The sequence below is a fragment of the Castor canadensis genome, chromosome 12 (genome assembly GCF_047511655.1).
Source record: "Castor canadensis chromosome 12, mCasCan1.hap1v2, whole genome shotgun sequence".
Lineage (NCBI taxonomy): Eukaryota > Metazoa > Chordata > Mammalia > Rodentia > Castoridae > Castor > Castor canadensis.
In genome coordinates, this window is record NC_133397.1 from 97,366,178 (window position 1) to 97,510,356 (window position 144,179).

The 144,179-nt window shown below is 38.7% G+C and overlaps 3 protein-coding genes across 10 annotated transcripts; 1 reads left to right on the top strand and 2 right to left on the bottom strand.

The window, feature by feature from the left end:
• Nucleotides 1-914: 914 nt before the first annotated feature.
• On the bottom strand, nucleotides 915-65,180 carry Septin10 (septin 10). 8 transcript variants are annotated; one of them, XM_074050568.1, is made up of 12 exons: nucleotides 64,751-64,879; nucleotides 44,264-44,326; nucleotides 38,743-38,860; nucleotides 38,156-38,351; nucleotides 29,299-29,485; nucleotides 24,875-25,036; nucleotides 19,608-19,704; nucleotides 17,284-17,452; nucleotides 9,015-9,156; nucleotides 4,129-4,316; nucleotides 3,554-3,636; nucleotides 2,362-2,700 (listed from the first exon to the last, which is right to left on the bottom strand). In XM_074050568.1, the coding sequence occupies exons 1-12, from the start codon at nucleotides 64,778-64,780 to the stop codon at nucleotides 2,627-2,629; spliced, it is 1,509 nt and encodes a 502-aa protein (XP_073906669.1). In that variant the 5' UTR covers nucleotides 64,781-64,879; the 3' UTR covers nucleotides 2,362-2,626. The 8 variants fall into 8 exon arrangements, with proteins under 8 accessions (XP_073906668.1, XP_073906666.1, XP_073906671.1 ...); XM_074050567.1 differs by lacking the exons at nucleotides 3,554-3,636; nucleotides 64,751-64,879 and adding an exon at nucleotides 65,072-65,180 and having other exon boundaries at nucleotides 915-2,462; XM_074050565.1 differs by lacking the exon at nucleotides 3,554-3,636 and having other exon boundaries at nucleotides 915-2,462; nucleotides 64,751-64,880.
• LOC141414900 (helicase POLQ-like) lies at nucleotides 44,264-64,742 on the bottom strand. The gene is made up of 3 exons (XM_074050573.1): nucleotides 54,951-64,742; nucleotides 44,961-54,714; nucleotides 44,264-44,326 (listed from the first exon to the last, which is right to left on the bottom strand). The coding sequence occupies exons 1-2, from the start codon at nucleotides 55,137-55,139 to the stop codon at nucleotides 53,794-53,796; spliced, it is 1,110 nt and encodes a 369-aa protein (XP_073906674.1). The 5' UTR covers nucleotides 55,140-64,742; the 3' UTR covers nucleotides 44,264-44,326; nucleotides 44,961-53,793.
• Nucleotides 65,181-65,299: 119 nt separating the features above from the next.
• Sowahc (sosondowah ankyrin repeat domain family member C) lies at nucleotides 65,300-69,762 on the top strand. Its single transcript, XM_020151520.2, has one exon. It carries the CDS (start codon nucleotides 65,452-65,454, stop codon nucleotides 67,036-67,038), a length of 1,587 nt encoding a protein of 528 aa, XP_020007109.2. The 5' UTR covers nucleotides 65,300-65,451; the 3' UTR covers nucleotides 67,039-69,762.
• The last annotated feature ends 74,417 nt before the right edge of the window (nucleotides 69,763-144,179 follow it).

Consider the following 144,179-nt stretch of genomic DNA (forward strand, 5'->3'; position numbering starts at 1 on the left):
TACTACAGAGCCATAGCAATAAAAACAGCATGATACTGGCAAAAAACAGATAACTAAGCCGAATGGAACAGAAGACCCAGAAATGAATCCTTGCAGCTACGCTCACCTGATTTTTGACAAAGACAACCAAAACATAAAATGGAGAAAGATGGCTTCTTCAACAAATGTTACTGAGAAAACTGGGTATTTGCATGTAGAAAACTGAAACTAGATCCATGGCTTTCAACCTGTACAAATATCAACTCAAAGTTCATTAAGGACTTCGATATACAATCTGAAACTATGAAGCAACTACAGGAATTAGTAAGAAATACACTAGATTATATAGGCATAGACACCAGCTTCCTAAACAGAACTCCAATGGCTCAGCAAATAAGAGAAGGGATGAACAAATAGATCAAACTAAAAAGCTTCTGCACAGCAAAAGAAACAGTCACTAGACTTAAGAGACTGCCCCCACAGAATGGGAGAAATTCTCTGCCAGCTATTCATCTGATAAAGGACTAACATCCAGAACCTAAAGGGAACTCAAAAATCTCAATCCCTGAAGAATCAACAACCCAATGAAAAAATGAGCACATGAATTGAATAGGGAATTTTCAAAGGAAGAGGTACAAATGGCTAATAAATACATGAAGAATTGTTCAACTTCCCTGGCCATAAAAGAAATGCAAATCAAAACTACACTAAGATTTAATATCACCCCAGTTAGAATGGCTATCATCAAGAATACAACAACAAATGTTGGTGAGGATGCAGTGAAACAGGAACCCTTCTAAACTGTTGGTGGGAATGCAAATTAGTACTTCCATTACTGGCATATAATCCAGTACTACCACTCCTGGACATATACATGAAGGAATGTAAATCAGGAGACAATACAGTCACTTGCACAGATAGATATAGATAGAGAGAGAGAGAGAGAGAGTTTTATTCAGCTATAAGGAAGAATGAAACTATGGATTGAATTTGAGGACATCATGTTAAGTGAAATAAGCCAGGTTCACAAAGAAAAAGGCTGCATATTTTCTCTCCTATGTGGAAGATAGATCCAAAAGAATAATGTATACACAAAAACAAACATGATCATATACACATTTATATGTAGAACATGTCTGTAATAACAGAACTACTCTATGGCACTCAGGAGAAGGGATAATGGAAAAGAGAATAATAGTCAATATTGAAATGCATTATAATTGTGCAGGTAGAAGACATAATGATATGTTCTGAAAGTTGTTGAATAATGGCGGGTGGGAGGAATGGGGTAAGGAAGAGTAACAGAGGGGGCTGAATTGACCAACGTAAAGTATATTCATAGCTGGGTTACATTAAGAAACCCCTCTGAACATAGACTTTGTAATTAAAAATTAAAAACAGGGCACCCTCTCTTGGAAACTCCTTAATTGTGGGGACTCTACTCTTACACTTTACATTTTTCTGTTGAGGGGGTTACTTGTGGGAGGGGGGAGGTGAATGGAGGAGATGAAGGTGAGGGAATATGGTTAATGGGCTTCACAGATGTACATATAGACATAGACATAGACACAGATATAAATATGAAATAGAATGATGAAACTTCTTGCAATTGCCGTAAGTGGGGTAGGGAGGGAGGTGCAGGGGGCAGATGGTAGGAGCAATCTAACCAATATACAATGTAAGGCTATTCAAAATTGGCACAATGAGCTCTCCTCGTACAATGAATATATGCTAATAAAAATGAAAAAAAGAAAAAAATGACATTAATTAAAAAAGAAGTTAATTCAAATATCTGAGTAAATATGTAGATATATTTTGTCACTATCAATTTTATTTAGAATATTCATATACAAAAAATGAGAACTTATATACTTCTAATCATTAAGAAAAAGTTAGAAATTATTAAAACATTACTAAGGCACTGAATGCGAATATCCTTTGAAATATGACTTCAGATTTTTATATATTTAATGTTCAAATATTCGTAAGAAATATTTTTAATAATAATTATTCAACTTTACTATTTTTTCCCTCAAAGAATTTTGAACAAGTATGTAAAATATAGTAATGAAAATAATGAGATACACTCAGGTTTAAAGGTTCTTTATCACTAGACAAAGGATTTATGTACTAGGATGCTTTAACTCTTAAACATATATTGTTTCATGACAGTAGTACATCAACCAAAATAAGGCATACTGAAGCACAGATGGACATCATGATACATAATTTGACAGAAAAGCTCAGGATATAACCAATTGGGTAACTATATCACAAATTAAAAAGTTAGAGTTTTAGCTTTATGATACAGTCCAAAACATACTCCCATTTTTTGCTTAGTATATATATGGTTCATCCTGGAATATAAATGCAATGACATACCCATAATATGAAGGGGTTCTGGATTTTCAACAGCACTGAGCCTTTGCTCTTTGGTACAATGCATGGCAAAGTGACAATAACTTGGTAACAGCAAAAGAGACCTAGATTCATCACAAAACAGCAACAATAAATATGTAAGAAATATGCACTCTGGCTTATGTATTGACCTTATACTTGAAAACATTTTTCCATATGTGTCAGTAGCTGTGACTGTTTGCCAAATAGTGATAAAGCAAATAAAAACAGGAAGAAAACAAAAGCATATTTATAACTTTTTAATAACTTTTGCTTGTGATGACCTCTTATGCTCTGGAACTCCTGTGTTATATAAAATTGGAGCTGGAAAAGAAAAAAACCTTTTTATTGGTACAATAAAAAACAATATAAGAGGTAAAAATTACCAGAATCATTAGTTTTATAAAGCTTTTACAAAAAAGCAAATACACACCTAACACATTGTAATAGGATATTGTGCTATTGGGCTTTGAAAAAGAAAAAACAAAGCAACACCAAACTATATTTTCTTGATGAATGTGAAGCTCTCAAAAATCTAAGGGCTTGGCTTTTATTTTGGAAGCAAAAGCATGGTTCTTGAGGGAAACATGGCAACCATCTTTATAAGGTAAATGTAAATTGTCTTAAACATATGGTGAAAACTGGGGAATATAATTTTAGTAACAGTGAATTAAGATGAAAGAAGTAAAAGATCCCTTAGATTTATAATTCAAAGCATGCTGAAAAGCATGTGTTTAAAATTTATCCTTTAAAAGCCAATTCTTGAATCCAATATAGCTATATACTAACACATGCATTCAACAAATAATTACATGAAATACAGGCACTGAGATAATTAAAGCAGAAGTCTTGTTCTGTGCAGAACATAGAAAGACATGACCCTGCTAAGACAGAAACAATAGAGTAAATGAAAGCAAGGACCCATAGTGGAGCATTCTGAAGAGAACAGTCATGATGAATTTCACAAGACTCAAACAGGTAAATGTACAAAGGACATTTTAAGTGGACAAATAAAATGAGGGACACAAAGTACAGAAGGAAATTATCAAAAAGAAAAAAAAACTTATTTTCTAAAACTTTGATTACTTTGATTTTAACACATACGCAAAACCTACAAGCTTGAGATTATCATCCAATTACTACTCATGCCACCCCCTTGTACTGTGGCCCTCTCTACCTTCCTCTGCATCTTTACGTCCATCATTGGTTTCAGAAGCTCTGACATCAAAGCACAGGAGTTCCAATCGATAGCCTGGTTCCCTTATTAAAATAAAAATTCTCACAAAATCAAGCATCAGAAGAATGGTTTAAAAAAGTGAGCCTAAGAATTAGGGTTTTACTTATAAAATATTATATCTGTGATTTCCCAACAAAGTGCATAGTTTCCATTGAGACTTAAAATAACTCATGGTAGATCAGCAGTCATTAGGTGTGTACTGAAGCTATGGCTAGGCTGTGAAGTAAGATCAGCTGATTTTTTTTTCCTTGTTAACTGAGCCTTTTACACTGTGATAAATTTTTATTTTATTATTTTTGTAAATAATGAGCACCAAGTATGTGTACTAGGTGGTGTTCTAACTGCTGAGAAGACTGCAGTGAATGAGAGGGACAAGGTCTGTGCTCTCAAGGAGCTGCTATGTTATCTGCAGGGGGCAGACAGGGAGTAAAGAAATAAAAGACAGGAAGATCAAACAGGGTAAGGAGACACAATGTGAGTAGTGGGGCCAAAGAGAAGGTGGTGGGGACTCTTACTTCTTACGGTCCTTTTCCTTCTTCATGGTGCTACCTGATGCCACAAAGGACTGGTTTTGGAATATCTCAGAGGTAGCTTTCCTCTTAGAGAAAGTGATTATTTCTTCTTCCAAAACTCTTCTCTTTTCTTCAAGTTTCACTCTCTCATCTTGGTGAAGTCTTTTAAGGTGCTCAAATTTGGCCTGCAGCTATGAAACAAAAGTGCAATTCTCATGATTGGCACAGTGTGTCAGCACACACACAGGAATGCTTTCTGGCTCAACAACATAATAACCCCCATTTTCCATACTCAAGTAAAACCTTACATATGGAATTGCCTTGATTTCTTTAATTTTAAATGCGTGAAATGAAAACAGAATGTTTGAAACAAATGCAATAAAAACTATAGTCTTGAACAAAACTCAACCTTTTGCTAGGGTTTTTCTTCTTTACATTTTATCTACAAAGTCTTTTTAATAGCTTCTCAAATCCATGCTCAACAGAAATAAAGAATATGAAAGTACAGAAGGAAATTATCAATAAGAAAAAACCTACTTATTTTTCAAATAAAGATAACATGTATAATGAAAAAGATTTTGAAAATTATATTGGCAAACTCTACTTCCAGCAAATATTAACAGTTAATGTGAAGAAACTTAAAACTGTATTGTACTTTTGCACTGTCCCTTGACAACTTTTTGAAATTGAAACTAAACAAATTCTAAATTCATACAAAAGCATTATCTATAAAGATACTCATTATTGATGAATTTACAGGTAAAAGTAGCCTACAAATCCAACAGAGATAAAGTAAAAAATAAAAATAAAATAGAAACATGAGACTAAATACACTCAATACAGCTGTGGGAGGTCAGAATATGCTACTCTAAAATATGAAGGACTGCTGAGCTAAAGCAGATTAAGAAAAAAGCACATGCAAGAGAGCTCTCTGCTCTTCCTCTATGTGCCTAAAAGCAGGACAAAGATTTACAAAGACACAGGTACCTTACCTTTCCCTACCATGGGGAACAGAGATTTATTGCCTGCATAGCTAGCCTCAGAAGGACCTCATCAACAAGTTTTACTAACTAGGCTTAATCTGACTTTTACCAAATTGCCCCTTAGAGACTTAAAGTCCTTTTCCTTTGTCTTGTCATTTCTTTAAAAATTCACTGTTCTTTGTGGAAGGTGCTAAAGAAGCTGAAATTCAGTCACCTCTCTGAGAACTACTCAGTGCCTGGAATATGTGAAATATACATGTTAAAAAATTTCTTTTTGTTTTTCTCTTGTTAATCTGAGAACAAAGAGGTCCTTTTCAACTAGGAACCTATGCAGCTATGCTTCTCCTACACAGCCATTAAACTGAGTTCTGCAAAAGATTTTAACTTCACAACATGAGGTTTCTCTTGTTAAGTGAAAAAAGCAAGAATGTAGAAGGAAAAATAAAAAATACAGTTCAATAAACTTTCTTTGGGGCTGGAAATCACCTTTATAAAATCATAGAAAGGGAATAATTCCAATTTAGAGGCACGCATTGATTTGACTTTTGCTCCACAAATTAAGGAATGCCCTATGTGGATCCAGGAAGACATTTCTCAAAACTATGAAGGAAATAAAACTCTTAGAAGTAAGTAACAGATAAAAAGGAAGCTTAAAAAATTGAGGGGGGGGGGAGATAATCTACTTAATCATACATAAATAATCAATATTAGTCATTAACAAAAAAAAAAAAGAAAAGGAAGTCCAGCTCTGTCCACTCATGATCCTTCCATCATGGCCCCATGTTGCAGTGTACTGTATGAGGATTGGCTCCTGGAGAACTGCTTAGGAGCTGTATATTTGCTATCTTTATACCACCCCTCTCTTTCTTCCCAAGTCTTTCTCTCTCTCCATTTCCCTTCCTCCCTCCCTATTCCATTTACCTTGAATATCAGAAAGGCAGGACTGATCAATAAACATCTGTGACAAGAGTCAAATCTATCCCCAGGCAGCAATAACTTTCTTATCAGCCTCACCATTAATGAGGTAATAATCAACTAGACCAGGCTTGACCAAGACTGATTAACTATGCCCCCTCCCTACATAATTTAGAAGCTCATGTTACTGAACCCCTCTATCTGTTCTTTCCCAAATCGCCATGTTTACAGAAAGTTTTCTCTGCCCCTCATCACTATTTTTATTTTTTTCAATCTCAGATTTGTATTTATTTTGCCTATTTTTAAAAGTTTTTGTTAGTATATGATAGTTTTGTTGTGACATTTCCATATATATATATGCATATATTATAGACAGTATCTCAACCATATTCACCTTCCTCTTCCGTCTTCATTTACCCTTCCCTCTCCCACTATTACTCTCCCCTTACATGACCTGTGTTACATTCCTGTCCTGCATTGTTTCAGTGTCTGTTCACTGTTCAGTGAGGTTTTGCCTTGGTATTTTACCTATAAATATACTATACTTTATCAGTCAAACTCCTTCTATTACTCTTCTTTATCCTCTTCCCCCTTTGGATATGTGCCTAGGAGTGGTATTGCTAGATTATACGGTAGTTCTATTTTTAGTTTTCTGAGGAGCCTCCAGACTGTTTTCCACAGTGGTTGTGTTAATGTACATTTTCAATGTACAATTATAAGAGTTCCTTTTGTCTCCCATATCTTTGTCAATATTTGTTGTTTGTGTTCTAGATAATAGCCATTCTAACAGGAGTGAAGTGGAATCTTAATCTGGTTCTGATTTGCATTTCCTTTATGGCCAGGGATGTTGAGCTTTTCTTCATGTGCTTTTTGGCCATTTGTACTTTTTCCTTTAAAAAAATTTCTGTTCAGTTCATTTGCCTATCTCTTCACTAGGTCATTGATTCTTTGGAAGTTTACTTTTTTGAGCTCCCTAAAAATTCTGGCTATTACTTTCTTGTCAGATGTATAGCTGGCAAAGATTTTCTTCCATTCTGTGGGCTATCTCTTCAGTCATACTACTCTTCTCTTTAATTGGTATATTGGGACAGGTGGCTAAATCTAGTCTGTTGGGACTCTCCAAGCTGGGGCTTTTGTCCTAAAACTCTTGGTAACAAATTTTTGTGAACCACACCACAAAATTCCTTTTGGAAATTATCCACTTACTGAAAGCTGATGCCAGATGAAGAGGAGAGAAGGAGGGTCCCATACAGCTGCCAAAATCACATTTATTTTGGGGTTCTTCTCATTCCATTTCAGGCCAGCATGAGATGCCTTTTGGGGGGGTACTGGAATTTGAACTCAGGGCCTTGCATTTATTAGGCAAGCATTCTACCATTTGAGTCATATCCCCAGGCTTTTGTTTTAGTTGTTTTTCAGATAAGGTCTCATTCTTTTGCCTGGGGCTGGGGTTGGCCTTGAATCATGATCCTCCTGGCTAGCAGGTATTACAAGCTTGAGCCACCAAGCCTAGCTTGTTTTTTGACATAAGGTCTCATTAACTTTTTGCTAAGGCTATCCTCGAATGTGAACCTTCTATCTCTGCTTCCAAACTAGCTGGGATTACAGATGTGCGCCACTGAAGCTGGTCCTCAGCTGCTTTTCACATCACTTGGTGAGGCAGAAAAATGAATATTTAGCCTCACCAGGCCCTGAAGTCTGACCCTTGGTAAGTTCTAGACAGGTCTTGAAGTCTGACCCTTTGTAAATTTCTTCACCTTTTGCCTTGTCTTTCCCTTCCTTTTCCTTGTCCTTTGGAGAATCTTTTGAGCCATTTGGGTTCTTTTGAACTAATTTGGGCTTCTGTCCTTTGTCTGACAGGGAAGTTTGGAATCCATAACTTTGTGTTGGTAATCAACAGAGAAAGGATGTAATGTGCACAAAGAAAACAGGGTGTATTTGGAGATCTCTGCTTAGCTTTGCATAAGAATGAAAAGCTAACTAACTCTATTTCTCTGTGTCCCCTAGACTAGCTGACCTGTCTATTTATAATTATAAACCTACAGCTTAAAAATGACAAAGGATGGTTTATGTAAGAGTGCACTGAGTTAATATAAGTTTTTATGTGTCATTTTTGTGTATTAGTCTATTTATCTGTGTCTAAGGCTAAAAGTATGATGGTTACAGCCACAATCCTGTTAAGAAATTTATATGCGTAGGAGTCCCTGGACTCTAAAGCAAAGAGACATGCTTCCTCTGGCCTACTTTGGGTAACTCTAGATTTTAACAGAGGTGTCAGGGGTGTGTAACTCCATAACATGCAGCAATCTGGGAATTTTATCAGAACATTTGCTTAAAAAGCCAAGATTTTAATTGGACTTCACGCTATGAATTTCTTTAAATTCTGTATTCAAAGACTATGTGTTGAAATAACTACTTTTTAAAGCTGTGCATGGTGGCTCAAGCTTGTAATACTAGCTTCCTGGGAGGCTAAGATAGAGAGAATCACTGTTTGAAGCCAGTCCGGGCAAAAAGTTTGTGAGATCCCATTCTCAACCAATAGCTAGGCATGGAGGTGTGTGCCTGTTGTCCTAGTCATGTTAGGAAGTCTAAAAGAGCAAGATTGTGGTTCAGGCTAGTCTGGGTATAAAGCCGAACTCTATCTCAAAAACAATCAGGGCTGGAGACATGGCTAAAGTGATGGGAATGTCTGCCTAGCAAGCACAAAGGCCAGATTCAAACCTCAATACCACCAGAAAAAAATAAAAACAAAAAAGCTACTTTTAAAAGGACACTAGGAGAGTTAACCGGGGAATGAGGGAGGAGGTGAATCTAGTTAAGAAACATTGTATGTAAGCACATATGTAAATGTCACAATGAACCACCTCTACAACTAATACATGCTAATAAGTACATTAAAACTTCAAAAGTGTCTCAACTACATTTTAAGATAAATCTTCCAAATTAACAGGACATCTAAAAAGTAAATGCAAATCACATCAAACCACATACCTCTCTTTCTGCTTCTTTCAGTATGGCTTCTTTCTCCTTTACTCGTTGCACAAACATCTGCTTCATCTCTTCTTCCTTCTTCAGACGTTCACCATGGAATTCATGTCTTTTAGCTTCATAAGTCTCCTGAAGACTAAAAAGTCTAATGTTAAAAAGATGATGTAAAAAAATTGTAAAACTTTATTCATTCCTTTTGACCTCAGATATACAATACCACGTGCCAATATCTTCTGACTACAAGCAATCTGAAACATGCCATCTCCTGCAACATGAGATAAAAGGCCTCCAGTGCTACAGCTAATGAAGCATAACATAAAAAGTCCTTCCAAAGAAGTATTCTCATTTCATCCCAAGTATATCCATTTTTCTTTATTAACTAGCATCACTGTATCTACAAACTCTGAAGAACTGAAGTCACTTGTGATGCACCCTTTTGCAATTATCTTTGTCTCTTGAGTACTGAGGTCTGTTATCTCAGCCTTGAAACTGACATCACTAAAATACTCTTCTATTTCTGCAGATATCCTATCACAGCCCAACATGATCTCTGCCACTTTCTGCCTTCACTTTTATAATAAGCTCCTAAATCATCTCTGAGCTTCTAGCTCCTCCTTCTCTCATTTTCTTTGTTTTTTTTTCCTTTTTTTTATTCTCCCCCTGCCCTCACCCCCTCCCTTACCACCCACTCCGCCCCGTCCCTCTCCCCCCTACACCCTCAATACTCAGCATAAACTATTTTGCCCTTATCTCTAATTTTGTTGAAGAGAGAGTATAAGCAATAATAGGAAGGAACACGGGTTCCTGGTTGAGATAAGGATAGCTATACAGGGAGTTGACTCACATTAATTTCCTGTGCATCTGTGTTACCTTCTAGGTTAATTCTTTTTGATCTCACCTTTTCTCTAGTTCCTGGTCCCCTTCTCCTATTGGCCTCGGTTGCTTTTTAAGGTATCTGCTTTAGTTTCTCTGCGTTAAGGGCAACAAATGTTAGCTAATTTTTTAGGTGTCTTACCTATCCTCACCTCTCCCTTGTGTGCTCTCGCTTTTATCATGTGCTCAAAGTCCAATCCCCTTGTTGTGTTTGCCCTTGATCTAATGTCTGCATGTAAGGGAGAAAATATGATGTTTGGTCTTTTGGGCCAGGCTAACCTCACTCAGAATGATGTTCTCCAATTCCATCCATTTACCAGCAAATGATAACATTTCATTCTTCTTCATGGCTGCATAAAATTCCATTGTGTATAGATACCACATTTTCTTAATCCATTTGTCAGTGGTGGCACATCTTGGCTGTTTCCATAACTTGGCTATTGTAAATAGTGCCACAATAAACATGGGTGTGCAGGTGCCTCTGGAGTAACCTGTGTCACAGTCTTTTGGGTATATCCCCAAGAGTGGTATTGCTGGATCAAATGGTAGATCAATGTTTAGCTTTTTAAGTAGCCTCCAAATTTTTTTCCAGTGTGGTTGTATTAGTTTACATTCTCACCAACAGTGTATGAGGGTTCCTTTCTTCCCCACATCCTTGCCAACACCTGTTGTTGGTGATGTTGCTAATGATGGCTATTCTAACAGGGGTGAGGTGGAATCTTAGTGTGGTTTCAATTTGCATTTCCTTTATTGTTAGAGATGGTGAGCATTTTTTCATGTGTTTTTTGGCCATTTGAATTTCTTCTTTTGAGAAAGTTCTGTTTAGTTCATGTGCCCATTTCTTTATTGGTTCATTAGTTTTGGGAGAATTTAGTTTTTTAAGTTCCCTATATATTCTGGTTATCAGTCCTTTCTCTGATGTGTAGCTGGCAAGTATTTTCTCCCACTCTGTGGGTATTCTCTTCAGTTTAGAGACCATTTCTTTTGATGGACAGAAGCTTTTTAGTTTTATGAGGTCCCATTTATCTATGCTATCTCTTAGTTGCTGTGCTGCTGGGGTTTCGCTGAGAAAGTTCTTACCTATACCTACTAATTCCAGAGTATTTCCTACTCTTTCCTGTATCAGCTTTAGAGTTTGTGGTCTGATATTAAGATCCTTGATCCATTTTGAGTTAATATTGGTATAGGGTGATATACAAGGATCTAGTTTCAGTTTTTTGCAGACTGCTAACCAGTTTCCCAGCAGTTTTTGTTGAAGAGGCTGCTATTTCTCCATCGTATATTTTTAGCTCCTTTGTCAAAGACAAGTTGGTTATAGTTGTGTGGCTTCGTATCTGGGTCCTCTATTCTGTTCCATTGGTCTTCATGTCTGTTTTTGTGCCAGTACCATGCTGTTTTTATCATTATTGCTTTGTAATATAGTTTGAAGTCAGGTATTGTGATACCTCCAGCATTGTTCTTTTGATTGAGTATTGCCTTGGCTATTCGTGGCCTCTTGTGTTTCCATATAAATTTCACAGTAGATTTTTCAATCTCTTTAATGAATGTCATTGGAATTTTGATGGGAATTGCATTAAACATGTAGATTACTTTTGGGAGTATAGACATTTTTACTATGTTGATTCTACCAATCCGTTCTCATTTTGTTCTTGCCATTCTCTATATTTTCCACCCAAACTACAGATCTCCTTTATCTTTTCACCCCCTGTAAATAGCATGTAGGAAACCTTGCGATCTGGCCTAATTTTACTTTTCCAGATAAATTTCTCATCAAACCAATCCAATCCTCTTAGGTTCTATCAACACCAATGTTTCTAAAACATAACCTTACACTTTAGACTTTTGCTTATTCCATCTCCATTTCTGATGCTTTTGCCCTCTCCTTGTCCCCATTCTGCCCAACTATTCCTCTGTCCCTCAAGGCTGAACACAGATCCAACTTCCTCTATTCTTGCTTCCCCCATCTTCCCAGTTGGAATTAACTGTTCCTTTATGTTTCCTCTCTTAAGCGGAGCAGGTCTGGGAAGGGTGAAAGTCACCCTTATACTGGGATCCAGTTTCATTTTTGACCTTTGCAAGAAACTTTCAGCCACTGCTCTCACCCCATCTGGAGCCAGCCTAAATTGAAGACCTTTCCTTTAACTCTCCAGGGTTCATCTCATCAATGAGCAGAGGCTTCCCAAACTGAATAAACACTCAATAAATGCAGGTAATGGGCAACCTATAGTTCTATACTGTCCTCCTCCTAGCCATCTCCTAATTACCTCTCCATGAGATACCGTCTGATATCACACAGGTTCATGCCCACTACTAAAAAAGAGATGGAAACATGATCTAAGTTGGACCTACTGGATACTACTTCCTGGTGTATGAATTACAAGAAGAGAACAAAATGGTCTGGCAATCATTTCAGTTCATTCGCTATACTCTGGAGCTAGACTGAAACTAGTTTCTATTGTTTAAGCCTTCCCTTTGATTCTGTAAGTTCCGGCCTATGTAGCCTTCCAACCACTGCTCATTTTGTTCAACAATTCATGGTTTTAATCATTACAGAGATTGAAAAATCTACCCTAAAGTTCATTTGGAAACACAAGAGACTTCAAATAGCCAAGGCAATACTCAGCAAAAAGAATAATGCTGGAGGCATCACAATATACAACTTCAAACTATATTACAAAGCAATAGCAATAAAAACAGCATGGTACTGGCACAAAAACAGACATGAAGACCAGTGGAACAGAATAGAGGACCCAGATATGAATCCACACAGCTATGCCCACCTTATTTTTGAGAAAGGTGCCAAAAATATACAATGGAGAAAAGACAGCCTCTTCAACAAATGTTGCTGGGAAAAGTGGTTATCCATCTGCAAAAAAATGAAACTAGATCCATGTTTATCACCCTATTCTAGTATCAACTCAAAATGGATCAAAGACCTTAATATCAGACCCAAAACTCTGAAGTTAGTACAGGAAACAGCAGGGAATACTCTAGAAGTAATAGGTATAGGCAAGGACTTCCTCAATAGAACCCCAGCAACTCAGCAACTAAGAGAATGGATGGACAAATGGGACTTCATAAAATTAAAAAGCTTCACAACAAAAGAAATGGTCTCTAAACTGAAGAGACCACCCACAGAGTGGGAGAAAATATTTGCCAGCTATACATCAAAAGACTGATAACCAGACTATATAGGGAACTTAAAAAACTAAACTCTCCTAAAATCAATGAACCATTAAGAAATGGGCAACTGAACTAAACAGAACTTTCTCAAAAGAAGAAACTCAAATGGCCAAAAAAACATATAAAAAATGCTCACCATCTGTAGCCATAAAGGAAATGCAAATCAAAACCACACTAAGATTCCACTTCACCCCTGTTAGAATAGCCATCATCAAAAACACCACTAACAACAGGTATTGGCGAGGATGTGGGGGAAAAGGAACCCTCGTACACTGCTGGTGGGAACACAAGCTAGTGTAACCACTCTGGAAAATAATATGGAGGCTTCTTAAAAATCTGCCATATAATCCAGCAATCCCAGTCCTAGGGATATACCCAAAGGAATGAGACACAGGTTACTCCAGAAGCACCTGCACACCCATGTTTATTGCAGCGCTATTCACAATAACCAAGTTATGGAAACAGCCAAGATGCCCCACTACTGACGAATGGATCAAGAAAATATGGTACTTATACACAATGGAGTATTACTCAGTCATGAAGAAGAATGAAATCTTATTATTCTCAAGTAAATGGATGGAACTGGAGAACACCATTCTGAGCCCGGTTAGCCAGGCTCAGAAGACCAATACTCATATGTTCTCTCTCATATGCAGACTTTAGATCTAGGGCAAATACAGCAATGTGGTTAGACTTGGGTCACATGCTAAGGGAGAGCACATATGGGATGTATGGGGATAGGTAGGAAACCTAAAACATGAAAGTGTCTGTATTAGTAGGAGCTAATACAGAAACCTTAAAGCGACAGAGGTCAATATGGGAAGGGAATCAGGAACTAGTGAAAAGGTCAGGTAGAGATGAATCAACTTGGGTTGTAACACACCTGTGCATGCAAGCAATGCTAGGAATCTCTCTATATAGCTATCCTTATCTTGACTAGCAAAACACTTTGTTTTTCTTATTATTGCTTATGTCTTCTCTTCAACAAAATTGGAGAAAAGGGCAGAACAGGTTCTGCCTGGAAGTAAGGGGGGGAGCAGGGGGAAGAAATGGCCCAAACAATGTATGCACATGTGAATAAATGAGTAAAAAATTAAAAAAAAAACAATTCATGGTCTTCATTTTTGTACTTGTGCAGCAAAAAGTTGATTCTCAACTTCAATTCAATTGGTCTGCTCCTTCTTTCTTGATAGCCTCTCTTCACTTGGCTTCCCAGACATGCCATTGCTAGTTTTCCTCTTCCTCTATTATCCTTCCTACTCATTCTCTCCTACCTGCCTGCTTGGCAAAGAAATTTCACTTTCAAGGCTGTTTCTGAGGCACCTTTCTTTGCAAACAGGCTTCTCCTTCCAGGCAGTCATTTTCTGGCTCATATTTTCAATTAACCTTCTAAATGCTTATGACTCATAGGTCCAGCCCTTCTCCACTGAACACCAGGATAAGCACCCAAAGACTCCTATTCAACACTGTCACTTGGGAAACTCAAAGTCAACAGGTCCCAAATTGACCTTATGATCTCCATCAAGCCTACCACCCTTGCCCCATAAAACAGCTAGTCCTTTTTGAGCAACACCTGTCTCAATGAATCTACTTAGCCAATGAAACCATAAATCAAGAAAATACAAGTATCTTCCAAATATCTTTTGGGATTTCCTGCTTTTCTAGCTTCTTATATATGAACAATCACTAAGTTCTTCAATGTCAGATTTTATTTATCTCTTGAATATGCCAGGTTCTCCCCATTTTATTGTTATGATTTTAGTCCAAGAAATACTCTCCTTACTGGTCTCTCCTAAACATCTTATACATACTTTCTTCACATTATAGCCAAGAGTAATTTAAAAAATGTAAATATGGTATCACTCCTAAAACAACTTTGCCTTCCTTTAGGACAAAGACTCACCAGGACTTCTGCTATAATTCCCACCTATATGTTCAATCAAGTTTATACTATCCTAGCCCCTACTCACCCCTTACTCCAGTGCACTGATCTTCTTCCAGAATCTTGAACATGTCATTCATTCTTTCTCTGCCTTTAGGGCTTTTGCATATGTTTTGTTGTTTTTCCCAATGTATTATAACTCAAAATAGTCACTGCCTTAAGGAAGCCTTCCCTAATTTCTCAGCTTAAACTAGGATCACTTCCTCTGCCTTAAACTTTGTGTACCTTCTCTTTAGTGCACACACCACAAGTGTAATTTACTGCTCAGGTTTGGGTTTCATTTTGGATTCCCCTGTGTAAGCTTGTAAACTCCATGACAGCCAGGAGTATATGAAGATCCCTAGCACTTAGTCCTAAGCCTTGCAAATAGGGGACTCTTTGAGGGCCAGAGGAGGGTAGATCAGTGTACATACATGCTTATAAAGTGTGGCAAGCTTGGGTTCAATCCTGAGTATCACCACAAAAAAAAGTAGATACTTTTAAAACTACTTACAATTTTATCTAATATTATTCACTGTTGATTATCTAATTAGCATCTTAGCTCTGACTTTCCCCCAAACTCATGTAATAATCTACTCAGACTCTTCACCTGAATATTTAATAGGCAGATCAAATTTAACATTTCCAAAACCTCTCCATTACCAACCCCACCCCTAACTCTTCCCTTCCCATATTGGTCTTGTTAACAAACATGACAACCATTCACCCAGATTCTCAGGTCAAAATGGTGACTTAAGTCATTCATCCTTGATTCTGTTCCTTTGCTTCCCACATCCAAAACCAGTCCTTCAAATTGTATGTCCTAAATATACACTACTACCCTTGTCCGAGTCTCTATCTTCCTGCATCTGGCCTCCTAACTTGGTCTCCTCACTTCTAATTCTGACTGCCCTCATCCACACAGGGCAGAATGTGCTCTTATACACATGCCCCAGGGCTCTGCAAGGGTAGGGTTGGGTCCATCTGATCCATGTGTGTATATGCCCAGTGGCTAGCAAACTGAGGAGACAAACAATAATAAGTGACTGATTTTTAAAACGTAGATTCCTAGGCTTTGTTCCTGGAAATTCTGACCCTGCATTTCTTAATCATCTACAGGTAACTGATGATGAATCCACCAGGCAACCCAGATCTCTCTTCTTGGAGATACTTCACAGCTGGCCTGTGAGCTCTCAGTGGGATCCCTGCCTCCTCAATGTACACAGAGACCTCTGAATTGTCTCTAAGACTTGGAAGAAATGAGGAGCAAAGCCCCACCTGGAAACACTAGGAAAGCCAACTTGAGATGGTAAACTTTTAGTGAAGATACAATACATCCGCTTACCAGCTTTACTGGCCCACAATCATAATGCAGTAGCCTGAATTGGTAAGGAGGGATTAAATACATACAATTCTTAATTTACTAAGCTACCAGAAGCTAAAATAGTGATGACATTTAAAATTTAAGTTCATCTATGTCTAAATCTTCCACAAGGTCAAATGTGATTGGATTGTTTTCTCCTTCCTGTTGTTTTTACTCTGGGGGAAATGACTGAAATACAACCAGTGGAATGAAACAGGAATCCTCAGTCTCAAAGTTCAAAATAGTGTTCACCCTAAGGGTCCCACGCTTTCCTCCATGGAAACTGTTCTGGAATGCTATATTGAATCAGATTTGATTTAGTACATAAAGGATAAGGATTTCATGTGAACATGTCTTAATTAAAAAAAAAGAGAGAGAGAGAAAGAAAAGTTAGGGCTACCGCACTATATGAAGTTACCAAGAAGTTTATGGCAAATTGAATGTTCTAGCCATTAAGCAAGAAGGTCTTCCGGTCCTAAAATTCTCATAACTATGTTTGGTATTGTAAGAAGCAATGAAATCTCATACCCACTACAAATACTTTCATTCTTCCTTTATAACATGCTTGACTAAATTTTACTCATTCCAAATCTTTCTTCAAAATAAAAACCAATGGACAAGGTTTTAGTCATTTAATGTGATTTGTGGTCAAATTTTACATGTGGTTATACTTAAATGTACATTTCATCTGTAATAATGAAGTTTTTGTTTTGTTTTTCATGTCAGTATGTATTTAAATCATGGCTTCCTCCCTCTCCTTAATTCCTTTTCTGTCAGAAAACCCTTCAGAAGCAAGGAAGTATAGACAGATTAGAGAAGCGCCAATGATTAGATCTTGCCCATTTCACACTCTGGAGACATTTCCAAAAACACATTCCCATCATTCTGGAGACATACAAAGGTATCCTCTCTAACTTCCTCTTTTCCCTTACCTGAGGGGCTTGCTCTCTGGGCCCACATCTGTAAAGCCCATTTCCTCCAATTTGCAACGCCTGTAAAGCTCATAGTGCCTAGAGTGGGTCTGCTCCCGAAGGTCCTCCATATTTGTACAAATGAGCATTTCCCGCAGCTTTACAAAGTCACAGTGGTTTTCATTTTCCACTAGCCAGAAAAAAAATAAGAGAAAAGCAAGGCCAGTTTTTAATTCCTGCCACATCATTAGTGCATGTCAAATGAACAGATAAATAAAAACACATAAAATAACAAATAGCAAAATGATTAATAGGATTAATAGCTACAGTTAGCTTATACAAGCTACCAAGGAAGAAACTCTTGCATTACATACTGCACTGTAGGCAATACATTGCATTATAGGCACTGTTAATTAACAAAGTGTGAAAGTTGCTCTAATCTAGTAGCCAAACAAAAAGAGGAAATAGCAAAAAAAATCTTTTATTATATTACTACATGCTAGAGTTATTTCATTAATGTTTTGTTAGTAGTTTACACACCATAGCCAGGACACTTATTAGTGCTTTATAAAGAATACATAACATTATTCTACTTCAAAGTAGTAAATTCTACAAACTTAAAAACACCATCTGTGCATGCTATAATTATGACATTCTTGTTCTATAATATAGCATTTATAAACCTGTGTTAGACATTATTCAGAATTAGGGAATACACTTACATGGTCCCTTTTGAGGCAGGCTAGCAACAGGAAAAAAACCCACCATGAGACTCCCTTCTCGTAAGCAAACAGATATCCCCATGAAAGACTTTTTGCACCACCCTGAGCTATCTCTAGAGCAATAAACCCCCTCTAAGTTGTAAATACTCTGACAGTCATAAATATCTTTGCAAGATAGTGTCCAAAGGGGTGCCTCTAAGACAGGATTGCCTAGTAAGAGGGAGACCTGCACCCAGTTTGACCTCTCAGACAAAGTCCTCTACTTAAGACCTTATGAATATTGGTCACATCTCATACATACAACTAAAGGCCTAAAATTAGCATAAGCACATGTGCAGATATCCCATGTTATGTGATAAGGCTATGTTAATTAAACCTGCCAGCCATCCTAGCCCCTTCCTAAGGACTGTTCAGATTTTCCCCACCTTACAAATGATAAATTGATCTTTAAACAAAGAAATCAATGTTTCTGTGCCACCTGACAGGAGTCCACTGGTTTTTCTCTTGTGGTGCTTCATCTTACTCGTTCTTCCCTTTCTTTCAATAAAGTTTTGCTACTTTTTTGCAACTTGTGTCTCTGTCCAGTTCTCTGTTCAGATGAAGTAAGAACTTGGGATCTTCTGGACTAGTGTCTTCTTAGAGTACTCAGTCTGATAACACTTTTATGTTTATGGTTACCAGAGAACTACAGATAAATACATTTTGTTTGTTTATTTATTTATTTGAAACAGGATCTTGCTATGTTGCCCAGACTGCCCTCCTGCATCAGCCTCTTGAGTAGCTGGGATGAGAGGCATGCCAACCTCAGCTCTAACTGTGTATTTTTAATAAGCTTAAAATGCTAAATTTTCTCCTTATTTTACATTTTGTAAAGAAATTTGTCAGCTGGGCATTGCTATAATTCTAGCATCAGGAAGCTGAGGTGGAAGGATCAAAAGTTCTAGGTCAACATGGGGTACATAGACCCTCAATAAAAACAACAAAAAAAGTCAATTTAATAAAAACAACACTTGGAAACTAGTGATGGTAGGTATAATCTATTCCCCATTAATTACCATAAAAAATAAGGCCAGGCGTGGTGGCTTGTGCCTGTAATTCCCCCAAAACCAAACCAAACCAAATGAACAAACAAAAAGAAGCAGATAGTACTAATTATTTACTTACTATAATGCCAAATAAATAATCTAATATCACATAGATTTAACTTTTTTAAGTGACTGAGTCATTTTGGAAATAGTTTGTCAATACTTTGATTAGAAAAAAATGTATCATGCCTAAACAATACTTTATGCATTCAAATTTTGATTGAGGACAGGTGGTAGAGAGGTACAGGACTTGATGGACATGCCTAAGGCCATTGGTTGGATCCCCAGCACCAAACAAATAAACAAACAGACAAAAAACAAGAAAAAAATTTAAATTTTGATCAAAGCATGCATAGCCAGTGCTTCTCACCAGAATGGGGTGACTGTCTAGACTCTATAACTTTGGCTGACACAGTACACAGCAAACTCCTTTGATAAACACTCATAATATAAAATAAGCACCACCTCAAAGAATGTATTAAGTGCAACTCTGAAATTACTAGGTAATATACATATTTCCACCAGTTATTTCACTTACCCTGTACAATACCCCAAGGGTACTGGCGAACTTTGACCATCTTATTTCCAACTTTTACCTCATCCATACTTCCTACAACAGCAAATGGCAAATGTCCCTGAAAGGGAATAATATAAATTTCATCTTCTCATACCAATGTGATAACTGAGTAGCTAAAAAATTATGAAAATAATAGGAAGTGATTTATTATATATCTATTAAAATCAAATGGCTGTTATGACTCAGACTTTAAAACTTGGCTTTGGAACCTGACTAAAATGAGGAGAGAAAAAACCAAAATTAGTAGAATTAGGAATGCAAAAGGGGAGATAACAACAAACACCATGGAAGTCCAGGAAATCATCAGACACTACTTTGAGAACCTATATTCAAATAAATTTGAAAATCTAAAAGAAATTGACAGATTTCTAGATACATATGATCATCCAAAACTGAACCAAGAGGAAATTAATCACCTGAATAGACCTATAACACAAAATGAAATTGAAGCAGCAATCAAGAGTCTCCCCAAAAAGAAAAGTCCAGGACCTGATGGATTCTCTGCTGAATTCTATCAGACCTTTAAAGAAGAACTGATACCAACCCTCCTTAAACTGTTCCACGAAATAAAAAAGGGGAGGAAAACTGCCAAACACATTTTATGAAGCCAGTATTACACTTATCCCAAAACTTGCCAAAGACACCTCCAAAAAGGAGAACTATAGGCCAATCTCCTTAATGAACATTGATGCAAAAATCCTCAACAAAATAATGGCAAACCGAATTCAGCAACACATCAAAAAGATTATTCACCATGACCAAGTAGGCTTCATCCCAGGGATGCAGGGGTGGTTCAACATATGAAAATCAATAAATGTAATAAACCACATTAACAGAAGCAAAGACAAAAACCACTTGATCATCTCAATAGATGCAGAAAAAGCCTTTGATAAGATCCAACACCATTTCATGATAAAAGCTCTAAGAAAACTAGGAATAGAAGGAAAGTTCCTCAACATTATAAAAGCTATATATGACAAACCTACAGCCAGCATTATACTTAACGGAGAAAAATTAAAACCATTCCCTCTAAAATCAGGAACCAGACAAGGATGCCCACTATCTCCACTCCTATTCAACACAGTACTGGAATTCCTAGCCAGAGCAATTAGGCAAGAAGAAGGAATAAAAGGAATACAAATAGGTAAAGAAACTGTCAAAATATCCCTATTTGCAGACGACATGATCCTATACCTTAAAGACCCAAAAAACTCTACTCAGAAGCTTCTAGACATCATCAATAGCTATAGCAAGGTAGCAGGATATAAAATCAACATAGAAAAATCATTAGCATTTCTATCCACTAACAATGAGCAAACGGAAAAAGAATGTATGAAAACAATTCCATTTACAATAGCCTCAAAAAAAATCAAATACCTAGGTGTAAACCTAACAAAAGATGTGAAAGACCTCTACAAGGAAAACTATACACTTCTGAAGAAAGAGATTGAGGAAGACTATAGAAAGTGGAGAGATCTCCCATGCTCATGGATTGGTAGAATCAACATAGTAAAAATGTCTATACTCCCAAAAGTAATCTACATGTTTAATGCAATTCCCATCAAAATTCCAATGACATTCATCAAAGAGATTGAAAAATCTACTGTTAAATTTATATGGAAACACAAGAGGCCACGAATAGCCAAGGCAATACTCAGTCAAAAGAACAATGCAGGAGGTATCACAATACCTGACTTCAAACTATATTACAAAGCAATAATAATAAAAACAGCATGGTACTGGCACAAAAACAGACATGAAGAACAGCGGAACAGAATAGAGGATCCAGATATGAAGCCACACAACTATAAGCAACTTATCTTTGACAAAGGAGCTAAAAATATACGATGGAGAAATAGCAGCCTCTTCAACAAAAACTGCTGGGAAAACTGGTTAGCAGTCTGCAAAAAACTGAAACTAGATCCATGTATATCACCCTATACCAAGATTAACTCAAAATGGATCAAGGATCTGAATATCAGACCCCAAACTCTTAAGTTGATACAAGAAAGAGTAGGAAATACTCTGGAGTTAGTAGGTATAGGTAAGAACTTTCTCAATGAAACCCCAGCAGCACAGCAACTAAGAGATAGCATAGATAAATGGGACCTCATAAAACTAAAAAGCTTCTGTTCATCAAAAGAAATGGTCTCTAAACTGAAGAGAACACCCACAGAGTGGGAGAAAATATTTGCCAACTATACATCAGACAAAGGACTGATAACCAGAATATACAGGGAACTTAAAAAACTAAATTCTCCCAAAACTAATGAACCAATAAAGAAATGGGCAAGTGAACTAAACAGAACTTTCTCAAAAGAAGAAATTCAAATGGCCAGAAAACACATGAAAAAATGCTCACCATCTCTAGCAATAAAGGAAATGCAAATTAAAACCACACTAAGATTCCACCTCACCCCTGTTAGAATAGCCATCATCAGCAACACCACCAACAACAGGTGTTGGCGAGGATGCGGGGAAAAAGGAACCCTCTTACACTGTTGGTGGGAATGTAGACTAGTACAACCACTCTGGAAAAAAATTTGGAGGCTACTTAAAAAGCTGGACATCGATCTACCATTTGATCCAGCAATACCACTCTTGGGGATATACCCAAAAGACTGTGACTTCAGAGGCACATGCACATCCATGTTTATTGCAGCACTATTCACAATAGCCAAGTTATGGAAACAGCCAAGATGCCCCAGCACTGATGAATGGATTAAGAAAATGTGGTATCTATACACAATGGAATTTTATGCAGCCATGAAGAAGAACGAAATGTTATCATTTGCTGGTAAATGGATGGAATTGGAGAACATCATTCTGAGTGAGGTTAGCCTGGCTCAAAAGACCAAAAATCGTATGTTCTCCCTCATATGTGGATATTAGATCAAGGGGATTGGACTATGAGCACATGATAAAAGCGAGAGCACACAAGGGAGGGGTGAGGATAGGTAAGACACCTAAAAAACTAGCTAGCATTTGTTGCCCTTAACGCAGAGAAATTAAGCAGATACCTTAAAGCAACTGAGGCCAATAGGAAAAGGGGAACAGGTACTAGAGAAAAGGTTAGATCAAAAAGAATTAACCTAGAAGGTAACACCCACGCACAGGAAATCAATGTGAGTCAATGCCCTGTATAGCTATCCTTGTCTCAACCAGCAAAAACCCTTCTTCCTTCCTATTATTGCTTATACTCTCTCTACAACAAAATTAGAAATAAGGGCAAAATAGTTTCTGCTGGGTATTGAGGCAGGGGAAGAGGGAGGGGGCGGAGTGGGTGGTAAGGGAGGGGGTGGGGGCAGGGGGGAGAAATGAACCAAGCCTTGTATGCACATATGAATAATAAAAGAAAAATGAAAAAAAAAACTTGGCTTTGGATATGTACCACTGTTCTACAAGAGAGCCATTTTTGGAATCCTATGAAGGAAATTATTTACTGAGGATCTCCCCCAAGCAAGGCATTATGATATTGGGAGTATTTTTTTAAAAAGAAAGAAAGAAAGAAAGAAAAAAGGAATTTTAGGTATATGGGTCATTTTCATCAATATTATCTTTGCCCTGAATATAATGTTGAAGAAATCACAGAGATTACAAAGTAGGTACAATGAAACTATATATCTGCATTTAATGTTGTGTATCAATATACGGTATTAATAAAAAATAATACATAAAGTTCCAAATTGATGCTAGTATGGTAAATGCTATAGAAACTGAGAGGAGCAAGAGATTACTGGGAGCAGGGACATACAATCCAAGCTAGATTAGGAAGGATGGGCATAGGGAAGGATATTCTGAGCCAAATGCAGGGCCTTGAAGTAAATAAATCTGTGTAAAGCTGAGGATTGATATAGGGGAAAAGTCTAACTAAAATAGTATTATGCTTACTATTTAGTAATAGACACTACATTCTAAATTGTGCCTGTTTGAAAAATTATTCCTGGAAAGTATAAAAAATAAAACTAAACAAAGACAATTTAACACTTAAGAATCAAGCTCATTTTATATTATTAGCGTTTCATAGATTTAGTTTAGGTTTTCTAATATAAATGGGGTATGAAAAAATCAGAAATAGTAAAGGGAAAATAGGGGATGAACAGTTACTGAATGGCACTTAACCATGAGTATATCATTTAATTCTCACAATAATCCTTAAGATAGGTACTATTAATTTAATTCTATAGATGTTAACCATTTTGGGGAGAATAATAACCCCCACAGAACATATGGTTAAGTCTTTGAGTCTCAAACCCATGATCATTCAAAATACAACCAGATATTTAAGAAAGTTTTGAAGAAAGTAAAATAAGGAACTCAATCATTTTAGTTACAATAAATGAAAAGTGAGAAAAATGTTTCAAATGCACGTGATATATTGTAAGGAGGAAGAGTGTGGAAACCAGCTTTGAGAGATCTTGAAGACACATGATTCTAAAGCATTCCAAGAGAGGTTGTACAATCTTCTTGCATGTTTAAAATAGGAAAGAAAGGCATCTTCCTAAGGCAATTAAATATGACTTCACAAAAGGTATATCCCAGTCTCACAAATGTATGACTTTATTCAGGTGAAGGCAGAGAAGATAGAAAATATACATAAAAATACATTCTTATTATCCTATTTCCAACTTAAAAATTTTTATTTTCCTACTGCACTTTTTGACATTTTACCAAATTTGAAGTCTTTTTGGGAAATACAAGTGAAAATACATCACAGTGGTCCTCTTTACCCAGAGGTGATGGGTAGGGTATGTTCCAAGATTCCCAGTGGATGTCTAAAACTGTGTGTAGTGTGCAACCCTAAAGATACTATGCTTTATGCTGTATACATATGCCTATGACAGTTTACTTTATAAAGCAGGCACAGGAAGCGATGAGCAACAATAATAATAAAGTGGAACAATTATAACAATAGACTGTAATGAAAGTTACATGAATGTGGTCTTTCTCTCAATATCTAATACTGTATTATACTTACCATCCTTTTTGTTTTGCCAGTACAATGCCTATATGATGCTATTTCATCGTGTTATCAGAATGGCATAAATTTAAAATATAAATTATTTCTATAATTTCCCATTTAATATTTTCAGTCTATGACTGACTATGGGTAACTAAACCTTCAGGAAGCAAAGCCTCAGATAAGGGACCTAAGTGGCAACAATTCTAATCAGACTTCAGCTTTATTTTCACCAGTAGAACAGACTTATGTTCAATGAGGAGCTTACATTCATTGCAGCATTGATCTTAGCAGTAGCGTCATCATCTGTTGGGAACTGGTATATCTGGACACCACTGCACACCAATTCACTCATGAGCTTGATCTTAAACTTCTGTAACTCAATTTTAGAAATTGTATCTGCTTTGGCAATCAGTGGTATAATGTTCACCTATTAAGAAGAAAGAAAACCATATTCTTATCACTGAGGATTTATTTTTTAATTCTGTGATTTTTTTTTCACCCAAAACCATTCAGACTCTGAAAACAAATTTCTTTATCCTAGATCAGGGATTAGCAAATTATGGTCCAGCTTGCTACATGCTTTTATAAATAAAGATTTATTGGAACACTACCATGCCCATTCATTTAGTTTGCTTTCCCATTAAAACATCCAAAGTGAGTAGTCTGTCATAGAGAACATAAGGTCTTAAAGCCTAAATGACTACCTGGTCCTTTACAGAAAAAGTATGCAGAGCTCTGACCAAGATAATCATTGGTCATACCCCTTATACAATTATTCCTATGACAGCAGTCTTATAATAATTGTTTTTAAAAAGCAGGTATCTTGTAAGATTAATATTCATTTAGATTTAGATTTAGAAATCTCACATTTTCTTCTCTCTCCATCAAAGTCTCTTTTAATTCCACTGTACACAAAATAAGTAAAATGTTATAAACAGCAAGTCAAAATCACTTGCTTACTCTTATTTCTTAATACTGTAAACAATAAGTAATTAGATGATTGGCGTCTCAGAAAAACAAACAGGTGACATCTCTCTTTAGGTCTCTCATGTTATCCCTGCCTAGTCATGGCCCTGTTATCAGAGACTCCCACCTAGATGGCAAAGGCAGGAAGTTGCCAATACTAATTCGAGTGTTCACAGTGCAAACAAACAAGTTCCTCAGTATTACTCAAGTCATAACACTGCCAGAAAGGAGAGTATTTAGGGTTATACAGACTAACTTATAAGTCTAGTTCCATAAGAGATTTATGTAGCCACAAAACATTGATGTCTCCATAAAATGTATTTAGTTTGTTTGCTTTTAATCAAAAATCCCAGACTAACCAGATACATGTGTTAAGAATTATATTATACTAGAGAAAGGTCAGTTAGAGATGAATCAACTTAGAATGTAACACATTTATACATGGAAGAAAAGCTAGGAATCTCCCTGTATAGCTATCCTTATCTCAACTAGCAAAAATGCTTTGTCTTTCTTATTATTGTTTATACTCTCTCTTCAACAATATTAAAGATGAGGGCAGAACAGATTCTGCCTGAAAGCAAGGGGGGATGGGGATAGAGAGGGAAGGGGTAGGGGGTAGGGGGGAGAAATGGCCCAAACTATGTATGCACATGTGAATAAATGTGAAAAAAAAAGAATATTATAATGTAATTCTCAGAATAAAAGTAAAAATAAAAATCACAATTCCCACTGTATTCTTAATTTTTTTGAATTCTCCAATTTCATACAGAGTGTATATTTGGATTCATTAGTCTTCCATATGCTCAAAAGTAAATAAAGATTTTCCTATCTATGACTTTAATGGCAGAAAATTTTCCAACAATTGTGAGTAAACCGGTTTCATGTTAGATTAGTCAAAAGACATAAAAATTTTGGTGCCAAAATTTCAATATTCTGTACTTGAATATTCAATAAATTATGCCAAGTTTATAATTTACAGTTATTTCTTCAATAAATCACAGTGTTAACATGTCTTTCAGAGGGAGGGAAAAGTAACAGAAGCTGTCAAAGATGGTCACTTGTCACCACTTGCATAAGACAAAATAACTTTCCATACCAAACGTTTGGCTTTTTGAAACAACAACAAAAAAAACAATCTTGAGGAATCCTGGGGAGCTGAAAGAAGCCAGCATAACTACTTCCCATTTTTAGTGCTCCTTATGTAAATTAGAATTTCTATTGGTCTGCCAAGGTCACTTGTGGATAACTCCTGTCCCTATAAAAATAGTTTTATTCATATATACTAAGTATCCAGTCAAGTAATTGAGGCATGTCTCAGTCTTCTCTTTAAACTTGTAAGAAAGTTTAGTTATAACATACCTTGTCTTGTTTATACAACAGAAAGCTAAAGGCAGCATTTTGATTAAAAAAAAAAGTCTCAATTTTTGAATTTGTCTATCATCAGCTGAAGAGAGTCACAGTCTTCAAGTGGGTGCATAATGCAAATGACCTTTTAGTGTTGGCAGAAAACATTTCATTTTGATTGAATGAAACATGGTACTATTTAAACAATACACTGTCATGCTTTTCAAAGTCTTTGGAAGTGTGCAATATGCATCTAGAGCTAATAATTGTTAAGTTAGCAAGATGTACCATTCAACAAGTGCTCGTTCTCTTCTGTATTCCTGAAAACCTACTAAGAGAACATATCAGCATGAACTGCTCCAGGCTAACTCCGTAAAGACTTTTGAGAGATAAAGGTGGTCAGGTTGGCCAGTACCTCCAATAATAAAATGTAACTATTCTGAGTGAGACTGTACCTATTAACAGAAAAATAATTTTAAGTAATGGAATAATAAGTAACAAGTGTTTCCTATATATGCAGGCATTGTGCTGTGCTAAATGTTTTGTAATTCATTTCAGGTACTCTTCATAGAAGTCTTAGAGTGACCTCATAATTTCCACTTTAGAGATAAAAATACTGAACCAAGTTAGTTTGCCCAGAAATGTAGGAAGCTGGTAAGAGGTATGGCTGAAGATGAACCAGGCAGTTATCTAACTCCTCTCTGCTGTGCATTTATTCATTTATTTAATTTATTTATTGGCGATACTGGAGCTTAAAGTCAGGGCCTTGCACTTGACAGGCAGGGGTACTACCACTTGAGCCATATCCCCAGTGCCTTTTGCGTTAGGTGTTCTTAGATTTGTGCCAAGGCTGGCCTGAACCGCAATCCTCCTATTTATGCCTCCCATGCAGCTGGGATGACAGGTATATACCATCATGCCCAGCTGAGATGGTGTCTCTTGAACCTTTTGTCCAGGCTAGCCTTGAACCACAATCTTCCTGATCTCAATTCTCCAAGTAGCTAGGAATACAGGTGTAAGCCTCCACTCCCAGCTATATTGTATTTTAAATTTTATTTTATTTTTAGCCATACTTGGGATTGAATGCAGAGCCTTGAGAATGCTATGCAAATTCTCTATTACTGAGATATACCCCTGTCAGACATTATTTTTACTTTTCTTAGGTGAAATATTAGTTTTGTTGGGACTTTTTTTGAAACAGAATCTTGCTCTGTTGTCCAGACTGTCCTCAAACTCCTAGTCTCAAGCAATCCTCCTATGGCAGCCTCCCAAGTAGCTGGGATTATAGGCATAAGCCACTAGGCCTCTACTGCCTGTTTTACACTAAGGTAAGATCTTAGGCAGGTAGGCCCCAGCTAACTCTGACACAATCTTCTTATGTAAAATAACAGAGGCAAGTATAGTTTTTACCAGGTAGTTTATACTTTATCATAAAAAATAAAGAATTTTTTTAAACCACCAAAATTAGACATTTTATATTTATACACTATACTAAAACAAACATCTGTTCTGACTTAAGTTATTCTTGTTATTGAGGAGGGGAAGGATGAAACAACATGTTTGCATGCCTATATATATTGCATACATGCATAACGTTAACAGGGGATTTATATGTATTATCTCATTTAATCCTCATAAGGTAAAGACAATAGCTATCTCTTACTGGGGATATCTATTTGCCAAACCTTCTATTCACATGGATTAATATAATTAATTTTCATATGTACCTTGAGGTAGGTCTTCTCCCTAGTTTGTACCTTACAGGTAGAGAAACTAAGGCTCACAGGGTTAAAGACACTTGCCCAAGATCAAATAGTCAGTCACAGGGCCAGTATTTAAAAGAAGCCTTTTTTACTGACACCAAATTCTAGTCTTTATACACACTGCATCATGCTGCTTCCCTCCAGCTAACACAAAGCTGTACTCTAAGGTCTATGTTCTTTTAATAGATATGAATTTTTATATGAGCAGACTCAGCTACATTCAGCTTTTTTTAAACTCCCTAAATTTACACATAGGTCCTTATCTTGAAATTCAAAATTAGATTTTGTTGATATTGCCCAAATTAAAATATATTTCACTATGTGATGAAACATTACAAATTAATCTTTGTCAATGAAGTTCATCCTCTCATTGAATGGTATCAGAAAGTGAAATTAGTGTCAATAAATTCTATAGTAAAAAAGGAACTAAAATGTTATCTTAATGTTTTGTCTCTATGTCTCATCTTCCAAACTGAATTTACCTAGAAAATAAGGTAAGACAGAAACTTATCAAATGCAGAATAAAAGCTATATTATATACATATATCTATCATAGAGATACTTTAATATTCAAAAACATGTTAAAGATCACAAATTGGTTCCTTTTTTAATCTACCTTACTGTCCAAGCTCTTCATAGTCAAGAGGTCAAGTGTCCTCAGAGAGTGGCCAGTGGGAGCAATGAAATAGAGACACACATGGATGCGAGTGTCGTGGTAGCTGAAGAGAGAACGCTTGATCTTCAGTTCTTCTTGGAGATAGGCCTCAAACTGAGCATCTATGTAGTCAACTATTGATTGACAGCTGAAAAATAAAATTATGTAAGTATTCAAAAAAACATACCCATGCTACCATAATAAGGTATTTGTACAACTCTGAAGTTTGAGTTCTGTATTTTTACCAATTAAACAGTTGGTATGTATGCTAAATGATAACTCTAGTGATAATCCAGAATGTACCATATATGTGCCAATGAAGATAATACCCCCAAATGATAGAGATACCTTGTGCTTGAAATGGTACTGAATTATCTTTGTAAGCTCCACAGCAATGCAGTACCTTATGCAGTTTAGGTAACCAATAAAAGTGGATAGAACTGAATTCTTCTATAGTTTCCTTTTAATTCTAGTCCTTGAGTCTTTTAAACCCATAAAATACATTGTTCTCCTTGTCCAGATGGTAAATATAAAGATAAGGATAAAGAAAGTATTTTAGTGCTGGTGGAGTGGTTCAAGTGGTAGAGAGCCTGCCTGGCAAACACTAAGGCCCTCAGTTCAAAGGCCAGTGCTACAAAAACAAAAACAAGAAAACCACTTTGAATACTATAAAAATTCACTTTTTATCGCAGTGATTATTATGAACATTAGTAACTGTCCCAACAGAATTTCTTTCCCAAAATAATAAAATGTTAAAATGTAATCTTTTAAATACCTATTCAACACAAAAACTTCAAAGAATCTTTTATTGACTTAACATGACCCACTAAATAATCATGATTGTTTCTGTTTCTGAATGTCATGCTATATGATTTTTAAAAATGAAAGACCATAACATTTTTGCTAACTGTTCTTTCATAGCAATTTGCAGGTTTCCACTTCCAGTAAATAGCAAATTCCCCCTTCCAATATAAAGAAAAATATTGACTTAAAATGTAAGAATCCTGAAAAACATCAAAGAGCTCAGAAGGTAATAAGGAATTAACAAGGCCAAAACTGAAGACAGCAGAAACTAGAGAAGCAGGCAGAGGAGTAGACAAGGTGCAGCAAACTATAGCCCATAGGCAAAATCTAGCATGTTTGCTTGCAAATAAAGTTTCACTGAGAAAGACATGTCCATGTTCATTTGTTTATGTATTGTCTGTGGCTGCTTTCTTACTACAGTTGTAGAGTTAAGCAGTTCAGTCTCAGATTGTTAGGTCCTGTAAGCTTGAAGTATTTATTTTCTGCCCTTCTATGAAAAAGTTTGCCAAATTCTGTAGTATTAGCATCAATTCTAGTTTTGTCCTGAGATGATTTATCAACCCCATACCTAGGCTTTACTTTTGAAGGACTCACAAGGCAGGAAGAAAGAAATCAAAGCCTAGGACCCACACAGGTAGGATTCAAATAAGAGACCTCCTCCTCATGCTGAGCTTAAATCCTAAAAGCCTATATCTTCAGGGTAAGGATGAATTTTAGAAATAAACCTACAACTTTCACCCTCTTCCCAAAGACCAATAAGAAAGGATGCTCAGGCAGTAAATGAATTCGGAAAAATTAAAGGCAAGTAGAAAAAAACAAATAAATACTCTTGAGTACTTTAAAGCATAGTGTCAGTCTTGCACATAGGTGCAAGAGGCCTCTGATTCTGGGAACCTCACGCCATGAAATAGGTTTAGGGATTTCTTCAGTACTAATGCCCAGAGGGGCTTTGCATGAGCAAAACCAAATCTGTTTAAAGGAAGACATTTTTACCTCAGACTTCAAAGTGTCCCTGTAAATAATTTGCAAAGACCATGAGAACTACGATAAAAAATAACCAATCACATAAAAAGAACACAATGAATAATATCCGAAAGCAAAAACAAACCTAGGAAAATGTCTCCAAAAATTACAAAACGTAATTATAAGATAAAGTGCAAATATGAATATACATGCTTGGAACAGGAAACTAACAAAAAGTAATTCCGCAAATTTGAATATGGACCACACAAATGTAAAGATTAAAACTAAAATAATCAAAATGTGCCAGGCACAGGTGGCTCATGCCTATAATCCTAACTACTCAAGAAGCAGAGATCAGGAGGATTGTGGTTTGGAGCCTGCCCTGTGGAATTAGCTTCTGAGAACCTATCTTGAAAAAAACCCATCACAAAAAAAGAGGCTAGCAGAGTGGTTCAAGTGGTAAAAGCACCTTCCTAGCAAGCGTGAGACCCTTAGTTCAAACACCAGTACAGCCAAAAAAAAAAAAAAAAAGCAATGGATAGTTAAAGCGGATTAGATCAAACTAAAGAGAGGTTGGTATACTGGAAGACAGATTTGAAAAAAAACTGTTAAGTCCATCTTATTTGTAGATTTATTACATGCACTTTTGAACAAGTATGGTCAAAACAAATAAAAGAAAATAAATTTCAAAAGCAAAAATTTTTAATTCTCATGAGTACTACATATCTCACTTGATGCCCAAAAGCTCTTAGTCATTTCCATGTTATTTTCAGTTGTGTTTAAACGTTATGTGATCTGTTGAGTGTCTCCCTGCCCTTAGTTTTGTGAAAATATGCATCCTCCAAATCAAATGGAGTCCCCAAAAGCAAGGTGAAAGTGAATGTGCTTAATGTAAGCAATAAAATTATAAAGCGAAATTTGTAGATCTGTTGAAAGAGGGTATGTCTTTAGCATGAAACCATATATCCGCAGCTATCAAAGATGCACTGTAATTATTCAGAATACAATAGACAGGTGTAAAAGAAAGGGATGAAAAGCACAAGAGAGATTAAGAAACATGAAGACATAATAAAAAGATCTAACAAACATTTCATTGACATTTCAGAAGGAAAAAAGACAGAAAAGGAGACAGAGGCAATATTTAAAAACCAACATCTGAGTTTCTTTCTTTCTTTTTTTTTTTTAAAGAACTGATGTTTACAATTCAGGCACTCACATGCTCACACACATCAAAGGTAGGATAATTTAGAAATTAACAAAAAACAGATACAGCCTGGTAAAACAGAACAACAAAAACAAAAGCAAAAATGGAATGCATCCTTAGGGGGCAGACAGACAACTAACTTCTTAGTAGCAAAAATTGAAGCCAGAAAAGAACAGAATGGTCTAATGAAAAGAATAGCTCAGGACTGTATGCCAAACTAAAATGATAAATATGAGAGCAAAACAGTTTTTAGTTAAGAGAGTCTGATAAGTACATAATGGCCACATAAAATAACAATGATGATGTCTTATATGGTCAAAGTAAGAGAAAACACACATGACAATTAAGTCAAAAGAGAATTAATGGAATCGAACTAAATTCCATTTTACTGTCTATGTATATTCATGGAGAAGTACAATTATTAATTAAGCTTACCCTTTGATTAAGCTAAAAAACTGCATGGTATGTTTTGTGGTATAACAACTATAATAATAGAAATCAGGAAAAGAAAAAAAGAAATACAGAACTAGCAGGACAAATAGAAAACACACACACAAAAGATGGTAGATTTAAACCTAAATATATCAGTAACTACACTACTTGTGATTGGGCTAAATGTTCAGTTAAAAGATAAGCACTGTCTGACAGGATTTTTAAAGAGAAAATATGCTCAATAATAAAAATGTCTAATGCACAAGTGCACAGAAAGGTTGAAAGTAAAAGAATAGAGAAAACACACTACATATACATAAGAAAGCTGATGTACCTAAACTAAGATCAGACAAGACAGACTTCATGAGACAAGCATTAAAGAGAAAAAAAAGGTCGCTACATATTAACAGAAGTGTCAACTGAAATAAAGTGGGTATTAGAAATTAACTGAGAATCAGGCTGGTGATGTAGCTCAGTGCTACAGTGCTTATGTAGCCTGTGCAAAGTTCTGGGTTCAATCCCCAGCATCACTAGAAATTAAGAATCAAAATGAAGTAGGCCAGAACATAGAAATGATAGATGCTTGTATAGAAATGTAAACATATGTGACTTAACACTGTATTTCAGATTGTATATTCTCTCTCTCTCTCTCTGAGCTTGCTTTTCAATTGCAAATAGTATGGTTTATTCACACTCTAGCCCAGGGACAGACCAAATCCTAGCCTGGGGACCACCCAAATCCCTCCTCACTTACTGATTATTGGTGATCAAGAACTGCTCAGGTTTTACCCCTCCCACAAGCTAGGGTGAACTTTAAAAAAACACTTTGTAACAATGCTCTCTTTCTCTCTCTCTGCTTTTACCTGGCCCATCATGGCTGTTTGTAACTTTTTCTTCTAACCTTTAATAATCTTTTACAATCACCCTTGCTATGTCTTCATATCCTGCCTTGATGCATCCATGTAGGATTAAGAATCTGGAATTTCTGTTTATCAGTGACTACAACAAATGTATTGTGTATCAAAACTTGTAGGACAGAACTAAAACCATGTTTACAAAGTAATTTATAATCTTATATACATAAGGCTGAAGGTCAGTAAGAAATTAGAGTAAAACCCCCAAAAAAGAGATTTTATATATCAATACATCTATCTATCTATATGTATATGTATCAGAAAGTATGTACTTCCTGTACAAGAATGAATACAGAATTTTTAAACTCGTTGAAATCACCTTAAGAAGTGGACTTAGGTAGAAAGGATAAGATAGAAAGGAGAAAAATAGAGGAGATGAACCAATCCGGGATGGAAATGTCAAAAGGAAACTCCCTGTATAGCTATCTTAAACAAACAAAAATGTCTTTTTTTTTTTAATGTAAAAACGGAGAACAGGAGGACAGAACAGGTCCTGCCTGGGGGAAATGATACCAGTGGGAGGGGATAGTATTTAGGGAGAGAGTGCAGGAGGGTGAATATGGTGCCAATATTGTGTACACGTGTATTTAAATGGAAAAATAAAACCTGTTGAAACTATTCCAGGAAGGGAGGATGGGGGATAAAGGAGAATTATGCAGAGAGTGAATTCAACTATGATATAATGTAAGAAGCTTTTTTAAACTTCTTACCCCCAGTACAATAATAATATAAAAAAGAAAGCAATGAAATAGGAAAAACAAAACATAAAACATTGAGAAGATCAAGAAAGCCAAATTTAGCCAGGTATGGTGGCACATGCCTGTAATTCCAGTACTCAGGAGGCTAAAGTAGGGATCAAGAAAGGCCAGCCAGGGATACATAGTGAGACTCTCCCTTGATGGAAAAAAAAATTGTTATCTGAAAGAACAAATAAACTGACAGTGCCATGTTGAGACTCATCAAGCAGAAAAAGAAAACAAGCACAAATAACCAGTATCAGGAGGGAAACAGTAGATATAATTACAGAGAATACAGACAATAAAAAACATATTAGGAATATATCACCAATATTTTTAGGCTAATAATTTGGAAACTTACATGAAATATGTAGCATCAAAACTATCTCAAAAAAAAAAAAAAAACCCCCCTCTGGATTGTCCTATAAACATTAAAGAGCATTAAGTAACTCAAATCCTCTCAAGACAGAAAACTCCAGGCCCTGAAAAAATAACTATTCTTACACATTTTCCAGAAAATAGAAAAGGAATAAAAAGAAACAACCCCCCCAAAAAAAGCTCATTTTAGAAGGCTAAAACAAACTTTAAAAATTGTATTAGAGGAAAATACAGGCTGGAAATCTCACTTATAAACACAGATACAGACTGGGGATGGAGCTTAGTGACAGAGTGCTTACCTAGCAGATGTGATGCTTTGGGTTCAGTCCCAAGGCAAACAAAATCAAACAATAAACACATATGCAAAAATTCTATAAGAAAAAAAATCAAATAATGCACAGTATGAAAGACTAAAACACTATGATCACACAATGGTATCACCATAAGGTTAATTTACAGAAAATCAGCCACTGTAATTTACCTAAAAGAAGATTAAAATGGAAAGAAACTAAAGAAATCACAGTGAGCTGGGGGAACAACTCAGAGGTAGACTGTGTGGTTATTGGTATGTTTCAAGACCTTATGTTTGATCCCTAACACTGAGGGGGAAAAAAAGAAGAAAAAGTAATACAATTTCTCCATAAAATGCAGTTTATGTAAGTATATATCTATTCGGATTTTTTTTTTTCTGAGACAGTGTCTCACTATGGCAGCCCAGGCTGGACTTGAGCTCTTGATTCTCCTGCCTCAACCTCCTGAGTGCTGAGATTGTGTGCCACCATGCCCGGCCTATTCATAATTTTTTAAAAAGCTATTAGTAAAAATAAACCTTTGTCTCTGGGACAAGACAAGGATGTCCCCTATCACTTTAAGTCATTCAACAAAAAACACAATTCCTCCTTAGTACAGTGAGCATAAAAAACTAAAAGCAGAAAAATAAAGCCTATTTCCAGCCGTGCTGGAGTAACTTACCCTGTCATCTGAAACCTAGAAACTTGAACAAAATATGAAAAGAAAGGGTTTTGAACATTGGACATCAGTAGTATAAAACTATGATCAATGAGAAAAGAAACACATGAAGGAGCCCTAAGATTTCTTCAGCTTCCAGCATGTAGACACTTGCCTGACCAACTTTGGGTCCAAAGAGAGAAACAGAGCACAGAGCCCTGAGTGGATTTATTGACTTGAGGGAGACCAAGACGACTGGAATCTGTGGGACAAAACAATGGAGAGAAGGGAGCTGCACAGACAGAAAAGCTCCACAGATCCTGAAAGGGTCCTCTCAAGTTTGTGGCTAACCAAGTACATGAGATTTGCACATGCATGAGAGCAAGTACCCAAGGTCAAAGCCATTTCCTCTATTTTAGGGATGTGATGGTGGTCACAAAACTGTCAAAATTCATTTTGAACTGTACACTTAAAATCAGCAAGATTTATTCTACATAAATTTTATGCATCAATAAAGCTTAGTTAAAAGAGAGAAAGGAAAGAACTGGAAAAACACCTAATTCATAGTAATGGCTCCTTTAGAAAGAGACATGGGTCTGAGGGGACAGTTAAAGTGGGCTCCAAGTGATCTATGCTAGGTGGCATTTTCACAGAAGCATGTCTAAGTGAACATGCTTCAGAAGCATGTTCAGAAATGCTAATAGCATTTTTAGCATTCAGAAATGCTAACAGAAGCACTTCATAACTGAACTGATAAAAAAATTCAATAATGAGAAAAAGCAAGTTAAAATCTGAGTCAACTCCCTATATAGCTATCCTTATCTCAACCAGCAAAAACACTTGTTCCTTCCTATTATTGCTTATACTCTCTCTTCAACAAAATTAGAGATAAGGGCAAAATAGTTTCTGCTGGGTATTGAGGGTGTGGGGGGGAGAGGGAGGGGGCGGAGTGGGTGGTAAAGGAGGGGGTGGGTGCAGGGGGGAGAAATGACCCAAGCCTTGTATGCACCTATGCGTAATAAAACAATAAAAAAAATCTATTTTAAGGATAAACTTACACAGAAAGTTATAACTATGGGGGTCTTAGTTCAAAATACAATGAAATTTATTTAGCAGTTCAAGTATATTGGTCCTATTTTTTAAGTTCATTTTTAAATACTTTCATTAGTTAAGAAAGTGAATATGGTTGATGTACTTTCTATATAAGAATGAATACAGAAATTTTAAACCTATCAAAAAATGTCTTTTTTAAAAAAAAACACAGGACAAGAAGGTAAAACAGGTCCTCTCTGGGGGCTGGCACCAGTGGGAGGGGGGAGGATATAGAGAAAGGGTGTAGGAGGGTGAACATGGTAGAAATATTATGTACTCAGGTATGACAATGGAAAAATGAGACCTGTTCAAACTGTTTCAGGAATAGGGATAGGTGGGATAAAGGAGAAGGATGGAGGAGGTGAATTCAACATTGTAAGGGTTTTGGTAAATGTCAGTGTCCCAATGTACCCTCAGTACAACAATAATTTTTTTAAAAAAGATAAATGAAAAAAATTTTTTAAATAAAATACTTTAAATTATACATGAATTAGTTCTAAGTTGATACCATCTTATAATTATTAATAACATTTGAAACAAGGTATATCAGGCCTTGGCACTGCCATAAAAGGAGTACTTCCAGAAGGTCCAAATGCATCATTTCTGCATATTTAAGGAAGACATAATGCTGAAAGGCTGTTATCTGACTTTTGTCACTCACAGTGACCTATTTTTGTACAAAATGTTTCCCTCCAGAAAATTACTTGTGAAAATGAAAATATGTACATTTCAAAAGGGAGAAAAAGTTATTGATTTACCCCTAATCCCTTTCTGTCATAGCTTAAATTTAATAATCTATAAAAAAATCTTTATAAAACTATAGGAAAAAATTAGACAAGAAATGATGACATAAAATAACATAAACTGAAATTTCACTATCAAAAAATTTTCCTATAATGCTTGATAATATAACTGGCTATTTTAGTTTAGAATTTTTCAAAAAGCAGCAACAACAGAAAACCTTTTGTGCACCATATATTTGGTCATTGTATATATTCTCGCTCATATGCCTTATATTTTTTTTTCACGGCAAAATGTCCTGTCTGAAAATTAATATCAATCACTGAGTATCAGGAAGTAATTAAAATTAGCCTTGCTAAAATACACATTTTAATGATGTGACTCAAATTGTTCTAAAGAAATAAGGCAACTGGATAGAAAAATATCAATTTAGTAATAGAATAAAATAGTACTTAATTGCTAAAACCTGTGTGTGGGGGGGGTGTGTCTACAGGGAAAGGTATGAATTACCATATATGAAAATCAAAGTATAGCTCAAGCGTCTAGGTAAATGTCTTGATCCTAGACTAAGAAAACTTGTTTTACTGCAAGAAGAAAACACATACCTCTCTTCTTTATTTATTTGGTCACCAAATCCCACTGTATTCACAATGGTCAATTTCAACTGAACATTACTTTCCTGGAGTTCATATGTCTGGGCTTTAAGTCTAACAGTTGGGCAAAAATGTGAGGATTCATTTTCTTCAAAAGTAGTATTAAACAATGTGTTAATAAGTGTTGATTTTCCAATTCCAGTCTCCCCTGAAAGAAACAGAGGCACAGCTTCACAGGTGCATATGATGCCTGAGAAGAAATATAACCATAAATTCTTAAAGTGGTTTCAAAAATCAAAGTATTTCAAAGGCTAGGTTTTCCATGAAAGAAATACATGCTAGGTCTTGTCCTAAGTCATTAGCAGAGAAATCAATATACATTCTAAGTTACTTAGAACTCTAAAAAGAGCACTGAAATATTTACAAAATAAATCAAAGGTTTAAAGCTAAGAAGAACAGAACTAACAGAATTTAAACAACTGAGAAAATCCCTGAGATCATAATCTCTAACTGATAACATGAGCATCACATTGCTTATACAAAGGATGAAGTGAGCACAAGGAACATGAGGAAATTGGAGGAAGAGTTAGCAAACTCACCCACACAGAGAATATTAAAACAGAAGCCTTGCTGAATGGATCTATCAACCAGCTGATCAGGCAAACTCTCAAAACCAACATGCCCACACATAGTTAAGGAACGGATATTTTCTTTTTTCTGAAGGAAAACAAAAACAACAGCAACAATTAAAATAACTTTGACTGAAATAGAATATAGGCACACTTGAAAGGATAAATGTAATTTATCAAAGGGACTAAAGATTTTACCATATTTATTCCTCACCTAAGATACAAGTGATTACACACATTTATGAAAAAATTTGAAGAGTCCAGACCTCCAAAACACACATTTTTATTCCCTTTGTATAGCAAGAGTACAGCACAGATTATAACATTAAAATATATAATTTCCAAAACCAGGAAGATATCCAAGTTCATTTGCCAATGGATAATTTATAGGTCATTAAATATGTTTATGGATAAATTTTTAATAACTAGGAAAGTCCTACATTAAAATGTCAAATGGAAGGTGGAACAATGTATACACACATAAGTAAATGTAAAAATGATAAAAGGAGAAAATGAAAAAATTAAAATAATAATAGCCTTAAATTTTGAAAGAAAAATAAAATGTCAAATGAAAAGAGGTACAACACAAAATTACAGATACCATTCGAGCTCCCAGTCTAGCAGAGTAACTTATGTCAAACTTACCTCCCTGCTGATGACAATTATAAGCAACTCTTTCAAGTCACTGGAGTACAAAGGCATGTAGACAAGGGAGGGCAAGAAATTCTCAAGAGAATGTACTTATTACATAAGATTTACATTCAGCTAGCTCTTCATCTGAGAGTACTCCTGAGTCACTATGGCACAAAGAATATGGAGTTTAGGAAGGAAGTAACAGTCTTACTGGGTTAAGAAGTTATTTGGAGACTGGGGCAGGGAGATTGACTGGAAACTGAGGAAAAGAATTCCAGGAAGGAAGGAATTCAAATTCTATAAAACTCACTCCCTCAAACCCAGAGAGAGAGTACACAGATCCCAGCAGGGGGAGGATTTGAGCACTTTTTCAAGAGTGCCACCTTGGGGAGATGGGCAAAGCTTCAATTTTAAGTCTCTAAGTTAAAGGAGCTTGAGAAATGCCTCAGACTTTCTTTTGAAACCCTCCATTGGCCACATTGTCCTAATACTGAAGACACAAATGAACTAGACCTGCCCTAACAAAGCCTGTAACAAAGACTCAACATGATCAATATGATCAGACAGTGATTTACCTGCCTGTTAAACATTCTTCAGAAAGAGAAAATAAAACCCAACATCTTCAGAAAGAGAAAATAAAACCCAACATCTCCACAATATTTACTATACAATCATTAAGAAGGAAAAAAACAGTCAATGGAAAGATCCAAAAGGAACCAAATGTTGAATTACCAGACAAGAACTTTAAATAACTATGATAAATGTGCCAAAGATTCTATAGGAAAAAGACAGATATAATGGGAGATGTGTCACAGAGTCATAGAGAGACATGAAGCTCTAATAACAACAAAAACAAAAAAAATGGAATCCCTAAATATAAAAATATGAAATCTGGAAAAAAATTTATTGAACAGTATTATCAGCAGATCAATGAAAGAAAGATTTGCAAGTATCCAAGCTAAATAGCTTTATTTATTTAAGCTAAAAATTTCTGGAAGAGAGAAAGGAGCTTCAAAAACCTACAGGACAATATACAGAGGTCTAAGAAACCTATAATTGGAACAGATGGAAATCAGAAGTAAAAAGAATGACATCTATTAAGTGGCCAAAAGGAAAAAAAAATGACAACTTAAAATTGAATACAGATTCAATGGGGAAATGTCCTTCAAAAATGAAGTAAAAATGAGAACATATCAGACAAACAAAATCTGATAAAAATTCATTGTCAGCTGACAAATGAGAAATGTTAAAAGAAATTCTTTGAGAGAAAGAATAATGACAATACATGGAGATTCAGAGCACTAGAAATATAAACATGTGGGTAAATAAAAGTTTATTTTCTTGTTTTAATTTCTTGAAAATAGAATTGTTTAAAGTAATAATAAAAACAGTATTGTAAGATACATGAACACGTAAAGCATAAAAGATGGGAGGTGTAATGGACTTAAACTACTACAAGGTTTTTAACATACATAAAGTACTATAATATGTGAAGAAGGAGTATGGTAAGATCAACTACTGTATAGGTAATAAACCAACAAAATAAAAAAAGAAACCATAAAAATACTTTATTAATCCAAAAGAAGGCAGGAAAAAATGTGAAAGAACAATCAGGACAACAGAAAATTATTTATCAGATAAATGTGAATTGAGACTGTAAAGATATCAGTGACCATCCAATAAAATGGTTAAAATTAAAAAGGCTGACAATGTTAAATGTTGAAGACAATGAAGAACAACTGGACTGCTGATGAATGTGCTAATGCAAACACAAAATGGTACAGAAACTTTGGAAAACTGTTAGGCAATTTCTTATAAAATTAAACATGGATTACTACACAGAAACAAACAAACAAAAAATCCCAGTTAGAGGTTCCCAAGATAAATTAAAATATACATCTACACAAGGATTTATGCACAAATGTTCATAACAGTTTTATTCTCAATAGTCAAAAACTAGAAACAACCCAAATGTCCAATAATAAATAGTGAATAAGAAAACTGCAGTACATCTGTACAACAGAATTTTAAACTACTGATACATGCCATGACATAGATGAATCTCGAAGTGTTCAAACTGTAATTTATTTATTGTGATTTGAGCAAAAATAAAGATGTATTTTTGTATATGCATACATTTTTACATGTATGGAATACAAAAGAAAATGTCTCAAAGAGTAGTATTATACTAGGAAAGTGATTAGCACTGGGGAGTAGACTTGGAAGCTGCATGAGAAGGAACTGCTTTTTACTATATACAGTGAGCAAAATTACGAGATAGCCCCTAAAACTGAAGGCCCCTGTTGCGCATACATCTTTTTTTATTACGATATAGTCATTATAAGGAGGGGATTCAAAATGACAATTCCCATTAGGATTTATATTGTACATTAGTTTCATTGCCCCCAACATCTGTCCCTCTACCCGCTTCTCTGTCCCACTAAAAACAACAGCAAGAGGTTGCTTTGTTCTATTTCATATAGGTAAATGATACCCATCAATCATATATCCTCACTTTAATCTCCTTCACTCACTCTCCCCACTCCCATTTGTACTTCCCCCCACCACACACACACATGCATACATCTTCTGCCACTTATTTAATACCAAACTGATCTAGGCACAGTTGAGATACTGCAGATGAGATTAAGGGGCCACCTCAGGTAATCTTAGAAAGGGAGATCATTCTTTGTGGGCCTGACCTAATGTGGTGAGCCCTTAATAATAGTTCCTGGGCATTTCCTCACCAAAAAGATCTGAAACAGAAGGGGTCTCAACCTGCCAGAAGTTCCCCTGGCTGGCTTTTTGGATGGAGAGAAGCACGTGGCCAGGAGCCCAAAATGGTCTCTAGTGCTGATGGCTGCCCCAGTTAGCAATGTCTGGACTCTTGCCAATAACCTGAAGAGCTTGTGAGGGAAGCCTCTGCCTGAAAGCCCAGGTAGCTGACACCTAAGTGTGAGAGCTGGAGCAGAGAAGTCAAGTGAATGGTCCTGGGCTTTCTCATTTGTAGAACTGGGACAGTTCTTCCTTTAGCTGCTTTCTTAAGCAGCTAAATTCATGATAATTTGCCATGTACCATTAGGAAGCTAACACATTCTTTTTTGGGCCCTTTGACTCTCTCTCAGTGATGTAAGCATGTTGTCATAAGCTTTTTAAAAAAGAAGGGCTGGAGGAGTGTAGTTCAGTGGTAGAGTAGTTAACCTACCATACACAAGGCCCTGCTAGCCCCCCACCAAATAATAATTTTAAAGAACAGTAAAAAAGCACTACACTTCCCATGAACATGTTCAAGATCAGAACAGTTGCTAGAATGTTCTAAGCAAATGCTTATTACACAAAGGTTGAACTAAATAGCCTCTAGGATCTCTTCTTATTTAAAACTACATGCTTTTAATGTCATGGGAACAAAAGAAGCATTTTAAAAATGAGAGTGTAGTCTCCATGATTTAATGCAGAGGAGCCACTAACCAACAGCCACTCCATGCATAGTCACTAAAGACTACTAGGGACTGACAGTAGTCTTAGTGAAGCAATGGATTCAGAGGCAGATGAAAAAAGTCTATGAGGTAATAAAAGGTGGAAAAGACTACTACCACCCATGACAGGGGCAAAGGATGGCAGCTGGGTGGTCAAATTCAGATTTATGAAAACTGTGGGGACCTTGGCATGTTTGAAGAAGGGAGAAAACAAGAAGGACTACAATTACTGGAATACAGACTAAAGGAAATGATTTAATCTTACTGAACTACAATGCTTGTAATTTTCTGTTTTAATTAAAGTTAACAACATAACTCTTTCACAAAGTTAAAAGTTATCTCCTTTTAAAACATGAATTACATAAACCATCCCTGATATAGCATACTCAGAAGAACCTTGGAAATCTCAGTCTAATCTTGTAGTAAAAAGGCATCTGGCAAGGCTGACCAAGGCTCTGTCATTCCCAGGAGTTCTCTACCTCCACCATACTCTGGAATGTGCCCAGAAAAATACAATGCTAGTGCCAGGTGCAGTGCTTCATGCCTGTAATTCCCACACTTGGAAGCTGAGGCAGGAGGATATTGAGGTTCAAAGCCAGCTTGGGCTATATAGCAAGACCTTGTTTCAAAAACAAAAAAAGAAAATTGAACTAATCTTTCTTTTTGTCTTCTGTCTTTTGTGTGTGTGTGTGTGTGTGTGTGTGTGTGTGTGTGTGTGCACGCACGCGCGCGTGTTATTGGCCTCATGCTTACTCAGCAGGCACCCTACCACTTAAGCCACTCTGCCAGCCGTTTTTGCATTGGCTATTTTTGAGATAGGGTCTCACTTTAAGCCCCAACCAGCCTGATGTGTGATCCTCTTATTCGTGCTTGTTCACATAGCTGGATGACAAGCATGTGTCACTTAACCACTGATTGAGATGGTGGTCTCTTGAACTCTTGCTCAGACTGGCCTTGAACTGCAAACCTCCAGATCTTACCTCCCGAGTAGTTAGGATTATAGGCTTGAGCCACTGCACCAGGCTACACTAGCTTTTCTAAGAAATGCTGTTGAAGCACTTGGGAGTTTTAATTTGCTTCATGCCAAAAACAAAGAACCCCAAAAACAAACAATATAAATAAATAAGTAAATAAATGTATTAAAAAATAGAAGAAAAATTGCTCAATGTCAAACAAGGTAAGGACATTATGGATATTCAACAATTATTCAATCTATCATTGATCCTTCACTTCAATCAACAAAAAAAGTTAAGTTAATTCACGTTCAAGGTAAGTACAAACAAGCCTCTACCACAAAAGTCTGAAAGTTCTCCAAATAGTTATTTCAAAATCATAGCAGCATTTAGAGGATAACAGGTTATCTTTACAAAAGACAAACTCACTGTCTGTGCATCACTGTTAGATACTTGTGAGGGCATGCAAGTTGTTTTTGATGTCATGTGAAACTGAAAGAATTGGAAAAGAAAAAAAGACTTTTAAAATAAACAGATGTGCTTTCATAAACCCTTGTCTAAATAATATAATTATATTAAAAACAGGTTCTACTATTGTTATCACTTTAAAATTGTGGCTTTCTCTAAGTAAATATATTACTATTCAATATATACAGTAATAACACTTATACACATGTGTAAATTTTTTGTTTGTTTTTGGTAGCATTGGGGCTTGAACTCAGGGTCTCATGCTTGCTAGGTAGACATTTCACCACTTAAGACACTCTCCCAGCCCCATACATACAAATTTTAAGAACTCATTAAACTCCCATTTATAAGCAGAAGGGCAAAGAAAGATAATTTCACTTAAATAACTTCATAGGAATAAAAAAAGAAAAATAAGCTATTTCACTTTAAAAAAAAAAAACACTCTATAAGTCAAGGTGCACTCAAAATTAGGTATGTTCCACTGTAGCATACCAGGAGAAATAGAAATGTTAAGAATGCTCAAATTGCCAAATGGCTGGGAAAGTAGGGACTAACATTTGAACAAGTTTCTTATTCATCCAACTAAAATAAAAATAATTCTAATTTACAAAAGTCCTATTATATGCCCATTGTTAATATGCTAAATACATTTTCTTACTTAATCCTTATAACACATCTGCACTCTACATATTTTCATTCCCATAGCCTAGAGAAGATTAGGAATCAAAAAAGTTGAGTAATCACACAAACCAGTAGGCTGTAGGCACAGGTCTAATCTGACTGCAAAGTAGGTGTCCCTTCTACTGCCCCAACTTGTAAACCAAATCCACAGTCACTGTTTGCAACAGTAGGGAGAGAGGGAAGAGAGGTACTAATTTCAAGGCACTGCTGTCTTACTTGGAGTGCAGCACAAGGTGATGCAACATTTTTTTTTAAAGTATAATTAAGGGGCTTGGGAGCATAGCTCAGTGGTAGAGCACTTACCTACTATGAGCAAAGCCCTAGGTTTGGTCCATAGCACCACAAAAAAAGAAAGTGGTCCAGACACAGTGGCTCACACCTGCAATCTCAGCTATTCAGGAGGCAAAAATAAGGAGGATCATGGTTCCAGGCCAACCCCATCAAAAGTTAGTGAGATTCTATCTCAATCAATAAGCTGGCATGGTGATGTCTTCCTGAGATAGGAGATTCATGGTCTGAGACTAGCCCCAAGCAAAAACATAAGACCCTATCTGAAAAATAACTAAAAGCAAAAGGAGGTAGAGTTGTAGAGTACCTGCAAAGCACTGAGTTCAAACTCTAGTACTGTCAAAAAAAAGTGGTATCAATATAGATGTAGTTAAAAAATGCAAACAGTGCCAATGAGAACACAGTGCAAAATCAGTTCCCTTCCATCCTTGATTCCCTAGCACCCCAGGTCTCTTCCTGAGAGACTAACAGCCTTTTATACATCCCTCCACAGAGATTGTCCAAATCTAATCACACCTATGTGCAGGGCTCTTTCATGTATAGATTTTTTGGCACTGTGTTTTTCTCAAAGTAGACTTTCACATAACTGTACAGCTATCTCATTCTTTCCATGACATAGTTTTCTACCCATTTGGTACAGGAAACCCCCAGGACGCCAAACACAGTTGGCCAAAATATAACTTCCCCACAACATATTATCATTAAAATAAGAAGCACAGAGAACAGAGAGAATATTGAAGGCTGTAAGAGAGAAAAAACAAAAACCATACAAAAGTAAACCCATCAAAAGCACAGCAGATTTCTCAATGGAAACCTTAAAAGCAAGAAGGGCATAGAGTGAGGTATTCTGGACACTGAATGAAAATAACTTCAATCCTAGGATACACAGGAAAACTATCATTCAAAATAGATGGAGCAATAAAAGCCTTCCACAATAAGCAGAGACTAAAACAATATATGACCACCAAACCACAACTACAAAAGATTCTCCAAGGAATTCTGCACATAGAAAATGAAAGCAAATGAAACCATGAGAGGACAGGCAATATTAAACCACAGGAGAGGAAAAGATAAGGAATCAGACAGTAATACCGATTCAGCTGCACACAATTAAACCCTTAAACAACAAAAACAACCAATTGACAGGAATCACCACATACCTATCAATATTAACACTGAATATCAATGGACTCAACTCCCCCATCAACAGACACTGTTTGGCAAACTGGATTAAAAAGGAAGATCAAACAACTGTTGTTTACAGGAGACCCACCTCATTGACAGAAACAAACACTGGCTTAGGGTGAAAGTCTGGAAGAAGATTTACCAAGGCAATGGTCCCCGAAAACAGGCAGGAGTAGCAATACTTATCTCCGACAAAGTAGACTTTAAACTTACATTGATCAAACGAGATAAAGAAGGACACTCCATACTAATAAAAGGTGAAATACACCAAAAGGAAATAACAATTATCAACCTATATGCACCCAATCTCAGTACACCTAATTTCATTAAACATACTCTGAAGGACTTAAAAACATATATATGCTCCAACATAGTGGCAGTGGGAGACTTTAGTACCTCCCTATCACCAATAGATAGGTCATCCAAACAAAAAATCAATAAAGAAATTCTAGAACTAAATCACACCATAGATCAAATGGACCTAGCTGAGTCTACACAATATTTCATCCAACATCTGTACAATATACATTCTTCTCAGCAGCCCATGGAACCTTCTCCAAACTGATCATATCTTGGGGCACAAAGCAAGCCTCAGCAAATACAAGAAAACAGAAATAATACCATGCATTCTATCTGATCGCAATGCATTAAAACTAGAACTCAACAACAAAAACAACAGTAGAAAACATGCAAACAATTGGAAGCTGAACATCATATTGCTCAATGATCAATGGGTCATTTATGAAATAAAAGAGGCTCCTGGAAGTTAATGAAAATGAAAATACAACCTACCAGAACCTATGGGAAACAGTAAAGGCAGTCCTAAGAGGAAAGTTTATAGCCATGAGTGCATATATTAAAAGGACAGAAAGATCTCAAATCAATGACCTAATACTGCATCTTAAACTCCTAGAAAAGCAAGAACAAGTAAATCCCAAAACAAGCAGGAGAGAAATAATAAAAATAAGGGCCGAAATTAATGAAATAGAAACAAAAAAAAGCATACAAATTATCAATGAAACAAAAAGTGGGTCTTTGAAAAAATAAACAAGATTGACAGACCCCTGGCAAACCTGACTAAAATGAGGAGAGAAAAAACCCAAATCAGTAAAATCAGAAATGCAAAAGGGGAGATAACAGATACCATGGAAATCCAGGAAATCATCATAGACTACTGTGAGAACTATATTCTAATAAATATGAAAATCTTGAAGGAAATGGACAAATGGACAAATTTCTAGATACTTATAAACATCCAAAATTGAACCAAGAGGATAGTAATCACCTGAATAGATCCATAACACAAAATGAAATTGAAGCAGTAAATAGTCTCCCATAAAAGAAGAGTCTAGGACCTGAGAGATTCTCTGCTAAATTCTATCAGACCTTTAAAGAAGAACTAATACCAACTCTCCTTAAACTTTTCCATGAAATAAGAAAGGGAAGGAATACTGCCTAACTCATTCTATGAAGTCAGTATTACACTCATCCCAAAACCAGACAAAAACACCTCCAAAAAGGAGAACTATAGGCCAATTTCCTTAATGAACATCTATGCAAAAATACTCAATAAAATAATGGCAAACCAAATCCAACAACACATCAGAAAGATCATTCACCATGACCAAGTCGGCCTCATCCCAGGGATGCAGGGGTGGTTCAACATACGCAAATCTATAAATGTAATACAGCACATCAATAGAAGCAAAGACAAAAACCACTTGATCATCTCAATAGATGCAGAAAAAGCCTTCGATAAGATCCAACACCATTTCATGATAAAAGCTGTAAGAAAACTAGGAATAGAGGGAAAGTACCTCAACATTGTAAAGGTTATATATGACAAACCTACAGCCAACATCATACTTAATGTTGAAAAACTGAAACCATTTCTCCTAAAATCAGGACCGAGGCAAGGATGCCCTCTCCCCACTCCTATTTAACACAGTCCTGGAATTCCTAGCCAGAGCAATTAGGCAAGAAGAAGAAATAAAAGGAATACAAATAGGTAAAGAAACTATCAAAATATCCCTGTTTGCAGACGATATGATCCTATACCTCAAAGACCCAAAAAACTCTACCCAAAAACTCCTAGACACCATAAACTGCTTCAGCAATGTGGCAGGATACAAAATCAACTTACAAAAATCATTAGCTTTTCAATACACCAATAATAAACTGAGAAAGAATATATTAAAACAAAAAAATTTAAATACCTAGGAGTTAAACTTAACAAACGATGTGAATGACCTCTACAAGGAGAACTACAAACCTCTGAGAAGGACAGAGGAAGACTACAGAAGGTGGAAAGATCTTCCATGTTCACGGATTGGTAGAATCAACACAGTAAAAATGGCCATACTACCAAAAGCAATCTACATGTTTAATGCAATTCCCACCAAAATTCCAATGACATTCATCACAGAGACTGAAAAATCTACCCTAAAGTTCATTTGGAAACACAAGAGACCGCTAATAGCCAAGGCAATACTCAGCAAAAAGAGCAATGCTGGAGGTATCACAATACCTAACTTCAAACTATATTACAGAGCAATAGCAATAAAAACAGCATGGTACTAGCACCAAAACAGACATGAAGACCAGTGGAACAGAATAGAGGACCCAGATATGAATCCACACAGCTATGTTCACCTTATTTTTGACAAAGGTACCAAAAACATAAGATGGAAAATAGACAGCCTCTTCAACAAATGTTGCTAGGAAAAGTGGTTATCTGCCTGCAGAAAACTGAAACTAGATCCATGCCTATCACCCTGTACTAGTATCAACACAAAATGGAACAGACCTGAAACTCTGAAGCTAGTACAGAAAAGAACAGGGAATACTGTGGCAGCAAGAGGTATAGGCAAGGACTTCCTCAATAGAACCCCAGCAGCTCAGCAACTAAGAGAAAGGAGAGACAAATGGGACTACATGAAATTAAAAAGCTTCTGCACAACAAAAGAAATGTTCTCTAAACTGAAGAGCCCACCCACAGAATGGGAGAAAATATTTGCTAGTTATATATCAGACAAAGGACTGATAGCCAGAATATACAGGGAACTTAAAAAACTAAATTCTCCTAAAATCAATGAACCAATAAAGAAATGGGCAACTGAACTAAACAGAACTTTCTCAAAAGAAGAAATCCAAATGGCCAAAAAACAAGAAAAAATGCTCACCATCTCTAGCCATAAAGGAAATGCAAATCACAACCACATTAAGATTCCACCTTACCCCTGTTAGAATAGCTATCATCAAAAACACCACCAACAAATGTTGGCAAGGATGTGGGGGAAAAGGAACCCTCCTACACTGCTGGTGGGAATTCAAGCTAGTACAACCCATCTGGAAAACAATATGGAGGCTTCTTTAAAAATTAAACATAGGTCTGCCATATGATCCAGCAATCCCACTCCTAGGGATACACCCAGAGGAATGCAAATCAGGTTACTCCATAAGCACCTGCACACCCATGTTTATTGCAGCACTATTCACATTAACCAAGTTATGGAAACAGCCAAGACGCCCCACTACTGACAAATGGATTAAGAAAATGTGGTATTTATACACAATGGAATTTTACTCAGCCATGAAGAAGAATGAAAACTTATCATTCCCAAGTAAATGGATGGAACTGGAGAACATCATCTTAAGGGAAGTTAGTCAGGTTCAGAAGACCAAAAATCATATGTTCTCCCTCATATACAGACTTGAGACCTAAAACAAATGCAATAATATTATTGGACATGGGTCACATGCTAAGGGGAGAACACATACATGAGGAGTAGAGAAAGGTAGGAAACCCAAAACTTAAAAGTGTTTGATGTGTCTGTTCACTGTAGAGAAGTTAATATAGTAACCTTAAAATGACAGAGGTCACTATGGGAAGGTGACCGGGAAGTAGTGAAGAGGTCTGGTAGAGATGAATCAATTCAGGTTGTAAGACACATGTGCATGGACACAATACTAGGAATGTTTCTGTATAGCTATCCTTATGTCAAACTAGCACAAATGCTATGCCTTTCTTTCTTTTTTTTTTTTTTCAGTGTTCAGTGTTTTATTATTAGAAAAACAGGCAAATGAATTAAGACAATTCATACTAGGAAGAAATGCAAATGGCCAATAATAGAAAGGTGCCCAACTATAATCTACTAGGTTGGCAAAATAAACAGACTTTCAAGAAAAAAAAAAAAAAAGATGCCAGTGGCCCAAGCCTATAATCCTAGCTAGCTACTTGAGAGGCTGAGATCAGGAGGATCATGGTTTGAGTACAGCCCAGGCAAATAGTTCACAACATCCCATTTCCAAAGTAGCAAAAGCAAAATGGACTGGAGATGTGGCCTTCTGATGTGCAAGCACAAAGCCCTGTGTTCAAACCCCAGTTCCACCAAAAAAAAAAAAAAAAAAAAAAGAAAAGAAAAAGAAAAAAAAAGGCCCACATTAGTAAAATAGAGCTGACTAGAACTAGAGAGGCATTCACTGTGTGGTTTGTTCTAACAAATTGCTTCAGGCCTTCTGGAAAGTAACTTGGTATCAAAAATAAAATTGGACATTGACTTTAATCTACTAGTATTACTTTAAGAAGTCTACGCCTATTAAAAAAGCAGGAGGATGTACAGACTACGTGCAGCATTTTCCTCATGCCACCATTGTCTACAGACAACAAAGTGGTACAGGGTCAGGAAGAGTAAGGTTGAATGAACTATTGCACAACCATATGTTGTTCTTTATAGCTTACAAATAACAATCTAAAAATGAACAAACTATATATGTTCAGGATACAGTAAAAAATATTTTAAAATAATCATGTATTAAAATGATGGGCCTGAACATGTTTTTAAAAATTAAGACAATGACTAGTAGGGTATATTACAAAGGTACTAAAATAGTTATGTCTGAATGACATTTACAAGTGACTTCATTGCATTTTTTAATGATTCTCAAACACTTACAGTGACTTTTTCTTTAAAAAAAAAAAAATACTAGGCTGGGGATGGGGGGACTGGCTCAAGTGGTACAGTGCCTGCCTAACAACCATGAGGCCCTTAGTTCAAACCCCAGTACTGCCAAAAAAAAAAAAAAAATACTAAACTGGCATATAACTCAGTAATAAAGCATGTGTTTTAACCTGGGTTTATAAATAAATAAAAATTTCTGAGATATATATTTTAAAATACTGCAATCTGTTATCACACGTTAGTTATCAAATTACAGATCTTTATGCCAAAGTTTAGTCTTATTCACATTTTATCCAACTCAGATTTTTTAAATATAAGATGACCAAAACAACTACTATTTAGGAATAGCATTTCCTTCACATATTAAATAATACATTCTATTAATATAAGGAAACATGTAAGTCTATGAAAAGAAGGCAAAGGTAATAGTACAAAATTGAGGTTCTCCAGCTCAGTGGTTTGCAAACTTTTGGGCACATCAGAATTCCCCAGAGGTTTGTTAAAACACAGGTTGCCATGTTCCACTCCACAGGTCCTAAGGCAGTAGGCTGGGCCTGGGGATGTGCATCTCAAGTTTCTGGGTCTTGCAGATGGTGCGGTACAGGAACTGCACTTTGAAAAACACACGTGTGTGCTTAAAATTGGTCATGTTACTAAGCCAGACTTACAGGTAAAAAGAGAATTTAAATGTGGTTACTTACAGAAATTCTAACTTAAAAGCTACCAATATAATTACTGAGCCATTACCGTTATCTAAGTTGTCATGGCTGTGACAATGAATTATTGTGCTTTTTTTATAGATGCAGAATTAAGTGTTTAAGTGATAGGGTCACAATTCATAAGGAGGCTGACAATTCCAGTACTTAGGAATCTACTCAGTCTCCTATCCATGTGCCAGTTACAAAAGAAAAACATGACTTAGAGCCCTGTGCTTAAGAATCCCTTCTTGTCAGGTGCTGGTGGCTCATGCCTGTAATCATAGCTATTTGGGAGGCAGAGATCAGGAGGACAGTGGGGGCAAATAGTTTGCCAGACTTTATTTTGAAAAAACCCAACACAAAACAGGGCTGGTGGAATGGCTCAAGTGGCAGAGCACCTGCCTAGCTAGAGTGAGGCCCTGAGTTCAAACCCTAGTATCGCCAAAAGAACCAAAAAAGTAAATCCTTCTGACAGGAAATGCAGATTAAACAAAGAACAAAGTGCTAAGAGAAAGGCAGAGGGAAGAAAGTTAACATCCACTTCAAGATTTTAGCTCTTTAACCAAGGCCCTCACAATTTAGAATTTCATTCTTATAATCTCTCATATAATTCTTAAGATCCCAAAATGAGTTCTGGAAATACTTATGAAGTGACAGGCTGATGGGCAGATCTCCCAATATAGCAGCAGCTGTTGCTTCAGTAATTTTAAATTACACATTTAAAATATATGCAAGAACCCAGGGTGTTTTTTTTTTTTTTTTAAGTGGTACCAGGGCTTGAATTCAGGGATTCATGCTTGCTAGGTAGGGGTTCTACTATGCTCCCAGTCTAAGGACCAGGATTTTTGAAAAAACACTACAAGATATACTATTATTATCACTATATTTCTTTGTACTTAAATATTAACTACAGTTGTCTTTAAAGATGCTAAATTTTAACCGATGGTATTACTGACTTCTTTCATTCAAGACACTTGAGTGTTCAAAGGTATTACAACAAACAAATGTGGTAGAGAAGACAGAGCCAACCAATACCAAACTGGATCAGCTAGATCATCAGAGAAAAAACTGGAAGCACGACGTCAAGAGTTGTGGGTTTTTTAGGGATTTGAACTTAGGGCTTTGCACTTGCTAGGCAGGTATTCTAGTGCTTAAGCCATGCCTTTGGCTGTTTCTAGTCTGGTTATTTTGGAGATAGGGTCTTGCTTTTTGCCCAGGCTGGCCCAGACTGCAAACCTATTTTATGCTTCCTGCAGTAGCTGGGATGACAGATGCACACAACCAAGCCCAGCTTTGTGAGATGGGGTCGCACAAGTTGTTTTTGTCTGGTCTGGCCTGAAACCACAATCCTCTGCATCTGGTCTCAACTTCCCATGCAGCTTGGGATAAAAGACAGTGTGTCACAGTGCCCAGCTTACTGGTTGAGATGGGGGTCTCTAGAACCCAGGCTGGACTCTAACCTCAGTTCTCCCAATCTCAGCCTCCCAAGTAGCTGGATTACAGGCATGAGCTATCAATGTCCTGCGACAAGGAGAGATTTAATAAGCGTGAGGTCAATAGTAGCAGGGAAGCTACTGAAAAGTCAGGTAATCATTTGAAGTATCACTGGGTTTACACACAGTTGTCATTGTATCTAAAGTGAGAGCATGGAACCCAGAACTGAAGTGGGCTGAATTACTTAAAGAAATAGAGATAGCAAGGATAACTGGTCTGATTGTATAAGGAAGGAAAGAGATCCAGTATGGCAGGATAAGATGGAAGGTTGAGAGACAACTGATAGTTTTTTCAAGATGAGAAATACGACTGTGGAATCACTTGCTTCTATTAATTTGCACGAATATATGGTAATGATGAAAATCTTTGCTTTCATTCCAGCAAAAGCATTACCATATAATTTCTCAATTCCTTTGAGTTGAACATAAAGATCTCTCACTTTGCTGGGTAATGAGTAAAAAGGACCACGGTCATCTGATGGCGATTCAATTGCTTTCTTAGCAACATTAATTTCCTTGGATAGGAGTGTCTCTTTGAGCTGTTTACTCTTAGAAAATACTGGTGTCTGGGCCTTGGCATTTACAGTCATAGCACTTTTTAGATGATCTTTCACACTTTTCCTCCTATTCATATCTGAACTAGTTCTGACTTTAAAAGAGAATTCATCACTTTGCTGGGGTTCTTCTATGTGACGGAGGAGTTCTTCATTCATAGTCTTGTAAGAGAATGAGTTCCTGTCCTTTTCTTCAATAGACCTATCACCCAAATCATTTGAAGAGTTCTGCAAATTTTCAAAGAATAAAACCTGAGAAGAAGGCACAGCATACAAAAGATCATCACTAGGTTCCAGAGGGACATCTTCATGTTCACTCTGGTTCTTTGTGTGCAAATCAGTTTTATACTCAGTACAGTTGCTTACACCTGTAATGCTGAGCTTGTTTTTGATGTTTTCTGAACACAGATCTTCAGTGGCAAAGTCTGCAGCATGTGTCTCATGTTCAGGAAGTTGCATGAATTTCTGTTCCAAATCATCAACTTGTGCTAAAAGTGAGTTTTCTGCAAAGCTATCATAGTCTCCAAACATGTCCTCTTCACTGTCGTTTTGCTCCAAAGGGCCGATTAACAGCGGTAACAAAATCGAAAAGGAAAAGGCCATCATCTAACTGGTCACTTGTTTGCACTTGGCAAGAAACCGCCGAAACCTTGCAGTCAAGTCCACAGAACCTGTCTGCCACCCAGTTGCCTGGGCGTGCGAAGTTGGAGGCCTGGGTTCCTATCGCCACCCCACGGGTGGGTAACAGAACAGGGTCTCCGGGGAACTGGAGCGCGACAGGGCTGTACCTCGACCGCCTGCAAGCCCACGGTTTTCCGCCGCCGGCTCCCAGCCATCACGTCTTCCTCCTCCTCCTCCTCCTCCTCGCCGGGCTCGAGCTCGGTCCTGGTTGTGGGGGCGCAAATGCTCGCTAGGCTAGGACGGTTCCTTTTGCAGACAGACACCCGCCGGCGGATGCGGGAACCCCCTTCGTCCATGGCGGGGGCGAGAACCCCGCTCCAAGGGCGTCCCCAATGACCCAGCGGCTAAACTCAGATGAAGGGGAAGGAGATGGCAATAGAGACAAACTGCCCGTGTCTCCATCCACCTTTGCTAAAAACCCCAAATTAATTCCCGGGGTTTTGGGGCCGGAAGCGTATCACAGACACAGATATCTGCCCTCTTCTCGTCCAATCACAAGTGTCAAGTCTGCTATGCCTTTCTTATTATTGCTTTTGTCTTCTCTTCAACACAATTGGAGAAGAGGGCAGAACAGGTACTTCCTGAAAGTGAGGGGGTAGGAGGATCAAGAGAGGGCAGGGGAGGAGGCAGGGAGAGAAATAGCCCAAACAATGTATGCACATATGAATTTTAAAAAAAGAAAAGAAAAATTCTGCCATTTGGGCAATCTTGCTACTAAAAAAAAAGTCAAAGAAATTCTGTCTCCCTGCTGGTATGCAAAAAGCATTCCCTGCTAATGTGACTATGCCACTGGGAAACCAGCTAGCACTTGAATCCAGTGCTCCATGGGCAGCCCACTGCCTTCTTGTTAGACAGCTCTAGTCCTCAATAATTTCTGTTCACAGCATCAAAATTGGCCTCTCCCTCTCTTCCTGGTTTTTTCCTAGGGAAATTTCATGTATTCTTTGCTCCTCCAGGATCCTCTGATGGTAGTAGGCTAACAATGTCAAGGGAAAGGTTTCCTTTACTCACATAACACTAGAAAGTAATTTCTAGAACGTTTTAAAATGTGTAACACATGAAACCATAAAAGAACTTGGAGAAAATTTAGATGCATCTTCTTAACCTTGTATGTAGAAAGCTATTCTGAGCTTTACAGAAGATTAAGAAGCAGTATGCTCTAGAGCTGTTTTCTATACAGAGTAGGAAGTGAAGATAATGATCTTTTCAGGTTTCTGTTTACTCAGATTTTATGATTATGAGTGAGGAATCATGAAATGCATGTGACATGGTGAAGAATCAAGAACAAGTCACAGAATCTGCATGTACTGACAAGGTAGATGAAGGAAAGACACAATAAAATTATATCACATTGATTTGGGAACTAAATCTCAAGGCTCATTTAAATGCAAAGTGGATGGCTTGAATTCCAGGAGAGGAAGCAGGTTCTTGCAAGCCAGATGATAAAGAAGTCAATTAAATATGAAAAGTCATTGACTGAGCACAGAAAAAGTAAATGGAAGAGGAGCTGGAGAAAAATAGAAGGCAGAAAACAGTCACTCACTTAAAAGGACTTAGAATGAACAAGGAATATTTTGAGGGAAAAGAATACTGATGAAATGGTGTGAAATGTGTCAATATACACTTTTCAATTTGCTAAAACATTTTATATTTCAAGGACAGACAGACCCCAGGCATTGTGGATCAAAGCTAAGTAAGTCAATATCCTTGCAGTCTATTTAAACTTTAATACAGGTGGGAAACATGCATGGTAACTAAAAATATGGATAAGACACTTGGAGTACAATGAGCTCTGCAGTCAGAGGAGACACTGTGAAGCTGAGACTTGAAAAACTAGGAATTTCCTAGCAAATAAACAAAAGAGGGTAGAGGAGTCAGCATGTACAAAAGCTGTACATAAACTGGTATGGCTGGAAAGCTCTTTGCCATTTAGAGACTCAAAATGGTTCACAGACCTAAAAACTTTTAGAAATAAGGGTATAAAGTCTTATGATCTAGGACTAAGCAAAATTTCTTTATTACAACATCCAAAGTATGACCTATAAGTGAAAAAGTGATAAACTGGACTTAAATTAAAACTTCTGCTTTTCAAAAGATATTGTTAAGGGACTAAAAAGACAGCCAGGCATGGTGGCACATGCCTTTAATTCTAGCACTCTGGAGACCAAGACAGGAGAGAGAATGGTGAATTTGAGGCCAGCCTGGGCCTCAACTCAACAACTAAAAAGGTAAGACACAGACAGGTATAAAAAAACCTGTATGTCATTTGTCTTGTTAACAACTTACAAAATAAATAGGTATATATATATATATATATATATATACCATCAATCCACAGAAAAATACAAAGACCTTTGCAGATTATTAGACTACTAAGAAGGTAAAATTATGCCCAAAGCAGCTGAAAATAATGACTAATGTTCCAATTTATTTTTTTAAAGCATTATTAAAATTTTAAAGTTATTTTTTTCAAGATTGGTAAATACAGCTGACAGGTTTCTTGTGTTATTTTTAAGATTGAGTGTACAGATAGTCTGAGACAATGAATCTTCTTCCTGCCTAAATGTCTAGTCAGCTCCTCTCTGCTAACCTATGGCCATTTTTACCTCAATATTGGGCTTCTGTAAAAAGTTTCTACTTACTTAAAGATAGCACGAACAATATCTACACAATAAAGTTGTATTTTCCAAAAGTTCATTGTAAGTAAACTGCTTAGATTTAAAATTCAGACTTCATATTTAGATTTAAAATTCAGACTTCATAAAACTACATCAAAAACAGTTAAGGTCCTAAGTAGGTTTGCCAATGCCATATTAACACAAGAAGTGCAGAGAACTCAGTTTTATGTTGTTGACTAAGAAGAAAGCACAATTATTGCCCTAGTTTTTCAAAAGCTAGTAAGTCAAGATCATGCATTCTTAATGGAGAGAGGCAAAGTTACCCCCACTTTCTGGAGGCGGCAAAAGTTGATTATTGGGAATATAAAAAAAAAAAATCAATGATGCTCTGTGACCCCCTCAAACTCAACCTTATCTGAAAAAAAATTTAGCATCAATTTGTCCCTGCAGGTCAAATTCCTCAATACGATAAAGTTCTGAAGGTCAAATCCAAATTTTATTAGTGGTTTTATTTTTGAGAAAAATTTCATTTCACCTTGACCAATGGATAGACATTTATTTCAAGATGTACTACAGGCTATACTGTCAGTATTTTAAACTTTGCTGCCTATTTTGCAATGTGTAGTTCAGCCTTGTTCCACCATTCACTCCAATTCATAAGATGCATGTAATAGCATGCAACATGCAGCCTTTTCTTGGTTTCTAAGATGTTCAAGTTAACAATAATGATACCATTCATTTTGTGTCACCTTTTGGTGTACATACCCAAAACATGGAGTACTACTGGAATAAATGTAAAGCAAAGTACAAGACCATGAGAGTTCATTGCATTATGCTACCTCATATTTGGCCAAATTTATATGACACGATGAATTTGGATATATTTTAGTTTACTGCATGTATCACAAAAATTTTCTACCAACTAATATGTTTTGATTTTTGGTTTTACAATCTTTAGTACAAACGTACAGAGATAAATTCTTCAGTTGAATATACCTGAGAAAAATTGTTCACCTATCCAATTTTATTTTTCAGTACTGAATTCATTCCATTAAAGAGAATTTAAAGTTAAGCTAATTATTTGGGCTAGTTAATGATTAATTAAATCTCTTATTAATTAAATTTGATTTAAATTTAATTCTTCTCCTGAGGAAATGATGAAAAAGATGGAAAAATACTACCATAGATACACCAAAGTTAGCATTTAGCCTTTTCCTGCCTCTCTTTTTGTAGCTCTCCCCCCACACCCCCCAACTTCTCACCCCATCTTGCTCTAAATCAAAAATACCTATCTGTGTTCCCTTCTAGTGAACCTTGCTATTCTTGTTTCCCAAGACTTTATTGGTGGTAGGAAAGTAATCAGTGACTAACCTGCCCTGAAATATCTATACTTTTGCAAGAGGAGAAAATACTTTCCAATAAGTCATGCAATGTGGATGGGGATGTAGTTCAGTGGCAGAACCCTGAGTTTGACCCCAGCACCACAAATAAATAAGTAATTATCAATAACTAAGTAACAGTCATGCAATGTAAATGGGGAAATGCTGGTGATTACTCTGGAGTTGATGAATAATTCAATGTGTGGTTCTGAAGCCCTGAATCACTATCCTGTAATTTGTTGATAAAGAAAATTTCTCATCTATACATATAGGACTACTTTAGTTAGCAATCCCTCTTTACAATTTCCCAAAATCATTCAAGTAATTCTGGCCTATCTCATAACTCAAAATAAAGTCCATGCTAAATAGTATGCATACAAACAAGAAAAATATCACTGTGTACAACTTCCATTTGCCCATGGAAAAACTGGAGTACAGATCACTCTCAAACCATTTAAGTGTCCATGAATGTACTCTATACATAATATTTCACAATTAATTACCTCTTACTACACATCACACTCTAACTAGAACAAAGACTCCTCACTGTCACCATAAATATGGCCCATATAGAGGTTAGAATAAACTTGATCTGGAGGCTTTTATTTTTTGAGACGAAGTCTGGTTCTATAGCCCAGCTAGTCTCAAACTATGTAGCCCGGGCTGGCATGGAACTCAAGATTCTTCTGCCTCTGCCTCTAGAGTGCAAATATGCCACCATATCCAGCTTGACCGAGTTCCGTAAGAGGGGAAGTAAAGGGGTCAGAGGAGATGCCTCCAAGTACTCTCACCTAATCTTTGATAAGCCCCTTGGCCATGTAAGCCTAGGTTGCCTAAAGTAGCTTGGAGGGGCTGGGGAGTCCACCATACCTGGCATACTTCTGCAGTTCCAAGCCAGCATCTGATCCTCAGGCTCCTTCCCACATCCACACTTAAATAGAAGGCAGGCCTCTTCTCTTTTCCCCCAACCTGAACCCTTTCTTACTCCTCAAAATGTATATTTTACTTTTCAGCTTATGGTATTATTTTAATTCACATTTCAATTATATTACTTAAGTCTGACATCCCATAATCCACATGATAATACACATTTCTGGAACACATTCATAATTAACTAGATGATTACTGAGCAATCTCTACTAAACTCACAAATTTTACATCAGTCAGTTGAACAACTCTAGGATTAGGAAATAAAAATTCCCCTTTAAAATGTGTTCTAAAATTAATCATGTGATGTTCTGAGCTTTGAGTTCTGTTATATTTAAACTGCAGCAGTTAAATCTTTAATAAAAAGTTTCTATACTTTTTGAGAAACAAGAATATAGTTCATTTCAAATTAAGTCTAATTACCAAAGCTAAAATTTCAAGAAAAGAACTGTTATGTATTATGACTATGAGAGATGACCTTAAATCAGTAGTAGACACAAATCGTACAATATATTTAATAATTTTTAAGCAAAGGATCATCTAAATCAAACTTTCTCCCAGATATAGTAAATAAAAAATTGTATAAGAAGTTCTAAATGAAAAAGCATCAAGAACAAGGTGTTTTCTTAAGTAGAGAAAATTAGACTTAATATGGTTGAAAATGAAGGACCAATTCATATTCTTGAGTGAGTATTGAAATTTGAGCTCAGGACCTTGCCCTCACTAGCTGGGGCTCAACTACTTAAGCCATACTCCCAGTCCTCTTTTGCCTTTTAAGTTATTTTTTCAGCTAGAATCTCACATTTTTGCCTGGTCCATCCTCAGACCAGAATCCTTCTATCTAGGACCTGCGGTATAGCTGGGATCACAGGAACATGCTGCCACATCCAATTTGTAGAATGAGATGGGATCCTGCTAACTGTTTTTGCCTAGGCTGGCCGTGAACTGCAATTCTCCTATTTCCACCTCCTGAGTAGCTGAGATTATAGAAGTGATGCACTGAACCAGGTCCCAACACATATTCTTGGAGAAAAGGAAATCTATCCTGTAGTACAACATAAAAATTTAACAGTGCCCATCTCCTCTTCTCCCACACATTAAAATATGTAAACCAGTCAATGGATACCAACAGAACTGAGACTATGTGAGGATGAATATCAGTCTTAGAATATCTGAAAGGTATGACACTATCAGTATACAGCCTGGGAAAAGTAGAGCTTTCTTAGACCCATAAATGTTGACTGCCTGTGAGCACTTCTAAGTTACTTATTTAACATTAAGGAAGAATAAAATCATCTAAGGTAAACACGTTTTTCATATAAAAAATAATCAATACCTATGCTCAAAGATAAAAGATTGTGACTACGGTGGACACAAAGGATAATATAGGTTGTTCTTCATTCAGCTGTGGGGAGGTGAACGCATTAAAATTTATTCAATGTAAAAAGTTAAATAACAATACAAAACATAAATTAGGGAGTACTGCAAGGTAGCACATGACTAAGGAGTAGTATGGCAGTGTTGGGGTTCTCTGGAAAAGCTCCAGAGGAGGCAAGGCAGAACTTGGTCTTTTACTATACTATAATGATTATACAATCTCCACATGGAGAGATGAGAATGTTTAAAGGCATAGAGATGGTAATTAACTCCAAGACATGAAGGAAGAGTCACAACTTCAGCCATGCATGGTAATGCACATCCACAATCCCAGCTTCTGGGGAAGTGGAGGCAGGAGAGTTCAAAGCCAATATAGGCAAAATTATCAAAAACCTATCTCAAAACCAAACTACAAACAAAAGGGCTGAGGACACAGCTCAAGTGGTAGAGCACTTTGCCCAGCATGCATGAGACCCTGGGTTCAATCCCAGTGCCAAGAATCACAACTTTTTTTTTTTTTTTCTTTTGGCAGAACAGGACTTTATGCTTGCTAGGCAGGCACTCTACCACTTAAGCCCCTCTGCCAGCTCAAGAATCGCAACTTCAAGAAAGTAAAACAAACAAGGGAAGCCTCTAAGATACAAAAATTATTCTCATAAAAGGATAACTGAAAAGGAAAGAGTTCAGAAGCATTGTGCTAAAACAGGAAATGACAGATGCTAGTTTAGAATGACAAAGATTGAGATACTACTTTAAAGGAGTTTAAATGTGGTGGTACACTTCTGTAATCCCAGTTACTCAGGAAGTGGATATAGGGAGGATCAAGCTTTGAGCCCAGCATGAGCAAAAAGCTAGACTCCCATATTTCAACAAATAAGCAGGGTGTGGTGGTGCATACCTATAATCTCCTGTACTTGAGGCATAGATAGGAGGATCAAAATCCAAAGCCAGGCCAGGGCAAAAGTTTGAGACTCTATCCCAACAACAAACAAGCGCTGAGGGCTAGTGGTAGAATGCTTATCTATGTTTCTGTTTGTGTCACCAATAAACAAGTGGATGAAAATAATAAACAATTATCACCTACAATACCTCAAAAAATTAAATACTTAAGCATAAAGATATAACTCTAACAAAACGTATGTAGAACTCTATGCTGAAAACTGCATAAGGCTAATGAGAGAAGTCAAACAAAATATAAAGAAATGAAGAGAAATATGCACATGAAGTTGAAGACTCAACATAGTAAAGATACCAATTCTCACCTAACTGATACAGAGTTAGTGTAATTCCTATTAAAATTCCTTCAATATTCTTTGTGGATATATACAAGATAATTCTAAAATTTATAAAGAAAAGGCAAAGACTAGAATAGCTAAAAAAAAATTTTGTTAAGAGGAATAAAGTAGCAGGAATCTGTTTGCTCTATTAAACAGCTACTGGAATCATTACTGCATGTCAATACAGAATCTAGACATAGACCAGCATAAATAATGAGAGCTTTTCAACAAATAGTGCTGGAGTAATTGGACATCCAGAAACCAAAAACTGGCCTTCAACTTTAATCTAGTATTTTATAGAAAAATTAACTCAAAGTGGGTGATGGGATTAAATATAAACTAAACATTTACAGGGAAAAAAATAAGAGAAGATCTTTAGGATCTAGGGCTAGACAAAGAGTTCTTAAAATCTAACAACAAAAACACACATCCATTAAAAAAAGAAACTTATAAAAAAAAACTCATTAAAATTTAAAACATTTGCTCTGCAAAAGACCTTATTAAGGAGAAAAAAAAACACTACAGATTCAGAGAAAACACTTGCAAGCCACTTATCTGAAAAAGGACTAGAATCTAGGAAACTCTGCATTCACAGCAAAACAATCCAATTAGAAAGGGTCAAAAAAGTGAAGAGACATTACACCAGAGATGGCAAATATGCACATGAAAAGATGATGTACAACATCACAAGCCAGTAAGGAAATGTAGCTTAAAATCACAATGAGATATCACTATACACATATCAAAATGGCTAAAAATAGAGGCAACACCAAATGCTGACCAGGATGTGGACAAACTGGATCTCACACTGCTGGCAGGAAAAGCAAATAGGAAACATTGGTGGTTCGTTATAAAACTCAACATGCAACAACATGAAGGCTGGCAGAGTGGCTCAAATGGTAGAGCCACCTGCCTAGTTAACGTGAGGCTCGAGTCCAAATTTCAGTACCATAAAAAAAAAAAAACAAAAAATTTGACACATGACAGAGGTTCTTTATCAAGCCTGGGGATATGGCTCAATGATGGAGCACTTGAAGGAAGCAATGGGTTCAATTCCTAGTACTGGAAAAAAAGTCAAAAACCACATTGTATTACATTTCGTCAGGTACTGAGGAAAACTGTGTAAAGAATATAAGGAAATCTCACTACATTATTTCTTACAATTGCATGTGAATGTACAGTTATCTGAAAATCAAAGATTTAATTGGAAATATATTAACAAGAAATGCAATAGTAAATGATTTTTCTGCTTAAGTTTGATATTGAAGCTTACTTTGAATCAGTCTGGAAAACACACTTCCTCACATATACCCCTTAATATTTCCCTCACCCACAAATGCACAGGATCACAGGAACTGGAACAAAGTACTCCAGACAGAAAAATTGAGAGTGCTCTAAATTCAAGGCAGAGTAGAATGAGACCTGGGCTGCATGGACAGAATCCTTGTCCAAGTTCTATTAAACAAACGGTCACTGTAGACATCACCACTCTGCACTCTGAACTGTCTCTATAATCTAAATTTCTCATTTAGGAGAATGCTGAGTCCAGTAGCTACACTTTTGGGCCTCACAAGAGCTTTTGTTTATAAACATTACAACCACTGATAGTTATAGTTTTAGAAAATAAAACGAAGAAATATTTTAAAAGACAAGAATACACAAAGACATCCCATTAGCCTTTAGAAAGAGAGGCCATTCCACACTATGTCACCTCTGAAAAAGTCCATGCAGTCCTAAGAGGCGAGTGACAAAAACAAATCACAGCTTGGTACTACTTTGAAAATAGCTAAGACCACTTTGAGAACCAGTGACTTTTTACCAAGCTAGATAAAAATACACAGTGATTTGGAAAGTATAAAACAGTGGCACAATCATGTGTGCTCTTTTAACGTATGAGGATGCCAACGTAGGGAGTAAGGGGTGGTGAAATCCTAATCGAGAAAAACTGGGACCGCCGCACAGCAGGACATAACAGGCGATGGAAGCTGAGCTGCCCAGGGCGGAGCCAGGGAAGTGTACACAACTCTACCAGATTACTACTATCGACCGATCTACACTGAGCGCCGTTAGAAAGGCGATGGACCCACAATCATCCTTCTTGATTCAACTTTCCTTGTTTTGGCAAAGACCGGGAAGCGGTGCCAAAAGAACTTCTCCGAAGTCCGAGCCGCGCGCCCCTCACACCGGGGACTCGCCGCCGCGCCCGGAGCTGCGCGGTCACAATCCCGCCAGCCCGACGCGGCAGAGTGGGGCGGGACTGAGAAAGTTCTGTGATCCGGACGACAAAGGCCTCCAGAACCCGCCCGGGCAGAAGGGGTGCAAAGCTCACCAGGTGCCGCGCCTCGTCAGAGGAGGCCATAGCCCCGGCGGAGCGCAGCAAAACGGCGGCCTCAGCCTCGGCCCGCAAGAGCGCGTGGCGGATGCGACCAGAGTAAAAGAGGGGTGTAATCAGCCAGGCCGGGGGGGGGGGGGGGCGGCGGGGGTGATGGTGGAGGCCGGGCGCGGCCGAAGCCGTTAACGGGCGGGGCGACCTTCGCGGCGGGGTTCGGGGAAGGGCGGAGCCAAGCCTGCAGGCCACGAAGACGAGCCATTGACTGCACCGAACGTTTCCCGCGCGACGAGCAAGCCACTCCCCCGGTTGTCTACCGACGTTTTAGAGGAAGGAAACTCAGTGCGGAGGGCGGCTGGAGAAGAACACAAGAAAGAAGCGAGGAAGAAGGTCGGGGAGGCTCATTCCGCGCCAGCGGGAATACGGGATGCAAGCCAACGGAAGACCGGAAATGGGCGTGGCCGCCGGCGGGCGGGAGCACAGATTGCGGACCCTGGTAGAGACCGGAAGTGGGCGGGACGGGTCGGCGGGGGCGGGGCCAGGGGCGGGGTTGTCGGGGCTGGGCCCCTTTGAGGCGGTGGCAAGTGTTGGTCTACTGCATATCCCGAACCGCGGTTCAGGTGGATCCGGTATGATCTCTTGGTGAGCGGGGATGGGGCCCGGGTAAACCGCCCTCGTGTGGAAAAGGTGCGCGGCCGCGGATGGAGGGGCCGACGGAGCCGAGCCCCGAGGAGGAGCTGGGCCCGGAGGTGGTGCTGCGCTTCCTTGTGGAGCGCGGTGGCCGGGCCGGGCACACCGAGCTGGTGCAGCACTTCAAGAGTGCCCTGGGCGGTCATCCGGAGCAGCGCGCTCACGCTCGCGCCCGCTTCAAGGAGCTGGTCAATGCTGTGGCCACTGTGCGCACGGATCCTGCGGATGGCGCCAAGTATGTACACCTCAAGAAGAGGTTCTGCCTGGGGTCCCCTCCGCCAGGGGCCGAGTCCCCCGGAGACCTTCCAGGCATCGAGGTGAACGCCGAGCCCGAAGTTCCGGACTCTCAGGCCGGGCAGGGGGAGAGTGGCCCTTTCCCGGAATCAGCGGGCCCTGAGGCGCCTTCGGGGTCGGGCAGAGAGCCGAGCGATGAGGAACCTTCTGCCGCCGTTCAAGGGTCGCTCCTAAGCTGTGGGCCGGCGAGGAAAGACTCGCGACGCGACGTCCAGGCCCTGCCCTCGGCGCTATTCCCCGGGCCCAGTGAGGACCTGGAACCCCCACCCCATAACTGCGGAGAGGCTGACGGAGGCAGGTTCCCTAGTGGGCCTACGACCCCGAGGTCAGTACGTCAGAACTTCCGTGACCTGGTGATGGGCCATTCCCCACAGCTGAAAAGGAACGTGTGTTTTGGGGGCAGCAGCCACGGGTGCTTTTCTGGGGGAGGGCGCGGTCGAGGCGGGGGCGACTCCGATAGCGCATCGGTGGCTTCATCTGCAGAGGAGGAGAGTAGCGGCGGTGGCTCGGTGACGCTGGACCCTCTGGAGCACGCCTGGATGCTCTCTGCCTCGGACGCCAAGTGGGACAGCCTCGAAGGGTTGCTCACCTGCGATCCTGGTCTGCTGGCTAAACGGGACTTCATCACTGGCTTCACCTGCCTGCACTGGGCCGCCAAGCATGGCAGGCAGGAGCTCCTGGCCATGCTGGTCAGCTTTGCCAACAAACACCAGTTGCCGGTGAACATCAACGCCAGGACGAGCGGAGGCTACACCGCCTTACACTTGGCGGCCATGCACGGGCATGTAGAGGTGGTGAAGTTACTAGTGGGGGCCTATGATGCAGACGTGGATATCAGGGACTACAGTGGAAAAAAGGCCTCTCAGTACCTTAGTCACAGCATTGCAGAGGAGATCAAAAACCTGGTAGGAGCCCTGGATGAGGACGACGGGGAGAGCGCCACTGGCAGCGGGGGTGGACGTTGGAGACTTTCCAAAGTGCTCCCGTCGCACCTTATCACCTACAAACTCTCTCACGTCTTGGAAGATGGAGCAGATCATCACCATCACCACCACCTGACTGAGTGTTGGGCCGGAGGCAAAGCAAAAGATCCAGGTCGCAAATCCTTGGGCAGTTCTAGTGGACGGATAAAACCCAGACTCAACAAAATCCGCTTCCGAACCCAGATAATCCACACTACACCCTCCTTAAGGGACCAGGAGCAGCCATTGGAGGAAGGGGAGGAGGTGGAGGAAGAGGAGAGGTCCCTTAAAGGCCACTCATCTTCCTTCAAATTGAGACCGAAATCCAATGTATTTGGGTAAAAAAAATCTTTAATGCAAAGATTTGTCTTCAAGATACTGGGTATGTTTTAGAAAGTGGGACCAGAAAAGACTGAGGCTAAATTAGGCATTCTAACCTGAGGGCTGAGAATGGGTGGGGAGGAATTCCCTTTAGGCTTCATTCTGCTTGGGGAAATAGATTTGTTTTTAAGTGATTTATCATGTATTGACCTTCCACACTCCACCCGTGTGACCAGGAGTCCCTGTTCCTGAGGACTACAAATGTATCTAAATTGAGAGATTGATGACTCAGAGTTCCTTTGCTTGACCTTTGCTGAATGTTATGCAAAGTAACAAATACTGTACTTTTATATAACTCACAAGAGCAACAAAAAATGCAAATTGTAAATAGACTGGTGAACAAAACTCTGTACAGCCCTTTGGGGTGGAGTTTTTTGTTTTCATTTTTGTTTTTTTCCCTACTAGTTCCATGTGCTTTTAAGGTACTACTGAAGGTCAAGTCAGTCGAAATGCAAAAATACTAATAAGAGAGAATACTAATAATGTGAATAAAATGGGAATCCTGTAATATCTTGTTTGTATTGTCAGCAGTTTATTTTTTTTTTTTAAAAAGCAATTTCAGTTTTAATCACTGAACTGAAGAAATGGGCTACATTCACTTTTAAATTACTGTAGTCCGGGTTTGCACCTATGTAACACCAATGTGTTATGATACATTATGAATAATGGCACAAAATTTTATTTAAAGGAAGAACACCTAGCAGCCTATGGTACTTTTAAATAAAATACTGTCTCTTGTTCTGATTGTCGCTAACTTGTTTTGCTATTCTAAATGTCTAACTTTGCTGTGGTTTTTGTTCTGGGGATCATACAAAAAAATTGACTCCATTTAGCTTAACTCTTAGGTATTTAGACTGAATTACTTAGTAGAAACCTTTTCAGGTTTAGACAATTAGCAAAACTTAGCATAAATATTAGTAAGCCTATGCTTCTATGAAGTAATTATTAAATCAGCTTAATGATTTTCATGTAAGAGACATTTTTTATTTTAATAATACATTAATAGTCTGCTTTGTAGCAACATTTTGTAAGAGCTTTAAATGCTAATTCTTTCAATTTTCTTCAGTTTCTTTGAATTCACTCCAGGAGCTCTGGTGTAGTTACTGAAAAACTGGGTAGTAAATCTTCCTAGCTAAAAATGGCACTTTATAAAAGGAAAAACAAGAGATGGGCTTATTTCTATATTTTAATGCTGCTAGCTATTATATTCTTATGTGTGTAGATGAAAAATACCATTCATTAAAATAAAAAACTTGTATAAGTGTGTTGATTCTTAATTACATTTCATTAGTTTGTGTTACAAAAGGCATTATAATTACTTTAAAGTTTAACTCACAAGCATATTAAGTCTTGTAACAAGACTAGAAATTTTTGTGGGAGAATAACGTGACCAAGTCCTTCACCCTTAATCTTTTCATTCTAACTGCTGAAACCTAAGTTGTGCAGCCTGCAGGATAGAGGAATGAAGGACTCACACATGGATTGCACAGAGTACAGTTTTTGGTTCTTAAGTCATTAGTTTTACAGGTCATAGAAATTTGTAAAAAGCTGATCACATCCTGATGGCAGTTGAATTGTTTAAACATGGATGAAAAATATTCACATGAAATATATAAACTATCATCTATTTGTGTGCCTTTACTTTTGTTTTAGGATTTGGAAAGTGGGCTGTGTATGTTTGAGAACTACTTTTATCCATACATGTGTGTGAAAAAACCATCTAAGTAAGTAAAAACATTCCTTGAGGCTGAAAAGCAGTAATTTGTTCTGAATCTACACATTGCTAGTACCTAGTGCAAGATAAGCTACAGCTTCTGACTGAGGAGTCTTAAATTCCATGACATAAAGCAAAGGCAGCTAAAGGAATAGATGGTTCAGAACCATTCAAAGGTTCTGCTGAACAGTAATAATTATGCTGATAACTAATTGGGTAAAATCAGTCATTTGCTAGATCTTTAGAGATTGAATAAGTGCATCATGTAACTTGCTTTTCACATTAAAGGCTCCAATTGGTTTTTGTTTGTTTTTGTGGTGGTGGGGATTAAACCCAGGAGCTTAAGCATGCTTGACAAACCCTCTACAACTGTAGGTATGCTCCAACCTTTTTTATTTGTTTATATTGTTTAGATGTTTGAGGCTACCTTTGCCTGGGCTGGCCTCCACCTCAGAGGAGCTGGGATTACTGGGATGTGCTACCACACCTAGGGCTAAACTCCAGCTTTTCTGATAAAATGTTAAATTTTCAAGTCATTCTTGAGGGAAACTTAGCATTGCTTATTGTTGTACAGTGTGTGCAGTAAGTATCATTTTCAGCTATTTCGCTTCCCATTCCTTTTTTCATTTTCCAAATCCGGAGTATTAAAAAAAAAGACTCCTGTAATTTGTTATTCATAAGGTTGTGCTACCACTAATGGAAATACATATGTCAAAATACTTAGATGTTTGTTGACCTGACTAGTTAAAAACACAAGTATGTTCATATGTTTCTCATAAGTGCACTTGGAAATAGTGAACTTCACAATTTATTTTTATGGTATGTAAAATGCAGTTAACCTGGTACCATTCTATTCATAAAATAGTAGATTATAGGATGATTTGTCTTTTGCTTTTTAAGTGAGTGGAAGCTTGAAAATGTATAAAATCTGTGAAGTTCATTTTTGTCAGAATAAAAGATTCACACTAGAATTTGTCTCTGAATTGTCTAAATTTCTGTAGTCCTTAAGCTGTTTGTATGTACAGTATTTAGGGTTCACAAAACACTTTCTGAAGTTTAAATTTATTTGACCCTTTTCCTACTCATTAAGGTTACTGGCCACATTTCCTTACAGATGGAAATGAAGATTGATGGCTGTCCAGTGTCACACAGTAAATAGTATTAAGATCTTAAGAGCCCACCTTTCCAGGACATTATCTCTTGTACTTTAAATTGCCAAATTTTGGCAAAACTAGTTTGCAGCAGTGATGGAGCATCAACTTGAAGACAGAGTAGCCCCTCCACCACACCATATAAAAAGACAAAGGACTATAAGAGCACTTGCTAGCATGCACAAAATCCTAGCTTCAATCCCTAGAACTGCAAACAAAACAAAAAAGAAAAATTAACTAGGTCCTATACATACCATCAGCCGTAAATCCTCTGAGACCCTGCCTTAAGACATATGTGGGAATGCCTTTCTCCATTTTCCTCAGTATCTATCAAGCATCGATGGTAGTGAACTCATTTACTCATAAAAGGCTGCCTTTGATCTATACTGTACAAATTTCATAATTATCAGATGGCAAAGGAATGTGGGATTCTTTGGAATAATTGAGTACTTGTTATTGTCCACTATTGCTCCCTCTCATATCACTGTAATCGCTTGCTGGTGTTTTATTGTTTTAGGACAACCCATAAAATGATTGTTGCTGTATGTGAATGATTAGTATTTTGTGTTTCTAGAATGGTATCTTTCCTTAGAAGTACATACATGTCTTAAAAGGATTCATTGAACATTTCAAGCAGTTGATAGCTGAAATGTTTCCTAGTGAGAAAATGATTTTTTTATTTTGCAAAATAATGCCATTATTTGGAGTTCCTTGTATACTTAATCCCTACATGAAGTACTGGGAATTTGCTACAAACCAGTGTTCTTCGATGATGATGAGTCAAATGTTGATAAAATACCTAACATTACAGGGCTGGAAGATGACTCCATGTAAATTTGTGTCTCAAGATACAGAGTAGGATTGTTTACAGCATTCTCCTTTTCCCTTTCTTGAAAAACAGTATTCATTTCATCATTCCCTTTTTTCCTTGATCCTCTCTTGAAATGTCAATTTCAACTTGGGGTGTGGTTCAAGTGGTAGAGTACTTACCTAACAAACATGAGGCTCTGAATTCAATCCTCAGTACCACCAAAGAAAGAAAATTGTGTGTGTGTGTGTGTGTGTATACATATATATACAAGAAATATTAAATGTCAGTCTCATTTCAGGAAGTGGCTCCCAGTTGTGTTAATAAATTTCCTACTCTTCCATACTGTTATATTGATAGGAATTTGGCAAGTGCCCCACTCTTGCTCACTATATGACAGGTATAAGGTGTTCTATAAGTGAATCTTTAAAAGGAAAAGATTGAATATTTCATAGCATTGCATAATATGGATAATTCAGCAACATGCTGAGTAAAGGTAAGTACTTTTCATATAACACAGCTTTAAAATGCCAGCCAATCACCTCATCTGCAGCTCAGCCAATCCTGGTGGTAAAATCTGCTTTATTAGATTTTATTTGTGAGCAATTTAAGATGATTTTCAAAACTAAATTTTATTATAAGAAAGTTTTGCCTTACAAGCTGATTTAACTATATAACCCCTAGGAGCATCTGTTCTAACTGACCTTACGTATTCTAAATACTATCAAATATACAAATGACTACTTCTGTGAAAACCTTAGGAGCAAATGAGTGGGGAAATGAAGTTTAGCACAGAGCTTTTTAATGTTCATTTAAAATATTGATTGGGGGCTGGTGGAGTGGCTCAAGTGGTAAGCACCTGCCTAGCAAGTGTGAGGCCCTGAGTTCAAACCCCAGTGCCACCAAAAAATTATGAATAAATAAATTGAATGGACCACCTCCGGCCATAGAGTAGTCAGCCTTTGAAAATAGTGGGTTAGAGATTAAATGAGCACCTGAAAGTTAAAGTAGGATATTTTAAAGTACTTAGCTCATGGATTCTTTGTCAAGAAACACTGCACTATAGTCCTTCTGACTAAAGCTTTAGCTAAAGGTGGCCTGATTTGGAATGAAATTAACAAACTCTTCACCAGTTGGGTAAAGATGGATTATATGTTTGTTAGGGTTTTTTTTTTAACCCAGCTTTATGAAAGAATACTTCTCCAGGGGCTCAGGAGGTAACTCAGTGAACCTTCCTAGCATGCCTGATGTCCTGGATTCAATCCCTAGCATGGAGGGGCAGGGGAAGCTTTTAATTTAATATTCTAGAAATAAGATTGAGCATTCTTGTTATTTGTCTGGTAGTTTTCCAATATTGGTAAATGTGAACTTCAAATTCCCATCTAAGAGGCAATTAAAAAAAAATTCTAGTCAGCAGTTCAATACTCTAGCCTGTGTGCTCAGTTTGCACTGAGGAGCTCCTAAACCTGGATTTTCTTAGATTGTATGAAAATGTCTTACACTTTCAAGAAACTTATGTGTACCAGGTGAGGTTTTAAGCACTTTATAAAAAACAGGTGATTAATTCTAACAACACCCCTCACCATTTGATTCTAGTATCTCTGCTTTGTTGATGGGGAATTGAAATGCAGAGACCAGTAGCTGTTGTTTGCTGACATAGCCAGTTCTTAGCAGACCCAGCTCCGAGCTCAGGCAGCTCAGTTCCAAGGTTTGTGGAAAGACTTCACAGCCTCTCTGGGGATATAAGAGATAGTTAATTGGCCCAGAGCTTGCCAGTCAACCATTGCATGATACACAGGACTGGATTTTTAGATACCTCATTTTTGGGTTTTTTTTTTCCCCATTCTCGCCTAAGATGAAATTCTTTTAGGTCATGGATGACTGTTTCCTTAGCTCAGACTGATGTTCTGAGGTGTTTGGAATGTGATTATGTTCTTCCTTTAGGCTGACCTCCTCTCTCCATAATCCCCATCTTCCTTGTCTGAGCACTGAAGCATCAATGGAAGGTCTCAGGCCAACCTCCACATAATCATGATGCCAAAGGCCAACACTGATGAAAATCAGCAACACATGATTCATTTTCTGTACCATAAATTGATAACTCTGTAACTCACTAAATCTGATTTTGATGATCTTGGAAAATGAAAGAACCAACATTTTTTTTTCCGGTACTGGGATTTGAACTCAGGGTCTCCACTTTGAGCCACTCCACCAGCCCCTTTTTTGTGTTGGGTTTTTCTGAGATAAGGTCTTGCGAATTATTTCCCTGGGCTAGCTTTGAACTGTGATCCTCCTGATCTTTGCCTCCTGAGTAGCTAGGATTATAGATGTGAGCCACTGACACCTTCAGGAATCAATATTTATTTCAAAGGGTGTTATTGCATGTTTTTAAGAAAAGAATCTTTAAGAACATGAGCTCATTGTTTGCAAAGTGTTCTTAAAAAATAAGTCACTTACTGTCTGCCCAATTAACTATTATGGACGTTAAATGAATACAAATACCTTGGTTTGGTTTACTAACAATTTTTATAGTGAAATGTAATACATGTTTATGCCCAGTGACAAATGACAATATAGAAGTAGATAGGGCAAAAAGTAAAATTACCTATTTCTCCTCTGATTCCCATTCCAAACATAACTGTTCCTTCTACATTTATGAGTATTAAACTTTTCTCTAATTCAGACTGGTCTCTTACTTTGACCATTACACAATGTATAAATGAGCCAAATCATCACAGTGTACCCTATAAAGAAGTACAATTTTCATCTGTCAAAAATTATTCAAAACATAAAATTAACATTCAGTTTTTACTTTATTACATCCAATGAAGTTACTGAGTAAATGCACATGATGGGGGAAGGGGAAGCTAGCATTTAGATTCGCATCTTAAGAACACAACTATAGAGTTCAGATATAAGAATATCATCCATTAACACTTATGTTCTAGTGAAGCTTTGCTCAGGGCCTGGATCTATCTTGATCTCTGGTGTATGCCCTATTTCCATTGGGAGATTTTCAAATGAATATTTGGCCATGCTATTCCTGTGCCTTGAATTATCAAGAAGGCTTCCTAATTCTTATACTGTCCACTTTGGGGCCTCATTGGGTGCCTATCATCAATACCCCCCAGCCCACTGGATTTCACAGACTTCAGATGTGAAAGTTGTTCATGATACTATACTTTTTCTAGCATCTGGCCCTTTTTTTTTTTCCATGCTGCAGTGATAACTGGAGCTTACTTCAGTAGTGTCAATGCCTGTAAATCTCTGGTAGCCTCCTCCCTGGTCTACCCCTGAGTACTCACAGGTGTTCTTCTCTGGCCCCTGTCTTCCTTGTTCCCTGTCCAGTTGTTCTCCAGAGCACACATCTTTGCTATCCCCAGTCATTCTTGGTAAATGCTTGCACTCAGTAACTGCTAATAAGCTCAAGGAACAACTCTTCTTGCTGGGCTTCCACAGCCTATATGTGCTTCCATAACTTTTACATCTCTTGGAGGGGTGGATATTTGGAGCTTCTTTTAACCAAAACCCAGAGTGGCTTCAGTGGATGGCTGCTGGTAGATTACTCTGGTATCTGTGTGGTTGGATATTATTCATACAAAAACTATCCCACTCTGATTATCTTTCCATGTGTCTTACCCACAAAGTCAACAAACTCAAATGAAAGTACTCTTCTTGAGAGAAATGTGGGAGAATTCCCTCCGGGAGATGCAATGACTTGACTACTGGAAAACCATGATTCCTTTATCAAAAAGCTGGATATCACCTTGGAAGTCAAATCAATCTCCCAAAGGAGCTTCAAAATTTAGATTGGTAAGTTTGAGGTGCAAGAAAGAAAGGAGAAAAGAGAAAGGACACAGGAAAACCCAAATAGGTATGGACAGCTGCAGGATGGTTATGAAGAGTCCAGGTAATGTTCACAGGCAGAGGCTGGATAGATGGCTCCTCCTATGGCATCTTGGCATCAACTGAATTCAACAGGAATGTAATGGTCGGTTTTCTGCACACTGCACAACAAAAGTAGGGGCAGGATCTCCTTTGGTCACCACTCTTTACTCAGTGCTTTTCATGCAGCAGGTGCTTAGTAAGTATCTGTTTAAAGGAGGCCACGGGTGATAGTTTGAGTAAACACCATGGTAGAGCCCACTTTACAAAGCTGTTTTAATATAACCTACACTCTGAGGCTGCCCCAGACAGGACTATCAGGTGTATTCATCACCTTTCTGTTACTATATGAAATACCTGAGATAAATCAATATATAAAGACCACATTGGAAAAGTTTGCCACCTTTTTTTAAAAAGGAATGATTTACTTTGGCTCACAGTTTTGGAGGTTTCACTCAGGATGGGATCCCCTGTTGCTTTTTGCCTTCTGGGAAAGCAGCACATCATGGTAGGTAGTAGTGTATGGCATTGCTCACCTCATGATAGCAGAGAAGCAAAGAAAGAGGAAGGAACTGTGGTTCCACAATTCCCTTCAAAGACATGCCTTTAAAGACCTTACACCTCCACTAGACCCCATCTCTTAAAGTTTCTACCACAACCCAGTAGTGCCAAGATAGAAAATAAATCTTTAACACCTAGGTGTTTGGGAACATTCCAGATGAAACTAGAATGAGGCTGAGAAGCCTACTTATAAAGAGGTGCTGAGATGCTTTTTAATTGGAAGATCCATATTACATTTTTAAAAAACCCTCTGGCAGAACCAAGTGTTTTTACTATCTGACCAACATTCTGAACCATATTACATGCTTTCTGTCCATCTTGGCCATCTCACAAATTTGATTTCACTTGAATTGTTCCTTCAGATTTCAACTTAAAGCCACATGTTGGTTGACTGGGAATGTTACTTTTCCTTCCCTTGTGAGGAAACAATGAGTACAGTCTTGACATGTGTGGATCTTATGCTGGTGGCTGTGGATTCTTTCTCCCTGTGTCCTTCTACCTCTCACTATCTCTTGGAAACATACAGAAAATCTATTAATTCATATTTGGGCTATAATTAAGCTCTTAGGTAGCTATAGTTTAGTTTAGTAAGCAAATGAGCAGAATAAAGGAGTATTTTAGGGAAATGTTGATAGGTGGAGACTTGATTGTTGAAGACTTTAAACCACAACACACATTTTTCGTTGACGTGTCAGCAGAGGCTAACACTATCATTAGTGTAAGACATGGATGGAAGAATTCCTGAACTGAGTGAAAAATTGCACAGGTTAATCTTTGATGTCATTTAACTAGAAAATTCTGTGATATAGATGCTTCCTCTCCTGCCCCAGAAACCTAGCTACAGGTCACTTTTAACCTTCATTAATAGCAGGGCCTTTATTGAAACAAGAATCTGCCAGGCTAATTCAAGTTTACTTTATAGAATTAAATTACCCTTTCAACATCTTATAATCAAGAATTGTCAGAAATTCATGTTATTAACCCCAAATTAGTAATGATTACAGAATTTAAAAATATTTACTTAGATATAATTGATTCATGTGAAACAGATAAGTTTTTCTTTGAAAATAATCACTATCTCTTAATTACTGAAAAAGTAATTTGCCATTTATGTATTATGCAAAATCAGGTGAGGCATTTATTTTGAGTTTTAGTAAATTATCTAGGAATTGAAGGTAATCTATTCAGCCTACTACAAGTAATTGTTTTGAGATTCAAGTGATGTGATGAAAACTGCTGTAAAGTACTACACTTGTAACACATGAAATGAAAGAGGCCCAGGGTCAGAGTGCCTCTTCTCCCGCCAAACTGGGCTATCTCCTCTACTACTGCCACTGCGATGCCATTTGCCTTTAAGCTTGAGAAGCCACATACTCTTGAACTTTCACCCTACAAAATTGTGAGGTAAGTTAAGTTATTTTCTTTATAAAGTTAGCATACCTCAAGTATTTCCTTACAGTAATGAAAAATGGACTAATATACATTATGCCTAGTATGGTCACATGCTGTTGACAAATTTAAATCTCTGTCATTTATATCCTCATTTATATTTTCATGCTTCCCAGATAGGTTCATTTTTTTTCTGCTAAGAAACAAGCTGTCTGCTTGTTTCATATCTTTTTCATCATATCCAAATTTTGTTTCAAGGTATTTAATCAATAGAATGACATGCTACCTTTTCAAAACTCATCTCTGGTATCACATTTAATCTAGTTTTAACAGTAACTATTTTTTAACCTTATCAAAAACACTTGAGTTCTAGGTATTATTCCTCTCACTCTTGAGGAAGTTCATGTTCTTGGAAAAGTAAGTTGGCAGTCACCTAAAGTGTCTGGCTGATATTTTACTACTGAGTGAATAAAAATGATTGAATGGCCACCAGCAAGTGCAAATATTACTTGGCCTAAACTTCTTTCTTTTTCTGGGTTCGAAAAATGAGGAACTCTCTACCTTAATATAAGAATTATAAATATTTACTAAATTGAGGATTTTATTTTAAGATCTTAATGCCATTCTGTACTAATTTGAATAATACATATTGAAATATATGCATGAATATGGTTTTGAATATACATACATGTAAGGTACTCTGCTTACATTTAAAGCCCCTACAAAGGGGTCAATAGCATAGTATGCTGCCCTCTGTAGAGAAAGCACTGATCTAGATGCCTCAGGCTCTGCCTTCAAGGAGGTCCAGTCAAAAGTAAAGCTAAACATACCCACAAATAGCTGCAGTGTAAGAAAGAATAAGAAAAACACTCAACTGGGTTATACTATGTAATACTAATATTTAGGAGATAACAGATAAATTCTAGCTAGAAGATTATAAAAATCTATAATCTATAACCTTAGCTATGTCTATATTTATTCATCTGTCTATATAATTCATTGTAGTAATGCTGCTATGAGCTTTCCAATGAAAGACTTTTGGTGAACATATGTACTATGTTGCTGACCAAAAGAAAGGATACGTAGGTATAGATACACACACATACATATATATGAATATTTTAATGCTCTAACTGTAGTTTAGATATATACAACATATATATATATATATGTATATATTTTATATATGTATATCATGATGCTTTGACATCTTATGAAAACCTGTTGTAGCTGGAGGAAAACTGCCCCTCTGAGGGCTAGCCATGCAGCCTCACCAGCCCAGAGTCAGACCTCCTCTCTCTGGCCCTTCAATTCCAGGTCCAGTTACTGGGCAACTAGCGACCACTGTATAATTTAGAGCTCGCCAGCATTATTCACATTAGCTATCCAAATTGTCCACCCTGTCCTGCTTTGCTTTTTTCTCAGAAACCCCAATGAAGGCAATGGCCTAAACCTTCTCCTCACTCCTGTCAACTGCCTCCTGACTACCTGTGTCTTTCTTATGGAGTCTTTCTTCCATGTCTAGTAGCATTCTAGCCACTTTCCAAAGCAAAGCCTGAACACAGCAGAGGTTGCTACTGCCATCCCTTTAAGATGGAAATGAGGGCAACCTAAAAGAGGTGTTTGAAAGAGGTTAGTTGTCTAATGGTTAGAATGCTTTTCCTCTTGTAACCCTTTCATTTGTCAAGGTAATTTGATCTTTAACACCTTCTCATTTGTAGATATTTATTCATGATTTTATTTTCTATTTTCTGAATAGAGAAATGAATCATCTTCATTTTAGCATTAGGCCAAACCTATACTGAGAAAGCAGATGCTTCCCCATCTCACTGAATATTGCAGTGAAGAAAGAGTTCTTCCAAAATCTTTTGGGGGCTTTAGTTAAGTGTTATTGAGTTCTAGAAATCATGTGAGAAACTATAGGTTGTAATTGTGATACCTTTTATAAAAGATTATGACCAAGTCTTTGTTTCCAACAATACTAGATTTAAAGAAAAAGAACCCAATTAGCTGCTTCTCAAAAAGTCTGGGCATTCCTCTTTCCTTCTTCCTTCTAATTTTTTCTAAAAGAATGCTCTAAGCAGATGGGAGTTCACATTAATGCTGAAGAATTATATAATTGCTTTTGTTTTTAAATCTAAATCTCCTTTACTGTTTGATCTTTCCTCACAATGGTTCTGGACTAAGTATGGATTGCAAGAGTCTTTCCCAAACACAGTTGAACATAGCTTCAGCAGAACAGCTTATTCATTGAGGGCCATGCAAGGTGACCTTACAACAGCTTGACACTATGCTGGTCTCTTGCAGCTCCTATGAACCTTGGCCACACTTGGCTCAGATTCTTGAGCTCTGTTTTTACTGAGTAGTCATTTCAAATCCCCATGCCTACAGCTATTCTAAATCCTCACTTATTCTAAATCAGGCCTAGATGGGCAGGAAGGTTTGAGTCAGAGTGCTGAGGCCCTTCTAGGCCCCCTGACACTGCTATCAAATCAAGTGACAATCTTCTGTCGGTTAGATTAACAACACAGAGGCTATTGCTTTTATATGGTCCTAACAGAAGGACAGAAATTAAATATGAATCTTTTAGAATTATTTAAAAAATACCTAAGGTAGGGAGAAAAGGAACATATTTGGGATGCCTAAAAGCATAACTGCAAATAATGGCTTCCAAACAGAATGGGTTGGCTATATTCCCAAAATAATGTAAAGCAGGCGCCTGGACAGATATATGCACCAAAGTTCAAAACAGCATTATTCACAATGGCCAAAATGTAGATGCAACCCACATGTCCACCAATGGATGATTAAATAAACAAAATGTGGTATGTACATACAATACAGCCTAAAAAGGAAGTAAGTCCTACCATGTGCTACAATATGAATGAATCTTGAGGACATTATGCTGAGTGAGATAAGCCAGTCACAAAAGGACAAATACGGTGATTCCACTTCTGTGAGGTACATACAAAAAGTCATCAAATTCACAGACAGTAGAATGGTGGTTAGCAGGAGCTAGGAGAAAGGGGAATGGGGAGTTTTTTTTTTAAGGACTATACTGTAGTTTCAGTTTGGGGAGATGTGAAAGTTCTGAAGTGGGATAGTGGTGATAGTTGCACAACAATGTGAATGTACTTAATACTATTGAACTGTGCACTTAAAAATGGTAATGACTGTGTGTAGATGTCTCATGCCTGTACTCCAAGCTACTTTGGACACTGAAGTTGTGAGGATCATGGTTCAAGCCCAGCCCAGGCAAATAGTTAATGAGACTCCATCTCCAAATTAACCAGAGCAAAAAGGACTGGAACAATAGAGAGTCTGCTTCACAAGTGTAAAGTCCTGAGTTTCAGCCCCAGTCTCATAAAAAAAGGAAAAAAAGGTTTAAAATGGTGAATTTTATTTATATACATATGTATTTTTTCTTACTATATTCAGAAAACCAGGGATAATATGTTAGCTAATCATGTAAATGGCAGAGATAGATTTTGTTTCTCAACTAATCTTTCCTATTTTCCCTTTGTCTATTTGAAATGCATTTTTTATTTAAGAAAAGATTGTGGACTTGGACTCAAACCCAAGCCTGGCAAGCAATCTACCACTGAGCTATACCTTGGTCCTTGAAATGCATTTAAAAAAGAAATTAGGGTTAATAAAGAGAACTGATTAATGGCCAGTTACTTAGTTCAGGGTATCTTGCCAGATGGTTGCTTTGGCAACTGAGCATTGGGACAGGAAGAAGTGTTATCCTTTAAGCAGGAAATAAAAGTCTCACACATGTGTACAATATGACACTTTATTTAGAGTACGGGGGGAAATCTGCTAATATCTTCTGCTAGGTCATACTACAAAATCTGTCTATGCTAATCCAAAGTATTCAGAAGGTTGTCACCAGGTAACATTTCTCTCTTTTAGGGACTTTACTTTCAGGTATCATCTTTTTTCTTCCTAAGTATTCAAAGCTTTTCCACTAGCATTTAATTGATTACTCCCATCTAATTAAACTATATTTATTGACCATTTACTATAAACCATACAGCTAAGTGTACCAAGAAAAAGGACTTAGGAACTTATAACCTGTAGGTTGGACAGTCATATGCACACAGAAAGAGCACTATCGATGCTAAAATGAGATACACGATCATGTGTTCATGTAGGTAAGAGGAAGGTAGATATTATGAGATGGGAATGATCAACATTTTAGCCAAATCTTTAATCTATGTTCCCACCTACTATTCCCATCACATCTGATTTTAAAGCAAATCCAAGACATCAATGGTTTCATCTGCAAATGTTTGCTTCTAAATGATAAGCACTCTATAAAACATAATCAGTTACCAAAATTTCATTATCACACCTAAAAAATCAACAATGATTCTTTAGTATCATCAAACATTAAGTATTCAAACTTCCCCAGTTTTCCTGTATTTTTAACATTTTCTCAAATTAGAATCCAAATTAGGTTTATGCACTGTAGTGACAAGATGTCTCTTAGGTCTCTTTTATTTGATAGTTCTTTACTCGGCCAGTCCATAATCCCATCACCCTGTAACCATCTTATTTCTTTTAATATTTTGTTGAAGAAACTAGGTCATTTTTCTGAACACTTTCTATGGTCCAGAGTTTTCTGACTGCATCTTCATTGTAACATTTAACATGTTATACTGTCTCCAGTATTGCATATAAATTCGGTATTCCTATCTAGAGACTTGACCATATTCAGGTTCCATTTTGGCAAGAATAAGTCATACTTATTTTTATTAGCAGACACATAATACATGTTACTCTTTGTATGTGTATGATGTTAGTGACCATTGAAGATCAGTGCTCACTGCCTTATTTCATTAGAAGTTATAAAATAGTGATCTGACTCTTGACATGGGTTACAAAGTAGAATTTCCACAGGATCTTTAAAACTGCTGCACTATTGTGTTAATTTTGACTGGAAGGGATTCTGAAATGTTGATTTTTTAGACATAGGAAAATTAAACTCACAGATCAACTATAGTTTCACTAAAACTTGCACCACAGACAACTTGCATCCGACCTCCTGGTCGGATGGGATGGAAAGTTTTCAGCATGCATTTACATAGTGTTCTTGCCCTGCAAATGTAACATAAATCTAATCAAGCCTGTAGAACCAGTCACCATCTGATAAAAAATTGTAGGAGACAGTGAAATAATTTCAATGACATCAACCAATCCAGAATATGTAAAACTCCATAGAACAAGTGACCAGGTGCCCCAAAAGTCATAAAAAGGGAAGGGAGGAGAGGTTATAAAAAAGACATAGCAAACAAAGGTAATATATAGAATAATTTGGATACTGACTCCAAAAGAACAATTGTAAAAATACATTTTTATGACAACATGTATGGAATGAAGGGATTCTTGGTAATTTTGTCAAATAAAACAGTATGGTAATTATGTTTCTTAAAAATTAAAAAAAGATCAGTTTTACTATCTACAGGTAAAAGTAATATAAGAGACTTGCTTTTAAGATATTCCTAAACAAAATGCCAATGCATATGGAAGAATAGATAAAAACATGGGCAAAATACTAATAATTTTGCAACTAAGTGATATAAGAAGCAATTTATTACATTATATTATTCTACTTTTTGTGTTTGAAATTTTCCATAATAAAAAGTTTTTTAAAACATGCTGGGCACCGATGGCTCATGCTTAGCTACTCAGAAAGCAGAGATCACGAGGATCACAGTTCAAAGCCAGCTTCGGCAAATAGTTCGCGAGACCCTATCATGAAAAACCCTTCACAAAAAATAGGGCTGGTGGAGTGGCTCAAGGTAAAGGCTCTGAGTTCAAGCCCCAGTACCACAAAAAACAAAACAAACAAGCAAACAAAAACATAAGAGAGAGTAAACTAAATAAATATGTAGGAAACAAGGAGGGAAGTTTTGCAATATAATCTAGCTAAGAGAACTTTGTGCCTTTGTACTCTGCTTTTATCAGAGAGATGGTGAGAAATGGAAGAATTTTGGATGTGTCTGGGGAGTAGTATACCATTTTCTAGTGGTATTAGGAAGAAAGAAATCAGTTATGACTCCTAGATTTGGGACTTTGAGCTACTGGGAGAATTGCCATGAACTTACTGAAAGGAAGAAATCTTTTTTTATTATTATTATTGTTTTATTATTCATATGTGCATACAAGGCTTGGGTCATTTCTCCCCCCTGCCCCCACCCCCTCCCTTACCACCCACTCTGCCCCCTCCCTCTCCCCCCACCCCCTCAATACCCAGCAGAAACTGTTTTGCCCTTATCTCTAATTTTGTTGAAGAGAGAGTATAAGCAATAATAGGAAGGAACAAGTGTTTTTGCTGGTTGAGATAAGGATAGCTATACAGGGAGTTGACTCACATTGATTTCCTGTGCATGTGTGTTAACTTCTAGGTTAATTCTTTTTGATCTAACCTTTTCTCTAGTTCCTGGTCCTCTTTTCCTATTGGCCTCAGTTGCTTTTAAAGTATTTGCTTTAGTTTCTCTGCGTTAAAGGCAAAAAATGCTAGCTAAATTTTTAGGTGTCTTACCTATCCTTACCCTCCCTTGTGTGCTCTCGCTTTTATCATGTGCTCAAAGTCCAATCCCCTTGTTGTGTTTGCCCTTGATCTAATGTCCACATATGAGGGAGAACATACGATTTTTGGTCTTTTGGGCCAGGCTAACCTCACTCAGAATGATGTTCTCCAATTCCATCCATTTACCAGAGAATTATAACATTTCGTTCTTCTTCATGGCTGCATAAAATTCCATTGTGTATAGATACCACATTTTCTTAATCCATTCGTCAGTGGTGGGGCATCTTGGCTGTTTCCATAACTTGGCTATTGTGAATAGTGCCACAACAAACATGGGTGTGCAGGCGCCTCTGGAGTAACCTGTGTCAAAGTCTTTTGGGTATATCCCCAAGAGTGGTATTGCTGGATCAAATGGTAGATCAATGTTTAGCTTTTTAAGTAGCCTCCAAATTTTTGAAAGGAAGAAATCTTAAGGAAACAAAAACTTTGGAGGTGTAGGCATAACATAGAAGTTCAGTGTTGACCATTTTAAATTTGAGATGGTATTAGAAAGCCAAGTGGAAGTCCACAGTTATACATCCAGCCCTGGGACTCACTGGAGGTGTTGGACCTGGGGATATGAATTTAAGAGTCATCAGCCGATAGATAGTATGAAAGCCATAGCCTGGTAACAGGTCACTAAGAGAGAGAATGTGATTATAGAAGTTTATGTTAGAATTGGCATCTAAAAATAAACACTAAGAAAGCATTTGGAAACTGTCTCCCTTTGCAGGTGTTAGCTGCAACCACATGCAAACTGTGAACTGGCTCCCATGGTCTTTTTAACCCCTGAAGGCATCTATAACACTGTAGCCAGAGCAGTCACAGCAATGCAGCTTGGCTGCTCCTGGGAGTGGAATTTAAGCCTGCAGCCCTCACTCTGCTTTCCTAAAATGGTGACGCTCTCATATAAACCTGAACCTTGCTTCCTGCCTCCATTGGACTGCATGTTAATGTTTGATTTCTAAATCATGGGACCCTATATGCTGCCAAGCCCCAAAGCTCATTGCTTAAGACAAACAAAAGAGGAAGTCAACAAAAACCAGCTGGTGAAAATGTCTGCATTTATGGTCTTTTCCCTAGTTGGTCTGTTCCTGTGGGTTCCCACCCCCAGGAATAGCACTGCAGTGCTGACTTCTGAGCAGCTTTTGTTTGCCTCACTGACTGTGTGGCCTCAAAGGACAATACTAGGATTTAAGAGCCAGTGGGATTTTAAATGTCAATGTGAAAGGTCAGGAGCAAGGTTACTCTTCATTCTTAGTAAAATTCTTCCACAGTATTTTTATTTCTAAGGCTCTGCCTTTTATCCCCAGCCAACTTGATTCCTTTACCACTATCTTGGAATCTTGATTACTAATGGAGTGGATGTTTACTGACTGATTGGAGGCAGGGGGTGGAGATGGGATGCACATTGCAAATCATCACCACTTGATTGAGCAAATACAGGTACTTAGCCTAGAGCAGCAAGTACTTTTAGTGAATTGACACAGAGTGGGCACCCAACTCCATTTGGCCAACCCCTGATGGGTGATGCATGAAATTCACCCTTTCAGTCTGAGATTTTTGTTTCCTGTGTAAATGAATTACTGTTGCATTACTAAGCAAAACCATGCTTTATTAAAATAAATCCAGGTCTTCCAAGTTTATATCTGAAAGGAGACTATTCAGGTAGTGACAGTGTGCTAAACTCCTGTAGCATGGCTCTGCCTGCAGATGTTACTGGAAAGTGAGCAAAGCTATCTACTTCAGTTTGTAAGAACTGTGCTTTTGCTGAAATGCACTGATTCCTTACTTGGGCCCATGAATTAACTAAAAACAGGAGAAAAGCTTGACATCTCTGTCTCCATTTTGTACCTGTTGTCCTTTGCTCTGAGCTATTCTCTCTTGCACCCACCTTGGAATCAAGGAAGGACTGGAATTATAAATAACATATTTATGACAAAGTGATCTAAACTACCCCTAAGGAACAATAGAGCCTTGCAGGACAGACCAGCCCTCCAAATGAGGACAATTACCTACAATGACGAAGCTGCACCCTGTAACATGAGTAATCAACTCATGGGATTGCTACCCTCAAATGATGCAGCAATAACAACTTCTCTGGAACCTTCAAAGAACAGGTCTGAGATAATGAACAACCAGGCCCCACTGGAACAATCTGACCACAGGATCACATCTGTGACTGGGACTGTTCAACTATACATACTTTTTGTTTCCTGCCTAATTCTTTGTCTATATAAAGCTAAAGCTCCTATCGTTTCCTGAAGATGGCTAAAGATGGGCTGAGTGCTTACTTTTTCTCCACCTCATACCAGTCCAGTGGCAGGCAGCCTGTTTTACAGTTATTTTAATTTCACAGTGGACAGCTCCAGATTTTAGGCAGTGCCTAGCAGCCTTGCAGCTGGTGGCTGCCACTTCTTTCTCAAGTCCTTGTCTCATGAACTTGAAAAATATAAACTATGTACAACAAAGGGTGGGGAAGCAGGAAGTTTACTGAGAAGAAAAGAAACAGAGCTTCAGCCAGGTGGGAGATGTCTTGATAGAGGGTTGCCAGTGAATCGGCTGGGTCTAGGGGTTTTAAGTTCTCTGCTCCTGGGTATTGCCCATTCTCTATGATAATCAGGTATATGGAAAGCAGGATTCCAATTGGTTGTGCTCACAACATTCTAATCAGACCATCATCATAGCTCTCCTCATTTAGGTCTTTCCTGCCTTCCCCTTCCCTACCTTTCTAAGTCTTAGGGGAATCACTAGGGATGTGGGTTGTTAAGCAGGGATGGACTCAACTCTCACATATTGTTATATTGTCGGCAGCTCCAGATACAACAGAATTTTCTGGGGAGCACTTTTGTCCTAGCTATTCTAGCTAATTTCAGCTAACTGCTTAGCCTGTCCTTTCATTCCCAGGGCATGTCCCTTGCTCTGCCCTTCACCATTACCATCTCCTTATTTGATGTATAGGGCAAAAGGCCAGACCTGACATGTGGAATTCCAGGATTTTGGGCCTTGGGTCCAAAACTGGTTTCAAGTCCTTCGACCAGAAAGAATTCAGGCAAGATGAAAAATACAGTGAAAGTGACAGTAAAATTTATTAGGAAAGGAATTTAGTATAATGAGAGAAAAGTAGGGAGAAATAGAGAGAGAGGAGAAAATACTTCTTTTACAGGAAAGTCAGCACTAGTGTCTACCTGGGTCCTTTCATCTGGCAGAGTGTAATTCAGGCAAGATGTGAAAATGATAGCAAAGTTTATTAGGAAAAGAATACACTTTCAATAGACTGAAAGAGAGCCAGTATGACAATCATTTTTATCCTGGCACAAGTTTTTATTGAAGCAGAAGGGGCTTGTAGCATCATTAAGTGCCTCCCTAGAACCAGGCTACCAGGCTGAAGTCATTTTTAAGGTCACTAGGGTAGTTCTACAGATTTAAAATGTATACATTAATATTGGGTTAAAGACATATTGTTTTAGGAACTGATATCACCCACCTTAGGGTGTGTGGAAGACTCTAAAACATCTTGTGACATCCTATGACCTTGGTAGGATATTTTGATTTTAACAGAGGTTGTTAAGTGTTTTTCTGTCAGAAACCTTAAAGAATCATGCATTTTAGATTCCTTTTGCATATACCTGTCATTCATGATTGACTACTACCTAACAATTTCCTACTCCCCATGCAGGAAATGGAAATAAAGACTCAAAATGAAGGTCCAGATCTGTAGTCTTCAACTCTCCCAGCTTGGGAAATAGTATGTGACCATATCATCTAGCAAACTCTAATCATTCAGAGAATGGCTCTGGGTGGTTAAGACGGGTTTTAAAACATGCAGATGTCATCTAGGCCTATGACACTGGGATAATAGGTGAATTTTAGAACTTTCCTTTGCCAGACATGTTCTTTTTGTCCCTTTATCCATTCAAGGAGACTTGTAGCTTGTTAATATCTGAAAGATGAAGGCAGATGCCTTTATGTCTCCCTATTCTTGTAACTTAGCTTCTCAAAGGAGATGTGAGGGGACTAAGTGTTCAGGCTTTTTAGTTTTTGCTTCCTTGTTCTAGTGTCTGAGTCTGGCCCTTTCAATATTTATTAAAATAATACAATTTCCCTGTCTCCTGATCAGTTTATCCTGCTTTACAGGCTCCACTGGTCTGAGGTAGGGATTACCCAGAGGTAGGGTGGCCTTATGGTTATGTGCCTGGACATTGGACTCAGCCTGTTTGGATTGGAATCTCTGATCCACCAGTGCAAACAAACCTCTGGCTGCCAAAGTTTCTTTTTCAGTCAAAGAGGGATGCATACCTGGTAGAATTATTTAGAGGTTAGAATTTGTAAACATTGGAAGACACCCAGAGCATATGTGCTCAGAGTAAGCTTAGAGAGAGGGTCAGCTGTAAGTATCTGAAAATGGCTGTCCTCCTGCATGCTGGTTTCTAGTATAGCTTATTCCTTTTATCAACTCTCTGCTCAGAGTAAGAACATACCTCTTACTTTCTCTCAGCACAGTCAAGAAATACTTACAAGAACTGGGGCTAGCAGAATAGTTTAGTGGTAGATCACTTGACTACCAAGCCTGAGGCTTTGGGTTCCATTCCCAGTGCTACAAAAACAAAACATCCCACTAAGACACAAGGGAGAAAGAACTGAAGTCAAAGGAAAACTGGGGCCTGACATCAGCCAAGCCCAGTCAGTGTGGGGCACCCATTCTTCTTCACCTGGGTGCTGGCCAACTTATATCTCCTGACCTTCCCTTCCTGGGCATATTCCTACTCCTGAGAATACCATGCTACACACACTCCCTAGCCTATGTTCTCTTGGTTATTTTTCTGTTTCCCCAAGTGAGTGATGCTCACTGATGTTAGATGAGACCTGATCTAATTCATTCAGGAAGAGGCTCTGGGCTCCAACAGGACCAGTATCAGGTGAGTAAGGCACTTACCTTGGGTAAGAAATGCAAGGGAGAGGGAGGGAAAAACAAAACAAAACAAAAAAATCCCAGTCATCTCATTCAGTAATATTCCAATGCAATCATTTAAAAAAAAAGTCAATCTCAAGTGGCAGAGCACCTGCCCTAGCAAGCACAAGGCATAAGTTCAAATCTCAGTATCACAAAAAAGATTAAATAAATAAATAAAATGAATGCAAAAAGTTCACAATAAAATACTGTAATTTTAAATGAAGTAGCCATCTGCACAATATTAGAGCCTGAAGCAAAAGGAATGATATATTCCCTTATACACATGTTTCATGTAGTTGTAAGTGGCTAGTGATTTTAAAATAAAGTATTATTGAAGGGTTTACTTCTAAGCCAGGAAAGTAAAATGGTAATAAATTATTTTTGGGGATACAAGTGAGATGTTTACAATTAAAATATTTCTGTGAGTTTTAATAAGTCTACTATAAAAATTTCAGGGTTTTGTGTGTGTGTGTGTGTGTGTGTGTGTGTGTGTGTGGTACTGGGGCTTGAACTCAGGGCCTTCACCTTGATCCACTCCACCAGCCCTTTTCTGTGATTTTTTTTTTTCGAGATAGAGTCTCACGAACTATTTCCCCACACTAGCTTCAAACTGTGATCCTCCTGATCTCTGCCTCCTGAGTAGCTAGGATTACAGGTGTGAGCCACCGGTGCCTGACAAAATTTCAGTATTTTTAAAAATTAATGTTCTAGGGAATAAAAAAATCTGAAAAAAATACACAAAAAAATCCATGGATAAGATCTGCCTGTGTTCATGGACCCTCTGTAGGTATCAGCCCAGTAGATGACTCTTCTTAGATACTCTTGCTCCATGGACATGTCATCTGTACTACCTGATCCTCCATCATATCAGACTGAATGTCTGACCCAGGCTGTCTTGAGCAGAGTAGATTTCACTTAAGAACTGAGATTGGGGCCAGAAAAGCCATTCTGTACTGGGGAACGTGCTTTCCTAAAAGTGAAGGGATGGCTGCTGCTAGTCACAGAAATAGTCTCAAGAAAAGAGAAAATGAGCAGTTCTACAGATGAAATGGAGTCTATCAAGTGGTTCTGTGATCCAGGAAGCAGGACTTACAACTTTCTAGGTCTTGGTTATTTCCTCAAGTGGCTGCACAGCTGGTATAAAGGGATTTCTATTACATAGCATAAAAAAAAAAAATCCTTGAGGCAAATTTGGATGTGTCAAATTGTATAGTGGAGGCCAAATAACATAACTTGTAAGGTTGTCATTGGCAATGACCACAAATCCTTACCACAATGCATGAAAAGTTCAGAGATAGAAGATAACAATGAAGGGATAGATTAGCAGGTGTAAAGTAACAGGGCAGTACCTCTGTGACTGCACTGCAGAAAGCCTGATTGACTGTCTTAGTCCATTTATACCACTATAATAAAATACCAGTGGGCTGGGGGATGTAACTCAGTGGTAGAGCACTTGCTTAGCATTTGCAAGGTCCTCAATATGATCCTTAGCACTATGGTGAGGGGCAACCTATGGTGGAGAAGAAACACTAAAATACCTGAGACTGGGTAATTTATGAAGACTAGAGGATCATGTAGCTCATAGTTCTGGAAGCTGAGAAATATAAGACCATGGCATTGGCATCTGGTGAGGGCCTCTTGCTACATCCAAAATAGCAGAGGACATTGCATGGTGAGACCAAGCAAGTGTGTTAACATGGTCTCTCTTCATCCTCTCAAGAAGTTAAATGCCATCAAGGCAGCCCCACTCTCAAGACTTCATCTCATCCTAATTATCACCCAAAGCATCTACTTCCAAATAATATTAGCATATGAATTTGGAAAAAAAATCTTTTGGGAACACATTCAAATTGTATCACTAACCTTCAAGTCTCAGTTTAAACACCACTTTTTAAAGGAATTCTTCTGTAATCTGCAGACTAAAGTGAGCCCTCCACTCTGAAAATTATTTAATCAAATATTTCTAGGAATGTTTTAATACCTATCTTCTCTGCTGGAATGGAAGCTGCCTGGTAAAAGGGCCCTGCATCTCTTTATTCACCATTCTATCTTTCCTCAGCACCTGGGACAGTATTTATTAAACCAGGTGTTTAATAAATACTAGTTTACTCACATATATAAGCAAATAGCTTGGGTGAGATGGTTTCTTCCTCATGATTCCAAAAGCCTTCTATAAGTTGCAAATACATAGTTACAAAAGAGTTCCATTCTTCACAAATAAATATTTGTTCTTAGATTGAATAGAAAAATCTAATGCTTAAGTAGAGCTTAATTCCATTCAGTACTAATAGAAGCACAGCACTTATAGAGTCAACATTTTAATCTTTGTAGAAACTCTAAAATGAGAGTCTGTCTAGGGTTTGGGCTTGAATCAGTCTCCCCAGTGTCAGGGACTCTATCTCCTCTAACGATGAATCAAATGAATGAATACTGAATTGAAAAATTTTAAGTTCCACTGTCTTTGTAGGGGGTAGGGACTGGGGTTGAATGCAGGGTCTTATGCTTGTTAGGCAAGTACTCTTGAACTTCAACCACAGCTCAGTTCCAGTGTTAATAGTTGTTCATGCTTCACTGTGAATGCACTACCTATGAAATAATAACAGGGAGGCCAGAGAGGCTTTGTAGAACCTAGACCCTGGAGTAGGTATAGTGCACAGAGAGAGAAGATATCCACAATTCTCCAGATTCACAGTTATACCCAAAAAAGCAAATCTTAGCTTAAAAAAAAATTTTTTTTTTTTTTTTTTTTTTGCAGTGCTGGGCCTTTTGCAGTTTGCTCAGGGCCTCACACATGCTAGGCAAGAACTCTACCACAGAGGTATATTCCCAGCTCTCAGCTACGTTGTAAGACTTTCTTTGTCAAAAGCCTTTGGTGGTCAGGTGGGACTGAAACCCGAGAGCAAGTATCCTTCCACAAATGCACTGCAAGTCCTTGAACTTCAGGGATGTGTGATACATCCGCCCTACCTTTGAGCTATAGTTTGTTGGAATAGACAGAAAATAAGTGGGCAAATTAGCAGTAATTACACACATAGGAAAAGTCACAGGAAGGAAACAGAGAAGATACAAAAACAGAAGGGTTGCAGCTGGTGCCACAGAAAGGATGAAAGGTGCAGGCTGGTCAAAAGAGGGTTGAGAGCAGAGGGACTGCCTATAAAAGAGATCAGTGCCTGCTATAGTCCTGAGGTGGGAACTTGGCATGAGCTAGAAGCAGATTAAGACCACTACTGAACAGAAAGCAGAGGAGCTCAAAGGGAGAAAGGGGTAAAGCCAGGGTTATCTAGGCAGGACTCAGAATGAAACAGATTAAGGTTACCGTCCACAGAGTCTGTTTTTTCAGTCCTAAGGCAGAGGATAATTCTTGAATGCCTTCATTTTAGTTAGATCTGGTTGAGATAAGAATGTTGGAAACTGTTTTCTTAAAAGTAGCAGTAGAAGAGATATTGGGGGGGTGATAAAGGAGAGAACAGAAGCAACAAGTCCTTTATCTTTATGTGACTTTTACAATAAAAATCATCCAAATGATGCTCACATACATGTATATGCAAAGAAATTTTAAATTAGGCATGCCATAAATGTCAATGTAAGCATGCATGGATGAGTTCAAGAAATGCAAAATTTTAATTTATTGGCCACGAGTATGTTGATTAGTTATTTCTAGAAATTCCAGGCACTTTTGTCCAATGCCATTTTTATTTTTTGAGGATGTTTTAGGAGGCTTGATAGCTAAAGTAAGAGTAATGCTAGGGAAGTGTTTTGGGTCAGTCTCCCATAGGACTGTTGCTGTAGCCATCAGAGTTTTTGTCTTCATCAAGCCAATCATCATAAAAAGATTGATAGACATACATAAAATGCCTATAGTGACACACAAAAACAATTAATTAATTCAGAGTGCACTCTTAGACATTGCCCTTTTGCCAATTTTTTTTCTTTTCTTTCTCTCTTTTAGTAGACTAGTCAGCTAGAATTCTCCCTAGGTGCCAAGATGGATACAGTGCTTTTCATTTTTGAGCTATTTATAGTTAGTATTTTCATTGGTTACTGAAATTATACCTTGCATTGCTCCTTTACTATTTAGTTCTGCAGAATGTCAAGTTTCCCCATCTAAAAATACAAATTGCCTAAGCCTAGAAAAGCCCAAAAGAACTCAAATGACAGAGGAACATGACAAAGACCATAGAATTTCAAAATTCTTTGTCAAAACAAATGTCCTGTACAAATAACAAGAAAAGCAAGGTTCAGTTGTGCACTAATGGAGTGCACTTAACAGGGATCCTACTCAAAAGTCCTCAAAGTATACTCATTTCTCTGTTTCACTTAATAGCAGTAAAAAAGCAGTCAGTGCTGGCTGAAGTGGAAAGAAAAGAAATCCCTGGATAAAAGGAATTTGAGCCACTGAGGGGAACCAATTCCACCTTTCCTTTCCATCCAGGTTTGACTAGCTGTGCTTGTTCAGTGCCTGAAGTCACACTTTCTTCTGGTTGGCTTTCAAAGGTGAAGCCAGAGTTTTGGACCCAGAGCACAAACTCCTGGGATTCCACATGCCAGGTCTAGCTACTTTTCCCAATACTCCAAATAAAGAGATGGTAATGGTGAAGGGCAGAGAAAGGAATTTATTTCACTGGCTTGGAACATGCCATGGGGAGAGACAATGTAAGCACTCAGCCTATCTTTAGCCATCCTCCAGGTACAGACAAGGGCTTTAGCTTTAAATAGACAATGAACAAGAGCAGGGGAAAAAGATATGTATAAACAGTCCCATTCATACATATGTTCCAGTGGTTGAATGGGGCCTGGTTGACCATTATCTCAGTCCTTATTCTTTGAGGGTTTCAAAGAAGTTGTTACTGTTGTCATCACTTGAGGGGAATGATATTGTTCTCAAGACTCCTGAGCCTCATAATTATAGGTAATTGCCCTCATTTGGAGGGGTGGTCTGCCCTGCAAGGCTCCCCTGTCCTTAGGGGGCACTTTTAGTTCCTTGTCATAAAGATGTTATTGATCATCCCTGTCCTTCTTGATTCCAAGGTGGCTGCAGGAGAGAATGACTCAGCAAAAGATAATAGGTACAAATGGAGACAGAGATGCCAAGTTTTTCTCCTGAGTTCATTTAATTCATGGGCCCAAGCAAGGAGTCAATACTTTTCAACAAAAGTAGTTTAAGCACTTCTTACAGAAGGACAGGAGGTAAAAGGAGATATCTCATGGGCAGTCACCTGCAAGGAAAGATCTAGAGGAACTCTCCTTTGGAGTGAGCATTCTCAGTCTTTAAAAGGGAGCAGATAGAGGAGTTTAAGGAACAGAATTGAGAATAAATTTCTGTTACTTATTCAACAGAGTCCTTATCTTTTAGGGATAAGTACTAAAATATATTTGGATGAAGTGGTGCAATGTGTGACTGAGAGAAGGGAGTAGGTGGCAATTCTGATGAACAAAAGATTGATGAAGTGTTGATGACAACTGAAGCCTGATGATGCTGTGGGGAGTTCACTATACCATTCCTTCTTTTGTATATGAATGAAATTACTCAGAACATATTTTAAAAGAAAGAACTAATGAATGTTACACTTGATCCTGCTAGACACACCACTCTGAATGTACATTAAGGCATCTGAATGCTACATTGATTGTCACCGTGTCTGGTTTACAAATAGGAAAATGGCACAAAGAGGTTATCAGGCAGAGCTGAAAAGAGCGTCTACATTTCATAATTTTCCGCCTGGCTCAAAGTCACCTAATATGACATTATAAAGATAATTATAGAAATATTAACATGCAACAATCTTGGGCCATATTAAAATAAACCTTCTACTGAAATATAACACAAACAAATAGGTGCAGCATACAAACACAAAGACTAACAGACGCTTTTCGTGTATGATAATATTAATACCAATATATTGAAAACCAGGAAAAAAAACCAAAGTTTTGTGTCTGTCTGTTTTCCAGACATGAGAGCACAGAATGAGCTAGAGAATCATCCTCAGGAACACAAGTGTGGCCTTTGCAAGACCCAGGGAAAGCCTGAGGGCTCCCAGGGCCCAACACCCAGGCTATGCCCTGGGTCTCGCCCTCCTCAGAGGGAGTCACTCTCTGGCTTTCTTGCCCTATGTTCTGTTTTGTCTGCTTGGAAGTATGCTTTTTTTTTTTTTTTTTAAAAGTGATCTCCAGTTTCTGGCTAGAACAATTTGGTGACTTTATCACCAGTGGGAAGAACAAGTTTCAGGGGGAAAACCAGGAGTTGAATTTTGAAACGGATTGACACTTGGAAGCCCATGAGAGAGTTGGGTTAGATCTAGTGGGAAGACTGTGTGGGTGCTCCCTCAGGGTAGGGTGTAGAATTCGGGGCTTAGGGCATACCCACGCCCAGTGAGATGACCAGCAGTCCCTTGGGGGAGGCAAATAGAGTATTTTTGGTTTTCTGAAAGATCAAAGTGGTCTTTGGGCTTGCAGGGCTATGGCAAGGACAGGGGGAACCCCTGACTCCAACAGGCCACACCCTCACCTGGTCCCCAGGTATGTGGGGATGTGAGTTGGAGTACTGCAGGGCTGCAAGGGACTTGCCAATGACAATGTTGGAGCTAAGGTTCAAACTGGGGCTGAAACCCAGGGCCTCCAGTCTACTCCTGAGCTATTCCTTGCCCAAGTCTGTTACCACTAATTTGATTTTCCTGTGGCTTTAGTAAAAACCTCTATCCCATGGAGCTGTGAACTTGAATGAGAATGGGAGTTGCCTGGGAACCTGCCCCAAATGCAGATTCCCACTGGGCAGGGCTGGGGTGGGGTTAGGAACTGTTCCCACCCAGCTCCCACATGATACTGGTCTACATACCACATGCTGAGTTATTATGGAAAGTCAGCACAGTTAACCTGATTCTTGCATCTTCCATCCAGGCAAGAAGCAGAAATATATAACAACATAGTAAAGCTTACTAGGAAAAGAAAACATTTTTTTTTTATTACATGTGCATACAATGTTTGGGTCATTTCTCCCCTGTTCCCCCACCCCCTTTTTCTCCCCCCCACTCCCTTGATACCTGGCAGAAACTATTTGACCTTATCTCTAATTTTGTTGAAGAGAGAGTATAAGCAATAATAGGAAGGACAAAAGGTTTTTGCTGGTTGAGATAAAGATAGCTCTACAGGGAGTTTACTCAAATTGATTTCCTGTGCATGTGTGTTACCTTCTAGGTTAATTCTTTTTGATCTAACCTTTTCTCTAGTTCCTGGTCCCCTTCTCCTATTGGCCTCAGTTGCTTTTAACGTATCTGCTTTAGTTTCTCTGCATTGGGGGCAACAAATTCTAGCTAATTTTTTAGGTGTCTTACCTATCCTCACCCCTCCCTTGTGTGCTCTCGCTTTTATCATGTGCTCAAAGTCCAATCCCATTGTTGTGTTTGCCCTTCATATAATGTCCACATATGAAGGAGAAGATACAATTTTTGGTCTTTTGGGCCAGGCTAACCTCACTCAGAATGATGTTCTCCAATTCCATATCCACTTACCAGCGAATGATAACATTTCGTTCTTCTTCATGGCTGCATAAAATTCCATTGTTTATAGATACCACATTTTCTTGATCCATTCGTCAGTAGTGGGGAATCTTGGCTGTTTCCATAACTTGGCTATTGTGAATAGTGCTGCAATAAACATGGGTGTGCAGGTGCCTCTGAAGTAACCTGTGTCACAGTCTTTTGGGTATATCCCCAAGAGTGGTATTGCTGGATCAAATGGTAGATCAATGTTTAGCTTTTTAAGTAGCCTCCAAGTTTTTTTCCAGAGTGGTTGCACTAGTTTACATTCCCACCAGCAGTATAAGAGGGTTCCTTTTTCCCCACATCCTTGCCAACACCTGTTGTTCGTGGTGTTGCTAATGATGGCTATTCTAAGTGGAATCTTAGTGTGGTTTTTTTTTTTTGGTAAGACTTATAAGAAGATTTTATTTATGACTTTATTTTTTTTATTTTTTTCATTTTTCTTTTATTATTCATATGTGCATACAAGGCTTGGTTTATTTCTCCCCCCTGCCCCCACCCCCTCCCTTACCACCCACTCCACCCCCTCCCGCTCCCCCCCTCAATACCCAGCAGAAACTATTTTGCCCTTATCTCTAATTTTGTTGTAGAGAGAGTATAAGCAATAATAGGAAGGAACAAGGGGTTTTGCTGGTTGAGATAAGGATAGCTATACAGGGCATTGACTCACATTGATTTCCTGTGCGTGGGTGTTACCTTCTAGGTTAATTCTTTTTAATCTAACCTTTTCTCTAGTTCCTGGTCCCCTTTTCCTATTGGCCTCAGTTGCTTTAAGGTATCTGCTTTAGTTTCTCTGCATTAAGGGCAACAAATGCTAGCTAGTTTTTTAGGTGTCTTACCTATCCTCACCCCTCCCTTGTGTGCTCTCGCTTTTATCATGTGCTCATAGTCCAATCCCCTTGTTGTGTTTGCCCTTGATCTAATGTCCACATATGAGGGAGAACATACGATTTTTGGTCTTTTGAGCCAGGCTAACCTCACTCAGAATGATGTTCTCCAATTCCATCCATTTACCAGCGAATGATAACATTTCGTTCTTCTTCATGGCTGCATAAAATTCCATTGTGTATAGATACCACATTTTCTTAATCCATTCGTCAGTGCTGGGGCATCTTGGCTGTTTCCATAACTTGGCTATTGTGAATAGTGCCGCAATAAACATGGATGTGCATGTGCCTCTGGAGTAACAGTCTTTTGGGTATATCCCCAAGAGTGGTATTGCTGGATCAAATGGTAGATCGATGTCCAGCTTTTTAAGTAGCCTCCAAATTTTTTTCCAGAGTGGTTGTACTAGTCTACATTCCCACCAACAGTGTAAGAGGGTTCCTTTTTCCCCGCATCCTCGCCAACACCTGTTGTTGGTGGTGTTGCTGATGATGGCTATTCTAACAGGGGTGAGGTGGAATCTTAGTGTGGTTTTAATTTGCATTTCCTTTATTGCTAGAGATGGTGAGCATTTTTTCATGTGTTTTCTGGCCATTTGAATTTCTTCTTTTGAGAAAGTTCTGTTTAGTTCACATGCCCATTTCTTTATTGGTTCATTAGTTTTGGGAGAATTTAGTTTTTTAAGTTCCCTGTATATTCTGGTTATCAGTCCTTTGTCTGATGTATAATTGGCGAATATTTTCTCCCACTCTGTGGGTGTTCTCTTCAGTTTAGAGACCATTTCTTTTGATGAACAGAAGCTTTTTAGTTTTATGAGGTCCCATTTATCTATGCTATCTCTTAGTTGCTGTGCTGCTGGGGTTTCATTGAGAAAGTTCTTACCTATACCTACTAACTCCAGAGTATTTCCTACTCTTTCTTGTATCAACTTAAGAGTTTGGGGTCTGATATTCAGATCCTTGATCCATTTTGAGTTAATCTTGGTATAGGGTGATATACATGGATCTAGTTTCAGTTTTTTGCAGACTGCTAACCAGTTTTCCCAGCAGTTTTTGTTGAAGAGGCTGCTATTTCTCCATCGTATATTTTTAGCTCCTTTGTCAAAGATAAGTTGCTTATAGTTGTGTGGCTTCATATCTGGATCCTCTATTCTGTTCCACTGGTCTTCATGTCTGTTTTTGTGCCAGTACCATGCTGTTTTTATTATTATTGCTTTGTAATATAGTTTGAAGTCAGGTATTGTGATACCTCCAGCATTGTTCTTTTGACTGAGTATTGCCTTGGCTATTCGTGGCCTCTTGTGTTTCCATATAAATTTAACAGTAGATTTTTCAATCTCTTTGATGAATGTCATTGGAATTTTGATGGGAATTGCATTAAACATGTAGATTACTTTTGGGAGTATAGACATTTTTACTATGTTGATTCTACCAATCCATGAGCATGGGAGATCTCTCCACTTTCTATAGTCTTCCTCAATCTCTTTCTTCAGAAGTGTATAGTTTTCCTTGTAGAGGTCTTTCACATCTTTTGTTAGGTTTACACCTAGGTATTTGATTTTTTTTGAGGCTATTGTAAATGGAATTGTTTTCATACATTCTTTTTCCGTTTGCTCATTGTTAGTGGATAGAAATGCTAATGATTTTTCTATGTTGATTTTATATCCTGCTACCTTGCTATAGCTATTGATGATGTCTAGAAGCTTCTGAGTAGAGTTTTTTGGGTCTTTAAGGTATAGGATCATGTCGTCTGCAAATAGGGATATTTTGACAGTTTCTTTACCTATTTGTATTCCTTTTATTCCTTCTTCTTGCCTAATTGCTCTGGCTAGGAATTCCAGTACTATGTTGAATAGGAGTGGAGATAGTGGGCTTCCTTGTCTGGTTCCTGATTTTAGAGGGAATGGTTTTAATTTTTCTCCGTTAAGTATAATGCTGGCTGTAGGTTTGTCATATATAGCTTTTATAATGTTGAGGAACTTTCCTTCTATTCCTAGTTTTCTTAGAGCTTTTATCATGAAATGATGTTGGATCTTATCAAAGGCTTTTTCTGCATCTATTGAGATGATCAAGTGGTTTTTGTCTTTGCTTCTGTTAATGTGGTTTATTACGTTTATTGATTTTCGTATGTTGAACCACCCCTGCATCCCTGGGATGAAGCCTACCTGGTCGTGGTGAATAATCTTTTTGATGTGTTGCTGAATTCGATTTGCCATTATTTTGTTGAGGATTTTTGCATCAATGTTCATTAAGGAGATTGGCCTATAGTTCTCCTTTTTGGAGGTGTCTTTGCCTGGTTTTGGGATAAGTGTAATAGTGGCTTCATAAAATGTGTTAGGCAGTTTTCCTTCCCTTTCTATTTAGTGGAGCAGTTTAAGGAGGATTGGCATCAGTTCTTCTTTAAAAGTCTGATAGAATTCAGCAGAGAATCCATCAGGTCCTGGGCTTTTCTTTTTGGGGAGACTCTTGATTGTTGCTTCAATTTAATTTTGTGTTAGAGATCTATTCAGTTAATTAATATCTTCTTGGTTCAGTTTTGGGTGAACATATGTATCTAGAAATCTGTCCATTTCATTAAGATTTTCAAATTTATTTGAATATATGTTCTCAAAGTAGTCTCTGATGATTTCCTGGACTTCCATGGTGTTTGTTGTTATCTCCCCTTTTGCATTCCTGATTCTACTAATTTGGGTTTTTTCTCTCCTCATTTTAGTCAGGTTTGCCAGGGGTCTATCGATCTTGTTTATTTTTTCAAAGAACCAACTTTTTGTTTCATTAATTCTTTGTATGGTTTTTTTGGTTTCTATTTCGTTGATTTCAGCTCTTATTTTTATTATTTCTCTCCTTCTATTTGTTTTGGGATTTGCTTGTTCTTGTTTTTCTAGGAGTTTGAGATGTATCATTAGGTCATTGATTTGGGATCTTTCAATCTTTTTAATATATGCACTCATGGCTATAAACTTTCCTCTCAAGACTGCCTTAGCTGTGTCCCATAGGTTCTGGTAGGTTGTGTTTTCATTTTCATTGACTTCTAGGAACTTTTTAATTTCCTCTTTTATTGCATCGATGATCCATTCTTCATTAAGTAATGAGTTATTTAGTTTCCAGCTGTTTGCATGTTTTTTGTCTTTACTTTTGTTGTTGAGTTCTACTTTTACTGCATTGTGGTCAGATAGTATGCATGGTATTATTTCTATTTTCTTATATTTGCTGAGGCTTGCTTTGTGCCCTAGGATATGATCTATTTTGGAGAAGGTTCCATGGGCTGCTGAGAAGAATGTATATTGTGTAGAGGTTGGATGAAATGTTCTGTAGATATCTACTAGGTCCACTTGATCTATTGCATATTTTAGATCTTGGATTTCTTTATTGAGTTTTTGTTTGGATGACCTATCTATTGATGATAATGGAGTGTTAAAGTCTCCCACAACCACTGTGTTGGCGTTTATATATGCTTTTAGGTCTTTCAGGGTATGTTTGAGGAAATTGGGTGCGTTGACATTGGGTGCGTACAGATTGATGATTATTATTTCCTTTTGGTCTATTTCCCCTTTTATTAGTATGGAATGTCCTTCTTTATCTCGTTTGATCAATGTAGGTTTGAAGTCTACTTTGTCAGAGATAAGTATTGCTACTCCTGCTTGTTTTTGGGGGCCATTGGCTTGGTAAATCTTCTTCCAGCCTTTCATCCTAAGCATATGCTTATTTCTGTCAGTGAGATGAGTCTCCTGTAAGCAACAAATTGTTGGATCTTCTTTTTTAATCCATTTTGTCAAATGGTGTCTTTTGATGGGTGAATTAAGTCCATTAACATTAAGTGTTAGTACTGATAGGTATGTGGTGATTCCTGCCATTTAGTTATCTTAGTTGTTTGAAGGTTTGATTGTGTGTACCTAACTTGATGTTACTCTCTACTGTCTTGCTTTTTCTTATCCTGTGGTTTGGTGCTGCCTGCCTTTTCATGGTTAAGTTGGGTGTCACTTTCTGTGTGCAGGATCCCTTGCAGAATCTTTTGTAATGGTGGCTTTGTGGTCACATATTGTTTTAGTTTCTGCTTCTCATGGAAGACTTTTATTGCTCCATCTATTTTGAATGATAGCTTTGCTGGGTAGAGTATCCTGGGGTTGAAGTTATTTTCATTCAGTGCCCGGAAGATCTCACCCCACGCTCTTCTTGCTTTTAATGTTTCTGTTGAGAAGTCTGCTGTGATTTTGATGGGTTTACCTTTGTATGTTACTTGTTTTTTCTCTCTTGCAGCCTTCAATATTCTTTCCTTAGTTTCTGAACTTGTTGTTTTAATGATGATATGTCGTGGAGTAGTTCTATTTTGATCTGGTCTGTTTGGTGTCCTAGAGGCCTCTTGCATTTGTATGGGAATATCTTTCTCTAGATTTGGGAAATTTTCCGTTATTATTTTGTTGAATATATTACGCATTCCCTTCGCTTGCACCTCTTCTCCTTCTTCGATGCCCATGATTCTCAAGTTTGGTCTTTTGATGGAGTCAGTGAGTTCTTGCATTTTCTTTTCACAGGTCTTGAGTTGTTTAATTAGTAGTTCTTCAGTTTTTCCTTTAATTACCATTTCATCTTCAAGTTCTGAGATTCTGTCTTCTGTTTGTTCTATTCTGCTGGATTGGCCTTCCGTTTTGTTTTGCAGTTCTGTTTCGTTCTTTTTTCTGAGGTTTTCCATATCCTGGCTGTTTTCTTCTTTATTGTTGTCTATTTTTGTCCTGAGTTCATTTATCCATTTATTCATTGTGTTCTCTCTTTCACTTTGGTGTTTATACAGTGCTTCTATGGTTTCCTTTATTTCTTCTTTTGCTTTTTCAAATTCTCTATTTTTATTGTCTTGGAATTTCTTGAGTGTCTCCTGTACATTTTGGTTGACCCTATCCAGTATCATCTCTATAAAATTCTCATTGAGTACTTGTAGTATGTCTTCTTTTAAATTATTCTTGTAGGCTTCATTGGGTCCTTTGGCATAGTTTATCTTCATTTTGTTGGAGTCTGGCTCTGAGTTTCTGTTCTCTTCATTCCCCTCTGGTTCCTGTACTAATTTTTTGCTGTGGGGAAACTGGTTTCCTTGTTTTTTCTGTCTTCCTGTCATTGTCCTTGGTGTTGTTACTGTCCCTGTACTGTGTGTAATTAAGTATTTTCTAGCTTGTAATAATAACAATGGTAATATTGAGAATGGAAGAGTGAGCTGAGATGGAAAGCAAGAAGTTAAAGAAAAGGGGAAAACAAATATACAGACAAGAGGGAGAAAGCAGAACAAGGTATCAGACAAGAGAGTTTCAAAGGTATAAACAGGGAGTGTTAGTGTACTAATCGACAGTAAGCTGAACAGACAATAGAGTGACAGAGAGAGGATTGCAAATCAAAGATAAAAAAAATAAAAAATAAGTATATGAAAATAATATCTATTTATAAAAATGAATTAAAATAAAATGGAAAATAGAAAATTAAAAAAAACAAAAAAACCCAAAAAACCAAAAAACTTCCAAGTTTATATGCAATGCAATTTCAGTCTTAATAATTTGGATGTCCGTCTCAATCTCCAGTCCTGGAGTTGGTGCCTCAGATGTTGTTCTGTAGTTGTCTCATCAAAGGGGATGCATAAAGTAGAACAAAACTACACTCACACACACACAGAAGAAAAAAAAAAAAAGCCCCACCAAGTGTCCCCAGTTCAAATGCAATACAGTTTCAGTAAGTTTTTCGGCTTGCAGGTGTAATTCGGTTGTTCTCTCATCAAAGGTAGGGAGAAAAAGAAAAAAAAGCGTCTGGAGGCAGTTCTGAGAGTGGTATCTGCAACTGTGGCTTGCCTGCCTGCTGCTCTCAGCCTGTAGCTGGCGGCGTTATTTATGCAGATCTCTGGGGTCAGCTTAGCACTCACCTGGTCCCACAGGCTTTGTTTGCTCAGAGTTTTCCTGTGCGGGGGAGGGGGGGCCTCTGCTACAGGCTTTTCCCTTTCCAAGCACTGGGAAAGGCGACACTGCCCCGCGTTTTCAGGCCTGCGTGTTTATTTACAGTTCACGTGGGAAGTGGGTCTTCCCTCCTCTCACAAGCGTCCCCGCTCCTGGTTGCTGGCGCACCCCGCTCCCGCCAGAGCCTCTCCGGCCGCCCGGCTCGTTTCTTTACAGTCCCGGGAAGGCTTCCCTTCCCCCAATCTTCAGCGCTCAGGGCGCCCCACCCTCTTTCCAGCGCGTCTTAACTGTTCTTATTGCTTAGTACTCAGTTTCTCTTTTTTTCCCGGGTGGAGGTCAGTCTGTCCAGGGGGCTATGCTGCTCTGGCCCAGGCTTGTCTGTGGGGGAACCGCGGTACCACGAAGCTCACCTGGTCCGCGGCTTCCCAAGCCGTATGGGCGCCGGCCACTGGCGGCCCGGGGGCCTCCTCGGTTCTCCGTTTAACGTGAAGTGGAGATTCTCTGTGCTGGCTGGAGATGTGGAGGGGTCAAAGTTATGCCTTTTCTCGGTGATTATGCCTGCAAAGTGTGTCTCCAGCGTCTCTCCAAGATTTCACTATAGGAGGCTCGCTTTCTGCTTCCTACCTCTAGCCGCCATCTTGGAATTCTATTCTTAGTGTGGTTTTAATTTGCATTTCCTTTATTGCTAGAGATGGTGAGCATTTTTTCATGTTTTTTTGGTCATTTGAATTTCTTCTTTTCAGAAAGTTCTCTTTAGTTCACTTGCCCATTTCTTTATTAGTTCATTAATTTTGGGAGAATTTAGTTTTTTAAGTTCCCATTATATTCTGGTTATCAGTCCTTTGTCTGATGTGTAGCTGGCAAATATTTTCTCCCACTCTGTGGGTGTTCTCTTCAGTTTAGAGACCATTTCTTTTGTTGAGCAGAAGCTTTTTAGTTTTATGAAGTCCCATTTATTTATGCTTTCTCTTAGTTGATGTGCTGCTGGAGTTCCATTGAGAAAGTTCTTAACTATACCTATTAATTCCAGAGTATTTCCTACTCTTTCCTGTATCAACTTTAGAGTTTGTGGTCTGATATTAAGATCCTTGATCCATTTTGAGTTAATATTGGTATAGGGTGATATGCATGCATCTAGTTTCAGTTTTTTGCAGACTGCTAACCAGTTTTCCCAGCAGTTTTTGCTGAAGAGGCTGCTATTTCTCCATCATATATTTTTAGCACCTTTGTCAAAGACAAGTTGGTTATAGCTGTGTGGCTTCATATCCAGGTCCTCTATTCTGTTCCACTGGTCTTCATGTCTGTTTTTGTGCCAGTACCATGCTGTTTTTATTGTTACTGCTTTGTAATATAGTTTGAAGTCAGGTATTGTGATACCTCCAGCATTGTTCTTTTGACTGAGTATTGCCTTGGCTATTCATGGCCTCTTGTGTTTCCATATAAACTTAACAGTAGATTTTTCAATCTCTTTAATGAATGTCATTGGGATTTTGATGGGAATTGCATTAAACATGTAGATTACTTTTGGGAGTATAGACATTTTTGCTATATTGATTTTACCAATCTATGAGCATGGGAGATCTCTCCACTTTCTATAGTCTTCCTCAATCTCTTTCTTCACAAGTTTATAGTTTTCCTTGTAGAGGTGCAAACAACAATTTTTTTTTGCCTGGCACAGTTTTTATTGAAGTAGAAGGGGCTTGGAGCATTAAGTCCCTCCTTAGGTCCAGCCTGTCAGATTGAAGTCATACTTAAGGTCATGAGGCTCAGTTAGGCCTACAGATTTACAATGTACAAATTATTTTGGGGTCTACCTGACCCTTAGGGTATGGTTCATAGGCCTTAGTCTTTATTTTGATAAGTTAAAGTATTTTTCCAGGAGTCATTTGATGTCAACCCACATTAGGGTGGATGAGAGACTCAAAAGCATTTAGTGATATCCCATGACATTGATGGACTATTTTGATCTTAAAGGAGGCTGTTAGGAGTTGGAAAACTTAATTATAATGTTTTTATCTCAGAGACCTTGAAGAATTATCCATTTTTAAGCTTCTGTTGCATATCCCCATCACTCATGGCTAACTGCTACCTAACCGACCAAAACAGAACACTTTCCATTTGTGACCATTTCCACCCTATTTAGAGCAAATCAGCCTCCAATGTTTCATGTCAACATGGTGCTCCTTATATACTAGTTTCTTAAGATCTGATTTGTAGACCACAATTTTTTTTAAAAGAAAGTCTAAGGGAAAGGGTGGTTACCTAGGTAAAGATGAACTTGGTAAACCTATCATAATGATAACTTAGCCTTTGGAGGCCACAGTCCTCCTGCCTCAGCACATTATACTAGACATGATGAAATAATAATTGTAGGATGCAAGCACTACAATTGCACATGATTGTTGCAAAACAATCACAATCTTATCTTAGGGCAAAGCTATGATGATCCTAAAAGTTTTAGGAACACTGTCAGTTCTGCATGTTGCTTGTGTGATTCTGGGCTTTCAATTGATTCACAACATTGGTGCTCATCTGGATTTTGTAGTAAACAAAAGTCACTGAAATGATAGAAATTCATAAGACTCCTCACAAGACATTCTGGAAATGTGACAGCACGTGTAGTATGAATCAAGTCCAAGAAACACAGAGATAGAGATTTAATCTGGGGAATTAGAAGCAAAACTGACAGAGCAAACAGAAGGTGAGACATTCCAGAGATTAGTAATTACAGGAAGCCACTACTTCCCTAGGGCATAAATTACAAAGAGGGGCTGGTGGAGGAGTGGCTCAAGTGGTACAGCACCTACCTAGCAAGTATGAGGCCCTGAGTTCAAACCCCAATACCTAAAAAGAAGAAGAAGAAGAAGAAGAAGAAGAAGAAGAAGAAGAAGAAGAAGAAGAAGAAGGAAAAGAAAAAGAAGAAGAAGAAAAGGAGGTGAAGACAAGTGCCCTAAAGCCAGGACCACCTGAGTGTGCTAGAGCCAGAACTATGTAAAGGACCTAGAACCTAGCACCAAGGAAACATCTGGAGCAGGAATAGAGCTGGTATGGAACAGAGCTGGGCAGGGGAAGCAGGGACACCTGAGAGCAGTGGTGCCTTTGCTCCTAGCATCCATTTTCACAGCTTAACAATATTCAGTCCCACTCAATACTACCATGGGTCAAACTACCAGCACCAACTTTCCTTAATCTGTTTTTTCTCTCTAGATTTAGAAGATTCAAAGTCCCAGCAATCCTTGGGCCTATCTCAAAGTCCAGGATCTCTGGTGATACAAGCCCCTGTATCACTGGGTGAATACCACTGATTCTCTTTATCTGACACAACAGGCAACAATGAGGAAATATGTGTATATATAAAATATTTAATTTTGTCTACATTTTTTACATGTTATACATTTGTTTACATTTGTATAACATTTGTAATGTATACAGAAATGTATAACATTTCTGTCACTGTCATGAGGTTGATATTGTCATTTTTTTTCTCATTTCTCATTCCAAATTCCCTTTGGTGACTGAAGGAACCCTTTATTTTCATAGAATGATACAACTCTCAATTTCTGAGTAGTTTGTCCTCAGTGGTCCTGTCTCAAATGGGTAGCTGCAGTTTCCATTAGATTTTACTTTTGCACAATGACAATATTTTACACAATGACAGTATTAAGCAGAGCCTACTAAATCTTCTTGGCACCAAACAGAGTCCTCTTTCATCCCCACTGTATAGCACTGACCCATTGTCCTTTTGGAAGTTAAGGGGTCTGTTCAGCCAGCTCAGTAACTCCCTTCTGTATCTGCAGCTACGGACGAGCATGTGAATATTGTTGTATTATCTGTTAAAGCATTCTCCTTGACAATGAAGACTCTGTACCTCCAGAGACCAAGTGTCCAAATTTGAAAATGGGTTATCAGGTAACTGAGAGTTTACTACCTTTTCCATCTTTCAATTTCCAGACTTGCAAATTCCTGCTATAGAAGAAATAATGCCATATATTGCTCTCTGGCTCAAACATCATGTAGGGCAGCACCCCAAGTTTGTCTCTCACCTTGTTCCACAGCTAAGCATATATAACTTGGCCTCAAGCAGGTTTAGAAAGCACAAGTGCTGAGCATAGACTCAGACATCGGTACACCCACTCCTGCTGCACTGTTCTTCTTCTCTTATCCCAAACTCAGGGCTTCATGGAAACTCCTTATGACTATATGAAAGGGGCATAAAACCTTGAGTCTGGTTTGCAGATGGGTTTATACACCATACTAGCACCACCTGTGGCATTAAGCAGTTGTTGAAAGTGGTCCTGAAGGATAGTGATGAATGGAAATCTTTCCAGTGTCCAAAATGTTAAACACTCTGTCTAAAGGGAGACAGAGCCAAAGATGAGGATTTGTACTGATTCATAGGCAGAGGCTAAAGATTTGGCTGATTGGTTGGGGACTTAGAATAGACTTGGAAGATTTATGACTAGAAGGTCTGGGAAGAGGTCTGACCTCTCAAATGAATCAAAACATGCAGATGCTTGTGTTCTGTATAATTTCTTCCTGATAGTGTCAATGGAAGTGTGAACCAGATGATAATAATGTATTAATATTAGGTTCCCTCCTCAGCCAGAATAGCTTGCTTAGTGGTGCTTGTACAAAATGGCCATAGCAACAGAGGTGAAGGCTGTACATGGGCTCAACAACATGGACTACCCTCATCATTTCTGATCTGCTGGCTATTACTACTGCTGAAATCCAGCTTACCTATGGCAGGAGTCAACACTTCTTCCCTGTTAGTGTACTATTTCCCAGAGAAAGTGGTGAGCGGCCAACTCTATGGCAGGAGGCTGATTATATTAGACCTCTTTCCCTCTTGGATGGGGAGGCAATTTATCCTCTTTACAATGAACAACTACTTTGCTATGGATTTGCTTTTTCTGCTTGTAACGCTTCCACTGGCCCCACTATTGGTAGACTTAGAGAATGTTTTATTTACCATCCCATATCTTGAAAATCCTTATTCTGACCATGGAACACCAAAAGAAGTTATGCACTATCCATGTAATGGGGTTCCTGCTGCACATACTCAGCCAAGTGGCTCAATGGGTCAGGTAGCAGTCAGTTCACAACAGCAAAGGATCTAGTGTCCCTTGATCAAGCTTTCCATTTCTAACAGAGCCTAGTAGGAAGCAAGAAGTTGTTTCTCAAAAGCAGAGATGACAGGTATTTGTAGAAGAAGGTATGGATCTGCTCTGGCTGGTGAAACAGTAGTGTTCTGGCTTTCCAGGGACTGGCATCAATTTATAGTCAGTGCCCATTAAACTCTCAGTCTTAGTGTTTCCCTTTCCTATTACACACACTCATCCTGATAAATGGCTTTGAGGCAGGCCAGGACAGAAAAAATGCCATGGAACTCCTAGGGTCTCATGTAACTTATTCTCAGCACATTTCCATGCTAAACTCCTTATCTCAGCCCAGTGCTATCCTTTGCTGTTGTAAGTTGTTAGACAAAGAGTTGGGGTGATTCTGCTCTCCATTATCCCTCAGATAGAAACATGAACATTGCTCACACCCTAGCCCCTGGTCTGAACTACCACCCTAGTCCAGGGACAGCCCAAACCTCTCCCAACTTACAGATTATTGGTGATCAAAAGTCACCCATGTTTTTCCCCTACCACAGATTAGCACAGATTTAAAAAATGCCTTGAACTGGAAAGCACTCACTCTGCTTCCAGCTTCCACCATGGCCTTTTGTAACTTTTTTCCATAACCTTTAGATAAATTTTTTTTATCACTCACATGACATTTACACATCCTGCCTGGATGCATCCACATAGGATATAAGAATTTGGAATTTCTGTTTACCAGTAATTACAGCAGCTTCAGGACTTGGAGGAAGATTTATAGATTATTGTATTTTTAATAGTAGTGAAGATTCCTTCCTCAGGAGACCTGGGTTCCTCTTCAACCAGGGCTTGTTGCCCCTGTTAGCTGGCAAAGTCTGGGAATTGAAGAGAAGCCATGATCTTTTGTAGTCACTAGACTGTTGAATAGACAGAGTTTTTTGCTTACATAGATAAAGAAATGCTTTAGAAGGGTGTCCATTGGTTTCATTCTAAAGCTAGCTGTGATCTCTGTGGCTGACACCTGTATCATCTTTACCCAATGCACATTACAGCAATTGCACTCACCCTGTCTACTTGTTGAGTACTGCCAGCTGGACTCCATGCTCCCATCCTTTCCACTGCTTTAGAAAGCAAGTTTAATGGAAAGTTTCCCATAAGCCTTTTCAAGGCTGCTGACTCTCCCCTACCAACTTTCTCATATTCTTAAATCTTTGGATTCCTTCCTTGAGGTTATGACAGGAAAGTCTGACATCGTACTTTGTTAAATGTAGTCCACTATAGTGCCACATTAACTAAACATTAGAGCCATATGCAGTTCATTATGATAGCACATCATATTCAGAGTCTTGGATATTAGACCCATATCACTAAATATAGTTCTGTCCAATATTTTATTCCATTTCATGTACTCATGGATACCTTGCTGTTGTTTTGCATACATGCTGTCCCTTCTAGGAGTAGATTTAGGTTGCATGGATCTGACTCTGAAGGTCTGAAAGTAATGAGCGGACAGGATGAGAAGTGTTAGGTATTTCCTTGCAAGGCAATTGCCTTGAGAGAAGAATGGCGAGTGGCTTCAGACCTGTGTAAGGAGATGCTTCTGCAGGCAAGGAAGTCTGGATGAATTTGGGATTCAGGATTCTAAAATTATTATTTTTTTCTTCAGGTAAGGACTTGAATGTAGCCCAGGCTGACTTCAAACTTATGATCTTCCTGTCTCAGCCTCCCAAGTGCTTGGATTATAGCTATGTGCAACTATGCTTGGCAAGGTTCTCAGATTCTTATAAAACCATTTCAATCTCAAGGTCCCTGTCCCTTTACTAACAATGGTCTTACCTTAATATAGAGTCCCCAAAAGGCTGAAGGTTGAACTTGCCTTATAATCTACAACTAGATTTTGGGTCTAGTCCTCTGCCTGTGATACAGAACTTATTTTATTAGCCTGGTCTTGGGTAGCATCACCTCTTTGCACCTCAGTTTCCTCTACTAATATGAAAGCAATTTCATTTGGCATGTTATTCCAGACCTGTCAGTTTTTTAAAATTTATTTTATTCATATGTGCATACAATGTTTAGGTCATCTCTCCCCTTTCACCTGCCCCCTCCCTTTCCCTCTGCCTCTGCCTCCTCCCTCTCCCCCCCAGACCTGTCAATTTTGATTTGTGACCTCCTAGCCATTTTTCACAGTGTAGTTCAAGGGACATCTCCATAAATCCTAAGTCCTTTAGGGAGTCTCCTCCCTTCTTTGTCTCAGCTGATTGAGGCTGTTCTGTTTCATAGGATACACCTTTATCTTTACTACCACACCATGAGCCCCCTTAGGGGGGCCATGTCCAGTCACTCTGTAACCCAGTATCGCATGGCAAAGAGCCACTTAGAGTGGTGGCTTCAAAAATTTCTTAAATGAGTGAAGTGCACACTGTTCTTTGGAATCACCTTCTTTTAACTGCTTTTTCAAAAAAATAAAATTCCATATAGGAGCTTAGTGGTACATATCTGTCCCAGCTATTTAGGAGGCTAGGGGGAGGATTGAATGACCTCAGGAAATTGAGAGTAGAGTGGGCAACATAGTATAAATAAATAAAATTCCAAAGGAAGCTTAGTTTAACCTGTTCAGGTGCTGATTATATATAATCATTTCTGAAATGCGTCCCATATGATAAATTATTAGCAGTCACAAAATTAATTTCCCCTTTTGTGTTAATGTCATCAATCTGTTTTCTTCATCTAAAAATTTTAAAAATGTTTTTATTTTTAAAATAAAAGTATGTGATAGTTATATAGGGGGTGTCGTAGTGACATTTCCATATATACATGTATTATACCCTGGTTTGGTTCATCCCCTCCATTATTCTCCCTTCTCTAGTCCCCTTCTTAAAATGACCTCAACAGGTTTTAATGTTCCATATTCATACATGTATAGATAGCATCTCAACCATATTCACCCTCTTTTACCCTCTTCATTTACCTTCCCTCTCCTGCTATGTCCTTTTCCTTAACATGACCTGTTTTACATTCCTATCTCATTGTTTTAGTGTCTGTTCATTGTTCAGTGGCTTTACTAATTTACATTCCCAACCACAGTGTATAAAGGCTCCTTTTTTTCCCACATCCTTGTCAATATTTTTTATCTTCAGCAAATATTTTAGTGAAAGCAGAAGAGTCTGAACAATGAAAAAAGATAAAGCACAATCTACAATGATTCTATTAAAATAATGGAAAGAACTTAATCCCAGGAGTTTAGTAAGATGGTTTACAGGAGAAAGCATGATCCTTCCAATGAAAAAGAAAAAATATAAATGGTAAAAATTAACTATAGGAAGGGGATCATGTTTTGACTTGTTATTCCAACATGAGACCAAGAAAATCCATGATAGGGTTTGAAAGATGGAGTCCTTAAATGACTAATGTCATTAAATTACATAAGTAATGTAAATTAGAACTAACGTGTGGATTCCCTGCTTTCCTGAATGGCTTAAAACTAGATATCACCCAAATGCTAGATGGTTAGTGATCATGCTCTGGGGAACATGCAGACATACACTCTGTGCTCCAATATGCCCCTAACCATGTGTTCTATATTCCCATAAAAGGAAAATTAAAGTTGAACTTGAAATAAATATTTAAATTAGTTATAAATTACTGTTCCTTTTCATCTGTATTTAACTATTAATAAATCTGGTATATTTATCAATGGTGAGGAAGAAGGAAACAGTTGACACAAAGCTCCAAAGGCATGAACTAGCTGAGTTCATCAGTTATTTGATATGGAAATCTCATTCCAAGTTCATAACTTTGAAATTAACTCACATTAGAGTGTATGGTATATAAGCTGATTCTTACTTTTTTCCTTAATAAAATAACTTCATTTCTCATAGGTATAAATCAGAATCACAACATTCTCTGCTTATTTAAACAAGCAACCATGATATCTAGAGATAATCCTTTTAGGACAAGGTTGAGTCATATGAAACCATCTTATTAAGGCTATTCAAAGGTTGACAAATGACATCAGAGATAGCCCAAGAAGGAATTAGATACCAAAATCAAGTAAACTCATAAAACAGCACCCCAGTGGTTTGGCTCACTTTTATGACAATCAGAGCCCTATTTTCTGATGGGGAATGTGTTGTGATTTGTCTGGGGACTGCAGAGAATATGACAGGGACTATGAGAGGGACTGTGAATGGGACACATGGCAGGCTAGGGTGGGGAGGGGTGGAAGAGCCCCTATAGCAAGCGCTGTAAAGAAAGGTTTTGTCTGGTGAAAGTCCAGGGCCAGAGGACCAACAGATTCCGGATTAGAAATCAGCAGGCACAAGCAGATGTCCAAATGGCTAAACTAAGACAACAAACGGGCTTGAATTGGTCAGGATTTGTCCTAGGAAAAGGACTGAATGCTCTGAACCATTCCCATGAGATATAGGCGTCCTTTGAAGGATATCCTGCCTTGGGGACAGGCATCAACTTGGCAGAACTCAGATCTGTACTGTCTAAGGCCCTCTTTTGCTGCCCCTTTCTTTTCTCTTCTCTGAGGTCAGAGCCTCAAGCAAACCTGAGGCCCTCCTTTCTTTCTCTAGTTCCCACTTTATTTTTCACAGGTGTTTCCCTCAATAAAATAATTCTCTTACCAGGCTGGGGATGTAGCTCAGAGGTGGAGCAGTTGCCTAGCATGAGCAAGGCCCTTGGTTCCATTCTCAGCACTGTAAATAAATAAATAAATAAAATAATCTTTTGCAAATCAACCTAATTCCAGAAAGTTGCCATCTTTTTTATCTCAGGGGACATGAACAAAGTTGTTCTTCTCTCTCTCTTGCTCTTCCTCTCTCTCTTCCTGCCTCTCTTCCCTCTCTTTCTCTCTCCCTCTCTTTTCCTCTCTCTTCCTCTACCTCTCTGGCACTACTGGGGTTTGAACTTAGGGTCTTGTGCTTGCACTTGTTATGCAAGCACTCTACTGAGTCATGCTCCCAGACCTTTTTTGCTTTAGGTTATTTTTCAGATAGGGTTGTGATTTTTTTCCCTGGCTGGTCTTGGATGTGAGCCTCCCAAATAGTTGGTTTGATAGGCATGCACCACCATGCTTGGCTTGTTTGTTAAGTAGGGGGTCTCACTAACTTTTTGCCCAGGCTGGCTTCAAACTGTGATCCTCCCAATCTTTGCCTTCTGAGTAGCTGGGATTACAGCTGTGAGCCACTGTGTCTTCTTGTCCTCTCTTTTTTATTCCCACTGCCACCGCTTCCTACCCTGTACCATTGCCACAGTTTCTTAATGGTCTCCCAGCCACAATTCTAGCTCTTCTTGTAGCCACAAATGACAGCTTCCAAAACATAGATATTAACATATCTGTATCAAAAAGCCTTCAATCTCTCCCACCTATCATCCTTGGAATCCACCTAAATTTCTTAGAACATCATTCAGAACCCTTCAGCCTCTTCTCAGTCTCTCCTCCCACACCATCCTTCCCTCTCCCATATGTGAATGATTTGCTCTTCCCTGGCCCTCTAGTGTTCCATTTTGGCCTCCTCCCTCTACATGAAATAGTTTCCACCCATTTCTCATGCTGTCAATATCCTATTCCTTCTCATTCATTAGAGCCTAACTCAAAACACTCTTTTTCCTCAAAGATCTATTTCTTTCCTCTTTCAGGCTCTCACAGCACTTTATACATATTCTTTACCTTGTATATCTTTATTTAAGAGCATCTCCCCTCTAGGTGGGGATCCTTGAAGGGAAAGATGGTGGTTCATTCATTTAGCAATGAATTCTTGAGTGGTTACTAGTTCCTACTTCCTGTTCTGGAGAATGATCAAAAGATAAAAATCCCTGCCCTGATGGCTTATTTGTAGACCATGCTAGAATTGAGTGGTGCTCTTGCCTTGCAGTGCCTCAGTTTATTAAATAACTGAAAAGGAGATCATCATTTTTAAATCCCCTACTGCTCAGAGAGCTAGTGGTGATGCTAAAACTCATAACTATAATAGGAGAATAAAATGGAATTATGGATGGAATGTCTACAGAAATGGTAGAAGTATCACAGGTACTTAAACTGCTTTTGCTGAAAAGCACTGATCTCTTATTTGGGTGCTCTGGAGCACAAATAGTCATTTCTTGGGAATGAAATTGCTCTTCTCAAGTGATGACAGAGATAACAATTTCTCCAGAACCCTTAAAGAACAAGGACTGAGGGCTGGTGGAATGGCTCAAGTGGTAGAATGCCTGCCTAAGCAAGCGTGAGGCCCTGAGTTCAAACCCCAATACTGCATCAAAGACTGAGATAATGGTCAACTAAGCCCCACCAGACCAATCTGATTACTGGAACACACTGGGACAGGGATTGCCTAGCTATGCATACTTTCTGTTCCCTGCCCTAATTTTTTGTCTATTTAAAGCTAAAGCTCATGTCTGTACCCCAAAGATGAACGAAGATGGGCTGAAATGCTTACTTTGTCTCTTCCATAGCATGTCCCAGGGCGCCTAAGTATCCTTTCTCTGCCCTTCACCATGTTTTCTTCATTTGATCTATAGGGATGAGTGGCTGGATTTGACATGTGGACGCCCACGAGTTTGGGCCTGGGGTCCAAAACTCCAGGTCCATTATTGCCTTGATTTCCATATTTCTGTGTTGTGATTTGTGTTATCTGTTGGGATGGATAGCTCTTTCAGTTTTTTGCTTGTTTGCTTGTTTTATTTTTCAGCACTGAGGTATGAACTTAGGACCTCATGCTTGCTAGGCAGGTGCTCTACCATTTGAGCCAAACCCTCAGCTCTTCTTTCAGTTTTTTTTTTTTTAAATATGAGATCTTTTTAGTGGGCAGTCTTCTCTTGGGGTTACAATCCCCACTACCAGTTAGAGGAGGGAAAGCACACAGCAAAAACAAAGTAGAAGTAAGAAGAAATAATATGAGGGAGAACACAATAAGTACAGAGGAAGATAAAACATTTGAAAAAAAAACAGTCAATGTTTCTTCCTTACTGATGAGAAGAAGGTGGGTCTCAACAAGATAACCAGAAAGGACGATTTGCAGGCTAAGTCCCATCCTGCCTTTCCTGCTGGGCTGAATTCTTATCGGCTTTTCCTTATGCAGTAAGGCCTTTCAATACTGGGAGTACAGGACCTAGTCTCATACAACTCCCACCAGCTGAGTTCAAGGACTTCTCCTCCCCACTGTTGGATGCAGCAGAGATACTCTGCTTGTGTGTGTTTGGCATGGAGAATTCCTGAGCACTGGCTACTTTCCATCACCAATCTCTCCATTCTTCTCAGTGTGTACAGGGCAGTCTGCTCTGGCTTGGCAAGACATGGAGCTCTGATTAATTCTGTGTGCCCAAGTCTCACAGTTCTCTACTTGCATTCACATATTCCTCTCTCTCTCTCTCTTTGGTGGTACTAGCTTTTGGTGGTACTGGTCTTTGGTAGTACTGGGGTTTGAACTCATGGCCTTGTGCTTGCTAGGCAAGTGCACTACCACTTGAGCCATGTCCCTCTCCCTGCTAGTCCTTTTGGTTTAGTTATTTGTCAGACAGTATCTTGCTCTTCTGTCCAGACTGGTCTTGGACTATGATTCTTCTACCTATGCCTCCCATGTATCTGCTATTATAAGTGTGGACCACCAGCCTGGTCTTTTTATTGAGATGGAGTTTGCTAACTTTTTTGCCTTGGAAGACCTCAAATCATGATCCTTTTATCTCTACCTCCTAAGTAGCTGGGATTATCCTGCTCTGGGTCTCTCTTCTCTGCTAGAGTTTGGACTGCAGCTTCCCTGATGTGTTCACCCTATGTAGTACAGCCCACACTTCCCACCCAAGTAGATCAATGTCCATGCATCTGAGTGTCACAACCAGTTTCCTAGGTCCACAATGATTCTTGGGTGGTTGCTTGCTTAGCCAGTGGAAAGGGGTGGGCTTTTGAGGCTTGGCAGTATAAAAATGCAGTCTTCTGCTATTCCTAGCTGAAAGGTTTGACTCTAAGGCTTCTAAAGCAATTCCTCTTAATGGCACCAGTGAACAAGCTAGGAAGTGCAAGGGACCCCTTCTCCAGCATTTGCTTGTTGTGCATGTGCAGATAGCTTGTTGTAAACTTTATTTTTGCAGAGTGCCCCTTCATGTGCCTGTGGAGCTCTCCAAGGCTCTCCTTTTCTCTTTTGCTTGCAGCTCTGCTGCTCTATGTTAGGGTTATTGCTCTATGTTAGGGTCTGTTGTTTCTTTTATAAATCTAAAGTTCAATATTTCTGGATTTCACCTGATCTCTGTCTACTGTTTATTGTTATCTGCCCTTACCTTTCCATGCCACCCTTCAGCCAAGCAGCTGATGTTTTGGTTCAGATTCAAGAAGACACAGGAAATTTCTGGATGTCTCTAGTCTGCTACCGACACATCCTTTTTTAAACAAATTGTTGAATATAACTTAGTAGGAAAAAAAGGAAAGCAAAGTAAGAAGGAATTTCTGAATTTAACATATTTCTTCCCTATAAAAATATTAGTTTCTAAAATAACCTGCTAAAATTAAGAAGTTTATGAAAAGCATTAATATGTAGCAATTACTTTAAAATGTGTTTTAATTTTAGACAGTATCTGCTAACTCCTTTTCATGAGTCAGGAGATTAGCCTTCTTATGGTTCTTCTTCCCTTCTCTATCAGGGCCTCTCCAGTTTGCCAGCTTTCAATTATGGTGATTTAAATTCATTCTGAAACCACCATTTCGGTCATAAAATAGTCTTAAGTCATGTTTTCATGGAGTCATCTTTATTTATTTTCAGAGTAAATATATTTACTCTGGCTTCTTCCTTTCTTCATTTTATTTCATCTCTTCATTGATTAGACTCAATTTTAATTGCATTGTTAGATTGCCCCTGGGTACTGTTTTCTGTTACTTTTATATACATGAGTTACCTTGTCATGGTGCTAGGGCAGACCTCATGGATAGGACCATTAACTCCAGCTGTAAGTAAACAAGTTATCATTCAGGCCCACAAGTCCTGTGAGTATGAATTAATTTCCCAACAGACACCTCATTGCTTGGTTCATTGATAACACTTATTCTAGAGGCTGAGGAAGACCCCTGTAGGGGGCAACCTGGGTCTTCTTCCTTGCCCTTCCTGTCTCTTTGCTTAACACTGTGGAGTCATACAATCCTAGGTGCTGGTCCTTGGGGACATTCCCATTTCCTAACCTGAGGGTAAGGTTTTCACTATTCCAGGGAGCTCATGTTAGGTTTTGCTTCAAAATAGAATTTCCTTCCTATAGGAACAGATGGGTATGTGGATCAGTGGGATCATAATAGCTAAGGAGAAAGGTTGGATTTGTGAATCCAAGTAATCCATGCATTTATTGCTTAGGTGAACCATGTGCAAAGTGGCTCCTCATGTGTAATACTGTTACACCTTACTTTGTGTGTGAAGTGCACTGAGGGATCTTTTCCAACAATCTGGCAGGGCCTCATGGCACTTAATGGTCCTTCTTGGTCCCTTCTTGAACCCTGAGCCCATTCACTGGAGTCATTGATGCGCACTATCTGACTTTCTACCTCCAGCTACTCAGCCTGAAAAATGCAGGAGAAAATGGGAGGCAGGATCTTCATCAGCATCATCATCTGCTTTTAGCAGTCAGTCTTTCTTAGCACCATCCTCTGCCACCATATTGGGTATGCTCTTTTGGGCTTTCCACTAGCATTTTCTAAATAAGCACCTTTGTTGAGTGCAAGTAATATCTTGAAAGCTGTAGTAGGGAAAAGAATGTATAGACACACACAGATATATTGAATGCCCTGGAGCTGGGCTATTCACTGTCGTCAAGCAAACTTTCTACCTGTTCAGCACTGACAGGTAGATGAGTGGGTTTTGCCCCAAGCCCTGAGATTTCCATTGCCAGAGCAGAAGTAGTAAAACTAGGACAGGTGACCATAGTCAGAGGAGATTCTGGGAAGGGAGGAGGATTGTGGGCTTCCTATGAGAAGAAAAGTAGGTGTTTTTGGTCCCCAAACAAGGAGGCAAGTGAGGCAGTAGAAACTCAAGTACTTTGCAAACTCTTACTTAGGCAGGCAAGAGTACAGTGTGCTAATTTCCAAGGTTTAATGCTTTCATATCTGAGTGCTGGACATCACAGTCAGAGACCTCTCCAAGAGCACACTTTTAGACTTTCTTCTTGGAAATCCATCATGGGTTTCTTCTTAGTGTCTGTATGTCTGTCTGTCTCTGTCCCTCTTCCTCCCTCCATTCCTCTTTACCTACTTACCACCTATTATATTAGGAATCTATCAATCATCTATTTATCATCTATTTCTGGACACAGAACCATTTTTGAAGGTAGACAGGGCTATCCTTTTATGAGATTTGAATTTGAAACAAAATGAAGTTTTTTTAAAAATCCTTACTGCCTGTGTTAAGACAAATGTTCTATTTTCTGAAGTTTCTATCTAATTTTCAGTCAGTCCTTAGCTCTCACTGCTTTTGCTCCTTCTCATTAGCACCTTTTCATGGTGTGGATGTTATCTCCCCTGGGCACCTTTCCCCTCATCTTAGCTTCTTTACAGGACAGCCTGGGTTCTTACATTCCTTCAGACCTGGGAAAGATTCCAGTCACTCAGTTTCTTGGAGTCTATTCTAGATGACTTTGAAAGCTGGGGCAAGGACCTGTGTTCTCAAGGTCACCTTGGTATCATTTCCTAGCCTTGGCCAAACTTCTCTTTTGTCTCTGTCCATGGCTTCTGTTTTACCTCTGTTGGGCATCAGCCCACTAGGACTCATAGCCTCTGTGAGCACTCCTTCCATGGTTAAAGGGAATGCAAGTCCAATTCTGCTGGGAGCCAGAGTGTTACTGAACTTCATAGGTTGCTGGAGGTGCTTTGAGAAGCAAAGCACCAAAAGTCCACATATATATATATATATATATATATATATATATATAGGTTTTCCAGTCAGGATCTCTTGTAGTTGGGGCACTGTCCTTGTCCTCTGTCCCCTCCCCCCTTTCTCAGAGGCTTCCATCTCTAACTCATCTGACAATATTCGAGCACCTATGTGTCAAATTCTACCCCAACAGTTTATTAAGTTACTTTCTCAAATAAAGCCAGTACCTCCTTATGGAGAACCCTGGTGCCAACTGTTTATATAAAACAACTTTTTCTTTCCTTATATCAGCAATTGCCATACTGTGGTGTGATCATCTTCTGTATCTCATTCTAAACTGGGCTGGACCCTCACTGAAACGCAGAGGACTCATCTTTAGATCTATGTATCCCCAGTACTTGGCAAGAGTTCTTATAGGTGCTCAATAAATCCACCTGTTGCAAGGGTGAATGACTTTCCAGAGTAAAGGGGTGAAAAAGGCCCATTAGGCAGCATTAGAGTCACACCAGGCAGCCTGTTGCTAAGAGACAATGATGCTTTCCAGGGGATAAAGATGTGCAGTGTTGCATAGCAACATCTTTCAACTATCCTATTACTCAGAATTGACAGGACAAAACAACCCTATGGCAAAGGTCTCTTTCAACCTGTTTCAGCTAAAAATAGGTAAGAAGATCCACAAAGGTAAATAATATTGAGGACCCCAAATATTGGGGTCAATATAGACTCAAGAATTTATTTTGTGAGTTAATTGTGACTCAAGGGAGCATTGGGAGGATGTCTACGAGCTACAGCCTGCCTTTTGCTCCTGAAGTAACATGTGCAGATGGCTGTGATTGCCAATCCTGCCATGTGTGGATTAATGCCCCTGTTGCTCCTGTGGGCTCAGAGAGAGTAGCTACTTGGCATGGTCAGGAATCACAAATTCAAGTTGGTCATCAAGGTCATAAATGCTTGCTGGCTGCAGTTGGTGTTTCACTCACTTAGTCTGGGAAGATCATTCAGATTTATTATCTACCTGTAACCTGAAAAAACCTTTGTATGAATATAATTTCCTTGAAACATTTGCATTAAAAAACTGCATATGAGTCAAAGAGTCATAAATAATGGGCCAGATTTCCCTCAGTTTGTGCCAGAAAGTGCACCATATGTACTTTGTGACTAATTTCCTTCCCTTTCCTTTCCTACTGGCTTTCAAAAAGGGAGGATATGTTGGTGGGATTCAGGCTGCAGGTCAGTCTCTGTGAGCACAGGGAAAGCCCACACTACCTGTAGCTCACTGAGAGCATGCTCACCAAGTGGGATTTGGCAAATATAGAACCCTGCCTTCACTCAACACTTTACAAACACTTGTGACATTCTGCAAGACATCCTGTTGGGTGGACATTGGGGTGGAAAATATAGAAAGAAAGTGCTCCCTGAACTCAGATCCCTCAGATTGATCAGGAACCAAGTAAGTGAACTTTTCTTCCTCCTTAGAGTCCTTTGCACAGCTGTGTGCTATAGATTTCACTGAACAGTGAATTAGTGAATATTGAGCCATGGCTCTTAGGGGAAACATAATTACCACCAAGAACCTGTTTTCACAGAATATTTTTTAAATTAACAAATACATTGTTAGTGCAGAAGCCCAGTAGTGGCTGCATCCCACAGACAGCAGAGGCAGCAGAGAGCAGAGGCCGGGCAGTCAGACTGTGAGGGGACCTGGCCTGGGCACCGCCAGCATCTCTGCATGCACCTGGGGTCATGGTATACTGAAAAGACAACCAAGAGAAATCTGAGGGTACCAGAAAAACCATAAATTTATTGAGGTCACAATGGGACAGAAAAGATAAAGATAGAGCATCAATCATCATCAAATTCTGTGACACCCTGGATTCTTAGCCCATGGAAAGCCTCCCTATGCTGAGCTTCACTGAAAAAAAAAAAAAAGCCGAGCAATTTCTCTGTGCTCTCCAAAGCTGCCTGTGTGAAACCACAGAATGAACAGGTGAGCATCATGCACCATGCTCAGCTCCCCTACCAACACTCCAGGAAAATAAGCTAGTGTAACCCCTGGGCAGAATGACCCCACACCCAGCAGCAAAATTGAAAAACATAAACAGCCACTGTGAACTGTAATCTAACACCCACAGTGAGGAGTAGGGATGGGACACTGAACCTGCCCTCGAGAACTGCGGTAGGGCAAGGATCCAAAGTTTCAGTGCCAAACTCTCAGTGAACAAACACACATGCAAAGCAGCAAAGGCTGAGAGCGGGAGCAGGGTGACAAGCCAACCTCCTAGAGGAGCTGCCAACACCTAACAGAGATTGGGAAAAACACAAAGGCTGAGAGCAAGGGTGGGGTGACAGGCCAACCTCGCAAAACAGGGCAACCTCCCAAAACAGAGATCCACAGATGATCTCTGGGATGGGGGCAGCCTTCAAAACTGAGTTGCCCCACCTTTCTGGGGGAGGAGCTGACCAAACAGAGCTGCAGCTGAAGGGCAATGCAGCTGCTGCCTGGTGAAACAACAGCTCTGACTGCCTTGCACAAGCTGGCAGTCTTATCTCACTTCACAATTCCAAGTGATCTTGTGGACAGAGGGAACCAAATACTACTCACAGCCAGACACCTGGTGAGACCACATCAGAGCTTCTGCTTGTAGCCAATATCAGGATTGGACACCTAAAGAATAACTCCAGAACTTTTACCAAAAGATTGAACTTTCTGTTGTTCCTGAACCTGCTGTTTTTCATTATGTTCTTTTAAATTTTAATTTTTATTATTCCTGTATTATTAACTTCACCATCACTATTCTCTGATCCCTATTCTTACCCTTTTCACTTTCCTTCTTTCTCCTGTGCTACAATCCATTGTTCTCCTTCCCAACTAATCTTTCTGCCTGTTCCCATCTACTCTTTCCCCCATCTTCACCTTCCCCTTCTATCCTCCCCCCAACCTGTCACCACACTACCCTTCCCTCCTACACACTCCTCACTGGCTGACTGGCCTCCTGTACCAACTGTACACAACCCCAACCCCTCTCAATCCCCGATACAAGCACCCTCCACTGCAACAACAGAAATAAGTGCAAACACACACAAGGGCCCCAAAATCCAGCAGCCCCCATACCACTTCCCCCATCCCTTTCTCCATCCCCCTTTAAAAATTCCCCAAAATCTATAACTAGCCTAATAACCATTACTCACCTCAACTCCCACTGTTTATAGATATTATCATCAAGGGTTTTTCTATATAATATGTAAACAACTGGTCTGGCCTTGAACCTGTGAATTTATTATTGCTAAATTACACCTCTAGGCCAGGGACAAAAAGAGTACATCAACCTAGCTAACAACCAAGTCAGTCTCAACACAAAAATTAAATTGGGGAAATAAATCAGGCAATCAGAACCACCTACTAGCTTTTCAAAAACATAGCTGCACAGAACTAAGCTGAGCAATGGGAAGAAGAATGGATGGAAACCTACTCTCAAAAAAAAAATCCAATACAGGATTCAGTGAGAAATGAAGAAAATGGATACCCAATCCCTGACCTCAACAAAACAATGTAAATGTCACTAAAGAGCCTAGTGACACCTACATAAAAACCCTCAAAGAAGAAATTTTGGAAGATATCACAAAGAAGTTCATAGAGAAGATCCTAGACATGGTTAATCAGAATGTACAAGATGCATTCAAGAAATTTCAAGACCCCAAAAATACATTTCAAGACACAGAAACAAATAAAGGAACTCAGAGAGGATTTCAACAAACACCAAAGTGAAACAAAGGACACTATAAAAGGGAGATATATGAATTAAAGAGGATAACACAAAATGTAAAACAGGATATGGAGGATACGGAAAACCTCAGAAAAAAGAATCAAACAGAAATTCTGGAAATAAAAAGTCCCTTTAGCCAAACAAAAAAACAGTGGATGGCCACTCCAGCAGGCCAGAACAATTGGAAGACAGAATCTCAAAGCTCAAAGATAAAATAGAAATTGAAAAAAACAAGAAATCTTAGTCAAACAACTCAAGAGCTGTGGAAGGAATATGCAAGAACTCATGACTCCATCAAAAGACCAAACTTGAGAATCATGGGCATTGAAGAAGAAGAGGTGCAAGTCAAAGGGCTACATAATATATTAAATAAAATGATAACAGAAAATTTCCCAAATCTCAAGAAAAATTTGCCCCATTCAGATACAGGAAGCCTCCAGGACACTATACAGACTTGACCAAAATAGAACTACCCCATGACATATTATCATTAAAACAACAAGCACAAAGAGCAGAGAAAGAATATTGAAGGATGAGATAAAACAAATAATGTATAAAGGTAAACCCATCAAAAATAACAGCAGATTTCTCAATGGAAACCTTAAAAGCAATACAGGCATGGAATGAGATATTTTGGGCACTGAATGAAAATAACTTCAACCCTAGGATACTCTACCCAGCAAAACTGTCATTCAAAATTGATGGAGCAATAAAAAATCTTCCCTGATAAACAGAAGCTAAAACAATAAATGACCACCAAGACACCACTACAGAAGATTCTACAAGGTTCTGCACACAGAAAATGAAAGCAAACAAAACCACAAGAGGACAGGTAGTATCAAACCACAGGAGAAGAAAGACAAGTAATCAGAGGGTAGCACTGATTTGATTGCACACAATCAAATCCTTAAACAATAAAAACAACTAAATGACAGAAATCACCACATACCTATCAGTATTAACACTGAATGTCAGTGGACTCAACTTCCCCATCAAAAGACACCATAGGGCAAACTGGATTAAAAAGGAAGATCTGACACTCTGTTGTTTACAAGAAGCACATCTTATTGACAGAAATAAACACTGACTTAGGGTGAAAGGCTAAAGAAAATTTACCAAGCCAATAGCCCCTGGAAACTGGCAGGAGTAACCACGCTATGGAAACAGCCAAGATGCCCCACTACCGACAAATGGATTAAGAAACTGTGGTATTTATACATATTTTACTCAGCCAGAAAGAAGAATGAAATTTTGTCATTTGCAAGTAAATGGATGGAACTGGGAAACATCATCTTAAGCAAAGTTAGCCAGGCTCAGAAGACCAAAAATCACATGTTCTCCCTCATATGTGGATTACAGACCCAAAACAAATGCAGTAATATTATTGGATGTGGGTGACATACTCAAGGGGAAATGTGCACGGGAGGAATACAGAAAGGGAAGGAAACCTAAAACTTGAATGTGGTTGATGTGCTCCCTGTAGAGGAGTGAATATAATAGTCTTAAACTGGCAGAGGCCTCTGTGGGACCAGGAAGAGTGAAGAGTAGTGAAGAGGTATGGTAGAGATGAACCAATGTGGGTTGCATGGAAGCAATGCTAGGAATCTCTCTGTATAGCTATCTTTATCTCAAACTAGCAAAAAATGCTATGTCTTTTTTATTATCTCCTATGTTTTCTTTCAACAAAATTGGAGAAGAGGGTGCCCAGAAGTGTGGGGGGTGGTGGTGGGAGGAGTGGGTAGGTGGCCCAAATAATGTATACATGTGTAAGTAAATGTACAAATGACAAAATAAAAGAAAGAAAAATAAATACATTGTTTTATGTGTGTTTCTATTTAAAGACATCTTATTTAATATATAGTTTTATCTGTTAACATTTGACCCACTAACTTTTGTCAATGATATGCAGATTATGCTTGAAGGAAGTTTCTCTAGTGCTTGTATTTTCTTTAAAAGGCATATCAAAGCCTTTCTGCACTCAAGGACACTAGAGGCATTTCCACATTGGGAACCATATTAAATAACAAAATCATCAGCCAAAACCACAGAAGTGCAAAAAAACATGGCACTACATGGACCAAGAAAAGACCCTTGTTTGTAGTAGGAAAGCATAGCAAGAAGGCAGAGTGTCAACCTTGCTTGACTTCTGCTGGTAGATTACTCAGCTTTCTGTAACTGCAACAAAATACCTGAGAAAGTAATGTTAAAGGAGGAAAGGTTTATTTTAGCTCATAATTTTGGATGTTTACACCCGTGGTTGTTTGGCCCTGTTGCCTTTGGGTCAGTGGTGAGGCAGCATAGCATGGCAGGGAGCATGAAGCAGAGGAAACAGCTCATCATATAGCAAATGGAAAGCAAGAGACAGAGGAAAGGGTGGGATCTTTATATCCTCCTCAAGGGCATAGCTTCCAAATACCTAACTTACTTCCACTAGGCCCCTCCTTCTAAAGGTTCCATCTCCTCTCAATAGTGCCATAGGCTGAGGACCAAGCCTTTATTATATGGTCCTTTTGGGGACATTTAAGAGCCAAACCACAATAGTTGGAAAGTGCATGCTAGGTGACTCAAATTTCTTTGTAGTTCTGCAAAATGTCCACAAAACACCATGATTATTGATTTTGAGGTTACAAGTTAGTTTTAGAGAAAAGGTGAGTTTGCAAATACAGAATCCATGAATAAGAATTGACTATATGTGTGTGTGTGTGTTGTGTGTGTGTGTGTGTATGGCATTATCTATGAAAGATGAATATGATTCCCAGAGTGCTGAGGATTCAGACATAATCACTAGGTAGGGCCCTGGGTAGACACTGGAGACAATGATGAGGCCTCCAGGGGTCATCTTCATTAGCCTGGGAGTTCTTGGGGACAGCAACTTGCCCCATCATGTTACCATAACCTGGGACATACCTAGTAGGATCTACTCTATTCGCTGGAGCAGAGAGGTGGCCATTTTCTCATACTTCCCAGACATTCCTGCCCATCAGCATTACCCAGGGCACTTGCCAAAAACATGGGTTTCCAAGGCTTTTCCTGGAAATTCTGATCTGGTTGTCTGTGTTAGTGTAGTAGTCCTGAGGCTCTTATAATCAGATAAGTTTAAGAAGAAGTACTTTTGAGCAAGGGGAAATTATTTTGAAATAAATAAATGAATAAATGAATTACTGTAATAGTGAGATACTTGAAAATACTCTAAAATATTGTGGAAACATTTTATAAATATCTTGTTTTATTAGGAAAAAAAGAGAAGGGGCATCTTGATAATGAGTCTAGTAGTAAATTTGCTAGATAGAAACACAAGATTTTGGATAAGTAATCAATAATGTATTTAATATAAATAACAAATAATGTTTTAGTATAAACATGTCCTGAATATTACATAAAATGTACTTATACTAAATGTCTTGTTGAGAGGCACCTGCACACCCATGTTTATTGCAGCACTATTCACAATAGCCAAGTTATGGAAACAGCCAAGGTGCCCCACCACTGACGAATGGATTAAGAAAATGTGGTATCTATGCACAATGGAATTTTATGCAGCCATGAAGAAGAACGAAATGTTATCATTCGCTGGTAAATGGATGGAATTGGAGAACATCATTCTGAGTGAGGTTAGCCTAGCCCGAAAGACCAAAAATCATATGTTCTTCCTCATATGTGGACATTAGATCAAGGGCAAATACAACAATGGGATTGGACTTTGAGCACATGATAAAAGTGAGAGCACACAAGGGAGGGGTGAGGATAGGTAAGACACCTAAAAAATTAGCTAGCATTTGTCGCCCTTAACGCAGAGAAACTAAATCAGATACCTTAAAAGCAACTGAGGCCAATAGGAAAAGGGGACCAGGAACTAGAGAAAAGGTTAGATCAAAAAGAATTAACCTAGAAGGTAAGACACATGCACAGGAAATTAATGTGAGTCAACTCCCTGTATAGCTATCCTTATCTCAACCAGCAAAAACACTTGTTCCTTCCTATTATTGCTTATACTCTCTCTTCAACAAAATTAGAGATAAGGGCAAAATAGATTCTGCTGGGTACTGAGGGGGTGGGAGGGAGAGGGAGGGGGCAGTGTGGGTGGTAAGGGAGGGGGTAGGAGCAGGGGGGAGAAATGATCCAAGCCTTGTATGCACATATGAATAATAAAACAAAAAAATTGAAAAAAATAATGTCTTGTTGATGTGAGTCAGATTTAGCTGTGTGCTCTGTATTTTTATGTGGTATATCAGGCTGCTATGGTAGGGGTTTGAGAAAGCTGAACGTATTTATTTGGATTGCTTAGGAATGGAAAGGCTGGGTAGGATCACTGAGGACCCTAGTATGATGATAGTGATATTTATTAATTATTAATAGAGCCAGGAACCATTTTTCATACTTCATATTAACACATTTACCTTGCACACTAATATATGATCTAGATCTTACCCTTATATACTCCCCCCTTAAAGATTTGGAAACAGAAGCAGATTGAGGTATGGTACCAGTCCTGGTAACAAGTAACCAGACAGACTGGACAGGAATCTGATCCTGTGACCACGGGCATGCCACCAGTATGGGCTGCCACAGTAAGAGAAAAAAGGGCTTCTCCAATGCCATGGTTCATATTTGGGGCCCACTGGAGATAATCTCTGAAACTACCCACTTCATTCATTAAAATATTCAGTAAATATTTACTGTGTGTCTAATTGTGATGGGCATGGATCCAGGACTTCAAGTGAAAAAAACAGACTTAGCCCCTACTTTATAGAGCTAATATTTGGCCGAAGGGAGGTTAGAAGGGGTGTTTCTAAACTTCCATTAGAAACTCAAATTTACCTTCCTCAATGGAAGATGGAGAATCACATCTGGCTTGGTTGTTGGATCTTTCTCAAATCTGTATCTGTCTTGCGTAGTTCCTGCTGCCTCTCACCTGTATTTCCTATCTGTTTTACAATCTGCATGGTGACACAAGAGTCATTGGGGCCATGACTCTCTGGGCAAAATCCTCAGAGCAGAAGTCAGGCCCTAGAACTTTTGCTGAAATTTGACAAAGACATCAAAGTGGGCATTATCATCAGTCCAGGGAAGAAGCAGAATTGGGATGTATTTGGGAGAGCAAGTCCCATATCTGGGGCAGTCTTCTACCTTTTCTTGGTGACCTCTCACAGTGTTCCTGTCTAAACCAGGTCTTGAGCCATGAAACTGTCTTTCTACAGTTTCATCAGAAGGTAGTTGTAGGGATGCTGTGGCAGCCACACAGGACAAGCATCCTGCTGGGTACATCTCTGCTTTTATGGAAAACCATTCACTCTTTATCCACCCTTCTGTGCCTCTAACCCAAACAATTCAAGACTGCCTGCTCTTGTCTTGAAGCATTTTTGTTACCAGTATCATAATGAAGGAAATGCAAATCAAAATTGCTAGTTCATTTTTCATTCTCAGATTGACAAGCATCTTCAAGGGTGACAACCAGCAATGGGAGTGGAGGTGGGGGAAGAGAAGAGCTCTCTGCCATATGCTGTGGGGGAGAGAAGGCATTGGAATATACTATGGAAAGACAATGTTTACAAAAATTAAAAACACACTCCTTTGACTCAGTAATTCTCTTGTAAGAATTTACCATGCAACATAGCCCAAAATATTTGTAGAAGAATATTTACTGCAGCCCTTGATGTAAATCATAAGAAATCATAAACCCAAGAGGCCATTAATAGGGGAATGGTTAAATAGGTTTGTTTCTTTAATTTTTGTATTTATTTATTTTTCTTTTATTCATAGGTGTATACAATGTTTGGGTCATTTCTCCGCCCTTCCCCCCACCCTTCCACTCTTCCCCTACCATCCTGCTACCAGGCAGAAACCATTTTGCTCTTATCTCTAATTTTGTTGAAGAGAGAGTATAAGCAACAATAGAAAGGACACAGTTGAGATAAGGATAGCTATACAGGGAGTTTAATCCCATTGCTTTCCTGTACATATGCGTTACATTCTAAATTAATTCTTCTCAAGTTAACCTTTTCTCTAGTTCCAGGTCCCCTTCTCCTATTAGCCTCTGTCACTTTAAAGTTTCTGCATTAGTTTCTCTGCATTGAGGGCAGCAAATGCTATCTAGTATTTCGGGTGTCTTACCTATCCTCACACCTCCCTTGTGTGCTCTCGCTTTATCATGTGATCAAAGTCCAATCCCCTTTTTGTATTTACCTTTGATCTAATATCCACATATGAGGGAGAACATACGATTTTTGGTCTTTTGGGCCAGGCTAACCTCGCTCAGAATGATGTTCTCCAATTCCATCCATTTACCAGCGAATGATAACATTTTGTTTTTCTTTATGGCTGCATAAAATTCCACTGTGTATAAATGCCACATTTTCTTAATCCATTCATCAGTAGTGGGGCATCTTGGCTCTTTCCATAACTTGGCTATTGTGAATAGTGCTGCAATAAAAATGGGTGTGGAAGTGCCTCTGGAGTAACCTGTGTCACATTCCTTTGGGTATATCCCCAAGAACAGTATTGCTGGATCATATGGTAGATCTATGATTAGATTTTTAAGAAGCCTCCAAATTTTTTTCCAGAGTGGTTGTACTAGTTTGCATTCCCATCAGCAGTATATGAGGGTTCCTTTTTCCCCACATCCTCACCAACACCTGTTAGTGGTGTTTTTGATGATGGCTATTCTAGCAGGGGTGAGGTGGAATCTTAGTGTGGTTTTAATTTGCATTTCCTTTATTGCTAGAGATGGTGAGCATTTTTTCATGTGCTTTTTGGCCATTTGAATTTCTTCTTTTGAGAAAGTTCTGTTTAGTTCACTTGCCCATTTCTTTATTTGTTCATTAATTTTGGGAGAGTTTAGTTTTTTGAGTTCCCTATATATTCTGGTTATCAGACCTTTGTCTGATGTGTAGCTGGCAAATATTTTCTCCAACTCTGTGGGTGGTCTCTTCAGTTTAGAGAGCATTAATTTTGTTGAGGAGAAGCTTTTTAGTTTTATGAAGTCCCATTTATCTATGCTATCTCTTAGTTGCTGAGCTGCTGGGGTTCCACTGAGGAAGTCCTTGCTTATACCTGTTATTTCCAAAGTATTTCCTACTCTTTCCTGTACCAACTTTAGAGTTTGGATTCTGATATTAAGGTCCTTGATCCATTTTCAGTTGACACTAGTACAGGGTGATGAACATGGATCTAGTTTCAGTTTTTTGCAGACTGCTAAGCAGTTTTACCAGCAGTTTTTGTAGAAGAGGCTGTCTTTTCTCCATCGAATATTTTTAGCACCTTTGTCAAAGATAAGTTGGTTAGAGTTGTGTGGCTTTGTATCTGGGTCCTCTATTCTGTTCCACTGGTCTTCATGTGTGTTTTTGTGCCAGTACCATGCTGTTTTTATTGCTATTGCTTTGTAATATACTTTGAAGTCAGGTATTGTGATACCTCCAGTGTTGTTCTTTTTGCTGAGTATTGCCTTGGCTATTTGTGGTCTCTTATGTTTCTAAATAAATTTAACGGTAGATTTTTCAATCTCTTTGATGAATGTCATTGGGATTTTGATGGGAATTGCATTAAACATGTAGATTGGCTTTGGGCGTATAGACATTTTTTACTATGTTGATTCTACCAATCCATGAACATGGGAGATCTCTCCACTTTCTATAGGAGTCTATAGTTTTCCTTGTAGAGGTCATTCACATCCTTTGTTAAGTTTACTCCTAGGTATTTGATTTTTTTGAGGCTATTATAAATGGAATTGTTTTCATATATTCTTTCTCAGTTTGTTCATTATTAGTGTATAGAAATGCTAATGATTTTTCTATGTTGATTTCACATCCTGCTACCTTGCTATAGCTGTTGATGGTGTCTAGGAGCTTTGAGTAGAGTTTTTGGGTTTTAAGGTATGGGATCATATTGTCTGGAAATAGGGATATTTTAACAGTTTCTTTACCTATTTGTATTCCTTTTATTCCTTCTTCTTGCCTAATTGCTCTGGCTAGGAATTCCAGTACTATGTTGAATAGGAGTAGGAATAGTGGGCATCCTTGTCTCATTCTTGATTTTAGAGGGAATGGTTTCAGGTTTTCACCATTAAGTATAATGCTGGCTGCAGGTTTGTCATATATAGCTTTTATAATGTTGAGGTACTTTCCTTCTACTCCTAGTTTTCTTAGATCTTTTATCATGAAATGGTGTTGGATCTTATCAAAGGCTTTTTCTGCATCTATTGAGATGATCAAGTGGTTTTTGTCTTTGTTTTTGTTAATGTGGTGTATTACATTTGTTGATTTGTGTATGTTGAACCACTCCTGCATTCCTGGGATGAAGCCAATGTGGTCATGGTGAATGATCTTTTTGATGTATTGTTGAAATTGGTTTGCCATTATTTTATTGAGGATTTTTGCATCAATGTTCATTTTTCCTTTTTTGGAGGTGTCTTTGCCTGGTTTTGAAATATGTGTAATACTGGCTTCATAAAATGCTATAGGCAATATTCCTTCCCTTTCTATTTAATGGGACAGTTTAAGGAGGGTTGTTATTAGTTCTTCTTTATAGGTCTGATAGAATTCAGCAGAGAATCTTTCAGGTCCTGGACTTTTCTTTTTTGGGAGACTCTTTATTGATGCTTCAATTTCATTTTGTGTTATAGATCTATTCAGGTGATTAATATCCTCTTGGTTCAATTTTGGGTGGTCATAAGTATCTATCTAGAAATCTGTCCATTTCTTCAAGATTTTCAAAGTTATTTGAATATATGTTCTCAAAATAGTCTCTGATGATTTCTTGTACTTCCATGGTGTTTGTTGTTATCTCCCCTTTTGCATTCCTGATTTTACTGATTTGGGTTTTTTCTCTCCTCATTTTAGTCAGGTTTGCCAGAGGTCTATCGATCTTGTTTATTTTTTCAAAGAACCAATTTTTTGTTTCATTTATTCTTTGTATGATTTTTTGGTTTCTATTTCATTGATTTCAGCTCTTATTTTCATTATTTCTCTCCTTCTGTTTGTTTTGGGATTTACTTGTTCTTGTTTTTCTAGGAATTTGGGATGTATCATTAGGTCATTGATTTGGGATCTTTCAGTGTTTTTAGTACGTGCACTCATGGCTATAAACTTTCCTTTCAGGACTGCTTTTGCTGTGTCCCATAGGAACTGGTAGGTTTTGTTTTCATTTTCATTGGCTTCCAGGAACTTTTTAATTTCCTCTTTTATTTCATCAATGACCCATTGTTCAGTAAGCAATGAGTTATTTAGTTTCTAGCTGTTTGCATGTTTTTTGTCTTTATTTTTGTTGTTGAGTTCTAGTTTTATAGCATTGTGATCAGATAGAATGCGTGGTATAACTTCTACTTTCTTATATTTGCTGAGGCTTGCTTTGTGCCCTAGGATATAATCAATTTTGGAGAAGGTTCCATGGGCTGCTGAGAAAAATGTATGCTGTGTAGAAGTTGGATGAAATGTTCTGTAGACATCAACTAGGTCCATTTGATCTATTGTATATTTTAGATTTAGGATTTCTTTATAGATTTTTTTGTTTGGATGACCTATCTATTGATGATAGTGGGGTGTTAAAGTCTCCCAATACCGCTGTGTTGGAGTTAATATATGCTTGTAGGTCCTTCAGTGTATGTTTGATGAAATTGGGTGTGTTGATATTGTGTGCATATAGGTTGATATTTGTTATTTCCTTTTGGTCTATTTCCCCTTTTATTAATATGGAATGTCCTTCTTTATCTTGTTTGATCAATGTAGGTTTGAAGTTTACTTTGTCAGAGATAAGTGTTGCTACTCCTGCCTGTTTTCAGGGGCCATTGGCTTGGTAAATCTTCTTTCAGCCTTTCATCCTAAGTCTATGCTTATTTTTATTGATGAGATGGGTCTCCTATAAGCAACAAATTGTTGGATCTTTCTTTTTAATCCAGTTTGTCAAACAGTGCCTTTTGATGGGGAATTAAATCAATTAACTTTGTTAGTATTGATAGGTATGTGGTGATTCCTGTCATTTGGTTGTCTTAGTTGTTTGAAGGTTTGATTATGTGTACCTAAGTTGAGGTTACTCTCTACTTTCTTGCTTTTTCTTTTCCTGTAGTTTGGTGCTGCCTGTCCCTTCATGGTTATGTTGGGTTTCACTTTCTGTGTGCAGAATCCCTTGAAGAATCTTTTGTAGTGGTGGCTTGTTGGTCATATATTGTTTTAGTTTCAGCTCATCATGGAAGAATTTATTGCTCCATCTAGTTTGAATGATAGTTTTGCTGGGTAGAGTATCCTAGGGTTAAAGTTATTTTCATTCAGTTCCTGGAAGACCTCTTCTTGGTTTTAATGTTTCTGTTGAGAAATCTGCTGTGATTTTGATGGGTTTACCTTTGAATGTTATTTGTTTTTTCTCTCACAGCCTTCAATATTCTTTCGCTATACTCTGTGCTTGTTGTTTTAATGATAATATGTTGTGGGGTAGTTCTATTTTGGTCAGGTCTGTTTCTTGTTCTGGAGGCTTTTTGTACCTGTATGGGCATAGTTTCCTCTAGTTTTGGGAAATTTTCTGTTACTATTTTGTTGAATATGCTGTGCATTCCTTTGGCTTGCACTACATCTCCTTCTTCAATGTCCATGATTTTCTGGTTTGGTCTTTCAATTGAGTCAGTAAGTTCTTGCATTTTCTTTTCACAGGTCTTGAGTTGTTTAACTAATAGTTCTTCAGTTTTTCCTTTAATTACCATTTTATCTTCGAGTTCTGTGATTCTGTCTTCTGCTTATTCTAGTCTTCTGGATTGGCCTTCCATTTTGTTTTGCATTTCTGTTTCATTCTTTTTTCTGAGGTTTTCCATGTCCTGAATTGTTTTCTCTTTAATATTGTCTAATTTCATCCTGACTTCATTTATCTCTTTATTTATTGTGTTCTTTGTTTCACTTTGGTGTTTATGCAATGCTTCTATAGTTTCTTTTATTTGTTCTTGTGCTTTCTCAAATTCTCTATTTTTGTTATCTTAGAGGTTCTTGAGTGTCTCCTGTACATTTTGGTTGACCATATCCAGTATCATCTCTATAAAATTCTCATTGATTACTTGCAGGATTTCTTCTTTCAGAGGTTCTTGTTGTCTTCTTTGGCATAGTTTATCTTCGTTTTGTTTGAGTTTGAGTAGTAGTTCTGTCTCATCAAAGGGGAAAAAAGAAAAAAAAAGATATCCCAATTTCAAATGCAGTAAGTTTCAGTTAGTCCTTCATCATCCAGTTCTGGTGTTGGTGTTTGAGTAGTAGTTCTGTCATTGTCTCATCAAAGGAAAAAAAAAAGAGGCTGGAGACAGCTTTGTGAATGTCTATTTGAGGCTGTGTCTCACCTGCTACCTACTGTCAGCCAGCTGCTGCAGCAGGCTTTATTTATTGCAGATCTCAGGAATGAGGTTTACACTCATGTAGCCTTGCACGCTTTGTTTATTTAGAATCTCCTGGACTCATGCCCCTTTTGTTTTGTCCAGTATACAGCCCTATCTGCCTGTTGCAATTGCAGTCTTTTTTAATTTAGAGTTCACTTGGGGATGTGCCCCTCCCCCACTCTCTGGTGGCGCATGCCACACTTTAGCTGATGTTGGACACCTGCCACTCTCCAAGCACACTGCGGGAGGTGGCACCATACCTGCCTTCTCTGGCTTGGTTGTTTATTTATAGTTTGTGTGGGGAAGTGCCCCTCACCCCCCAGTGGAGCTTTCCACATGACAGCCACTGTTACAAGCTTTCTGCACTCCAAGGTTGCTTGGCAGGTGCCACCGCTCCTGCCTTCTTTGGCTAGCTTTTTTATTTACAGTTCACATGAGGGAGTGCCCCTCCTCCACTCTCTGGAGCTCAGGGCACCCTGCCCTCTTTGCTATATGTCTTTTTTTTTTCAGCTGCTTGTTTGTTATTCAGTTTGTTTTTTTCTTTTATCCCTGGGCAGGAGTCAGTCTGTCCAGGGGGCTATGCTAATTTGTCCCAGGGTTGTCTGTGGGAGTATTGTGTGCTGCTTATTTGCTCACCTGTGGGTCTGCCAAGCAGGTTAGGAGTTGGTGTCCTGGCGGCGCGGGAGCCCTCCTGGTTTCTCCATTTTATGTGGAGTGGGGATGCTACTCGTGGGCTAGGGTTGTGGAGGTGTCAGAGTTTTGCCTCTTCTTGGTGGTTTATCCTGCCAGGTGTATCTCCAGCATCTCTCCAAGATTTTACTTTAGGAAGCATGCTTTCTGCTTCCTCCCTCTAGTTGCCATCTTGGAATCTTCTGGTCTAGTTCTTTGTAAAATCAAATTCCACCAGCCATTAAAAAGTATGAGCTGGAACTGTCTGTGCTGACCTGGAAAGATTCCCAAGATACATTTATTGCATTTTCTTCACTTACTTGTGAATGATTCTTCTAACAGTCTTCCTAATTACTATGAGCCTGTCACCACTCTAGGTAGCAGAGAAGAGAAGAGGCTTTGATCAAAACCTGGAGAGCCTCAAATGCCACAAGCATGTAGACAAGGCAAGGATGGGGGAAGGAGCATTTTGGAAGAAGAAAGTGGTCAGCAGGTCTGGTGACACTACCATCAAGTTAGATGAGTTGGATTTAGTGCCTGGAAGCCACTGGGGACATTAGCAATACCTGTGCCAATGAAGGCAGATGCAGGGTGGGGGAGGGCTGAACAAAAAATGAGAGAGGAGGAATAGACTAGGATATGGATAATGTGTGAAAAGTGTGCCTTCAGAATCAAGGAGAAAAATAAGGTAGCTGCTAGAACCAAATGGAGAGAGAGAGAGAGAGAGAGAGAGAGAGAGAGAAAGAGAGAGAGATTTAGACTTTAAGTGAGAGAAACTTGAATGTGTGAAAATCAAAGTGAAGGTTTCAAGTGCAATATGTCATGAAGTTTAAAACTATCCAGAAACAAGAATATCTATATTTTTGTGTATAAGTATATCTATCTATCAATCAAGTGATAGATAGGCATACATATATATGTATTTCCCATTTGTATAAAAATGTAGAGATTAGTCACATGCTGGTGTAGATACAAAACTTTTCTTCTGGAAGGATACATAAGAAATGACTAAAAGTATCTACCTTTGGAAAGAGCTAGTGGGGTGGAAAGAAGCATAGATTTTACTCTTATTTTGCTGTGCTGGGATGAACTCAGGGACTCACTCATGCTAGGCAAACCCTCTACCATTAAGTCACATCCCCAGCCCACTTTATATTTTATAATTCACAACTCTCTTTCTTCCTTAACTTAAATTTCTAATTTTCAGGGTATCTGAATGGTTAAGCATTGAGAGGAAACAAATTCTCATGAAGGAAGCCAAGGAATCCAGTGAAACTATCAACTACAAATAGTCCCCCACTCTCAAACTGCCCTTCCAGTGTTTTCATTTTAAAACGTTTATCTGTCTTCATCCAGAATTACTGTGCTAGATCACAAAGATAGGGAAGCATTTCAGGAATGTGAGGCTCCCTGACTTCTTGCTGGAGAGAGAGTTTCTGTGATCTTTGCCAGAGCTGAGGAAGGCTGAGAGTTGTCCTTACCTGTGACCCAGGATATTACCTGAGGTGCTGCAAAAATACTGTTGACTTATTGTCCCATCTAATCAAATAAATCTAAACCCTTGGGGGTGGGGTCCAGGTGGTCTTTAGGAAACTTGGCTCTCTTTTTTTTTCCTCTTTCTTTTATTATTCATATGTGCATACAAGGCTTGGTTCATTTCTCCCCCCTGCCCCCACCCCCTCCCTTACCACCCCCTCCGCCCCCTCCCTCTCCCCCCACCCAATACCCAGCAGAAACTATTTTGCCCTTATTTCTAATTTTGTTGCAGGGAGAGTATAAGTAATAACAGGAAGGGACAAGGGTTTTTGCTGGTTGAGATAAGGATAGCTATACAGGGCATTGACTCACATTGATTTCCTGTGCGTGGGTGTTACCTTCTAGGTTAATTCTTTTTGATCTAACCTTCTCTCTAGTTCCTGCTCTCCTTTTCCTATTGGCCTCAGTTGCTTTTAAGGTATCTGCTTTAGTTTCTCTGCGTTAAGGGCGACAAATGCTAGCTAGTTTTTTAGGTGTCTTACCTATCCTCACCCCTTCCTTGTGTGCTCTTGCTTTTATCATGTGCTCAAAGTCCAATCTCATTGTTGTGTTTGCCCTTGATCTAATGTCCACATATGAGGGAGAACATATGATTTTTGGTCTTTTGGGCCAGGCTAACCTCACTCAGAATGATGTTCTCCAATTCCATCCATTTACCAGTGAATGACAACATTTCGTTCTTCTTCATGGGTGCATAAAATTCCATTGTGTATAGATACCACATTTTCTTAATCCATTCGTCAGTGGTGGGGCATCTTGGCTGAAGAAACTTGGCTTTCAAACTAGGATCTGGAGAAAAAGCTTTCAACCCTACTGTGGATCTGAATCACATACTTATGTTAAAAACCTATGTCTATATTTGTTCCTCAGGGCTGCCCTCATAAAGGAACACAGACTGAGTAGCTTCAAAGACAGTCCTTCCCTCTCTGATTGTTCTAGGGTCTATCCACCTGAGATCAAAATGTTTTCAGGTTTGTTTTCTCCTGAGGCCACTTTCCATGGCTTATAGATGGGTGTCTTCTCTCTGTTCTCGCTTTTATGTATGTCTGTGTCTTCTTCCCTTCTTAGGGCAACAGTCATATAGAATTAGGTCCTGCCCTAATGATATCATAATAATCACCACTTTAAATACCATTGCCTCCAAATACAGTCATATTTCAAGGTCCTGGGGGTTAGGGGTTCAACATGGATTTAGGAAACATTTTCAGTCCATAACAATGTCCAAGCTCCATCTTAGGCCAACTGTCAGACTCTCTGGAGGTGGGGCCTAGAGATAAATATTTTTTTCATCAACACAGGAGTGTGGTGTATGGCTGAGGATGAGGAGTGCCCATGAGAAGAGTACCCAGGCACAGGATAAGGGTGCACAGAAAGGGCAGGCTCTGCCCTGCACTACCTGAATGTCTACTGCAGCTGGTGGGATTAGAATCAAAGGAGCTGTTGATGGCCCAGCCCACAGCAGCTACCTCTTTTATTCCACTGTTACTTTCTACTAGTTCAATCTTTGAGGACATCAGTGAGTCTTGCTCCTTAGAATAAGCAGAGCAAATACCCTGACACCAGAGGGATCAAGAGATAAACAACAGACCAGGCCAGGTGATGGGTTCAGAAAGGTATTGCTACAGGGAGGTGAGGAAGATGGGGCTTTGTGGCCAATATGCTCTACTTACCAGGTGCCTTTCCTGCCTGTATACCTGGGGTATAAGGATGTGATATCCCAGCTGGGCCTCCAACCTGTGGAAGCACCAGTGAAGTGAAACCCTGAGCAAACAACATTCTCAATCATGCAAGTGCAGCCTTGGGAAGTGCAGCAGCCCTGATAGTGCAGTCTTGAGCCATCAGACCCAAGGTGGATGCCAAAGTACCCTTATGTAACAGTATGTGATGAGGAGCCCAAGCTGCTCTGTAACTATCTTTGGGCCACTTTTGTTCTTCTTCATTAAGAGGCAGGGACAGCTGGTTCTACTTGTCTCTCTCCTTCCCTCCTACATTCTCCTGTCATGTTGCATGCAATAAAGTTGCTTATATGCAATTGCCCCTGGCTCCATGTGCCTTCTTTCAATTTTCCACTGGACTCACTCTGGAACTGTTGGCCAAAGCACTGGGCATGACAAACTTGTGCAGTTGTCATGATCTGTCAGTAATATTCAGATGAAATGCATGAGATGTGGCCCCAACTTATTTGTGGTACCCACTGGTGGCTTTGTTACTGCACTGGGCTCCTGTGGAGGCTTGGGAGGACCCGGTGGCAACTCAAGCTGCCTTGGAAATGGCTGTTCATGGGTGTTGGGCTCACTTCCTGATGAGCATCATAAATCATCCTGCCAGGTGGTGTGGCTGTTTTAACAAGCTGTGTGGCTGCAAAATGTGGAGGTACTGGCTTTGCAAGCTCAGTTATGCCCTATGAGGACTTGGCAGACTTCATTGGAAGCCAAGGTAACCAAGCTAGAAGAACAAGTCCATGAGTCAGCGGCCTCTAGCTTGGGCAGCTTACCCCCTCCTACCTCGGTAATGATGGGAGCCTGGCCTGTTGTTAAACACCAATTAGAGCATGATCAGCAATTAAACCAATATGGTCAGCCAGTGGGAGCTCCAGAAGTTAAGGAGCATACTACTTATTTGCAGTATATTCCAGAGGGGTTAAGAGAGCTGGCCAGTCTCAGCAAAAGCCTGGGGAATCTATTTTATAGATGCTGAGCTTATAGGATGAGGGGGCTGATACTTTGATATTATTCCCCTCAGGAGATGCATCACCTGAGTTCTATTACCAGCAATTCTTCCCTTCAACAGCACAAACAAAATGTTGTATGAGAGGCCCCAGATGATATGGGAACCCTGTCTATGTTAAGCTGGTGAATGGCCATTGCCTGGGATGTATGGGAAATGAGGGAGAGATGCCAGCTCTTCCCACAAAGTGGACATCATATGCTGAACTGGTGCAAGTGTTGTGGGAAATGGGAATGCAGCATATGATATTTCAAATAGACTACACCAGCCCTGATGACCAGTGTTGCACTACAAAAATGAAAGATATGTTGATAGCCTTGGCCCTGGCTCGCTCTTCTGCCACATTGTAGACTGTATCATTTATGATGTCACTCAGACTATGGCTAGCTTGGGTGACATGGAGATAAATCAAAAAAGCAAGGGAGTGCAACAATGTGCAGTTTGCTGGAACAAAGATGGGGAAAGGAAGAAAGGAAAAGCTGGGATCTAACAAAAAACAGCCATGATGGGTCTGGCAAAATTGTCCCATCATATTATGTGGACTGACTCAATTGCAGCTGGGGTAGGTCCTGCAGATATAGACAGGCGATCTACAGCTGTGCTGTTTGCCCTGTGGAAGGACCTTTTTACTGAACAGAAGTATACCAAAAGCAAGGAGTGTCAAGCAAGCAGGAAGGTGAAGATCCGGTGTTGACTTTATAAGACGTGATAAACAAGGATTGATGAGATGGCTGGGATATATGGTAGTAGGGGATCCACATGACCTATGGCCTCATGTGGAACTGCATATATATTGGTTCACCTGCAATGTACAAAATGTGCTTGCCTTGGTGGATACAAGGGCCAAACGGACTTTGGTATTTGGCAACCCTACAAAATTTCAAGGGCCCACAGCTGTAATGCATGGATATGATAGGCACTCCATCTAAGTCGTGGAGACACAGTGACATTGGGAATTGGATGATTGGCACCCCGGCTATATAGGGTGTATATATCCCCAGTGCCAGAAGACATCTTGGATGTCCTCCAAGGACTGTGGCTAAACAGTACTGCGGGAGAATTTCAGCTATGCATATGTGTAATAAAAAACGTTGGTGCTGGGCCATCCAGCACCTACATGGATAACATGTGTGAAACAGTATAAGTTGCTGTTAGAAGAACTTATGAAGAGATAATAGGCACTATTGCAGAACTGGAAAAAGCAAAAATTGTCTGTCCTGTGCATAGTCCTTATAATTCTCCCAAATGGCCCGAGCAGAAACAGGATGGAACATGGCACATGACTGAGGGCTATTGGTAGCTTAATAAAGTTACTCTGCCTTTACATGCTGCCATGCCCTCAGCTGAGTACATTTTGGACAAATTGACCTTGCACCTAGGACAAGATTGGCTAATGCTTTCTTCTCTATAGACTTGGTGCCAGAAAGTCAAGATCAATTTGCCTTCTTTACCTGGCAAGATCGCCAATGGACATTTTTGGTGTTACCTCAAGGATATGTGCATAGTCCAACACTATGCCATAATTTGGTTGCCAAGGATTTGGCTACTTAGACACATTCTGGTTTATACCTGGCTCATTATATTGATGACATTTTATTAACCTCTCATTCTCTTGCAGAACTAGAAGCTGCATTAGTATCCCTTTAATCAGCCTTATCACGATGGAGTTGGGCAGTCAATGAGGCCAAAATGCAAGGACCTGGCTGTTCTGTCAAATTCTTGGGTGTTGTATGGTCCAGTAAGACTCGGGTGATTCCTGACCCCATTATTGACAAAACACAGGTGTTGCAGTGTGGTGGGTTTCTGTTAGCCCAGTGGGGAGGAGGACGACTGAGAAACACTCAGGGAACAGATTCAGAGATCAGGTTCAACTTTAATGTGTAATAAGCAGCAGTTAAATACTCTGTTTAGAGGAAGTTTAGCAGGTTCAAAAGCTTACTAGGTGTGCAAGCAAGAATTGAGGAGGTAATACAGACACCAGCCGGGCCCTGATAGTCAGAGTGTTTATGCAATCACCTCTATTGCAAGCAAGACTTTATTGCAAGTGAGCAGGTTGCTCTACTTGTTTCCAGCCAGGGCAAGATACAATTGCCTTAACTCTTTTCCTGCCAGACCAGTGTGGCTGCTCGCCTGGGAATCCTCCACACACAGGAGTTTCTGATACCAGAGAACAAAGTACAGTTGCAAGCCTTCCAAGGCCTTTTGGGATATTGGAGAGCATTTATTGGACACATGGTTTTAACTGTAGCTCCTCTGTATGCCCTAACTTGAAAGGGCATGACATGGGATTGGACTGACTTGGAACAGACTGCCTTCCTTAAGTCCAAATATTTAGCTCAAGTACATGTTCTTACTGTTATTAGGAACAGTGAACCATTTGAACTGGATGTAACTGTAGAGACTAAAGGCTATGTTTGGGGTCTACAGCAAAAACAAGATGGTATGCAAGTGCCTATTGGTTTTTGGTCTCAATTATGAAAAGGAGCTGAAATCCACTACACTTTAATTGAGAAACAGCTAGTGGCAGTGTATGCCACTCTAATAGCTATAGAAGCCCTAAAGTCTAGACTAAATATCCCATAGCAGGATGGATACAATCTTGGTCTAATACTGCCAGGACAGAATGACTCAAATTCCCACATTGGCCAAGTGGGGAGCCTACTTGGAACAATGTGCCCATCTATAGTCCAGTCCATTAGGGGAACAGCTGGCAGTTGTTTCAGGACCCTTGGAATTTACTTCTGATAAAGTTGATGTCCCAGATATAGGAATGGACCCTAGTCCATATCAAGTAGGGATGATTCCCCTACCTCACTATTTGGTATACTGATGGCTGTTGCCAGGGAGTGCCTGCCTTATGGGTAGCTATGGGATACTGGGTGGATCCTAAAGTACTATGATATGAACAAGGCTGTGGACAAAGTGCTCAGTGGGCTGAATTATGTGCTGTATGGCATATTATGAAAGAGGACGATCCCCCCATATACATTGCTACAGGCAGTTGGGCTGTATATAAGGGGTTAACTCTTTGGTTGCCACAATGGAAAAGACAAGACTGGCAAATGAGATGAGGTACCCTACAGGGTATGCAGCTGTGGTAAGACTTATGAGACTGGAGACATCATAAACAAGTGTTGATTACACATGTGTCTGTACATCAGCCCACTCGTCATCCTGGACATGTAGAAGTGAATACATTGTCCAAGATCAGGGCTGGGAGAGTTCATCCTTTGGATAAGGAAGTAATACAAATAGATGCCCTTACAGGTGATCCTTTACAAAAATGGTGGAGTAACCTAGGGTTAACCTGATGATGAGTAGTTTTAGGATATGCCAGTTTAGCCATATTCTTAGTAGTTACTTGTTGCTTATTATACTGTTGTTGTGGCCTCTGGGTTCAGGGAGCATCTTTATGGGCCCAAATACCATACAAGGATGCATCTGCATGAGTGGATGGAGTGTGAGGAGACAATATTCTTAGTCATGCAGGTGCAGCCTTGGGAAGTGCAGCAGCCCTGGTAGTGCAGTCTTGAGCCATCAGACCCCAGGTGGATGGCAAAGTACCCTTATGTAACAGTATGTGATGAGGAGCCCAAGCTGCTCTGTAACTGTCTTTGGGCCACTTTTGTTCTTCTCCATTAAGAGGCAGGGACAGCTGATTCTACTTGTCTCTCTCCTTCCCTCCTACATTCTCCTGTCATGTTGCATGCAATAAAGTTGCTTATATGCAATTGCCCCTGGCTCCATGTGCCTTCTTTCAATTTTCCACTGGACCTACTCTGGAACCATTGGCCAAAACACTGGGCATGACAAACCCTCAGCACAGTCTCAAGAAGAACCTGGGTTCCTGATGATGTCATCATACTGTGGAATTAACCAATGCCTGAACTGCTCCATCCTTTTAATTTCTGACAAACTGTTAACAGCCAAGAGCAGCATAAAATAACACAGCTTAGTACTCTACAGTGTGGCTCTCAACCTTGGCTATGTGCATTAGACCCACTTGGGTAACATGACAGCAAAAACAAAGCAGTCACTGATTTCTGGTTTCCACATTCTGAGATCCTGATTTAACTAGTGTATAGCAAAGGAAAGTGTGACATTGTGATGTAATAAAAGTACATATAGCTGTGTTTCATGGTGCACACCTGTAATCCCAGCACTGGGAAGGCTAAGACATGAGTTAACAGCCAGCTGGGTTACATAATAAGACCCTGTCTTCAAAAGCAACACCACCAACAACAACAAAACTCCAGATATTTATAATTGGTCTTCAACCCCCATTCCTGGCACAGAGTTCCTAAAAGCCTTGAAATTTCCTGAGTGATACAGATGAAAGGAATTACTTTACTACTCATAATAAGCCTCTTTCAAGCATAGCATACTAAGTTTATGTCAATGAGGTGACTCTTGGAGGATAGGACTGGTCACCAGAGGACTCAACCATGTAACAGAGGGTTAGAATTTTCAGAATCATCCCCTGGACTTCTGAAGGGAGGGGCTGGATACTGAGTTAATGACAAATGCCATTGATTCAATTAGTTTTGTCTACAGAGGTTGTTTGAGAGCTTTTCAAGTTGATTGTCTCAAAAAACCCCAAAACAATACTTTTACACTACTACCAACAAAAAGCAATCTCAGTTCCTTATCAATCTGATGAGTTGGTGTGTGTATAGATGGAAGAATTTACATTTTGGATTTGGAATGGGTGGGAGCACAGGTTTTCCAGGAAAGACCTGAGGAGGCTGAAGGCCTGACCCTGGTGTGAGCCTGTACCAGGCCTGATCCTTAAGGAAACCGGACTGGTGGCTGGGTGTGTGCTAAGTTCTCTCCATGAGGGGCTGATATGGTCTCCGCATCTCAATTGTTAGACTCCTAAAGGCTGGGATGGATTTGGGGGACTGCTAAGGCAGGGGAGGAGAGAGCTATACAAAAGGACCACATGGACAGGCAAAACCTGTCTTCTTGGGAGAAGAGTTCTGGATCCCACTTGGGGCTAGGAAAATTTAAGTAGCCAGAAGAGGTAGCTGTTACTGTTGATGGATATGTTACCCTGTGTTGGAGAGGCCCAAGTACCAGGCCTCATGGGAAATTCATGCTTTTGCATTTTCCTCAGCTAACTTGCATCTGAAGACTCACAGGGGCAAACTGCCCTCTTTATTTTCTCTACTCTTTGTCCATCAATATTCATTGGAGGGTTATCTGGGCTCACATTCCTAAAAATATTTGTGGTCCCAGTGAAGCAGGCTAATCTGCCTTTTGGATGGTTGGGATGAGGGAGAGGAGGTTTGTCATTCAACAGTTCTTTGGGAGGTATTGTGTGGGAATCTAACAGGCCCTGAGAAGATACCACAGTAGATAATACTTAGCCCCACCCTCTAAGCATCCATAACTTGTTAGGGAATGAAAACTGATGTACAAATGAGATTAGAAAGTAATCAAGAGGGAAGCTATATAATACTCTTATCAAGCTACTTGGGAGTTGGTGGAGCTGAAGGAGAAGACCTCATGAAGGTAAGAGCCCTGATTTGTCCAGGTGGGAGGGGCAAGTGTGGGGAGCATGTTGATCTAGAAAATTAAGCTTGCAGGGAGGGCAGCTGGGAGACAGCTGGAAGGTCCTCAGTGGGGACAAGGTGGTTAGGGGAGGTGGCCTGGATGTGGAAGAGCCTGAAAGTCTAGAAAAATTACAGAGTAGTCAGATAGTACAAACACTGACTCATGTATCCTGTGTCACCAG

Excerpts from the sequence above, each read along its gene's own strand:
- Septin10 (XM_074050565.1), bottom strand. The coding sequence starts at position 64,780 with ATGGCCTCCTCTGACGAGGCGCGGCACCTG. Across the intron at positions 38,352-38,742 it reads TTTTAATATTCTCTGTGTGG|GGGAGACTGGAATTGGAAAA; the intron begins GTGAGTTTGCTA and ends TGTTTCTTTCAG. Across the intron at positions 19,705-24,874 it reads AGATCAATGCTGCAATGAAT|GGACATTTGCCATTTGCTGT; the intron begins GTAAGCTCCTCA and ends ATTCCCTTTCAG.
- Sowahc (XM_020151520.2), top strand. The coding sequence starts at position 65,452 with ATGGAGGGGCCGACGGAGCCGAGCCCCGAGGAGGAGCTGGGCCCGGAG.
- LOC141414900 (XM_074050573.1), bottom strand. The coding sequence starts at position 55,139 with ATGGACGAAGGGGGTTCCCGCATCCGCCGGCGGGTGTCTGTCTGCAAA. Across the intron at positions 54,715-54,950 it reads TGGGCTTGCAGGCGGTCGAG|CAAAACGACAGTGAAGAGGA; the intron begins GTACAGCCCTGT and ends GGCCCTTTGGAG.